This window comes from Marmota monax, unplaced genomic scaffold (genome assembly GCF_021218885.2).
Source record: "Marmota monax isolate L192 unplaced genomic scaffold, Marmota_monax_Labrador192_F-V1.1 WCK01_AAM20220418_F8-fsc00024, whole genome shotgun sequence".
NCBI classification, from domain to species: Eukaryota; Metazoa; Chordata; class Mammalia; order Rodentia; family Sciuridae; genus Marmota; species Marmota monax.
In genome coordinates this window covers 23,571,242-23,714,945 of record NW_026695224.1, presented here as the reverse complement: position 1 = coordinate 23,714,945, position 143,704 = coordinate 23,571,242, and the positions used below count along the sequence as shown (strand labels likewise).

General features: G+C 41.3%; 4 protein-coding genes, 1 long non-coding RNA gene and 2 pseudogenes across 19 annotated transcripts; 4 read left to right on the top strand and 3 right to left on the bottom strand.

Annotated features, from left to right (window-relative positions):
• LOC124086399 (IST1 homolog) overlaps positions 1-7,223 on the bottom strand; it is a 7,447-nt pseudogene extending 224 nt beyond the window's left edge.
• Positions 7,224-8,332: 1,109 nt separating this feature from the next.
• LOC124086398 (E3 ubiquitin-protein ligase TRIM13-like) lies at positions 8,333-8,870 on the top strand (annotated as a pseudogene).
• A 15,367-nt stretch (positions 8,871-24,237) lies between these two features.
• Positions 24,238-35,651, top strand: Atxn1l (ataxin 1 like). Of its 2 annotated transcripts, none has more exons than XM_046434958.2 (3): positions 24,238-24,362; positions 26,642-26,703; positions 28,048-35,651. In XM_046434958.2, exon 3 carries the CDS (start codon positions 28,165-28,167, stop codon positions 30,232-30,234), a length of 2,070 nt encoding a protein of 689 aa, XP_046290914.1. In that variant the 5' UTR covers positions 24,238-24,362; positions 26,642-26,703; positions 28,048-28,164; the 3' UTR covers positions 30,235-35,651. The 2 variants fall into 2 exon arrangements, with proteins under 2 accessions (XP_046290914.1, XP_046290915.1); XM_046434959.2 differs by having other exon boundaries at positions 28,045-35,651.
• Positions 35,652-37,437: 1,786 nt separating this feature from the next.
• On the bottom strand, positions 37,438-68,221 carry Znf821 (zinc finger protein 821). Of its 8 annotated transcripts, none has more exons than XM_058575959.1 (9): positions 57,779-57,912; positions 57,051-57,113; positions 55,766-55,907; positions 54,170-54,286; positions 45,472-45,597; positions 42,864-43,009; positions 41,737-41,841; positions 39,158-39,324; positions 37,438-38,401 (listed from the first exon to the last, which is right to left on the bottom strand). In XM_058575959.1, exons 4-9 carry the CDS (start codon positions 54,207-54,209, stop codon positions 37,747-37,749), a joined length of 1,239 nt encoding a protein of 412 aa, XP_058431942.1. In that variant the 5' UTR covers positions 54,210-54,286; positions 55,766-55,907; positions 57,051-57,113; positions 57,779-57,912; the 3' UTR covers positions 37,438-37,746. The 8 variants fall into 8 exon arrangements, with proteins under 8 accessions (XP_058431942.1, XP_046290926.1, XP_046290928.1 ...); XM_046434970.2 differs by having other exon boundaries at positions 55,793-55,907; XM_046434972.2 differs by having other exon boundaries at positions 55,793-55,877.
• Positions 68,222-68,277: 56 nt separating this feature from the next.
• Ist1 (IST1 factor associated with ESCRT-III) lies at positions 68,278-91,611 on the top strand. 4 transcript variants are annotated; one of them, XM_046434961.1, is made up of 11 exons: positions 68,328-68,408; positions 69,495-69,541; positions 79,321-79,423; positions 80,220-80,400; positions 81,028-81,115; positions 84,510-84,593; positions 85,135-85,245; positions 86,267-86,476; positions 87,195-87,287; positions 88,674-88,722; positions 90,245-91,611. In XM_046434961.1, the coding sequence occupies exons 1-11, from the start codon at positions 68,351-68,353 to the stop codon at positions 90,442-90,444; spliced, it is 1,224 nt and encodes a 407-aa protein (XP_046290917.1). In that variant the 5' UTR covers positions 68,328-68,350; the 3' UTR covers positions 90,445-91,611. The 4 variants fall into 4 exon arrangements, with proteins under 4 accessions (XP_058431940.1, XP_046290917.1, XP_058431939.1 ...); XM_058575956.1 differs by lacking the exon at positions 68,328-68,408 and adding an exon at positions 70,047-70,178; XM_058575957.1 differs by lacking the exon at positions 69,495-69,541 and having other exon boundaries at positions 68,278-68,408.
• Positions 91,612-104,247: 12,636 nt separating this feature from the next.
• On the top strand, positions 104,248-118,635 carry Dhodh (dihydroorotate dehydrogenase (quinone)). Its single transcript, XM_046434410.2, has 9 exons — positions 104,248-104,390; positions 107,358-107,570; positions 110,274-110,473; positions 112,821-112,903; positions 115,390-115,577; positions 116,156-116,269; positions 116,956-117,109; positions 117,277-117,436; positions 118,319-118,635. The coding sequence occupies exons 1-9, from the start codon at positions 104,370-104,372 to the stop codon at positions 118,371-118,373; spliced, it is 1,188 nt and encodes a 395-aa protein (XP_046290366.1). The 5' UTR covers positions 104,248-104,369; the 3' UTR covers positions 118,374-118,635.
• Positions 118,636-126,920: 8,285 nt separating this feature from the next.
• LOC131423842 (uncharacterized) lies at positions 126,921-139,552 on the bottom strand. 4 transcript variants are annotated; one of them, XR_009225926.1, is made up of 4 exons: positions 138,436-138,791; positions 135,570-135,639; positions 132,984-133,192; positions 126,921-128,573 (listed from the first exon to the last, which is right to left on the bottom strand). It is a non-coding gene; the product is annotated as an uncharacterized LOC131423842 (long non-coding RNA). The 4 variants fall into 4 exon arrangements; XR_009225928.1 differs by lacking the exons at positions 126,921-128,573; positions 138,436-138,791 and adding exons at positions 129,986-131,711; positions 139,256-139,552; XR_009225925.1 differs by lacking the exon at positions 126,921-128,573 and adding an exon at positions 129,986-131,711 and having other exon boundaries at positions 138,436-138,790.
• Positions 139,553-143,704: the final 4,152 nt, after the last annotated feature.

Below are 143,704 nucleotides of genomic sequence, written 5' to 3'. Positions count from 1 at the left end.
TATAGTCTAGTCAGTGACAGTTAAAAGAAAACTTAAGTTTTTCTGGTCGACTGTCTTCTTTTTTTTTTTAATTTTTAAGTTTTATTTTATTGATTCTAATTTGTTACATTTGACAAGCAGAATGTAATTAACTGTCTTCTTCTTTCTTCCAATGACTTTGTTTTGAGTACCAAAGAGGTCAGGCACTGTGGTACACCAATTAAGAGTAATATGCAGGGCTGGGGCTGTAGCTCAGTGGCAGGGCACTTGTTAGGCACTGGGTTTGATCCTTAGCCCCATATAAAAATAAACAAATAAAATAAAGGCTTTTTGTCCATTTTTTTTAAAATTTAATAAGAGTAATATGTAGGTCTGGCGTTGTGACTCAGTGGCAGAGCACTTGCCTAGTACACGTGAGGCACTGGGTTCAATCCTCAGTACCACATAAAAATAAATAAATAAAATAAAGGTATTGTGTCCATCTACAACTAAAAATATTTTTCAAAGAAGAGTAATAAGTAAATATGTATAGATATGTCTACAATAAAGTTTATTAAACTTGAGCAATGATAAATTCTGGATTTACTAGTTCACTTGACAAAGTCTCTTGACCACCTAATATAAGCCAGCAATAGTTGCTGGGGATGCAACAGTGAACAAAACAGACAAAAGTGCCCATCCTCATAGAGGTGACTTTCTGGTTGGGGAGACAAACAAGATCATTAAGTGAGTTACACAGTATGTCAGATAAGAAACAAGTATACTAGAGAAAAAATATAGAGAACTACAGAGGGAAGAGGTTGAGATTTTAGAGAATGTAGCTAGGAAGGATCTCACAGAGAAGAGAACATTTAAATACAGACTTGAGGGGCTGGGGATGTGGCTCAAGCGGTAGCGCGCTCGCCTGGCGTGCGTGCGGCCCGGGTTCGATCCTCAGCACCACATACATGTCCACATACATGTCCGCCGAAAACTAAAAAATAAATATTAAAATTCTCAAAAAAAAAATAAATACAGACTTGAAGCAAGTAGGGACGGACCAGGTAGATATATAAAAAATACAGAGTACTGGAAGGAAGTACAAAGGTCCTGAGGTGGGAAAGTACCTTGTGTGTTTGAAGAAATGTAAGGAAGGAGGCCAGTGTGGCTGAGGCAGAGTAAACAAGGGAAGAGTAGAGAAAATGAGGCCAGAGAGACAAGAGACAGGAGGTGTACACAGCCTTGTCAGTCACGAGAAAGACATTCCATATTATTTTAAGTGAAATAAAAATCCACTGGAGGGCTTCAAAGGCAAAGGAGTGACCTGATCTGACTTAGATATAAAGATCTTTGATGCCATATTAAGTATCAGGAAACGCAGTTAAGAGACTATTATAATAATCTAAATAGGAGGAGATGATTGCTGATTAGACCAGAATACTGGCAGTGGAAATGGTGAGAAACGGTAACATTCTGAATATTGCTTTGGAGGGTGGGGGTTTAGAAAAAGAAGAGACAAGAAAAATATCAAGCTTTTTGTCCCAGTATAGAATTACCATTAACTGTAAAATGAGTAGGGTGGTAGAGGGATAAGAGTCTTTTTGGACATGTTCAGTCTGAGATGCTTCTGAAACATCCAAGTATTTCAGATATTAAAACCGTAGGTGGATGGATATATGAACTGGAATTTATACGAGCCTAGAAGTCTTGGCTAATGGTATATAGAAATTCCCACCATAAAGAGATGTAGGGGCTAGGGATTGTGGCTCAGCGATAGAGTTCTTGCCTTGCACATGTGAAATCCTGGGTTTGATCCTCAGCACCACATAAAAATAAATAAGTGAAATAAAATTATTGTGTCCAACTACAACTAAAAAATAAATATTAAAAAAAAGAGATGCAGATTAAGGGACTGGGGCTGTAGCTCTGTGGTAGAGCACACTTGCCTAGCTTGTATGAGGCAATGGGTTCCATCCTTAGCACCACATAAAAATCAACAAATAAAATACAGGCATGCTGTCCAAACAACTACCAAAAAAAATTTTTTAAAGAGATGCAGATTGAGCATCCCTAATCCAAAAAACCCCAAACCAAAACATTCTAAGTACCAACATGATACCATAAGTGGAAAATTCCACACCTTACCTCACTTGATGGGTCACAGTCAAAACACAGGCACACTAAAAATATTGTATAAAATTACACTCAAGGGGTTGATGTTATGGCTCAATGGTAGAGCGCTCGCCTAGCACATGAAAGGCCCTGGGTTTGATCCTCAGCACTACATAAAAATAAATAAGTAAAATAAAAAGTTATAAAAAATATTGCATACTCTTTAAAAATAAAATAAAATTACATTCAAGCTATGTGTATAAGGTTTACATAAAACATAAATGAATTTCATGTTAGACTTGGGCCCCATTCTTAAAATATCTCATTAGGTACATGAAAATATTCCAAAACATCTGAAATGTGAAATATTTATGGTCCCAGTGTTTCAAATAAAAGATCCTCAGTCTCTATTGAAAAACCACAAGGTTGGATGAAATCCTCTCTAGTGATTTTTTTTTGGGGGGGGGAGGTACTAGAAATTTAACCCAAGGATGCTTAACCACTGACCAATATCATCAGCCGTTTTTTTATATTTTATTTTGAGACAGGGTTTCACTGATTTGCTTAGGACTTCACTAAATTGCTGAGGCTGGCTTTGAACTTGTGATTCTCTTGCCCCAGTCTCCCGAGATGCTGGAATTACAGGAGTTCAGACTCTAGTGACATTTCATGTGGCTTTTGTTTCTTCAAAGTCTCTCTCTTTGTTTAAATTTTTACAACGTGCCATTTTTCAACAACAATTCTTTGGACAAGAAAGAAAAAAATAAAGAAGAGTTAAAGAGTTCCTATCAGCAGCAAAGCATCAGAAAAGATAAATATGCCCCTTAGTCACAATGTGGCACATTCCACATTAGCAATTTGAAGGCAGCGCAGTGGGAACACAGAGGATAGACAAGACCCCTTTGTTGCTTCATGTCCTCACTAACATAAGTTTGGCACCTGAGTATGAGACCATGTTTTTATAAAATCACAGGACACCACCTAACCAATCACTGGAAGCATTGGGAGAAATCCCTCTTAAGACAGTTCATGACCATCTTAGGGAGGATAGTCTACCCTCCATAACAATGATGATTATACAAGGCAAAACTTGAAAATCAGATGGGGTGGTGCATGCCTGTAATCTCAGCATTTGGGAGGTCCCCTTGAGCCCAGGAGTTTGAGACCATCCTGGATATCACAGACTCCACCTCAAAAAAAAAAAAAGAACAAAAACAACTAACTTGATTATATTTATTATGTGCTAGGTTTTACATTCCATTTAACTTCTTTATTTGTATGGGCCCATTTAATCACCTCAACAAATCTATGAGATGGGAACTATTATTATCCTCCTTTCTATAGTCCAAAGAACTGAGTCTTTGAGAGTTGCCTGAGGTCTCATGGTTAATAGATAGTGGACCTAGGATGTGAAAATGGCACATTTCACTACTGAAATAACACTCTTAAGACTACATGATACTGCTGTGTTCCTTTGCATCTTGTAGCCTTTATTCCAGGACCTTTTATTAAAATGTAAAATATGAGCCCAGCATGGTGGAACTCGCCTGTAATTCTAGCGATCCAGGAGGCTGAGGCAGGAGGATTGCAAGTTGGAGGCCAGCCCAGGCAATTTAGTGAGACTCTGTCTCAAAATAAAGGTTTTTTTTTTAAAGAATTGCAAAACTTTATTTTTAAAAATGCCTTCACTACAAATTTAAAAATATAAAGAAGTTAATTTTCTCCACCACAAGAACAGTACTTAAATGTGGACTGCAAAGAAAGTTCTTAATTTAAAACAATAATTTTTAAATATCCATAGGCATTTAGTCCAATCTCCAATAGGCACTGCAATTCTCAGGCAGCCAAAGTACCAGGATTGGTAAAACGATCTCCCCATTTAGAATTTATAGCTTCATTCCTATACTTAAATAAGGAGGGATAAAATGTATATGATCCACTATCCCAATCTGTCACTCCTAGATGTGTCCCTGAAATTTTCACATTATGCAAACTTGAGTATTTCTTTCCCATTGATATTTTGGATTCATGACTATTACTCCTTTTTACTTTTTTTCCCATAAGAGATTGTAAACTTTCTTTGAATATAGTATAATATTGGTAAGCAACCAATGATATCTGTATTTACTGATTCATAAGTGTTTGAACTTTCAATGAGAATACCCCATGGGCGCACTTCAGCTTTGATCCCATAAGAAGAGAGAGGATAAAGGAACTCAAAGAAATCCAAGTCTTCCAGTTACAGTACAATCAGTTCCTGGATATAGGTCATATACCTAGAATTGCTGGTAGTTCAAATAAGGCCTTTGTTTAATTCTGACCTGCAGCCAGTATTCACTACAGGTTATAGCCACATCCTCAAAACTATGAATGGGGGCAGGGCTATAGCTCAGTGGCAGAGCACTTGCCTAGCATCTGTGAGGCACTGGGTTCAATCCTTAGCACTACATAAAAATAAACAAATAAAATAAAGGCATTTTGTCCTTCTACAACTGCAAAAAAAAGAAACCATAAGTGAACACAAAAAGCATGGAGAGCCCCATTACCACACCAACAATCTTCAGCACTTCAGATCTCACTTTGAGATTACCACACGAAACAGGAAATTCCAAATAAAAAGTTTTTAAAAAGGGGTTGTAGCTCAGTGGTACAACACCCCTGGGTTCAATCCCCAGTACCACCAAAAAGTAAAAACCACAAAATAAATGCAAAATATGTCCAGGACAAAGTTGTGATCTTAAGAACTAAGAAATGTTTGACATACTCCTTGATCTAACACCTTAAGTACCTTGATTTTTGTTTTCTCTTCTGTTGTTAACAATATATATCAATATATATGGGTCTATTAGGAATGATATGTGGGCACAGAAAAAGTTCAAATTTTACCTGCTTTACAATTTTTCCAGTAACTCTGGAAACCACATCTCTATAAGTAGAAAAAACTCTTCTGAAGCACAATAAAAATCTCAACCTCAAATCTTTTCTCTTTCTGTCTGTCCCTGTTTCTGTCTCTGTCTCCTAGGCTCAGGATTAAGCCCAGGGTCTTGTACACTCCAGACAAGCACTGTACCATTCAACTAATCCCCAGCCCCCAATTTTCCTTTTTTTTTTTTTTTTTTTTTTATAATGGGGATTGAACCAGGGATGCTTTACATCTCCAGCCCTTTCTATTTTATATTTTGAGACAGGGTCTTGCTAAATTGCTTAGGGCCTCGCTAAGTTGCTAACACTGGCTTTGAACTTGCTGTCTTCCTACCTCAGCCTCCCAAACTGCTGTTATTACAGGTATGTCCTACCATGCCCGGCTACTTTTCCCTTTTTTAAAGAGAGGGAGAGAGAGAGAGAGAGAATTTTAATATTTATTTTTTAGTTTTTTCGGCGGACACAAGTTCGTTGTTTGTATGTGGTGCTGAGGATCGAACCCGTGCTGCACGCATGCCAGGAGAGCGAGCTACCGCTTGAGCCACATCCCCAGCCTGTATTTTTCCCTTTTTGAAAGTACTCACCATAACGCTTGTCTTGGATGTATAGGGCACATTATAGTTCTTAGCAATTTCTACCAGGTACTGTTCCACTAGAACCTGGGGTAGAGTGTTCACATTTAATTTACACATTAGCTGAAAAATAAAAAGCACAACAAATTTACTTACACCCAAACTTATAAAATACAAAACAAAGAGATTAGGTGGTCTTTCAACTCCAAATCACTTTTTTCCCCATCTTTCTATTCTGTTGTCTAAGAGGTATAATTTTTAAAAATGTTTTTGTAGTTGTAGATGGACAGAATGCCTTTATTTTATTTGTTTATTTTTATGTAGTACTAAGGATTGAACCCAGTGCCTCATAGATGCTAGGCAAGTGCTCTGCCACTGAGCCACAGTCCCAACCCTAAGAGGTATATTTTTTAAGATGTATAATGTAGCCCCAAGAAGGAGTCCAACTTGTGAATGTATTATAGGACAGTGCTATCTTAGAGTTAAGGAATGTCAAACCAAACAAAGTTTAGAGGAAGAAAGTAAACCTAAGAAAAAAAATATTTGAGCTGGGCGTGGTGGCACACATCTGTAATCACAGCAACTTGGGAGGCTGAGGCAAGAGGATTACAAATTTGAAGCAAGCCTCAGCAATTTAGTGAGGTCCTAAGCAACTTAGAGAGACCCTGTTTCAAAATTTAAAAAAATAAAAAGGGTTGGTTTGTAGCTCAGTGATTAACTGTCCCTAGATTCAATCCCTGGTATCAAAAAAAAAAAAAAATCAAGAATTCTGATTCTATGATAAGTATTTGAACTTTATTAGGGGTGATAAATGAATATATTTAACAACCAATAATAGACACTCTGAATAATGAAAATATCCACCAGCCTGAAACAAATGTAGTGGCCAGATCTCTGTAATCCAGCTGAAATGTCAGTCTTTAATTACTTATATGTGATCATCTGCTTAAAAGTTGAAATTTCTAATTTTCATTAGCTTCCTTCCAATTGGTAGGCCAGTTACACATAGGAAAATGTATGCTTTCTTAAAAAAGAAATCAATTCATGTTTTTTGGTGTTAGCTTTTTTCTTTTTAAATAAAGATCTGATTTTAATTCTCTAGTCTTAAGACTTACCCAAATTGTTATGCCTCTAAAGCAAAATTCATTTGTCTACATCTTTTAGTCTGCACAAAATTACATGCTTTTGAGTTTTCTCAGTTTCCTTAGATTCCTGGGATTAGAGAAGTATGTGTCTCTGACTGGGTGCAGTGGTACATGCTTGTAATCCCAGTGATTTAGGAGGCTAAGTTAGAAGGATTCCAAATTCAAGACCAGCCTCCAAAACTTGGCGAGATCCTATCTCAGAATAAAAATAAAAAGGGCTGGGGATATGGTTCCATTGTTAAACACCTCTGGGTTCAATTCCCAGTAGCAATGAATAAATAAATAAATAAGACAATAGAAAAGTGTGCATCTCTAGAAATGATACTACCTGAGAGTTGACAGTTCCAATTTCATTTGTTTGACAGAGTTGACCATACTTTTGGCTGTATTTTGCACACAGCTGATTAGATACCTGCAGAATACCAAATACCAAGAAAGAAAGGCAAAGTTCATGAAGTTATGGAAAATTTGCTTGAGATAAAGAACAATCTAAGAAAGCAAAAATCACTTCCATGTTACCTTTTGGAATTATGTTCTTTAAGCATCAAAACAACAATAACAAATGCTTTGTTTTTAAGTAGGCTGATAAATGTAAAAGTTAAAACCACTAATTCTAAACATTCATCAAGTATAACCCTCCTCCCCAAAAGAAACCCACTTTTTTTGTGTGCATGTGTGGATATCGGGGATTGAACTCAGGGGCTCTCAACTACTGTGCCACATCCCCAGCCCTATTTTGTATTTTATTGAGAGACAGGGTCTCACCGAGTTGCTTAGTGCCTTGCTTTTGCTCAGACTGGCTTTGAACTCGTGATCCTCCTGCCTCAGCCTCCCCAGCCACTGAGATTACAGGCATGCACCACCGTGCCCAGCAAGAAATCCACTTTTAAGTTAATTTTGATTTACTTAAGGCCTGTACATTTTCTTCTACCATTCTACCATTCTTCAAGCATTTACTTTTCATTTAAAGATTAAGAAAAAAATCTCTTTTTTTTTTTTTTTTGGTCATCCCTTAAGAGAAGAAAGGATTTTCCAAATAATCCCACAATTCAAACAAGTGACAACAGTGATACTCAAACCTATAATCATGACGCAGGTAACTGAAACTGGTCAAACTTACTGTTTTCAGCTCAGGTACTTCTGACTGCAGTCTGGGAGCTGCCCAGATTAGTGTAGCTATGTATTCAGCCAGACCAGAATCTAGTTCCCTAAGGAAATCACAAAATTGTAAAACTCAGAGCTTCCTGTTTTCCTCTTTTTCCTACTTCTAATGTTCACAATATGATGGTAAATAAATTATTTTTTAAAACTAAAATTGGAATATAAACCTATATGTAAATATATATGTAAATACACACAAGGGTATGTTTATACATAAAGTAACATATACATATATTTATGTAGACAAAAGGAAAGATATCACAATTTTTTTTGTGTGTGTGTATGTGTGTGTGGCAGTGTTGGGGATTGTGCATGCTAGACAAGCACTCTACTACTGAGCTACATCCCCACACCAAGATATCTCAATTCTTATCTCAAGATTTGGAGATAGCATGATTATTTTGCCCTGAAAGGTAGTAACACTGCTGAATACACCTGCTAGTAGGGAACGAAGTATATATAATGGAGCTGCTAGAAGAAGTTCCTATGTGCCCAATTTGCTATAGTCTATTTGATGATTCTCAAACATTACAGAAATTACTTCACTTGCACAATTTATGCAAAATATGCTCAGAAAGTATCTTATAGGGGATTGTGCAGGATTTGTTGCAGAGACCATCTCCATTCAAATGTCCTGGGTTTCTTAAAGAAACGTCAGCTATTGGAGTCAAGGTCAAGGTCTCTTGACTCTTGGGTTAATTACTCCCTGAATGGTACTATGGAAAAATATAACAAGATCAAAATCTCTCCCAAAGTGCTAGTGTGCAAAGAGCACGTGGGGTGGCCTTTCAACATTTTTTGCCTGACTAATGGGCAGCTGATTTGTGGTTGCTACTCCAGATGATCACACCAACCATGTTTCCCAATGATACCTGGGCTCAGGAAAGGGATGCCTTAGAGTCACTCTTTCCAGAGCTTTGAAACCTAACTTCAGAGAGAGTCTCTTTCCTACTTGCATACTTGCAAGAGAAAATCCCCATTGACTAAAAGATTCAGATAAAGTAAAGGAGTGTTTTTGAAAAGTTACAACACTACTAGGCATGATAGCACATGCCTGTAGTCCCAGCAACTTGACAGGGGGAGGCAGGAGGATCATAAATTTGGGGACGGCCTCAGCAATTTAGCAAGACCCTGTCTCAAAATAAAAAATTAAAAGGGCTGGTAATGTAGCTCTGGAGTAAAGCACTCCTGGGTTCAATCCCAAGCACAGGGGAAAAAAAAGATACAGTACAGAACACATTGGATCAAAAGAAGAATGAAATCCCATTTGACTTTAAGATCATGAGATTATGAAACTTGCAATTATGCAAGCCTCTGACCCAGGGATGATCCACATGTCATCTTGCAAGAGCAACAAATGGCATTTAGAATTGCTGAGGCCTTTGGGGTTTTTGTTTGTTTGTTTGTTTGTTCAGTTTTTTGGTGGTACTAGGTTTTGGATACTCAAGGCAAGTGCCCTGCCACTGAGCTACATCCCAGACTTTTATTTTATGAAATAGGGTTTTCACTAAGTTGTAGAGCTGATCTCAAACTTGGAATCCTCAACGTCAGTGTCAGCCTCAGACTCCCAAAACAGCTGGGATTACGGTGTGTGCCACTATACCCAGATTCCAGCTCTTCTTAAATTTTATTTTGAGACAGGATCTCTCTAAATTGTCCTGGCTGTTCATTGAACTTGGTGATCATCCTGCCTCAGCTTTCTGAGTCTCTGATTACAGACATGAGCTACTGAGCCCAGATTGCTGAGGCTTTTAAAGATGGTTCAGAGCATATGATTTTCTGCAACAAATGTAGGAATTTAGGGAGAAAAACCAAAGCAACCCAAGATTTCACTCATATGAAATCTAAAAAAGTTGATCCCATGACAGTGGAAAGGTGGTTACCAGAGGCTGGGAAGAGTAGGAAGGAGGGAGGGTTGGGGAAAAGTGGACCAATGTGTACTAAGTGATAGTTACATAGGAGTAAGAAGTTCTGACGTGGGGCTGGGGTTGCGGCTCAGTGGTAGAATGCTTGCCTGATGTGTGTGAGGCACAGGGTTCAATTCTCAGCACCACATTAAAAAAAATAAATAAGTAAAGGTATCGTGTCTATCTACAACAATAAAAAAATTAAAAAGAAGTTCTGATATGCTGCTGCATAGTACAGTAACTATAGATAACAGTATGTACTATATATTTCAAAAATCTAGAAGACAGAATTTTGAATGTTTTCACTCTAAAGAAATGGTAGGGCTGGGGTTGTGGCTCAGTGGTAGAGTGCTTGCCTAGCATGTGTGAGGCACTTGGTTTGATCCTTAGCATTACATATATAAATTAAATAAAGGTATTATGTTCATCTACAACTAAAAATATTTTAAAAAATAAATGGTAAGTGGCCAGGTGCAGTGACACATACCTGTAATTTCCCCTACTCAAGAGGCTGAGGCAGGAGGATCTTAAGTTTGAGGCTTACCTCAGAAATTTAGTGAGATCCTGTCTCAAAATAAAAAATAGGGTTGAGGTTGTAGCTTAGTAGTGGAATGCCCCTGGGTAAAAAAGAATGAAAGCAAGAAATAGTAACTGTTTGAAGTTATAGATATAGTTGTATATACTATCAAAACATCACAAAGTACCTCATAAATATGTACAATTTTTATATTTTCATAGATCGATTAGAAAATTAAAAGAACTTCTTTTTTAAACCCCTGGGAATTAAATTGAGGGCCTTGCACATGCTAGGCAAGCTCTCTATCACTCATGTGTTGAGAGCCACAGCCTGAGGGGCCCCAGCAAACTTCCAGCTGCCAGCAAACTTCCAGCTACCTTAGCATCATCTCTCGTCAAGAATGGCCAAAACATTGGCCATTACAACAAGCCACTCAAACGCTTCGAGGCCTAGGAGTAGCGACTAATCCCCATAGAAGTGCAATGGTATTAGATTGGAAGGATCCTGAAGGATGTGAAGGAACTATACAGCCATATGTATTGGATCATCTTCCCGTAAATTTATGGGGACGAGATGTCCTAGATCAATTAGGTTTGACATTAACAAATAACATCAACCAAAATGCACCCACTATTATGACTAGACAAGGTTTTAGGAAAGGAAAAAGATTAGAAAAACAAGAACAAGGTATAGCAGCACCAATACAAATAGATCAAGGAACAGACAGACATGGGTTGGATTTTCAGAAAGGGCCACTGAGACAATAAAAATTACTTGGAAATCAGAAAGACCAGTATGGGTTCCTCAGTGGCCCCTGACTAAAGAAAAGATACAAGCAGCCCATGACCTGGTCAAACAACAATTAGCAGAAGGACATATACAACCTTCTGTATCTCCCCATAATACTCCCATTTTTGTCATCAAAAAGAAATCTGGTAAATGGAGATTATTGCAAGATTTAAGAGCCATTAATAATGAGATGGTTATTATGGGACCTGCTCAATCAGGGATTCCTCAGTTGTCTGCTTTGCCAAAAACCTGGTATGTTTTAGTTATAGATATTAAAGATTGTTTTTTTTCAATTCCAATTCATCCTGAGGATAGTCCACGTTTTGCATTTACTATCCCTGCACTGAATCATGAAGGTCCTGATCAGAGATATGAATGGAAAGTACTCCCTCAAGGGATGGCTAACAGCCCAACTATGTGTCAAACTTATGTTAACAAAGTAATCCAGCCACTTAGAAATCAAAATCCTGAACTACAAATATTTCACTATATGGATGATGTATTATTAGCACACAAAGATAAAAACACATTGCTAGAATGTTATGCCACACTTACAAACTTATTAAAAAATTATAATCTAGAGATAGCAATAGATAAAGTACAATTAAATTTTCCAATTAATTATTTAGGAGTTCTATTATCCTCAACCATGGTCCGTCCACCAAAAATTCAAATACGAGTAGATCAACTCAAATCACTTAATGACTTTCAAAAGTTATTAGGAGACATAAATTGGATAAGGCCTTATTTAGGTATACCAACAGGAGAGTTGGGACCTTTATTTGATATCCTAAAAGGTCCATCAGATCCAAATTCACCCCGAATGTTAACGCCTGAAGCAAGAAAGGCATTAAAAATCATTGAAACATATATGGAAAATATGCATTTGGATAGAATTGATATAAGTTTGCCTTTATTATTTATTGTACTACCAACAAAAAATATTCCTACAGGAGTATTTTGGCAAGAAGGTCCATTATTATGGATACATTTATCTTATTCTCCTAACACTATTCTTACTAGGTATCCTGAGGCTGTAGGACAATTAATACTCAAAGGAATAAAAGCAGCAAAGGGAGTGTTTGGAATTTCTCCCAATAAAATTATTACTCCATATACTATGAATCAAATTGATGAGTTAGCTAATGAGTTAAATACTTGGGCAATAATCATGTGCAAATCTAATGTTTCATTTGATAACCACTTACCATCTAATCCTTTATTGTCTTTTTGGTCATTGCATCCTGTAATTTTTCCAAAAATGACAAGAAAAACACCTATCATGAATGCTCCAAATATATTCACTGATGGGTCAAATAATGGTACAGCAGCAGTAGTTACCCCTGATCAAACTTTTACATTTTTAGTACCCAAACAATCAGCTCAAAAGGTAGAGCTTAATGCAGTTTTACAAGCTTTTGTGATGTTTAAAGATTCTGTATTTAATTTATTTTCTGATAGTCAGTATGTAGTTAATGCTATAGTATCTCTTGAAGATGCTGGTAGGATTTCCCCTTCTTCTACTGTTTTCTCTTTGCTTTCCACTATACAAAGTCTAATCTGGGACAGAAAAGATCCATTCTTTATAGGACATATCAGGGCACATACAGGATTGCCTGGAGCCCTTAGTTTGGGCAATGATTTAGCAGATAAAACTACACATGACATACATATTTTCTCTACACTAGAAGAAGCTATAAATTTTCATAAAAAGTTCCATGTCAATGCTAATACTTTACAAAAGCGTTTTAAAATAACTAAGGAACAAGCTAGACAAATAATAAAACAATGTCAAAATTGTGTGACCTTTTTACCACAAGTTAATCTTGGAGTCAATCCTAGAGGATTGATACCTAACCATATTTGGCAGATGGACGTCACACACTTGCCAGAATTTGGAAAATTAAAATATTTGCATGTTACAGTTGATACTTCTTCTGGATTTTTGATGGGCTCCCTTCATGCCGGAGAAAAAACTAAAGATGTTATAGCTCATTGCTTACAAAATTTTGCCACTGTGGGTGTTCCAAAACAGTTAAAAACAGATAATGCCCCTGGTTATACTTCTACCTCTTTTAAACAATTTTGCTCAACATTTGGCATTACTCATATAACAGGAATCCCATACAATCCACAGGGACAAGGCATAGTTGAAAGAGCTCATCAAACTATTAAAATGTACTTATTAAAGCAAAAAGAAGGAATTGGGAAGGGGTATATATTCCCCAAAGATAAACTTAAAATAACCCTTTTTACTCTAAACTTTTAAAATTTGGATTCATCAGGACTTAGTGCTGCGGAAAGGCATATGTGTCCAAAAAATGTACATAAGCCCAAGGTACTTTGGAAGGATATTCTAACAGGACAATGGAAAGGTCCTGACCCAGTAATTGTCTGGAGTCGGGGGTCTGTTTGTGTGTTTCCACAGGGAGAACAGCAGCCGATTTGGATTCCAGAGAGATTAACCAAGGTCCTGACCCAGTGATTGTCTGGAGTCGGGGGTCTGTTTATGTGTTTCCACAGGGAGAACAGCAGCCGATTTGGATTCCAGAAAGATTAACTAAAGCGATTTCTACAGACCAAAAAGAAGATGATTTGGCTCAAATCCATAACAACTGATATCCAAAACTCCAGTTTGGCTATTCTTACATCTGCAACAGAACCAGGATGCTTTTTTCAATATCTATTTTATTATTGCCCTTTGCCATATCATGAAGTTCTATTTTGTTTTTTGAGCTCATACAGACCTAGGTTAATGTTTTGCTGATCAGTTCTATTTTTTGACTATAGAGTTTTTAAACATTGCAATGGAGATTTCACCTGTAAAAAGTTATAAGGCCTTTACTATAATGTTATGTGTTGTATGTATTATATTATGTGTGCACACTTGTGTTTTGTGTTATATGTTTGAATGTACGTATGTCCATATATCATATATGATGAGCGCTCATGATAAAATGGATCCAAATATTTTTTTTTCACGTGATTTATATGGTTTAATTTAAATTGGGTAAACAACTGTTGAGGATTGTTTTAATATGTAAACAAAAAAGAAGGTTAACAGATCTGTTTGTTTACTTTTACCTTTCCTTTTCATTATATTTAATAATTCTCTTAAAGATAATGTAAATTGTTAAGAAAATTGTTTTCTTTTAGTGCCTTCTGTAGTGTTACATAATTTTTTCTTTAGCCATTATTGCCAGAATTCCTATCTTCATCCCAGTGCCGGTGAAGACAATGTAAATTGTTAAGAAAATTGTTTTCTTTTAGTGCCTTCTGTAATGTTACATAATTTTTTCTTTAGCCATTATTGCCAGAATTCCTATCTTCATCCCAGTGCTGGTGAAGTGAAAGATAAAACCAATCTACAGCTTCTACAATAGCCATCACTGAACTGCTTGCAGAACTTGCCTGGACACATTGTGAGCTCACCTGTATGCATTGTGAACTATCTGTTGGTACAGCGAATTGTGGTAGTGCTGGAGTATTTTTGCTGATGGTGTCACCAGTGGTACAATTTAGGAGCCCTCAATTGGCTTAATGTCATGGCATTTTGCATCCTCCTCTACTAGCGATGGTCTAAAATTTGGGGGCCAACAGAGGTGAGGCAAAGAACCTCACCCCCCCACAGGTGCAAAGGCCTATCCACAAGTATGGCTGTATGCTGGACCAGTAGTCAGTGACGGGTATGATCCAATTGCAGTGGTACCAACCTAAGACAGGAGGCTGACGCCTAGAGGTCAGTTCATCCGATGACGGGTAAGGACCATATGTTGAATTGGACTGCCTAACAGGCAGGGTCCCTAAGCCACATGCTTGTTGTTTAAACAGAGAGGGGGAGATGTTGAGAGCCACAGCCTGAGGGGCCCCAGCAAACTTCCAGCTGCCAGCAAACTTCCAGCTGCCGGCTGATGATTGGCTCACAGCAGCCCCAGCAACATCTAGCTGATTGGCTCCTCGGCCCCAGCAACATCTAGCTGATTGGCTCCTCTGCGGTGATGCTCATTGGACTGTTTCCCTGCCCTTTCAGACCACGGAGCTGCTCATTGGGGGACTTTTTTGGCTCCGCCCACGTGACCCAGCCAATCGGCCTCAAGAGCAGGAGGATTGTGGGAGGTGGAGAGAAGCTTGTGTGGGAGAGAGAGGCTTGTGGAAAGCCGGTGGTGGCAGTTGAGGCTCTGAGGGTTTTTCCTGAGAGACTATTTTGTTTGTCGTGTGTGGTTCTAAAAATAAAGTTAGTTTCTTTTGACAAGTGGCTCCTGATTGTGCCCAGCCAGACTGCGGCACTCATGTATATCCCTAGTCCTTCAATAAAGACCTTTGATACCCATCAGTAGAAGGACATAAAACTTATTGTATATAAATGTTCTTTGCCTTTTTTGTAACAATCCAGCTTCTAGACCACCTTGTTTTCTTAGATCCTACTGTATTTCTTGACTGGTCTTTATTTAATGAATTTGTAAAATGGAAAGACCATCTTTCAAACTTCACTTCCTATCTTAACTAAAGCAGCCAACTTTGGAAAACAATCCGTTTTTACTGTGAACAGATGACAGATGGGTTTTTCATTTTCAGTGAAAGATTTAAGAATTGTACATGAGTGCTACTGAACAATATGGCAGAATTTGTATGCACATGTAAAATACTACAAAGGTAGTCTATGGAAAATGCTAAAAAATTTTTAACTGAAATTGGAATATAACCATATATATACATATACATACACGTATGTTTATATGCACAGTTACTCAGAGATACTTATATAGACTGAAAGGAGATATACTAAAATTCTTACCTCCAGATTTAATGATTATGGATTTTTTTCTGATTATATTTTCTGACTCTATCATAACTTTACATTATACCTTTACAGCTCAGAGGAAAAACATAACTATTTGTGTTTTTTTTTTTTAATGGCTCTTTGGACTAAAATATTTTCTTCTCATCGAGCAGAGGTAGTTCTTCCTGTGAAAGTTAGAGACAGCCAGGTGTGGTGGTGCACCTATAATCCCAGTGACTAGAAGGCTGAGGCAAAAGGATCACAAGTTCCAGGTCAGCCTCAACAACTTAGCAAGACCCTGTCTCAAAATAAAACATAAAAAGGGCTGGGGATGTGGCTCAATGGTTAAGCACCCTGGGTCCAATCCCCAGTACAAAAAGAGAGAGAGAGAGAGAGAGAGAGAGAGAGAGAGAGAGAGAGAGAGAGACAGACAGAGACAGAGTTCTTCAATGGTCCCAACAAGCTAGAATCCACACTCTCCCTTACCAAGTACAAAGAATGGCTTGTCATGTCATTCTTTTGAGTCTATGAAATGATGCACTCACTTTGTGGCCTGAATCAAGCTAAACCAGCCAGTAGCAGGTCACAGTACAGTTCCAGAACCTCTAGGGTAGTCTTCCTGGATAATGTGCTCCACACGGATCAGGGCTCTCTCATCCTTCCCAGTGGCCATGTGGTCTGCAACCTCCTTCCTTGCTCTCTGAGTCTGTTCAACTGCAGCATGAAGCACATATAGAAAAATGAATGTGTGACAGGCGCAGTGGCGCACTCCTGTAATCCTAGGGCTCTGGGGGCTGAGACAGGAGAATTGCAAGTTCAAAGCAAGCCTCAGCAATGCAAGGCAGGCACTAAGCAACTCAGTGAGACCCTGTCTCTAAATAAAATACAAAATAGGGCTGGGGATATGGCTCAGTGGTCAAGTGCCCCTGAGTTCGATCCCCGATACCAAAAAAAAAAAAAAAAAAAAAGTGTGGCTGGGGATGTCACTTAGTGGTAAAATGTCTACCAGCATGTGAGAGGCCCTGGATTGATCCCTAGCACCACAAAGGGAAAAAAAAATGAATCTGTAAAAAGAATAAAAAAAGAATTTTACACAATAGAGTAAAACAATGGTTTCATAAAAACAAATGCAGGTGGTAAATTATGTGTTTCAAACTAGATGTGGAGGGTCTTCAAAATCCCACTCCCAGATCAACAGCATTTGCATCACCTGGGAGCTTGTCAGAAATGCAAATTATTGGGCCCCACCCCAGAAATGCTGACTCAAAACTCCGGAATTAGAGTTGTAATAAGCCCTCCATGGGATTCTGACAACTGTTAAAAGGTTGAGAACCCCACTTTATGCTGTGACTTGATAGGTGGCCTTTATTTTCTCCCCTTAGGTTACCTTTATTTTATAAAATATTCCAAAGTGAAAATTTATAATTTTTGTAATAAAAAGATTAGTTATTTTTAAAAGGAGAATGGGGGTTAGGAGTGCTGCTCAGTAGTAAAGCACTTACCTAACCACCCTCATCCCCAAATGCATGTGGTGTTTTACATTTGAAAATGTTTTCATATAAACATTTCTATTTGATCCCAGTAACACCTGTGTGAGATTTGCATTGTTATTTGAATTTTAAAGTTGAGAAAACTGAGACTCTGAGGGGTTACATGGCTTGCCCATGGTCAAGTGATTAGGAATAGTTAGTTCAACTGGAACTCAAGGCCAAATCTTCAGTGTGCAAATTGCTATGCTTTTTACATTATTCCACAAGATGAACAAGAGGTTGTTTTGGAAAGGTAACAAATGTAACCTGTCCCAGGCCAATCTATTGGGGGCAATAAAGGCTTACTCACTATCTTGTGTTATCAACTGATAACTGAGTTTCAAGAAAGCATTTCCACAAAGCCAAGAAAATCTCCAAGTCTCCAAATTATATACTCCGTCTGCCATACCCTAAAGATGATGCTCACCATCAAATCATGATTAGATAGAGTTGCTCTCACTGCAAAACATGTTGACATGAAACCACATTGAATCTGAAATAAACACAAAGCTCAGTGCTTGGAAAGGAAATAGCCAAGTCCAAAGTAGACAAATGTTTTCTTTAGACATCTCAGGGGAAAAAATCATAACAGAATTGGACTTGTTTCCTACAAATGATGTTAAACCAACTCTAATACCAGCAAAAAAAAAATTTTTAGTTATAGATGGACACAATACCTTTATTTTATTTATTTGTTTTTATGTGGTACTGAGTGCATTATGAGGCTAGGCAAGAGTTCTATCACTGAGCTACAACTCCAGCCCTCAGCAAAAAATTTATTGTGTGCCTTCATAATATTCTGTGATACACAAAGAACCCTGGAGAGATATAGAATGTCATGATTTTTGTCTCATTTCAAGAAGGAATAAATTTAGGTAAGACAGGGCTAATTTGTTCTAACTTATCTCAACTCACTCTTGTGCTCCATATTTAAATTTATTCATTTGCAAAAAGAAGATAAATATTTATATCTGAGCAATAATATGCATCACTGGATTGTTAGGGTCAAATAAAAGAACACAAATTCATGCTTTTGGAAATTATAAGTGCTGTGCACACCATCATTGTCATCCTCACTATTCAAAATAATGGGTACCACTGGGTTTGCCATAATTTGTTTTGGATAATTTCCTAGGACTCTGTTACCAAAATTGTGCCCCCAAACACTTGCAAGATCTTGTTAGAGAATGCTCAAAAATCAAATTGGAAGTTTGAGTAACAGCTACCTTCCCACTAATACATAATGGTATTTTAATATAACTATTTACTAAGCACTCAGAGAACTGCATTATGTGCAATACTTATTTCATGTGAACACTTCTTATAATTGACAGGTGTCAGTTTTTCAGTTTGTTGAGGAGTAATGGCTCATGTAACCCATGGGAATAAAGAAATAGTGGGGAAAAGAAAAAAAATCAGTTAGACTTTAAGAAAGAAGATAGAACTTGTTTACATCATCCCTGCTTCTGAGTATAGCACTACTTGGGTCTGTCAACTGGGAGAAGGAACAGCATTTTTTGTGTGTTTGAAAAAAGATAAAGAAGCCTTTCCAGAAAAATTTGCCCAGAGGGATCAAACTTAATGGCTACTCTACTTTTAAAAAGAATGATTAAAGAGGGCTGGGGATATAGCTCAGTTGGTAGAGTGCTTGCCTCTACATGCATAAGACCCTGGGTTCTGATCCCCAACACCACAAAAGAAAAAGGAGTGGAAATTGTTGGGTTGGGGTTGCAGCTCAGTGGTATCGCACTTGCCTAGCATGTATGAGGCTCGGGGTTCAATTCTCAACACCGTATATGAAAGCAAATAGATTAAATAAAGGTCCATCAACAACTAAAAAAAAAAAAAAAGACTAATTAAATGTCTCTGTCTTGGTGGCAACCTGCCAGAAACTTGGAGATATCTTTTTATTTTTTAAACCTGTGGAAACTTTTAAAAATAATTCACACATTGTAAGAAATAATTCAGAGACACCTAGGGTACCCTTGTACTCAGGTTTCCCCAAGGGTAACATCTTGTAAAAGTGCAGTTCACTACTAACCTGGATATTGGTGTTGATATAGTCAAGATACAGAATGTGTTCAAAAACTTATTTTTAATACATTTATTTTGTTTTATTTTTATTTTTATGTGGTGCTGAAGGTCGAACCCAATGCCTCATGTGTACGAGGTAAGTGCTGTCACTGAGCTATAGCCCCAGCCCTAGAAACTTTTTAAATATATTGATCACCATAGTAAACACGATCGCATTTCCAGTAGTCAGAAACTCTCCTTTAAATCCCCAAACTGCTAAATGAGATCTTAGAAAATAAATCAACTTGAGGGTTTCACCAGGATCTAAGAGGCTGCATGCGGTGTTGCCTTGAGTGTTTACTTACTTTTCTTTTTTTTCAGGAGTTTTAAGCGATTGATAACCAGATGCAAGTTAACCCGGAGGCGATCAGCTTTGAAGGTAGAGCTGAACATTATTTCACCACAAGAGGAAGCAGTTCACAAGCCACCTCGATGAGCAAGCTTCCAAAAGAAAGAGAAAGTTATGAGTATTATGAGGGACTCATTCCAGTTTTCTGGCACCCACTTCAATAATACCCACATAAGAAATTTCTGGTAGCTCAGCAATGGCCTGAATGTACTTGCTTCTCTGTGGACCATTCCTCAAAATGACTCGTGTAATTCAAATAAGGGTTAGGTTTCCTTCAACTTATTCAAATTGTTTTTACAACCACCTTTTAGAATTCTGCAAGGAGTTTTTAACAAAAATAGATGTCTTTGGCAAATGTCTGAGGAAAGTAGACCAGAGAGGGAGACACTTCCCATTCCCTGCAAAAGACATATCAGTCCACAAAGGAATAAAGTATAAGGCCTCCTTTAAATAAAACATTCATGAACTTGTAAGGGAATTCCTCCATGGAATTGGAGAGGTCACTAACATTAAACGCATGTGGAAACAAGGACACAGAATCAGAGAAGTAGAAAAGACAGAAACTTGAAAATTGCATATTTCATTTGGACATTTAGAAAACGTTTTGAAACATAATCAAATACCAGGCATCAATACATTTTTGGGAAAGCTAAACCCACTAAGTGTTTTTATGATTTCAATGTATGCTTGGGATTAGTTTTTTTTTTTTTTTGTCTTTGGCAGAAAAGGATGGAAGTTCCTTTCCTTAAATACCACTTTACATGCTGAAGCATACATGCAGGAAGGTAAGACAGTATGAGAAAGGTGACCTAAGCCACCTACTTTTGTGATGACACACATTTTCACAAGTTACAGCACTCTTCTCTCATTTGATGTCAGATCAAGTTGGGATAGTTGTCTGTGCTTACTCTTTATTACAGTTCTAGAAAAATCATCAGTGAGGAATTAGGCAGCTCTCCTACCTGCTTAGGAAGAAGAATAACCAGCATAGCAAGATTCTGCTATTGCTGTTGTTTTCCTTCCACTAGAGAAAATCAAGCTCTCCCATCACAAAAATTCTGTCTGCACACAACAAAGGAATTCGATAGGCATCCCGGGAATGGAAAGTGGATAAAACAAAATTCTAGCCGGGCACAGTGGCACACGCCTGTAATCCCAGCGGCTTGGGAGGCTAAGGCAGGAGGATCGTGAGTTCAAAGCTAGTCTCAGTAATGTGTGAGGGTGCTAAGCAAGTCAGTAAGACCCTGTCTCTAAATAAACTACAAAATAAGGCTGGTGATGTTGCTCAGTGGTTAGTTCCCCTGAGTTCAATCCCCAATACTCCCCCCCCCAATAAAATAAAAAATAAACTGTATTAGTTTACTTATCATTAATATTCCTGTTAAACTGTTCCTATAGAAGTTCCTACAGTCAAGATGTACCACCAAACAAATGAGGATTGCTGGAAGAGTTCTGGAATAGGATACAGACAGCAGAGATGAGACCCACCCTTTAGGGACTGGCACACCAAAACAGGAAATCAATTGTGTTTCACCAATCAGAATGTCCTGTTTTTAAAACAGACATGCCTTGGCATTACATCATTGTGTTAATGGCTGGTAGCCAAAAAACTTTTTTTGTTTGAATCTACCTGTGCCTGCTCTTTTAATTTGTACAAAAACCAGCTCTCTGAGTGTGTATGTTGATCTAGGAGAAGATGGCTGTCCTCGAATACACCTGAATTGTTGGAGGGTTTCTATCTTGGCAGTTTTAATGTCAGTTTAGTGAGCTAAGCAATGAACTAGAAACCAGGATGCCAGTTAGAGCTAGAATGGGTTCACTGAGTGACCACAGGATTTCCTTCTTGGCCAAACTGAGAAAGAGACTGCCATAAATAATATTAATATTCATAAAACAAAGCCCTCTGCTGACTGAGATGACAGTGGTAGCCTTGCTGTTTTACCCAGTGGTTGTGTGCGTGAGTGTGTGTGTGTGTGTGTGTGCTGCTTCATAAATTTGAAGATTCTTTGTGTCCACCCATATGAGAAAATATCAAAATTAATGTCTAAGAATTCCCTAGAAAGAAACTTACAAATCAAACTGTATTTGTATTTTTACTTATTATTTTTTGTAGTGCTGGGGATTGAACCCATGGTCTGTGTGCATGCTTGTCATGTATTCTACCACTTAGCTACACCCTCAGCCCAATTTTTATATTTCCAAGATAACATTCTCATAAAAATTCAAGCAGTAATATAAGTTACTTTTTTTTTTTTTGGCGGGGTGGGTGGGTACCAGGGATTGAACTGGGGGGCACTCAATCACTGAGCCACATCCCCAACCCTAATTTGTATTTTATTGAGACAAAGAGTCTCACTGAGTTGCTTAGTACCTCGCTTTGAACTCCCGATCCTCCTGTCTCATCCTCTCTAGCCGCTGGCATTACGGCAGCGAACCGTCCAATTCTACTTTTATCCCCAAAGATAATCAATATTTACTAGTTATGTATCCTTTTTCCTGTACAGGTACATGAATATAAGGGTTGTATAAGATGTTGTATCTTTTAACATTAAATGCAATATCATACTGTGTATACTTGCTTATTTTTTTCATGTAGCAAAATGTCTGAAGAGTTCTTCTATCAATTTCATCCCACTCATTTGAGTAGTAGAAACAGGGACCTAAAGTGCTAAAATTACTTTCCTAAGGTTAGACAGCTGCATCTTAGAGATCAAAGACCAGCCAGTATTTGTCTTCAGACGGTACTTCCCCCCCCCCTTCCTTTCTTTTTTGCAGAGCTGGGGATCAAATCCTGGGAATCAAATCCTGGGACTCAGGAGCTGCTAGGCAAACACTTCACCTCTGTGTTACACCCCAGGCATTTTTTACTTTGAGACAGGATCTCACTAAATTGCCTAGACTGACTGACTTGGAACTTATAATCCTACTGTCTCAGGCTCCCAAATTGCCACCATATCCGGTTTAGCTAATACTTTATTATTATTTTTTTTAACCAGGTATTGAAACCAGCATTCCCAGCCCCATTTTAATTTTTTTTTTTTTTTTGAGACAGGATCCTACTAAGTTCTTAGGACATCGCTAAATTAGCGAAGCTTTTTTTTTAATAATTTATTTTTTAGTTTTAGGTGAACACAATGTATTTATTTTACATTTATGTGGTGCTGAGGATCGAATCCTCATGCATTGCAAGGCCAGCACTCTACCACTAAGCCACAATCCCAGCCCCGTGTGGGGGAGCAGGGATTGAACCCAGAGGCACTGGACCACTGAATGAATCCCCAGCCTTATTTTGTATGTTATTTAGATACACTGTCTCACTGGGTTGCTTAGCGCCTGCCCTTGCAGAGGCTGGCTTCGAAGTTGCGATTCTCCTGCCTCAGCCTCTGGAGCCGCTGGGATTACAGGCATGCATCACCGCACCCAGCTTCAGCTAGTGCTTTTTAAAAAAAAATTAAGCAAAAATCTATTGTTATTGAAGAGTTTGCCAAAACTTAAAGGGGGGAAAAAATCCAATACTCCAACTTTTTTTTTTCTTGTTTGTTTTACAAAATGTGCTTAACTACTTTAAAAAAATGTAGTTGTAGCGTTTGGGGACATGCCAGTAATCCCAGCGGCTCAGGATGCTGAGGCAGGAGGATCATAAACTCTAAGCCAGCGTTAGCAATTTAGTAAGACCCTGTCTCAGAATAAAAAGGGCTCGGCATGTAGGTCAGTGCTGGAGAACTTGCCTAGCATGTGGAGGGTTCTGAGTTCAATCCCTAGTATCCCGCCCCCCAAAAAGACAAATTTTACTGTTCGTTTTTAAGTTAATCAGATGTCGCTGGGACTGCGAAGTCGACAAGTTAATCTGGAATGAGTGGGTAACCTAATATCCATCCACTAATCAAGCAGTCTTCCCTTTCCTTTCATTCCCGACAAACTTTCAGGTCTATCATACTTGCTTCACCTTCCCCTAGATCCTGGCTCCAGTCCATCTCCTATCTGACTCAAGCACATTTTCCAACGTTTTCAGAGTTCCTATCTTGATCCTGCCCCCAGGAGGGATCTCCTTACAATCCTGGGCCTTGGGTCACCTAGGGATTTTCGGAGTTTCCCGGAGGGCCGGCTTCACGTGTCAGGACCAGAAATCTGGGCACTGGAGGTCTCCGACCGTCACACTCCAGGGTTCGGTTCGGGAACCCCCCAGAATTTACTAGAGATGAAAGGAGGGGTCATTGTAGGGTCAGGGTGAGGGGGCTGGGCCCAGCCCTCTTCACGTGACCCATCCTCATTGAGAGGAGTGCGTGTTCCCACCAGACGGGGCGCTGGACGCGAGGGGCGGGCGGCCAGTCCCCTCCCCGCCCGGGTAGTCCGGGGCGCTGCTCCTCGGCCCGGGCCATGACGCAATCTTTCCACGCCGGGGGCGGGACGCACTTGACGCCATCTCCGGGCGCCCGGCTGGGGGGTGCTGGGTGTGGGGCGGCTCCGGGGCCGGGGATGGCGGCGGCCGCGTTTGCGGCGGCTCCGGGACAAGCAGGAGGAGCCCGGGGAGCGCTGTGAGATGGGCCGGTGAGTGTCGCCAGGAGCGGTGGCCGCCTGGCCGGCCTGGCTGAGACCAAACGGCCTGGGCTCGGAGCTGCGGGGGAAGTGGCCCCTGGAGCCCGTTGCCCCACCGGGCCAGGGCCTGAAAACCGCGGACAGAGGGAGCAAAAGAGGCCGCGCCCAACTCCCGTACGCTTCTCCCCTGCCCACCCCGAAGGAGGCGTCAGTCCCTGCTGCCGTGTCTCCACGGGCCGGGGTGTCCGAGTCCTGGGTCGCGAAGGGGCCTTCAAACAAGGAAGCGTCGCCTACGGGGCCTCGATCCTGGCCGGTGACTTGAAGGCCGACCCCCTACTCTCTAAAACGCAGAATTGCCGGTTTCGGACCCTACCCTGTTGGAGAAAGAATTGCAGGATTACGGGAAGCCGTAACCCCTAGTCTCTTCCAAGCTTTTCCCTTTCTGTTCCTCGCACTTCTTGCCCTCAGCGAATTCGGGTCTCTTGCAGAGTCCAATCTCTTGATTCCGACCCAAGAGTGAGGAGGTTCTTCATCCCGGGCTCTTTTGGCAACTCTCCGGAACGTTTCCGCTTGCCCATTAGCTCAGTTGGGGTCACAAGCTGTGTCTTCCCCTTGAGAAAGTCTCATTAAACCCCTCCAGAGGCTGAGATTTCAGATTCTGAAATGTGTTTTGCCTTATGAGAATCTGGTGCGGACACTTGGCTTTATGTTGTTTTCCCCCCAGAACTTTTGCCTCTTTCATTCCGTTCATTAGCTTATGTTTGGTAATCCCTTAGTGACCTAAAGGCAGGGTTTCTTCACTGTTTTAGTTATAGAGAACAAGGATCATTCTGGGAGTGAAGATGCGACCCTCATTTCTGCTAGGAACGAAGAAGAAGGCTAACTACCTCTTCAGTTACCGAAATATCATCGGAGAAGGGATGCATGTCTTGTGCCCACAGTGTAATTTGTGGGATTGGGAATTTGCTTTTCCACCTTGTTTTCCTGTCTTTCTACCTTTTGCATATATATGCCTGCATCATGCCAATCTTAAGAGATATATGTTGCCTTCGGTTTGGATTAGGCTTGCAGTGTTCTATGGGACTTGGACAGGACAGTCAGTAGTTTCTCAGAGTATTCACCAGTACTGCTTTCTCTGTGTTCAGAAGTTAAGGCTCTGTCCTTTAGCACTTGACGTTTCTGGCAAATATGGATCCAGATATTGATAGTTTACTGGTAATTTTGTTTCTCCATTGTTAATTACATGAGGATCAAATTGATATTTTCAGTTTCCATCACACCTGATTCAGCTTGAGGTAAAGTTGTCCCTCAGAAAACTTAATACACAGACGTCCATACGCCCATTTTTGTTTAACCCTGAAAAATTGTTAATAAGCCTTCCCCCTTGAGTGACTCCCCCTTGACCTCTTTTTCTGCCCCAGAAACATAAGTAATTATTCTTTTTCCTCTAGTGGTACCTTTTTTATTTAAATAACCTCCATATATGTGCATTCATAGGCCCTGAATAAAGGTGCAGTTCCCTGCTTCCTATTGCTCACATGGGAAAAGTGTTAAGTCTTCCATTTTTATTTGTGCATTTACACTGAAATATGGATTGCAAATAAATTTAACTTTTGGAAAATAGGACAGAGAATGAAGTGTATGATGGGCTGGGGTTGTGGCTGTGGTAGAACACTTGCCTAGAATGTGTGAGGCACTGGGTTCTATCCTCAGCACCACATAAAAACAAATGAATAAGGGCTGAGGCTGTAGCTCAGTGGTAGAGCACTTGCCTTGCATGTGTGAGGCCTTAGGTTCGAACCTCAACACCACATAAAAACAAACGAATAAGTGCTGGGGCTGTAGCTCAGTGGTAGGGCACTTGCCTTGCACATGTGAGGCCGTGGGTTAGAACCTCAGTACCACATAAAAGTAAATAAATAAATAAAGATATTTAAAAAATGGGATTTTTTAAAAAAACAAATGAATAAAATAAAGGTCTTAAAAAATCACACTGATTAATCCATCTTTTTAAAAAAGAATATGATGTTAAGTAAAAGAAGTGAAATTTGGCACATGGAAACTTTCAGGGATGTCTTTTTACAAATTAGAGCTTAAGGGATGACTTTTTCTTTCTTCAACTGCTTGGCCAATCTGGATAAATATGCTGTTACCTTTGAGAAGAGGATGAGGCGAGGACTCATTGTGGACTTTAATGTTTTTTTGTTGGTTTGGAAATACCTTACATGATGACCCTGTGTAAGATCAGAGGTCAGGCTTCTGTTTACTCCATACCTATTTCTGTCTTCTAGGCTTCCAAGGCAGCCGGGAGGACACTTAATACAGCTGCTCAGAAGCACCAACAGAAGCTCAGGTAATACAGGCATTTTGAAGTCCTTGTTGCAGAATAACATCTGGGATGCAACAGTGGAAAAACATAAGGCTTTTTTCAGATCCAAAGAACTGGAGCCTTATTGGAAGAAATAGGTGGCAAAGTTCATGTGCATTGAAGTGTACAAACCAGAAAATTGCTTTTTTTGACAGTGGACAAAAGAATTTGTGAAAGGTGACAGGGGAGAGTAAACTTTTCTAGGAATCAAACAGACCTAAAATAGAAATAAATAATCATATTGGAACTGGGCACAGTGGCCTGTAATCCCAGTGGCTTGGGAGGTTGAGGCAGGAGGATCATGAGTTCAAAGCCAGCCTCAGCAAAGGCAAGGCACTAAGCAACTCAGTGAGACCCTGTCTCTAAAATACAAAATAGGGCTGGTGATGTGGCTCAGTGGTTGAGTGCCCCTGCGTTCAATCCCCAGTACCCCCAACAAAAAAAAAAAAAAATATTGGGAGGAATGGAACCAGAATTTTATGAAGTGGTATCTAGAGCAGATCTACAATGAAAAAATGAGCCATTGGCAAAAGAAACAAACAAAAAAAGAAGCGAATTGAAGGTGGTCAAGGAAAAGAAAGGAAGTCTTGCCAGAGTATGGAATCAAATTCTAAAGCAAGTTAGTAGAGTCATTCTTTCTACAGGGCCCAAGGTAGAATGTCGTTTCTTGGGGCAAAAAAAAAAAAAGTACTATATTTCTTATCACGTTCAGGGAGCACAGATAATTAAAAAAAATAAAAAAATACAGGCAAACCTCAGGTCTTATTGAAGCACTGGTGATATGAGGTAAAGGAGGACGGGAATTCAGCCAGGCTTGGAGTGGAAGAGATGGGAGTAGGTAGGTGAGATCATAACCCAAATTAGTCTGGGGAAAGGAAGCAAGGATGAGGTCATATATTCAGGGAAAGAAGATGGCACATTAGTCTTTGGTAGCAAAAGGAGAAACTTAGGGAAAAAAGCCAGCTGTAAAGACTTTGTTTTTAAATCCCCCTTAAGGGAGAAAACAGAGAAGGGTCAAGGTCCTTTTGGGAGACTAGACTAATCCTGAAGCTCTTGGTCTCTAAGGTTATGGAGCCCTCAGGTTATTTATGTATCATTGAATGCTAGTCCTTGTAGCTGTTTGTGCTTTGTGGTTTCCCCGATTGTTTCTTTTTTGTCCTAAGATGATGAGTAGGGAGATAGCCTCCTTGTCTGTTCTTTTTGTAATATCTCCTTTTTTTCCCACCAGTCCCCTTTGTTACATCTTCCTCCCTGGACACAGTTTTTGCTATTTACCTTGAACTGGTTCCATAGGTTACTTTTTTTTGCCTCTGATTTGTTCCCTAGCAGATGTGGGCACCCCAGCCAGCAGCAGAGAGGGGTGCAGGGAAGCTACAGAGAAGCCACTTCTGATGCCCCAGGGAGCAAGCCAACCCCTTCCAGACTCCAGGAACACCACAAAGCAATATGAAACCTGTTCATGAGAGGAGTCAGGAATGCCTTCCACCAAAGAAACGAGACCTCCCCGTGACCAGCGAGGATATGGGGAGAACGACCAGCTGCTCCACAAACCACACACCCTCTAGTGATGCTTCTGAATGGTCCCGAGGGGTTGTGGTGGCTGGGCAGAGCCAGGCTGGAGCCAGAGTCAGCCTGGGGGGTGATGGAGCTGAGGCCATCACTGGTCTGACGGTGGACCAGTATGGCATGCTGTATAAGGTGGCTGTGCCACCTGCCACCTTCTCACCGACTGGCCTCCCATCTGTGGTGAACATGAGCCCCTTGCCCCCCACGTTTAATGTAGCGTCTTCACTGATTCAGCATCCAGGAATCCACTATCCCCCAATCCACTATGCTCAGCTCCCATCCACCTCACTGCAGTTTATTGGGTCTCCTTATAGCCTTCCCTATGCTGTGCCACCTAATTTCCTACCGAGTCCCCTCCTTTCTCCTTCTGCCAGTCTCACCACCTCTCACCTTCCACACTTTGTGCCATATGCCTCACTCCTGGCAGAAGAAGCCACCCCTCCCCCACAGGCTTCATCCCCAGCCCACTCGTTTAACAAAGCCCCCTCTGCAACCTCTCCGTCTGGGCAATTGCCACATCACTCGAATACTCAGCCACTGGACCTCGCTCCAGGACGGATGCCCATTTATTACCAGATGTCTAGACTACCTGCTGGCTATCCCTTGCATGAAAACCCTCCAGCAGGCACGAGCCCAGTTCTTACCCCTCAGGAGGGCCAGTCTGCTCTGGAAGCAGCTGCTGCCAATGGAGGACAGAGACAGCGAGAGCGAAATTTAGTAAGACGGGAAAGTGGAGCCCTTGACTCTCCCAGCAGTAAGGGTGAAGGCCAAGGATTGGTGCCAGTGGTAGAATGTGTGGTGGATGGACAGTTGTTTTCAGGTTCTCAGACTCCGCGGGTGGAGGTGGCAGTGCCGGCACACCGAGGGACCCCAGACACGGACCTCGAAGTCCAGCGGGTGGTTGGCGCTTTAGCTTCTCAGGACTATCGTGTGGTGGCAGCTCAGAGGAAGGATGAACCCAGTCCCCTCAACCTGTCCCATCATACCCCTGACCATCAGGCTGAAGGACGAGGGTCAGCCAGGAATCCTACAGAGCTGGCAGAGAAAAACCAGTCCCGTGGGTTCTACCCTCAGTCCCATCAGGAACCGGTGAAACATAGACCTTTACCCAAAGCAATGGTTGTAGCCAATGGCAACCTGGTGCCCACTGGAACTGACCCAGGCCTGCTGCCTGTGGGCTCGGAGATCCTGGTGGCATCAAGTCTGGACGTGCAGACCAGAGCCACCTTCCCAGACAAGGAGCCAACGCCACCCCCTATTACCTCCTCCCACTTGCCCTCCCATTTCATGAAAGGCGCCATCATCCAGCTGGCTACAGGGGAGCTGAAGCGGGTGGAGGACCTCCAGACCCAAGATTTTGTGCGCAGTGCCGAAGTGAGTGGGGGGCTGAAGATTGACTCTAGCACGGTCGTGGACATTCAGGAGAGCCAATGGCCTGGATTTGTCATGCTACATTTTGTGGTTGGCGAGCAGCAGAGCAAAGTGAGCATCGAGGTGCCCCCTGAACACCCCTTCTTTGTGTATGGCCAGGGTTGGTCCTCCTGCAGCCCTGGGCGGACTGCACAACTCTTCTCTTTGCCCTGTCATCGGCTACAGGTGGGAGATGTCTGCATCTCTATCAGTTTACAGAGCTTGAACAGTAACTCAGTTTCTCAGGCCAGCTGTGCTCCCCCAGGCCAGCTGGGTCCACCCCAAGAAAGGCCTGAGAGGACAGTCTTGGGACCCAGAGACCTATGTGATAGTGAGGGGAAGAACCAGCCTACAGGAGAGGGCTCCCATGCAGTAGAGCCCTCCCAGTCTGAGCCTGGTGCTCAGACCTGCTGGCCAGCCCTGAACTTCCAAAGATACAGCATGCAAGGGGAGGAGGCACGGGCTGCTCTGCTCCGTCCCTCTTTTATTCCACAGGAGGTAAAGCTGTCCATCGAGGGGCGTTCCAATGCAGGAAAATGAACCTCTTTCCCAGACCAGGACTGGGACTTTAACCCCAGAGGTGAACCTCACGGTGAGCAGCCAGAGGATTTGCACATGCCGAGCAGGGAATGGCTCTCTTGGCAGTGAGATTTTGGGGGTGAGGGGAAGTGTGAAGGCAGCCTCCCGAGGCAGGATCTGTTGCTCATTACCCCTTGGCATTCTTTCAGGACAGCCCCAGGGGGTACTATGATGGGGAGCAGCAGGCCTGGGGCAAGGAAGGAAGGGGGTGCACACAGGATAAGAAACATTCCAAAATCAGGGCCTCCCTGTTCTTTTCTCCCCACTCCTAGCTCCTGCAAGGGAAAGTACAGGCTTTGGGAGCAGGTGGCAGAGGGAGGGAGCAAAGAAAGAGCCAAAAATGATGATCCACAGCTTATAGTAGCAGTAAAACTGAAGTTTTTTTTTTTTTTTCTTTTTTAGTGGGAGGGCAGGAGGCCCCATGGTTGGAAATAAGAGGGTTCCCACCCAGAACCCTTCTTGTGAGAGATGTGCACTTTAAAGGGTGATTTTGTTACAGATGTCTATGGCTGGGTTTGTGGGGGAGGAACACTCTCATCTACAGGACTCTGCTTGATCCTCTGCTTCAGCCCTTTTCCCATGTCTCCTCACTATCCCTCCTACAAGGCTTCTAGCAGCTTAGGGGCCAGGGGAGAGAGGACCCTACAGGGTTTGGAGTAAAGTACTGCCTTGCCATGACCCACCCGGGGAACTTCAGGAGAAGAACCTGACAACCAGATGATGCAGCTCTAGGCAGGGCTTCTGGAAAGGTAGCTGACTTAACAAAGCACCCCTTATTCAATATGCCAGACCTGCTTTGAGATTTCATTGAGTCTCTAGTTGGTAATGGTAACTTTGGGAAGAACCAGTGAACCCTGTTCCCCAGGCACCCCTCTGTTGTCTATGTTGTGCCTAAGTGCCTGCGCTGACCCCACCTTTTTGCTGCCCTAATCTCTGCATGGTGTCTTGACCTGGACCTCATTTGTAGCTGCATTGCCTTTCCTCTTCTGCAAAATTGGCTTTGTCCAGTCTAACAAAACCTCTAGTTTTTTGGTGTGTAGGGATCTCTGGTTTCCTTATGAGCTATAATCTTTGTTTTTAAAAACTCAAAATCATGTCCCTTCCTCTCCCACTGCCAGACAGTGTAGTGGGAACCATGCCTTGGGCCAGGGCAAAGGTGCCTGGCTGGGCAATTCCCATTCTGATATTTTTACATGGCCCCCTCCTATCTTTTCCCACTGCCTCTCCTAGCATTCACTCATCTCCAGGCCGTCACCTCCCACTGCCAGCTCTAAGAGTCTAGGGTAGTCTCAGTAACATTTTATTACCTGAAGTATGTTTTATTTTGTGGTGGTATATTCCTCTGCAAGGAATATTTTCAGTCATAGTTGCATTTGCTTCCCTGTGTCTTAAGCCCACCCCCCCCCCCGCCCCACACAACTTTTAGCATCAGCTTGGACTGTGGGATTCCACTGGGCAATGGGATTTAGGCTCCCCTACCAACTTTCAGGTGGGTGAGTGATCTTTTTGTTTGTTTTTTGGGGGTCTTTTGACTCTTGAAGGCAACTCAGGGTATTGTCCACCCAGCTCTCTAATTAGAGTTCTCCCAGGGTGTGATCCTGGCATTTCCTTTATACATGTACTTGGACTGGCCAAGGCCTGGCCTGTCATCAGGAGTCCCAAACTTTTGAGGTCTGAGCTCTGTTCTGTCAGAAGCTTTAGGCAAGTCTTATGACCTCTTGCTCTTTCACTTCCTCCCCAGCTGCCAAATGGGGATAAATAATCTTACCTACCTCCTGGGGGGGAGGGAAAGTTCTGAGAATGGAGTCATTCTTAGTGTTCAGGTGCTAAAGGTTGTTCTCCTGGGGGAACAGAGTAATTGAGACTGGCTTGTTTACTACAAGCCCTATACTCCACTGTTTCATTCCTTGGGAGCAGTTACCTGGTCAGTGAGCTTTTGGGGGTCCATCCAAAGGGGTGCTGACCTGACCACAAGTACTTTGGTTCATATCAGAACCAAACACCAACCTTGTACTGCATTTGAGATCATGTACTTTCCTTTCTCTGTCCCCCATTCTCTCAGAATGCTGCTTTTTCTGGCTTGTTTCCTACAGTGGGGGCCTGTGGGGTTGAGTCTTCAAGAATCCTGTCCGATGAGAGCCTTAGGAGAAGGCCTCATCTCTGGCTGTTTCATGAGCAACTCATTCCTAGAGATTATTGTATGCATGTGTTTTTCATAAACATCCTTCCTCATAGGAAGGCTCATCAACTGAAAATAGTGACATGCACACAGCAGGTGCTCAAGAAACATCCACCATGGGTACCAACTGAGCTTCGTCCTTTAAGGAGGAAACCTAGATCTAACTACATACAGGCCAAGAAGTTAAGTCAAAACACTCTGCACTCAGGCTAATTGTGACTTCTCAGTCTGGTAACTTCCACTGAATTCTGGAAAGAAAAATCATTGGGACTTTGGCATGTTGGACCCTGACTTTCTGCTGTGATTCTGTCTCTTGCTGTGAAGTAGTATCAGCAGCTTCCCTAATAATCGTGCCATGCATTTAATTTGTTAATACTTGATTTTGCTGCACTACGGAGGTATCTCACATAAAGTATGGTCCCCCAGGAAAAGAAGCTCTGCTCTAAATCATTTGGTCAGAGCTGTGGCGTTGCCCCTTGCATCTTCCCTCTGGTTCAGTCTTTCCAGGCATGAGAAATAAGAATAACCTATGGTGTGTGTGTTCTTCTTTATAGGAATTGCCTAAATTTGCAAGAAACATGGGAAATGGGTTTTAGAGCATTTTAGTGGAAAGTTGTTGACTCTTTGGGAATGAGCAGTTGACAGAGACCAGCCAGTCCCTAGTAAGTGGTAGGGCATTCCCAGAGTTTAGGGAAAGGAAGGAAGATGGTTAACTCCCTGGCACTATACAGAAATACCTACATACCAGTTTGGCAGAAGGGGAACCTGATAAAATGTAATAATCTAAGTCTTAGATCATCAGCCCTATCAGAATTAGTACTCTTTGGGGAGAGGGTCTGGGAGTTCAGACTGAGTACTTGTACCTAAGGGGAGGGGCCCCTGCAGATCTGGACTGACCCTTCTGCCCTCTTGGTCCCAGTTGGTCATAACACCATGGAGTTTGCTATGTGCTGCTTTGCCGCTACTGCTGCCTGCTCACTTTCCTGCCTGCTGCCTTCTGTAGCTCCCCATGTCTTCAGCCATATAGATTAAATCCAGGCATCCTCTCCATTCTTAACTTTGTTCTGCCAGTGTTATATAGCACAGTCATGTTGAATAGGGATTATGTGAAATGCTGCTGGTGGGCTGGTGAATCCAAAGGGATATGCTTCAGTGCTGTCAGGAGCCCCTTGGCTCCAAGATCTGCCTGTCTTGAGGGAGAAACAAGCAGGTCCTGCTAGTGAGTGTTTTCTGTTGTATTGATTCTTTCCTTTGTGGTATTTTGTATCCTGTTTTCAAAACTGAGTGAAGGGGAACCACATCAGGGGCTGCGCCAGCATCCCAGCAAGGTTCATCTAGCTCCAGTTATGTGGATTCTGGGGCTGGGAAAGGGTTGGAGATTTGGATGAAGTAGCCCCGCCATTTGGAGTTTAGTTTTATTTCTACCAGTGGGCATCAGAGGCAATTTAGGGGAAGCACAGGATGGTAGTATGATTTAGACCTGCAACAAGCACTCATGTTTAAGGGTTGAGTGATCACACTGGAGTTGAATGTGGACATGGTGTGACTGGGAAAGGACCCAGGTCCATTGGAGTAAAGATAACCGGATTAACTGAATTGGCCATGGGAGATTAGGCCACAGTCTTAGAAGAAAAATAAGTAGGACAGAGGCCAAGTTTTAGGGAGATGTCTTGACCTCCTAGGGCTAAGTTTACTAAACCACACTGAAGCTACAATACTTTTCCAGATGGGAAAAAGTATACACTACAGTTGAAGAACTGAACCCTACTAGATTGGATGTTGATAGGAGCCTATTAGCCCTTTGCTGGGAACCCTTCATACTCCAGCTTCCCTGGGGTAGGAAAGGTCTCCCACATTATGCAATAATAAAATCAGCGTCTGGATCTTTGCAGCTGTCTGTTGCTCTTTCAACTCTAGGATCCATCTTTGGACCAGAAGCCTGGCCCTTGATGCTAGAGTCAGCTGCATTCTCCTTACCTGCAGACTATGCACAGTGCCTGGGGCAGAAGGAGGAAAGGTGGTGCAGTTTGCCCTGCTGAACCTCCCCAGCAGGAACAGTAGTAATAAATGCACTTTTCACACTAAAGTTTTGTTAGTTCTGTTAAGCCTAGATCCTCCCCTAGTAGATTGCAAATTCAAAGTCTGTGTAATCCCAAAGCCATTCCACTGCAAATACTCAGCAGTAAAGATGGCCCCAAATTGGGTTCCTGTCTGCAGTGTATGTGGCAGCAGCCCATGTGCCTTTACCTGTTGTCAAACTTGCAAGCATTTATTCTGTCTTTGACTGTCATGGGGACTTAGGTTCTTCAGAGAGAGAGAGAGCAAGAGAGCTGATGACAGTGGTTTTACACCCACCCCCAAACAGGGAGTTTGCATGTAGTTAGAAGCTGTGAGGGTTAGTGAGCTGCTGATATTGCTGAAGGCAGGGTTGATCTCTCACTTGCTTCATACTTGCATTCAAAATAATCTAGATTGTGTTGGGGAAGAGACTGACTGTACTCATGGCTAACTTTAAGTATTAAAACAAGATTGTCCCCTACAAACTTACTTGTCACCCAGGATCCCTGTAGCCAAACAGTATATGTTCCAGCTACAGAGAGCAGTCTGCTCTCAGCTTGCACAGCACCTTAGGGGAGGGAAGAATACATGGATAGGGAATGGGGTGGAGAAAGGATGGGAATTTTGTCATCCTGGTGGCTTTAGGGTCCTAAGGAATAGATAAGAACGGCACTGGGGAGGTCTGGATGGATCTGATTTGTGTAGGAGTTCCCTGTAGATAAATTACTGATCCCCCAACTACTATCCCCAGTATGTAATGGCTGAATTAATATGTAATCAACTGCATTGTATCTAAAGCCTTAGAACTAGTCAGGTGCTCCCCCAGCCCAATACCATTTCTTACCCTCTAATCCTACCTGATCTTTAACAAAGCATTAATAATTCTAAGGATAATCTCTATTTTGTTGTGCTTTTTTGTAACTGTTTTAAATAAATCAATTTGTACTGTATATTTGTACTTTTGTGAGATCCTTTTTGCTGTTTTACCATTTTAAGTCTCTGTACTTGGCTACACACAGATTGTATTTTTATTGTTAATGCTCTTCTTATGGATACCTGCATTTAACTTGTGGACTATGTAAACAATATATATCAATATCTATATATCTATATATCTATCTATATAAACTACTAGCTTTTCCTTTTGGTGTTTGCGCCTTCTTCCTATCCCAGCTTAGATGGTGGCCCCTGGGGATGGGGGAGTGGGGTTGAAATGCTTTGTGGGAATACTTGGAATGGAACATAAGTGGTGCCTATCTTGTTGTGAGCTTCAGGCAAATGGTAGAGGCTACCTCTAAAGCACGGTCTGCTGTCTTTTGGTGTGAATTTCAGAGCTCAGAAGTCTATAATAGACTTACCATCAGCACCAGTCACAAGAACCTGTAGGTATCCTCACTGCTGGACTTCCCTTCTATTCTTTTTCCTTACTCAGGAATACTGCCAGAAATTATGAGTAAGTCATCCCCATCATAGCTACTTCTAACTTAGAAACCTGGCCACCAGTGAGTGATAAAACATTCATATTCATTTATTGAACACTTACTGTGTGCCACAAACTATCCTAAGTACTTGATATTAACAATCATTTACAGCTATTATTTCTATTTTGTGGCTGGGGGAACCAAGACATTGGGGTTAAGTAACTAACTTTTCAAAGTTACACAGCTAATAAAAGTCGGAGCAGCCTTTTGTTTTTTCAGTTTTGATTTTTGCATTGCTGGGGATTAACCTATAACCTCCCACATACTAGGTAAGCACTCTACCTCTGAGCTACCTTCCCAGCCTTACAGAGCAGTTCTGAACCCAGGCATCTAACTCTTGAGTTTGTATTAACTGAGTGTTTTGAAAATTAAATGTGATGATCCATTTAAGTGTTCAAAGTAATCCTTGGCACATAGTGAATGTGCAACCATTTTGAAACATCCCAAGTAGAACCTCAGCATGGAGCTCTATGAGAGAAAGGCATTTGGATTGCTTAAGTACTTACTTTCTTTTAAATGTAATTTTAAGACAAATATTTCATGCCTGCTGTGAATGAACTTTAGTTTGGTGGGCAGTCATTTAATACTATTAACTCGCCTTGGACCTGTGGAGGTCAGAAAGGAGTTTAAGTTTCCCTGTTTTGATATTGGAAGAGGTCCACATTCCTGGCATAGTTTTTTTTTCTGGCTACAAATTAACTAGGGCACTTCCTTCTGGACCTCCAGATCTATAATTATCTAAACTGTACACAACCTTTGGTGCAGACTAAGGAAAGTTCTGTGCTTGTTCTGTACCATCACAGAAACTTTAGAAATGACCTCAGCACTTGTCTCTTCTAAGGCTTGGCAACCACACAAACTGCCAGAGTAGTCATTCTGCTCTAATCTTTGCCACTGTTGACTTGAACTCTTCTATCATCTTAATTCTGGTTTTTCCTCAATGGATTTTATGCCTACCTTGACTGAGAAATAAATAAAAAGATGGATTACCTGTACTCTCAAAACGAGTTCTGTGGTGCTATGGACCTTAATGTTGCAGCCACTACCATGAACATATTCCTAGATGCAGTTGATGGCTGTTTGAGAACTTTTAAGTGTAACAAACTACATTACTGAGAAAAGTACTGCATAATCTTTAGAAAATGCCAATTGTGAGGAAAGGCTTCTACTACTTTTGAATTTGGAAAGGCAAGTTAAGTTTAAATAGCCCTTGGGACTATAGTTATCTTCATTATGGCTGTGGGAATGAATTTTCACAAAGGCAGCAGTGGGTCTTTCTTCAGTGCCATATTCTCATCAACTCAGGGAACTCTGCTTAGGTAGCCCAGGTTGAATAGCACCTTGCTAGCAAGCCATGAGAAGTCACTGCCTGAGAACTCCCACCCAGCTCTTTCCCACCTCACTTCACTAGCTAGAATGAAACAGACAAAAGCAGGAAAGAACCAGTAAAGATAAAATTAATTTATTTGCCCTCACAACTTCATGGGTTGCACTGGGCCCCTAAGTCCCATAAGCCCAGCCTGCTGCAATGGGCTGGGGGAGTCAAGTTCTCTGGAGTGCCTGCTCCCTTGTGTAGAGCTGCCTTGAGCTGGGTCCCTCCTGACCCCAGCATCCTGTTCCCACATGCAAGGGGTGCACAGATCCTCCTACAACAAACCAGGGCCTGCTTCTGAAAGCAAAGCTGGCTTTGTAGGTAGCTGTAGCACTGACCCCTGTGGGCTTAGGTGGATTGGAGGGCAGGCAGGAGTGTGTGGTTCAGTGCAGAGAGCTGCTATTCTGCTCTTCAAAGGCCATCTTGCCCAGAAGCTGGCTGTCCAATTCCACTCCACTCACAGGCAGCTGGAAGAAGTTCATTTCAGCTGCTAAGGCTGCCATGGCGGAAGGGTCCTGGCCAAACTGAGCTCTCAACATCATGTCCATTTTCTCTAGTCTCCTCTTCAGTCGCTTAGCCTCCCGCTCTCGGATGAGCCGGGCCTGCCGCTTTTCTGGTGTTTCATTGGCCCTTTTCAGCCTCATGGCCTCCCGATCTCGCTGCAGCCTGCGTGCCCGCTGCTCATCTGTCTCCTGCATGCGCTGTAGGCGCTTGGCTTCACGGTCCCTCATGCGCCTCACCTCCCGCTCCTCCGGGGTTTCATTGTCGCGCCGACTCTTTTTGGCTGTGCGCTCCCGTTCTAGCCGCTGCAGCCTTACTTCCAAAGGCTCATTCTGTCGCCGTAGGGCCCACTTGCGTACACTGGGGGTCTGGGCTTCCAGTAGCTTCCGGTAGGCAGCACAGTTGTTGCACACAAGCAGAATTCCAGCAGGGTACACTGGAGGACTAAAGGTAATGTCCTTCCCCTCAGTACTGGAGGGGCCCTCACTGTGGGCTGGTGGTTGGGATTCCATATTAAGTACTTCAGGAAGTTTCTCGCTAGAAAGTAAAAATTTTGGATGATTAATGTTTCCTTTTAGCAAGGTTCAGATATCTATCCCTAACTTACTCTTTTCCTTCCAGGCCAGTTTCTCCAGGTTCAATTCTGGAGGTTAGTTTGAATGGTTAAGAGACCACTTCTCTTTGGGCTAGGGCATCTCCCAAGTCTTAAAGCCCACCAGAAATTGGAGATTAAACCACCTGCCACAGCAACCCAGCAGAAGTAAAGGAATCCTTACAAGTGGAGCTGGAATACCAGTGTTTGGGAAGAGCTGTGCAGGATCAAGCCTACCGTGTGAATGAAGGGGCCTGGAGGTGGAGGCTTCCTTTATGGCAGGGTACAGTCATTCCACTGTCTCACTAGCTCCCACTTGGCACTGCCTGCAAGAAAGGCAGCCTCTGTCTTGTATACCAGGCAAACAGGATGAAGACAGGGTGTTCAGAGTTCCAGTCTTCCTAGGACCCAGTGGAGACTATGTCCTCACACCAGAATCTATTCAGCATCCTGAAACCCTTTCTCCACAAGTTAGCATTAGTGTTCCTGCACTTCACTACATCTCTTTCTAGTTGAAAAGGTGGGGGTGGGGTGGGTGGGGTGGGATTGGAATTCATTTCCCTTTGAGGTCATCTAATACATAATGTCATGTGTCAGTCACTTTTGCATTACCTATCTCTAGCCTTTGTTTTGACTTGGAAAAGTAGAACCCATACCCAGTAACTTGCTCCCAGGACAACAAGGTTAGGTGCCCAACTAACCTGTTAAAAGTGGCATGGCTGGTGAAACGGGCTCCACACACAGCACAGTTAGATCGTTGGTCCTCTGAGTGGATTAGGAGGTGGCGACCCAGTGACCCTGGGGAGCTAAGGGCCCGTCCACAGACAGGACACATGTAGCTCTTGGCGCTTACCACTGCTGCAGTGTGCTGTAAAACAGAGCCTTAATCTGTCAATCATGCACTACCTTCAGGAAAATCTGCACCCACAGAACTTCTGGAAAACATCTCCTTTCCTTAGTCTCAGGACAAAGGACTTAGAACTATTCTAGCTTAACTCCTGGAAAAGTCATAGCCTGTTGTGTTAGTGGACCTTCAAAAGGTCCTGGCCACTCAAATCACTGTTTAGATTAATTAGCTTGAGTTTTTGTTTTTCCTCAATTCGTTTGTTTTCTTTTTTTGGATGTTGCTGGGAATTGAACCCAGCGCCTTATGTATGCTAGGTAAGCACTCTACCAACTGAGCTACATTCCCAGCCCCAATTGGTTTGTATTCTAAAACATATACAAATCTGTGCCAATTAAATACAATAAGGTTGAAAGGAAATATAAATTACAACTTTTCTTTTTTTAATTTTTTTTTTTAGTTGGAGATGGACATAATACCTTTATTTTATTTTATTTATTTTTATGTGGTGCTGAAGATTTAACCAAGTGCCTCACATGTGCTAGGCAAGTACTCTACCATTGAGCCACAACTCTAGTCCCCCAATTTTTCCTTTTTTGAAACAGACAATGATAATATACTATAGTCAGCTCTATACACAAAAATCATGAATAGCAGCTTTTCTATAAAGTCTCCAATATCTACTCATTTACCAATGCTAAGAACTTAAAGAACAAAAGATACAGCAAGCTGTACACATTAGCTTGAGTTCTGACCACATTCTGAAACATGTGGCTGGTTTGAAGAAACAGCAGAGTTCCAGATCCCTCTTCAGAGGCTGAGAGGAATTCACACTTGGGATAATTTCTGTCTCCCTGCTCACACTGTGCATGTATATTTGTTTTTTTAAAACCTTATTTTAAAAAAAAATATATTTATTTTTTAGTTGTAGTTGGACACAACATCTTTATTTTATTTATTTATTTATTTTTATGTGGTGCTGAGGATCAAACCCAGGGCCTTGCACATGCTAGGCAAGCACTTGCTCTACCACTGAGCCACAACCCCACCTTTTAAACCTTATTTTTATTTATTTATTTTTTTATGTGGTGCTGAGGATTGAGTCCAGTGCCTCACAAATGCTAGGCAGGTGCTCTACCACTTAGCTACAAACCCAGTCCTACAAGTACATTTTAAAAGAATGATCAAAATCCAAATCTAGGAGCTAGCTGGGAATATTGGCATACAACAGGTATTTGTATCCTGCCTTTCCTCAATCTTTAAAAAAGGTTGTTTTTTTTTGTTTTTGTTTTTTTGGTACTGGAGATTGAATCCAAGGGTACTTCACCATTGTTATATCCCCAGTTCTTTTTATTGTTCATTTTGAGACAGGATCTTACTACATTGCTAAAGGTCTTGTTAAGTTGCTGAGGCTGGTCTCAAACTTGTGATCCTCCTGCTTCAGCCTCCTGGTTACAGGTATGCTCCACAACTGGCTTCTCAATCTTTTCAAGGATTCTTTGGGAGAAACATTTTGCACAAACCAACTGTCTTTATGGCACAACCCAGCTGCCCTATGTACTGATTACTTGTCAATAGAGATCACAAGGCACAGGAGGCCTGTAATTGGATCAGGGTATAAACAAGTCTATTATTCCTATCCCCTTGTTTATACTAACTTTCATTGGTATTTCAGAAACATTTATGTTGGCTTCTTTTTCTTAAAAGTCCTTGTAATTATTAGATATTAGCTTCTATTTCATTATTGAATACATGCACTAAGTAATTTAGAAAAAATGTGGATACTTAATTCTCACAGTGTGTCTGTCTAGGAATCAAGAACATATTTACTCAACATATCACACTAAGGTATTCTGAGGAATGGAGGTTTTTTTTTTTTTTTTGTGGTACTAGGAATTGAACTCACGGGCACTCAACCACTGAGCCACATCTCCAGCCTACTTCTGAATTTTCTTTAGAGACAGGATCTCACTCAATTGCTTAGTGCCTCGATAAAGTGAAGTTGCGATTCTCCTGCCTCGGCCTCTGGAGCCACTGGGATTACAGGCGTGCACCACCACATCCAACTTCAGCTAGTGCTTTTAAAAATTAAGCAAAAGATCCCCCTGCCTCTGCCTCCTGAGCAGCTGGAATTACAGGTGTGCACCACCATGCCCGGCCTGGAGTCTTTTTTTTTTTTTAATATTTATTTTTTAGTTGTACACAATACCTTTATTTTATTTATTTGTTTTTATGTGGTGCTGGGGATCGAACCCTCACACGTACTAGGCCAGCACTTTACCGCTGAGCCCCAGCCCCAGCCCTGGAGTGGAATCTTGATGGAAGCAACAACCTACAAGTCCTTTAGGAAGCAGAGGCAAAAGCCAATGCAGGATCTGCGTCATAATCAAGCTACCAGTGTTCAGGTTCTAGAGCTCACAGCTCCCCATGTCATACCTGGTACACGTGAGCGATCAGCTGTTCCCGACTCCCACAGTCTAGCTGGCAGAGAGGACACTGGCAGAGCTCAAGCAAGGGATCAGAATTCAAATTCTCTGTGACCTGCAATTCAACAAAGAGGCAACTCCTGAAGATTCTTCACTAATCTCTTCCTTGTCCCACCTCTTTAAAACAGGTATCCTGTTAAAAGGAACACCATCTGATATCAAGTGTCAACCTTAGGTTTTTGGTATAGGCCAAAGGAAAGAGTAATAATGTTTGAATAGGAATTAAATTTTATTGCATTGAGCCAGGGATGGTGGTGCATGCTTGTAATCCCAGCTATTTGAGAGGCTGAGGCAGGAGGATTATAAGTTAGAGGCAGGCCTCTCACAATTTAGTGAGGTCCTATCTCATAATAAAAACCAAAAGAGCTGGAGAATATAGCTGAGGAGTAGAACACCAAGGGTTTCATCCCTACTCCTGACAAATAAATACATAAAGCTCGCATCTTCCTTTTTTTAAATTTTTTTTTTCCCTGTCACAAGGCTAGGATTGCCCCAGGGAGAGCTGATATTTATTTATTTATACAAACATACATAGCAGGGATTGAACCCAGGGGTGCTTAACAACTGAGCCAAATTCCCAGTGGGCTTTCCTCATCCCCTGACCTTTTGCCTCAGCCTCCTGAGTCTCTGGGATTACAGGCATGCACCATAACACCTGGCTGAGAGCTGATCTATTTTATCTCCCTAAAATAAACTCTGCAGGGAAAGGATTAGCTTCCCTTTTATGAATCTTTAGGAAACAACTTAGTGAGAAGGTGATGCCTCACTAAATTTGACTTAAATTTGCAAACATACTCCAGAATACATCTCAGAAAGTTAGTTTCCCATTTTGCAAAGGTGGTTCTGGTTCTTCTGTCTAAAAAGAGAGCTGTATGTGGGTGCAGGAATGTGGAAATAGAGAAGGAAAGCCAGTGTGAGGAAGACTGTGTAGGAGGTGTGGGCTCCCATGCCACGAGGGAAGAGACATAGGAAGGCCCTGGAGACTGGAAGAGGCAAGACTGTGACATGTGGGTGAGAAACATCAGGGCAAAGTATAAGGGTAGGGCTTTCCTGGACTTAGGAGCCATTTTCACTTGCCTCATGCTCTACTACTTCTTTCCCACCAACAGGATGCTCTGCATTTTCTAACTCTTTTTCCACTTTGACCACCCCGCCATCTTCCTCTGATGTGTGGGAAGAGACTTCATCTTGTGTGGTCTCCTCTTCATCACCCTCACTGTCACCTGGAACACATAAACTGGTCACTTGTTCTGATTTTTTTGCAGAAATACATCCTGAGCTGCTGTCCACCTAGAGCTTACAAATATAATGGAAAACATTTTCAGATCTTTTGTAGTAGAGTTTGTTATCAGTTAACAAATAAAGTTTGTTGCATACAAAATTATGATTAAGTGGAAAGCAGCTATCACTGTTATTTATTATGCCACATGTACACTAAAGAGAAAACCTGAGGTAAAACTGTATTGGAAACTAGTCATAAAAATAATTCTTCTTATGCATGGTTCTCAAATATCTGACACTTCAATTCACACTTCCCCAACCACCTCACACTGAGCTCATTCCCACAACCCATTACCTCTGACTTACCAACACTTCTCACTGATTTTATTACTTTTCTCCATAAACCTCTGCACAGTTTCTCCATGGTGTCACTGACTATTCTACTGTGAGCCACACTCATTTGTTCCCAATAAATCCCAAGACACACTTAAAGAAACACCAGCAAGTTTTTTTTTTTTTTTTCTCTTATATCAGTACATGGGCCATAGTAAATTAGTTAAAAATGATGTCACTATATAGGGAAAGGCCTCTTTGTTACAGTGGAAAAATCAGCACAACAACCAACCTCAGGCAGTGTGGTGGTACCCAACTCACTGTGTTCTTACTCCACTAATGACACAGCAGTCTAAGCTGAATAATATGTTTCTGTTGGGTTTTTATTATTATTATTATCTAATGGATAGCTAAATGCATTTAGTTGAAGGAATGTGCCGTCCTTTACTTTATAATGAAATACCATTTCTTATGACTTGATTAAGAATTGAGCCTGTTTTAGTATTGGACGCAATATGTGGCTGTGGAGAGGTCCACCCATGGCTGGGTAATCTGTAAGATTTATATGAGCTGATTTCTTTCTCTATTACTTATAAAATAGAAAAAAGATGATAAAAGCAAAAACAAATGGAATTTTTTCAAAAAGGAAAAAAAGTAGTAGTGGCTTGAAGGTCACAAGGAAGAGGAAGCCAACCATAGAAAAGCTTTCAAACTCTAGCCCTCACCCAATCCCACAGATCTCAGACTCCTGGGCCTGATGTGAGGAGAGAGAAATACACTAGGCTCTCTGCATCTGCAGTGAGACTCAAATTTCCTTGCTAACAGTACTACTTGTCTTCTATTATCCCTTACATAATTTCTAAATCCACCATTGTCTGGGCAATGCCAATTCCATTTCCTTTCTTCATGAGAAGATTTAACCAGATCATCTGCTAGTAGTTACATATGTTGTGTTAGATACACCAGTCAGTTGGTGGGCTAGATCTGACCCTGGAAAGGCAGTTTAAATCATACTATATTTTCTCACCAGCTTCCTACTTGGTACTTTGAATACTTGTAGGCTTAGTCTAAGGCAATGTTGTATCAAATACATTTTTGTAATTTATCTGTTATCTAAATAGTCTACCAGAAAGATTAAAAAAAAAAGAAAGAAAGAAAGAAAGAAAAAGGAAAGGTGTGTTGCCTACAGGGATGGTGCAAGTTTTCCACAGTGGAGACCTATTAGACTCTGGTAGATGTTGTTATTCTTACCTGTTACTTGGGAAAATGGTGAGTCCCATAGATTTTTGGTAATTTGGGACTCATTTTTCTATACATAAGTGATTTTTAATTGCTAAATTATTTTTGTGGTTGTTGTTGCTTAATGATTAGTTTGGGGAAAATCGTAGTTCCTACAAGTTGCTGAACTCTCTCCCTCTTTGTTCTCCCTAGTCTAAAATGGAGAGAAATCAGAAATGTTTCTCTGAATTGATATTTACAAATGACCAATATCTAGTGGATGAGATCAGGACAGTGTAGAAATCTTCCTAGGAAATAACACATCTCAAAATGTGTCTGTTCAGGCAGGCTATGAACAGACAAACCATGAGGCTCAACTTGTGAGAGTCTATCTTTTCCATCTCCTAACCACAGAGATCTACCAAGAGCTTTGGTATAGGAAGATCTGGACTTCAGCATTTTATGTGTTGCATAATCCCATTACTAAACAAACCTATAAAACATTAAAACTGGAACCTCAAGCAAAAATTCATAATTATGTTTTATTATAAATAAATAGATCTTCAGAGACAGGGATTTTTTTCTTTTCATTTGACTTAACCTAGGAACTACTTGAACACTAATTATTCCTATATCTCTATCACAACCATCACAAACCTATCTGTGTATGGCTATGGCCTGTGCCAAGTACTGTAGTCCAAGAGTTAAAAATAAATATAATGCCAAATCTGTCCTCTCTCTCTGAAAAAGCATATGCTCATACATCTTAGAACCCTTTTAGGGACACTGAGGATCCACATATCTCCTTCTTTGTATCTTCCTCCCAACCCCCATGCATAATCCCCAGAGCACACACACTCTAATAATTCTTCTCCCATTGCCCTGAGTCATTACCAGAAGGTGCAGAACTCACTGCTACTGGAGTCCTGATCTCTTAGTTGTTGGATAGCTTGTCGCTGACTGCCAAGGTCTCCAGGAAAATCAGTTTTCATCATCGCCTGGCGGGCTTGCTCTTCTAGCCCAGCAAATACTTGATCCCCTGGTGGTCACAAGGAAAAATAGTCAGGCCACCAGCTGGGCAGCACATCCCCAGGCAAGCTGGTTGGAAGGTCAGACCATTCAAAGATAGGAGACAGGCAGGTACCCTGTGGTGGGGTCATTCATCTCCAAGTCAGCTTGCTGCCTCCAACAGCTTCTGGGCACAGCTGTTCTTCCTGGGCAGTAAGCCAGATGCTCTAGAAAGCATCGCTTACTTTTCTTAAATCCCCTATTCTTGACTCTTCAAAAGGTGATCAATTGGTATTTTATAAATTAACTGCAGAATCTCAATTCCATTTACAACCTTCCATCAGATTGGGGAGATAGAAGCAAAAGAAGCAAAATGATGGGATGAAAACAGGGCAGTAAATCTGGGTAAAATCTCTACACCTTAAATTATTTGCATTATAGTCCTCACTCAGTGTCTACCTTGGACTATAATCAAGTGCTTCAAATAATTCTTCTTATTAAATTTCTCTAATCACATCTTTCAGTCACTCTCCTTCCAACACATGTTCTATAAATTCTTTCTTGACTTTCTTTCTAATGCCTATCAGAATTGCCATGAGAAAATCAACTGACTGAATAATGGACAAGAAGGAGAACAACAACATATGAACTAATTTCTGCTGAAGAAAAACTTCCTGAAACATGCCAATTAATTTATAACAAATAATATTTATCTAGTCTTCTTGGGCCAATGCGGTTAGGATGGTTTTTTTTTGGTATGCAGTACCCTCAATCCCTGGACCTTTCCTTGACTTTGCATTTCCTTCTGATGAACTCTGTCTCGGATCCATGTACTTACTGAAGAGGTTAACATTTCACATTCTTTGATTTCCAGGAGACCAGGCATAAGGAAAATAGAGCATTGGGTTTCCCTAGGTTTCCATTATCTCAGATGGAAACTACTGTCCCTACTCCTCAGCAGCAAGAGGGAATAATAGAAAGCCTGAGTGAAACCTGTGACAAGTGAAACCTGTGACAATAAACCATGCTCTTTCTTACTAAAGAGAGAAAGAAAAATAAATAGACTCGGCTCTGAGACAATACAATAATGTGAAAGGAAGAAACTAGTGAGTTGATGTGTGCTACTAGTTCTTGGGTAGTGAAAAGAATGATGTGGGGTAGGCTTCATGTGATATACTTTGTCTTTCATTCAGCAAATATTCTTGAGTAAGAATAAGAAGTGAACTTCAATTATAGTGACTATTTGACATTTGTTAGTTCCGGACTCTATTTTACATGCTATGTGGTAGCTCTATGTTACAGGCTGTGTGGCAGGTATTACTACATATATTATACATATAATATATACGTAATATATATTCATTTTTTTAAATATTTATTTTTTAATTGTAGTTGGACACAATACCTTTATTTATTTTTATGTGGTGCTGAGGATTGAACCCAGGGCCTCACAAGTGTGAGGCGAGTGCTCTACTGATGAACCATAACCCCAGCCCCATATATTCATATTTTTAACAATACATTACATTTTTATATTAATAATAATAATAATATTTTGTACCAGGGATTGAACCCAGGAGCACTTTACCACTGAGCCACATCCCATCCATGACTACTATCTATATTTTACTAAGGAGAAAACAAAGGTCTATAGTGAAATCAAGTATTCAAACCCAGATCTGTGCCTAGAATGGTGCAAGGCCCTATATTCAATATTCTCCTCAGCATGGGGTAGGGGTTAGGGAGTAAGGTAGTGATGGTCAGGAAATGGTCTCTGTTCCTCTCTAATGTCCCTTTTTTTTGATGGAGTGAACCCAAGGCTTTGCTCATGTTAAGCACATGTTCCATCCCCTAATGTCCATATTTTTAAACTGCTTTCTAGTAGAGATATTAAGTTCAAGGTTAGAAGGTTCATCAAAGTGGTTTTGCTGAAAACAAACACTGGTCTATGTGTGGCTCTGATCCTAGTATTGATGTTATCTTCATACCGTGAGAAATTAATACATACAACTCAAATGTCAAAATAATGTTTTTAGGACCAGTTTATGAGAAAGGAAAAATGATGGTTCTGATACCATGTTGACTTACCATGCATGGATTAGAGTAACCGACATTATGGCAATTATGACTCATCCTGTGGGTGGGAATGGAGGTGGATAGTGTTAAAGTGTACTTGTAGCTACACAGTGCTCAAGTAAGGAAAAAAATAAGTTGATTTAAGTTCACCTTCACCAAATCTAAGGTGACACACCGAATATAATTCACTGTTAGAGAAAGACAAAATGAATTCTGTATTAGAGTGTTTCCTCTTCCCTCTTTGCAAAAGTGAAACATTTAATTTCTCCATGTTAGTTTTACTGAAACCACAAGACCTTGGCCAACTGGCAGTCACTGAATTCTGGCATGCTTTCAGATCTAGGGACCATGAGCAGATATGGTACTATGGAATAAGTTATGTACGAGGCATATAATTATCAAGGGCAAACATTTCTTATCAGTGATACTTCTGGTCACTAAAGAAACCTAGTCAGAAATCAGTAGGTTTATAAAATGCTAAGAATGGCTGGGCATGGTGGCACTTGCCTGTAATTCCTAGCTACTCTGGAGTTGAGGCAGGAGGATCACAAGTTCAAGGCCAGCATGGGCAACTTTTATCTCAAAATAAAATTAAAAAGAGCTGGGGATGTAGATTAGTGGTACAGCACTTGCGAGGCCCTGGGTTCAATTCTTATCACCACATAAAAATAAATAAAATAAAAGTATTGTGTCCAACTACAATTAAAAATAAATATTAAAAAAAAATGAACAATACATTTTCTCACTTTCACAGTAGAGAATTACCATTGGATCAGTAGAAAGATATCTAAAAGGATATGTACTTTTCAGGAGTCATGAATTCAGCTACTCTTTATCAACATGAACTCAAAATTTATTTTTGCCTACTGATGTTGTCTAAATATTTCAGCCTTCATACATCAGAGAGGAGTCTATTCAGTACAATTTCCCCATCTAAGGATCCTGCTGGCAATCTCACCTAGGATAATTGAGATAAATCAATTCTGTCCCTCTTTTTTGGCAATCTGGAAAGAAACACTGCACTTTTATTCTATTATTGACTTGGGAAAATAAGCTAAGATTACTGTTATTCCTCAAGGTTATTCCTACTTTAAACATCACCATAAAGTAAAATATAAAAAAAACAAACTTAAAAACACATCATTGGAAAAAATAAATAGATTATCTTCTGGTAGCTTTTATCTAAGCTCTGGCTCTGATTCCCTGGAATTATCCTTGCATAAAAAAATAGTGAGATTTGCTAAAACTATGTCCTATTAACTCAAGTACAATGTGACCCATAGAGATATTAGTGATTAACAAGTGTTATAGAGTTGTCTGATTTTATAATATAGAATTATTTTTTCATTCTTGAAACTGTTGGAGTAAGTTAAAAAAATATCCTCTGGTTTCTAGATATTAATGTAGAGCAACCATCTTATTAAATGTGGGTATTTATTTGCCTGTTAATATTTGGGTTCCACAATAAAAAGCAAATAAAAATCTCCCTTTTTCTTTGATATGAAATCAAAATACTGTTTGCTTTGGATTTGGCTAAGGTTCTGGAGACCAGATAAGAAAGAGGCTATGCAAGCCACTTTGGAGAACAAAGTGGCTTCTTGCCACTTTTGAGGCAAGAAGACTGAGATGAAATCATTAGAAAGGAAAAATATTTTATAATTCTCTTTCTTGGGTCCTTGGTATTTAATATGTTATACATGATGGCAGAATATTTCATATTTCACATATAGAGCACAATCCTTCAAGACACTGGTTGTACACAAATATTTTCACACCATTTGTGTCCTATACATGTACTTAGGATAATGATGTCTAACTCATTCCACCATCATTCCTACTGGCTTGCCCCCTCCTTTCCCCTCCCTCCCCTTTGCCCTAACTAAAGTTCCTTCATTTCTCCCAAGCTCCCCACCCCCAGTTGCCATTATGTGTCTGCATCCTCATATCAAAGAAAACAATTGGCCTTTGTTTGGCTAACTTCATTTAGCAATATATTTTTTCAATTTCATCCATTTACCTGAAAATGCCATGATTTTATTCTCTTTTAATGCTGAGTAATGTTCCATTGTGTATATATACCAAAGTTTCCCTATCCATTCATCTACTAAAGGACATCTAGGTTGGTTCCATGATTTAGCTATTGTGAATTGTGCTCCTACAAACATTGATATGGCTGTGTCCCTGTAGTATGCTGTTTTTAAGTCCTTTGGGTATGCTCCTCAGTTTATACCTGAGGAGTGGGATAGCTGGGTCAAATGGTGGTTACATTCCCAGCTTTCCAAGAAATCTCCATACTGCTTTCCATATTGGCTGCACCAATTTGCAGTCCCACTAGCAATGTATGAGTGTGCCTTTTTCAGCACATCCTCACCAACACTTATTGTTGTTTGTATTCTTAATAGCTGCCATTCTGACTGGAGTGAGATGAAATCTTAGAGTAGTTTTGATTTGCATTTCTCTAATTGCTAGAGATGTTGAACATTTTTTTCATATATTTGTTGATTGATTGTATATGTATATTGTATATGTATCTGTTCAGTTCCTTGGCCCATTTGTTGATTAGGTCCTTGGTACAATTTTTAAAAATGGAATTTCAGGCTGACTGAAATTAAGTAAAGCAGCTAAAACATATTCTCTAAGAGAGCAGATGTCAGCTTCAGAGAAAAAGAGCTAGTCCTGGGAGTGAGGAGCTTAGGAGTCCATTTCTAGATGACAGTCTTATTTGTAACCCAGAAAACATTTGGCCTTTGTTTTTTGGGGATTGGCTTGCTTCACTTAGCATATATTTTCCAACTTCATCTATTTACCTGCAAATGCCATGATTTTACTTTCTTTTAATGCTGAGTAATGTTCCCATTGTGTATAATACCAAAGTTATCACGTTGGGAACATAGCCATTACCACACAAAAATGCTTACAGAATGAAGGAAGAAAAAACAAGCTGTGCTTTTTAGAAAAGACTTTAAAGCCTTTTATTCTTTCTTCTCTGTGAAAAGCTTTCAATTGAAGTTAAAGGTTTCTAGTCTCTGATGTATCTTGTAATCTGAAAGCAAAAGTTTCTTAAATAAAAGAAATTTTCCTTTACTTAGTGGTTTGCTTGGATCAAACACACTAAATGTGAGTGTTAAGGGACTATATTTTCAACCTCTCTAGAAACAGTGAACAGAAATTTGTTCTCAGAAGGAGGTGAGATGGGAAGGAAATAGGGGGAAAGATATAAATAGATCTTTTAAGCCATCAGTAGTTTCTCCATAACTAATAATTCTGGGCTTTTATTCCAAAAGCTTTGCATTGGCCTCTATTATTGAAGCAAGTAGGCTAAACACAAGTCTGTCTGGATGTTTCTGGGGAAGGATCATGCCAGTAATTTAGATATAAAAACAGTCCTGAGGAAAACCAAGGGAGTGCCAAAGCAGCCTGTTCATTGGCTTCTAAAGTGGATCTGACAAATGTTGCTGGGCTACGGCAGTGGGATTCTTAATATATCCCTTTAGGCGTGTTTTAGCTTCATGCCACATAACTTCTTTCCAGAAGGCAGATGTAATGAAGCTCAGCCATTACTCTGCTCAAGTGCTGATTGGCTTTGACATTTAAGCAAAGCTTCTGCAGAATTTCCTGTCTCCCAGACCTTGAGTCCATTCCATTTACTTTAAATAAACAAGCATCATTAAGTTCAATAAATATGACTGGTTCCATTTCACAAGGTGATAGGAGACTCAAGTCATCAGGAAACTAAAATTTCCTATTTCTGTTTGCCATTATTGTTATGGCCAATGAGAAGGTGATCTACTGAAAAGGTTAGGGTCAGCTTTAGTCCCTAAAATAATAAATAAACAGAAGATCTTAGGAAACCAGCAAATCTCAGTTTCTTGTCTTCTTTGGTCAAGCTAAGTCAATCACCTGAAAAGCCCTCCCAGCTCCCTGCCTAAATGTATCACTGAAAACAGCCCCTTCCTGGGGGGTTTAATTGCAGCTGAATGTTTGTGTTCACAGCCCCACAGTAAAGGCCCTTTTAATATTCACCATTGAAGAACCTGCAAAGTCCCATTCACTCCACGAACAGTATAATGTTCACTTGCTTGACTCTGGTAGCTGTGTTTCTGCACCTATAGACATGTGATACTATCCCCTCCTCCCTGGCTTATTGGACAATCTATTTTTCAACTCCAATAAAAGTACCAGCTCATCTCAGTTTTAATTAACTATCATGGAAAGAGATGCAATTGATGGATATATAGTACATGGACACAGACATAGGCCATAAAAGTCTTTGCTAGCTCCCCTGTCCTTACTATAATCCTGCCATCATTCCACCAGCTACTTTTCCTCAAATCTAAGGAGTCTTTCTGGCTTAGGCTGGGCATAGTGGCATATGCCTGTAATTCCAGCTATTCAGGAGGCTGAAGCAGGAGGATCACAAGTTTGAGGACAGCATGGGCAATTTCATGAGACCCTATCTCAAAATAAAAAGGGCTAGAGTAGGGCTGGGCATATAGTTCAGTTGGTAGAGTGCTTGCCTCGCATGCACAAGGCCATGGGTTTGATCTCCAGCACCAAAATAAAGAAACAAACAGATAAATAAATAAAATAAAAAGAGCTGGGGATATAGCTCATTGGTAGAATGTTTACTTAGCATGTGCAAGGCCCTAGGTACCTCCAAAAAAAAAAAAAAAAAAAAAGGAGTAAGCAGTGTCTTTGGACAGGTAAGTTTTATGGGTGAACACTCAATCCTACAATTGCCTTTCTTGGAAACCCATATCTCTACTAAGGGTAACCTACCTGCCCTGACTTGTGGTCTATGTGTCTTATCAATACTCATCTTCAACCAGAGAGAAGGCAAACCCCCTGAGCCTGTTGTGAATGACCTGTCCTATAGACACTTCAGGTTATCTCCCTTGACCATCTTCACATTCAGATACACTGCATCTTACTATTTTAGCAGCAAATTCTATATTGTTCCTAACCATTCACCTTCACATTAGCAGCCAAGCACATCTACTTATTTCAGAATACACTTCTGGAAGCATGCAACTGATTACATTTTATACAACTTTCCCAGGACTTAAATAGAAGAATGATCATGTAGAGAGGTTTGCTACCCTAATGTCATTAATATGTCAAAGCCATCTTAATTCCTCTATTCAACTATTTTCTCTCCTACTCTTGAAACTACCCAGAAAGGTAAGTACATAGTGCCTGACATACAATATCTATAATTAAATTAGTTTTAGTTCTTTTTTGGGGCTTATTTTGTCTTAAAATCTTTCATATTTTTCACCTCTGAATTCTTTTCAGATGTTGTTATACTTTACTCAATCAGTCCTCCTTAATCTGTTTCTTATATGATAATTTGAGTGAGAATGCTTATCCCCCTACATTACAGAAAAATGGCTAATTATCAAAAATGTACATAGATATTAATATTAATAAGGCACTTTCTGAACATTCTTTATGAGCAGTGCTAGAAATAGAGATACATATGGCAAAGGGACACACATGGCATACAGTCCCTGCCCTCCAGAAGTTTACAATCTAATGTCACATATAATATACATATGAAACTGTTGAGAAACAAAACAAAGCCATAGCACATGCCTGGTCTTCCTGTTTTTAATCTCTCCCTCATGTGATCCATCCCACGCACTACTTCATACTATCAAAACATTGCACTCTAAATGTCACTCTACACTCTCCCTGTTTAAAAACCCTTGGTAACTTCTGACGGTCCACAGAATGAAGTCTGAACTTGGTCTCATGTTCAGACCTCCCCAATGTAAACATCTCTAACTTCATGTCCTCTGACTTCTGGACAAAAGAAGCTTCTGCTTTATGAAAAGTCTCCTTATCCTCTGAATACATCATGTGCATTCCTTCTTGTATCTTTACTCACATCATTCTCCCTACCCAATTTTCCCTTTCTCTTTTTCAACCTATTTTCTCCCTCTAAGGCCCAGTTTAAGTTCATGGTCTAGGGCCTCCTTGCTATTTTAGTCAACAGAATTCTCTTAACATCCCTTCTCTTAACTTGTATAGTACTTATGGTATACAGCATCCCTATTTGGTATTTAACCTATACTAATGTTGTATTTTTATATTATGTGTATATGTATAAGAGGCTACATTACAGTTTATTTTGTTTTACAGTCCTAACATATATATCCTATAACTATTTATTAATGTTAATGCTAAGGATAAATCAAACACATATACCCCAAGTAAGTTTCTAACATCTCATCCACTAACATTTTAAAAAAATGTTTTTGTAGTTGTGGATGAACAGTATGACTTTATTTTATTTTTTATTTTAATGTAGTGCTGAGGATCAAACCCAGTGCTTCACACATGCTAGGTAATCACTCTGCCACTGAGCTACAGCCCCAGTCCATGACATATTTTAAATCCACATATCCAAAACCTTTAACCCTTCCTTAACTAATTAGTGTGAGCTGCTCTTCCTAAATTCAGATTACTCTTTCATTCCCTCCTTCAACATCCCAAGATTCTGGAATACAAAGCCCAATACTCACAGTGAACTTTATTTGGATTTGTCTGTTTCCGACGGGACATGTTTCCCTAATCCAAGAGTTCTGGCCTTTCCCAGTTTCACGACTGGATATATTACTTCCTCTTTGCCAGCTGCTAAGCTATAATAAAAAAGGATATTGTTAGCACATGTCATCTTTGTTTTCAAAAAATATACAAAATTAAAAGACAAAAAGACTTTTAAAAGTAATTCCTAAGCATATAAAGCTCACCCATCACAATAAATAATTGAACTAATGAAAGAGAGAAGTGAATAAATTTCTACCATAATATCAAGGTCCACCATAATGTCAAGGTCCAAGAAATTTAAGAGGAGATTCCCTCAGATGACTTAGAGAATTTTACTCTAAATCCATCTGTGGAATTCAGAATCCTGTTAAGTGATCATGATCATAGGAGACAAAAGGATGCAAAATTCAGGCAAAAAGGTTAGAAGTATTGTAAGCTCAAAAGGATAAGTCCTATGGATGTGAAAGGAAGCAAAAGAAGCCAGAGTGTGGCAGCTCATTTGTCACATGCCCACTGGAAGTCAAGTCCTGCAATCTGCATGAATGGGAGCCTCTAGACTTTTTTTTTTTTTTTTAATTTATCTTGCAAGCCGGGTGTGGTGGTGCACACCTGTAATCCAGCAGCTCAGGAGTCTGAGACAGGAGAATCGAGAGTTCGAAGCCAGCCTCAGCAATGACAAAGCATTAAGCAACTCAGTGAGACCCTGTCTCTAAATAAAATACAAAACAGGGCTGGGGATGTGACTTAGTGATTGAGTGCCCCGAGCTCAATCCCTGGTACCCCCCACCCCCCAAAAGAGAAGTTATCTTGCCTAGAGGTAACAAAAGCATCATATCCCTGTGAGACAGAAAAGTCTCAATGAAAACAACATGAGAAAAAGAGCCTCTATTTAGTGATACAGGACAGTGCTGAGCACCATGGATGACAAGACACTAAAGCAAATCAAACTTCCAATGCTAAAGACTGGCTCTCACCAGAAGAGCCAAATGCCACCCACATTGCTGAGTACTGATTCAATTTCCCAATGTGGAACCCAAACCTGGTCCTGCTCCCATATTCTGGAGAGGTGGGCAAAGCTAATAACCTTAGAGCCTTTTTTCAATTTCCGCTCTGTGTAGCAGAGACCAGTGGGAGGAACACAGAAAAGCTCCCTTGGTAAGAAGTGCTGCAAAGACATGCATCTGCCCTGCTTATATGGAAAGGGACAGATAACTTAATTCAGGAAGATCCTGGTTTACTACAAGAAAGACTGGCCCAGTATATGCATTGTAGAGAATCTAAATGGATTAGTAGCAGAAGCTATGACATTTTCTTTGAAAGAGTGAATAAATGATATTTTAAAAAATTATCTTTCCTACCAAAGACACAAATATGGATCTGGTCACCCAAGTTTTCTTTTAGTGCCTGCCTTCTCAAATTGTACTCTTACATAAAAATATAGAATTGTATTTTATTGTCTTTAGAGGAATGATGAGAGACTACTACTAGCTGTCCTTAGCACTCCAGTTAATGAAGACCTGCCTCATGTTATGCCAACTAACTCTTCTACATAGTGAGAAAGGACCTCAAACCTGTAATCAGATCCTGCCTCCCCTTACCAAAAGAAAGAAACCGCAAATGGCAAAGACAGGCCTCCACAGGAAGTGGCAAAGGAAGCAGCTTTCAGGCAGTCTTCTATCATATCTGCATATCAAACACAGTTCTTTTTCAGACCTTTAATTAAAAAAAAAAAAGAAAAACTCCAAATGTATACAGTAAAAACCAATTATAATTATTTAGAGGGTAGTATGCTGATATCTACTACTAATAATATGTGTTCTCTAAGTTTTGTATATATCATTTCTAATCAAGTAGTTAGTTATTCATGGAAGCAATGAATGAATATCACTTCAGATATTTTCCTTTATGTCTCTGGAATCACAAAGAGGAGAGTTAAATGAAATGCAGGTTGTCTGTTAATCTTTCTAAAATAGATGCCTGTATTGTATAAACAAAAAAATGGAATCTTGACTAATCTATATTTTCTCCCCCATCAAGATCAGAAATTGAAATTGAGATAAAGGTAATAAGGTCTCTTCTGAGGAATGCCAAATAAATTGAATCTGGCTCAATTTAGATAATCTTGGCAAGACAACAGTTCAATACAAAAGCTACAAGGTGCAAGAGATGAGCATCTGCATATTTAAATAGTGTCCATTGCCTCTCACAGTCCTCCTAGTGGCCTAATGGGGAACTGACCAGATGGTACCCCATGGGACTTCACACCTGAGGGATGGAGGGAAAATAAGTAAATGCTCTCCCCTCTCATAAAACAAAACAAAGCTACAATAACAAAAACATCCACCAAAAAAGTTCTGTAGGGTCATGGACTCTTGAAAATAAATATGGAAATAAATAAACGGCACTGAAAGGACACTCCTGACCACACAGCAAGATCTCAGAGGTTAGGCAAGTGTTTTATAGGAGGTAAAAACTAATAAAAACCCATGGACAGATTACTCTAAAGGTCATTCATTGCGTTTTACATCCAGCTGTGCCTCAATTTCCAAGCCCAAATCTGAAACTAAATCCGAAACTTAAATAGAGAGCTGCCAGAACATCTTCATCAAGGAAACTGGAATGGGAAGAAAGATAAACCAAGGTTCGGGTCTACAAGGGATTCTATTTTAAAAGGAGAGCAGCTTTTTTCCTCTTTAGAGCGACTTTGTGTCTTCCGGAGGGTGCGACAGCTCCCCTTATCACGGTCTCTGCTCTCCCACAGGTGTTAGATTGCAGTTTCCAGGGCACACCACAGATTTAACAAGGGAGTGGGTACGGATGCAATGCCAGTCTTAAGAAAAGAGGGTGCACTCCCACCTCCTGCTCTGGTGCAGTTCCCACGGAGCAAAGTAAACTCGCCTGAATCCAAGTGACGTGTATCTGCCAAAAAGGAGAGGGCAAGAAAGCGGTTCACGCAGCTGCTTCGCTGTTCCCAGGTGCCCCACGGGTCGGATAAGGAGCGTGTGTATGATCCGCTGAGATATTCCCTACGGCTTTTTCAAGCATGAGCACAGGTAAATTTCCAGGAATTACAAACAAGAGCCAGAGGTCTTCTGAAGCGGCTCAGACAAACCCTCAGACAACACAGTCGGCTCCAAAATCTAAATTTAGACGCTCTCTGCAAGACCGAGACTCCGGCACTAACACCCCCGGGTCGGCACTCCCACGCTATCCTCCCCTCCCCCAGCTCCACCCAAGCCTGTCAGACGCCGGGGCCGCCCTGGTTGTACCCGGCCGGAACGCGGCCTGGCACCCGCCGCAGGCTGACCGGGGGCCCTTGCAGGGAGGGCGGTGGCGCGGACGACCCCGCGCCGGGGACCGCTGAGGGACAGAAAGAGGAACTGCCGGGGTGCGGCCGCCGGGAGGGCTGCTGGACCAAGGGGAGGGGTGAGCCCTGCTGCTCCCGCCCCTCCGACCACAAGGAGCCCCCGACCCCCTCCCCAGACGCAGACAGACAAAAGGACCGACAGCCAGCGGCCCACAGTGGGCGAGGAGCCCCTGCATCTTCGGCCGGGCCCCGAGGAAGGACGCGGGGGCCTCTTTACCCGGCGCGTCGGCGCTCGGCTGCGCTCAGGGTCCCTGGGCCCCGCCTCCGGACAGACGGACCGCCGGACAATGGGCCCCGGGCCGCAGCTCCGGCCAGCTGGGCCCGGGCTCTCCAGGACCCGGCCGCGGCGGGGCGAGGGCGGCTTCGAGCCGAACCGATGGCGGGAGCCGAGGGGCGGCGCTGCAGACGGACAAAGCCAACGGCAGACAGACGGACGGAGGGGGAAAAAGATGGCGACGCGGGTGGCGGGAGCGCGCTGCTCGCGCACCCTCAGGGAGTGGAGCGCGTGCACGAGTCTCACCTCTCCCCCTCCCCCCTGCTCCAGCCTTGGCCCCCTCCCCGCTCTTCAGGCGCGTGCCTGGCGCTGTGGGCGGGGCTTGAGGAAGAGGGGGGTCCAGGGAGGCGGGACTTAAGGAAGCATCCAATCACTGACGTCTAAGAGGGGCCTCCCTACATCCTCGAGACCCCGAGACCACCCAGCCTCACACCCTCCTCGGTCTTTCTCAGGTGCTCGCAGCAGGGCATGTGAACTCCACCCTGACTATCTGCTCTGATCCTGGTTTCCTACCTCACCATCGAGCTCAGCCACAAAACCCACATCCCCCAACCACAGCTCCACCGCAGGCTACACCTCCCCTTGGCCCAACCTTAACAACGCCCCCCATCGCAAACCTCTTCACCGCCCCACACCTCACCGTATCTTCAAACCCCAAGGCATTCAGTGTAACCGAGACAGTGGGGCCACAGCCTCTGTGGGCGGGGCTAAATTCAGCTGTCAGAACCTCAAACTGGAAAAATGCTTATATTTCTTTTGGACATTAATGTCTGCAACATGATAGTGGACTAATAAAATAGCAGAGTTGTAGGCCCAGGGACAGGGTAACTTGTGATCACCGGTGCCACTTAAGGGACATTTGGGGCGATTTAGAGCAGTCCTAACTCACTTCCTAATAAAACACCTCCTCCTGTCATAGTCCCCTTCTCCACCTTTTCCCGGTTGCCTTCCCTTTCTCTCATTCTGACTTCCTGTAGAATGCCCTACCCTGCCTCTGACATGCCTGCTTAGAGAAGTAGGGAATGCAGTGGAAAGAAGATGAGATCTGGCAGAAGATACAGCGTTTAGTCCCAGCTTTGCCACTGACCGGTTTGATGACTTTGGGCAAGTCACTTCCCTATTCTGAGTCTCTGCTTCCTAAGATGTAAAATGGATAATAATATTAGAATTCCCGGCCTCTATTCCCATGTTGCGCTGGTTAGGTAAAATGAATTTCTGAAAGTATTTTGTAACTATTTCTTGTGATTACTGACCACATACAGGCAGAACTGATGAGGATGCTGATGCTTGCTGATACAATGACAAGTCTTGGTATTCGCATAAAGCGGTCTTGCAAGGTGTCCTTCCCTCAAATCTCAATAAGATGATATCATTGTCTGAAGTTTGTATTTATTGTGATAGATTGGCTGTATTGGAGGATCTTGGTCCTTCACAATTTTGTGGTAAATAACTCATTCATTCATTCAGTCATTTATTTATTGTGAATTAAATAATTTATTATATTTGGATAGGGATTTTTGTTTAATGTCAGTGAAGGAAAATTTTAATTTCATATAAAAATCTAATTTCCACATAGCCAGAAAAGGAAATATTCTCACCCAACCAGTAAGCTTTTTAGTGTTTTATGTAAGAATGCAAGCTGAAATAAACATTAGTTTTTATACTACAGAGTAATTCTTGATCAGTTTAGATTGAGAAATGCAAACATGGCTTTATTATGTCACTTTGAAGTTGACTTAGTTGATATTTTCAACAGGAAAGTAGTTTAGAGGTAAAATTTGCTTCCAATGAAGTCTCTTGCCTTCATTATTAAGTTATAGTGTAAGGCTGGGCAGCATGGGCTGGGGATGCAGCAAAGTGATTGAGCACCTGCTTAGCACATTTGAGGCCTGGTTTCAATGCCCAGCACTGATGGTGGTAGGAAAGCTGGGCAGCTTATTCCAGCTTCTGATAAAAATCATATCATGATAATAATATTCTTATAATCTTCCTGTACTCTAACAGTGTCCCTGAGGTGTTGTGATTCAGGATTATGATCAAATAATGAAAAATAAATTAAAGAAGGAATTAGTTTATTTCTCTTCTGCTCTCACCTAAACTTGTTCTAGATCTAGAAGACTTTTTAATTAATCATGGATTTTTTTCCAAGTGGCTTTTATCTCTGTTTTCCCATCTACTCATAGAGTTGTGCTATTATTTTGCCACTTCAATTATATTACCTTCCCCTTGAAATATCTTCTTAATCCATTTTTCCATTATTTGGACAAAATACCTGAGAAAAACCAACCTAAAGGAAGAAAGGATTATTACTAAATTGAAACCAGGGTTTCAAGCATTCTAAGCACATGCTCTACCACTGAGCTACACCCCAGCCCTGAAATTCATTTTATATTTATTGGCTCCTGCAATGACTTTGTTAGGATATTATATTACAACAGCAATGATAGGAAAATTTTAAAAGAACTTTTTTTTTTTTTTTGTAGAACTGGTGATTGAACCAGAGCAGGAAGAGCACTCTACCACTGAGCTACATCCCCAGCTCTTTTTCTTTTTTGTTATTTCGAGGCAGAATCTTACTAAATTGACCAAACTGGCCTTGAAAATTGTGATCCTCCTGCCAAAGCCTCTGAGTTGCTGGGATTACAGGCATGCACCATCCCACCTGGCTCAAGAACCTCATTTTAAAAAATTATTAAGCTTTAATTCCCATGCCACAAAACTCACCCTTTTAAAGTATACAATTCAGTAGTTTTTAGTGAATTTGCAGGGTTGTGTAATGTCACTGTATTAGTCGGCCTTCTGTCACTTTGATAAAATACCTGAGGAAAAACAACCTAAAGTAGGAAAGGATTATTTTCGCTCATGGCTTCAGAGTTTATTCCCGGTTGCATGGCTTCCTTACTTTGGATTGTGGTAAGGCAGAACATCATAGCAGAAAGGTGTTGTGGAGCAAAGATGCTCATTCATGGTGGCCAGGAAAGAAAAAGAGAGGAAAAAGTGGCCAGGGTCCCAATATCCCCTTCCAGGAAACACCCCAATAAACCAACCTCTTTCCACTACACCACACATAATAAAGGTTCCATCACCTCCCAATAACTCCACATGTTGAGAAACAAACCTTTAACATTTGAACTTTGGGGAACTTAAGATCCAAACCATAACAGCTGGCATTGTCAAATTCAATAACATTTTTATCATCCCAAAAAGAAACCCCATACCATTAGTAGTAAGTTCCCATTCTTCCTTCCCCCCAGCTCCTAGCAACCACTAATCTGCTTTCTATCTTTCTAGATTTGCCTATCCTGGACATTTCATATAAATGGGATCATATGATATGGAACCTTTTGTGTCTGGCTTCTTAGTTTGCTTAATATAATGTTTTCAAGGTTCATCCACACTGAAGCATATATCAAAACTTTATTCCTTTATGGCTGAATAATATTCCATTATATGATACACCACATTTTATTTATCCTTCTTCAGTGATGGATATTTGGCTTGGTTCCATATCTTGGCTATTATGAATAATCCACTATGAACGTGTGTACAATTTTTGTGTGAACACAGTTTTTCAATTCTGTTGAGTGTATTCACATACTTAGGAGTAGAATTGAGGTCATATGGTAATCTATGTTTAGGATTTTTGAGAATTGCTAAACTGTTTTCCAAAGTGGCTATACTATTTTATAGTCTACCAGAAATGTATGACAGTTTCAATTTCTCCACAATTTTTTGTTTTCTTTTTCATTATAATCATTAACGTAGATGTAAAGTCATATATAATTGTACTTTTGAATTTCCCTAATGATTGAGGATGTTGTACATAATTCCAAGTGTTTATTATTGGCCATTTGAGAATGTCTATTCAAATCTTTGCCCATTTAAAATTTGGATCATTTATCTTTTTATTATTGTGTTATAATGGTCTGTATATATCTTGAATACTTGATCCTCATCAGATATGTGGTTTGCAAAAATTTTCTTTCATTGTATGCACTGTCTTTTCATTTTCTTGATAATGTCCTTTGAAGAACCAAAGGTTTTTTATTTAAAAAATTAATTTGTTCAATTTACCTTTTCTTTGGTTGTTTGTGATTTCAGTGTTATATCTAAAAAACTATCATGAAATTTACACCAGTGATTTTTTCCTATTAACTTTACAATTTATTTCTTACATTTAAATCTTTGATCCATTTTGAGTTAGTTTTCCTATATGGTATGAGATAGGGGTGTTCATTTTCATTCTTTTGCATGTGGTTATCTGGCTTTCTCAACACCATTTGTTAAAAAGACTCTTTTCCCTATTGAATTCTCTTGATAGTCTTGTTTAAAATCAATTGGCCATAATGTATGGGGTTTATTTCTAGACTCTCAATTATATTCTGTTGATCCCTATGTCTGTTCTTATGCTAGTATAATACAATCTTGATAAGAATCTCATATTTTAAAGGACATAGTTTACTTTTTTGAGTTTATATTTAAAATCTAGAACTACCAGTTTTGTTTTGGTACCAGAGGTTGAATCCAGGAGCACTTAACCACAGAGCAACATCCCCAGCCCGTTTTTTATTTTGAGGCAGGGTCTCACTAAACTGCTAAGGGCTTCCCTAAGCTGCTGAGGCTGGTTTTGAACTTGCAATCCTCCTACCTCAGCCTCTCAAGCCACTGGGATTACAGGTGTACACCACCACAACCAGTTTAGAACTACCAGTTTTATTCCTTCGAATGCATTTGAGGAAAAATTAAGGGTTTTAGGATTATTAAAATGATGATAAATGTCATGAAAACAATTGTACTTGATAACTCTTTTTTTTAAATTTATATATGAACTCCAAAATAAAGTAGTAACTGTAATTTAATGCATTTTCTTTTCATTTATTAATAAATTCAATATAAACAGGCTGTGACTATGGCTCAGTGGTAGAGCGCTTGCCTAGCATGAGTGAGGCAATGGGTTTGATCCTCAATACCACATAAAAATAAACAAATAAAATAAAGGCATTCCGTCCATTTTATAAAAATTAAAAAACAAATAAACAAATTCAATATAAACAAACTGAAAGTAAATAAAAGATGCAAATTATTATGGTAATAGGGATATATAAACTATATATGATATCATGTCATAAAATCTGGGTTCAAGGTCTAATCTGTATTACTCAGCCATAAAAAGAACGACTTTATGACTTTTTCCCATAAAAGGATGGATCTGGAGACTATCATGTTAAGTGAAAGAAGCCAATTCCAAAAAACCAAAGTCTGAATTTTCTCTCTGATATGCAGATGCTAACACATAATAAAGGGGGTGAAAGAAAAAATAGAAGTTCAGTGGATTAGACAAAGGGGAATGAAGAGAAGGGAGTGGGGAAGGGAATAGGAAAAACAGTGGAATGAATTGGACACAACTTTCCTATGTTTATATATGAATATAACACCACTGAAACTCCACATCATGTATAGGATCCTAATTAGAATAAATTATACTTGGGGCTGGGGCTGTAGCTCAGTGGTAAAGCGCTTGCCTCACATGTGTGAGGCACTGGGTTCTATCCTCCCACTACATAAAAATAAAGATACTACGTGTCCATCTACAACAAAAAAATAATTTAAAAAATAAGTTACACTCCACATATGTATAAAATGTCAAAATGTACTCTATTGTTATATATATCTAAAAAGAACAAATAATTTTTTAAATTAAAATCTAATCTCAATGTTTATTGCTATTGGTCTTAGATTGGTTACTTCATGGATCTTAGATTCACTTTTCTCCTCTATAAACTGATAAAGAATCCAAGTGTGGTGGCATAGGCCAGCTACTTGGGAAGTTGAGGCAGGATGACCACAAGTTCAAGGCCAGCCTGAGCAACTTAGTAAAAAATCTTGTCTCAAAAAAAAAAAAAAAAAAAAAAAAAAAAAAAACCAACTTTTTTTTTTGTACCAAGGATTGAACCTAGGGGTGCTTAACCCAAGCCACATCCCCAGCCCTTTTATTTTTTATTTTGAGACAAGGTCTTGCTCAGTTGCTTAAAGCTTCACTAAATTACAGAGGCTGGCTCTGAACTTCCCATCCTCCTGCCTCAACCTCCCAAGCCGCTGGGATTACAGGTGTGCACCACCATGCCCAGCTACTTTTTTTTTTTTTAATTAAAAATGGGCTGGATAGAGTAAAGAAAAGGGGCCAGGAGGAGGGAGCAACAGAGAGAAAGGGGGAAATTATGTGCACTTACAAATATTTAACAACAAATTAACACTATTATGTATAATTATAATGAACCAATAAAATATGGAAAAAAAGACAAAATGAAACAACAAACATAATAAAAATAAAAGGGCTAGGTATGGGGTGGGGGTGTAGCTCAGGGATAGAGCACTACCTAGTATGAGGGAGGCCCTGGATTCAATCCCCAGATGGGGGAAAAAAAACTAAAACAATAAAAAAGATTTCTGACTACTGATGCTTCATAGACATGTCATGAGCCTCAAATTGAGGTAAGTGCTTTTGTGAACTGAAAATTGTCACAGAAATGTTTACCATTTGTATTCAGCCATAATTAGTAATATTGATGTTCTCTGAAGAATTGTTCCTGAGGTGCTCTAAAAGTGATCTTGATTTTTCTCCTAGGCTCTAGGAAGACATCCAGAGTGGTTCCTATTCCATGTTAACTTCTTTAGTCTAAGAGCTGAGACTTTCCCCTTTCTAAAGATTAGTAGTTAAAGCAAGCACATCTCTATGGCCATCATTCTTCCCTTTTTTACACAATGGGTAGCACTTTTTATTTACCTTTTCTGTAAAGGGTCAGATAGAAAATATTGTGGGCAACATAAGTCACTGTCATGTGCTCCTCACCATACCTCTTTTTCCCAACCCTTTAGTAAATGTAAAAGCCATTCTTAGCTGTATAAAAACAGGCCTGATCCTCAATACCACATAAAAATGAAATAAAGATATTGAGTCCACCTGCAACTAAAAAATAAATACTAAAAAAAAAGAGAGAGAGACCTGATTGATTTTGGCCTACAGGCCTATCACTGGGAGACTCTTATTCTATGCGGTTCAAATGTTATACCAGATTTTAGTTATAGCCACTAGTTATAGTGATTTACATAAAAGAATACATGATCAATTAACTAAAGATATTATGTATTAATATTTGTCCTAACAACAGAATAGGATTTTCAAGTGAAACAATGTGAGTCATTTGTAGCTTTTGAATAAAACTGGTTTGTTCAGCCAGGTACAAAGATATTTTCCTTGCCCCACACTCCCAGAAAGTGTTTGACTAACACTGGCTGGTTGGGGTATAATTGATAGTTGATATATTACAGTATCTGAATAATTAGGTGGATTTTGCTAAAACCCAGGACACAGGGGATGATTGTTGAATCCAAACAATTGCTGAGTAGGAAGCAATTGTTCTAAATGAATCATGTCACTAAACTGGGGCTTAATGACATTTAAGCTCCTCTTTACTTTCATTGTTTGAACAAGGTTTCTATGTCAAGAATCCCAAAAGTTATCTTAGTACATTCTACTACTGAGGGTATGGGGAAATAGAAACTCTCATATTTTAGTGTTAGTGGTAAACTGATACTTCTTTTTTTTTGAAAGCTAAATAGACTATCTATTAAAATGAAAAATGTACCTACTTTTGACTCAGTTGTTTCTGGGAATTTTACTCAAAAAGTACAATTAATGCTGGCAAATATCTACTCACAGCAGCATTGTTCAGAGAGGCAAAATATTGGAAACAATCTAAATACCTATCACTAGAGCTCCACCTAAAATATATGGCACAGTATACCATGGATTATTCTGTAGTCCTTTAGAAGAATGAGAATTACTGATAACTATTGATGTGGAACAAGATTATCTATCTATACCCACCCCCCTCCCCCTCCCCGCACCCCCACCTCCCCCTTCCCCCCCATATATAATTTTTTTTTGTGGTCCTGTTAGGGATTGAACCCAAGCAAGCACTTTAACACTGATCTACACCCCCAGCCATACACACAGACCCAAGCAAATTATAGTATGTATAGTATGATACTGTAAGTGTCTAAAAAAGGGGTGGGGGCAGGAGCAGTGGTGCATGCCTGTAATCCCAGTGGTTTGGGAGGCCGAGACAGGAGGATCTTGAATTTAAAGCCAGCCTCAGCAAAAGCAAGGCACTAAGCAGTTCAGTGATATCCTGTCTCTAAATAAAATACAAAATAGGGCTGGGGATGTGGCTTAGTGCCCCTGAGTTAAATCCCTGGTACAAAAAAAAAAAAAAAAAGCTATGGTGGTGCACACCTGTAATCCCAGCAACTTGGAGGCTGAGGCAGGAGGATTACCAAGTTAGAAGTCAGCCTCAGTAACTTACTGATACTCTGTCTCAAAGAATAAAAAGGGCTGGGGGATGTGGCTCAGTGGTAAAATAACCCTGGGTTCAATCCCTAAGACCAGAAAAAAAAGGCACACACACACACACACACAAAGTAAACAGATGGTTGTATATGCTGAGAATATCATTGGAAAGATATTAATAGTATTCAGTGCTAAGGATATAGCTCAGTTGGTAGAGTACTTGCCTCACATGTACAAGGCCCTAGGTTCAATTCCCAGCATCACCCCCCAAATAAAAAAAGTATAGTGAAGATAGTGATAGCGTTCAGCATTATCTGTTGGACATTGTTCTAAGAGCTTTTCATAAATTAAAATACTCACATCTTTATCAAGGTAAGTGATATTATTATCATCTTACAGATGAGGAAACCAAGGCATAGAGATGAAGTTTGTGCAAGAAACCAGCAATAGTAGTTACTCCACTTCTAGAAAGGGAGACTGTAAGACTAATGGTCAGAGGACAAAGACTTCTTTTATTTTTTTGATACCAGGGATTAAACACAGGGTTGGTTGTCTGGCCACTGAACCACACCTCCAGCACTTTTTTCTTTTTTTCTGAGGCAGGGTCTCTCTAATTGCTGAGGCTAGCTTTGAACTTGGAATCCTCTTGCCTCGGCCTCTGGAGCCATTGGAATTATAGACAAGCCAGGCCAAAGGCTTATGTTCACTGTATATCTTTTTCAGGTGTGTATGTGATTTGCCATGCCAAAATTATGCATTACTTTAATTTTTTAAAATTTGTTTACTTATTTTTGGTACTGGGGATTGAACACAGGGCATCATTCATGGTAGGCAAATGCTGTACTATTGAGCTGCATCCCTAAGTGGGTCAATTATCATCAGTTTTACTATAATTTTGCCCCTACATATATATTTCAAAATTTAAAAAGGTAATTTTCTTACAAAATAACAATTCTTAGGTTATTTGGAGTCACCTAGTAGCTAATTTCCCCAACTGTCTCAAAAACATCTTTTACAACTGATTTGTTTGAAGCTGTAGAGAAACAAGGTTCACAAATTACATTTGGTTGCTGTTTCTAGGTTCTTTAAAGGAACCAAATACTGTGTACTTTGAAGTCCCGGAACCCGTTTATATTTCTAAATGGTTATAAATACAAAATTTCTAAATTCAAGTAAACTTCTTAAGGTAACGCATAGCTCAGTACTTGTCCTAGGACCGCCCCAGGACAATTAAGCAGAATTTTGGTCTCCATAGATGCAGCGCCTTACAGCAGGGGGCAGGATTCCCACCTGGAAATTCTGAGCCCAGGAATTCCCTTCTAACACTAAGCTGAGAAATATTTTTCAAGTTAAAAACAAAACCAAACGAAAACGGTTCCTCCGAATACAGAGAAAAATAAGAGAACATGGTGCTGAGGAAGCATTAGTCAAGACGGAGACCAGAAAAAGCCTGGTTGAAAGGGTAATCAGATTTAGCTTAAAAATGGGAGAAGAGGGGCTGGGGCTCGGTGGCAGAGCGCTTGCCTAGCACGTGTGAGGCCTGGGTTCAACCTCAGCACCCCACAAAAATAAATAAAGGTATTGTGTCTATCTACAAATAAAAAAATTATTTTAAAAAAATGGTAAAAGAACTAGCGTCCGCAGATGGAAACCGAGAGATGGAGAGAGGGATCTTTCAGACCCGGGTCGAAACCCGCCCGCCCCTTCACCAGGGGACAAAAACCGAGGCGCAGAGGAAACCCGCTGAGGACGAAAGGAGAGACGAGCGAAGGCTGCGAGCAAATCTCAACGAGGAACTCCGGGAGTTCTACAGCAGGTTTTTCCAGAGGCTGAAACAACCCCGCATAAGAATAACCAGCACCGAGTTGGAGGACTACCTGCCACCGCCTACCTCACCGCGCCCAGGGCAAAACCCAGGGCGCGCCCCCCCAGCAGGTGACTCAGTTGGCGTCACGAGTGACACGTCACGATCAGGGACTCCGCCGCGGGAAGTAGTCCCCGGCCGCGCCGGCTCCGAAGTGATCCGAGGGTGGAAGTCCTCGGCGTGTGGGTCCAGGCAGCGGCCGGCGCGCAGCCAATCCCTGGAGAGGGGGCGTGGCTTTCTGGGCCCGTGGATCCCTCCGCCCGAGCTTGCTGTGCTGAGGCCGAGGGAGCCGCCATTTTGGATGCTGGGCGACGTTTGCGAAGTCGTTCTCTACTGTTTTCACGCCTGGATTCGACCAGGTGAGTGTAGCATCCTCAGCGTTAGGGGGTCTTTGTCTTTTGGGCCGAACGCCTTGAACTTAATAGTCCCAACCAGCTATTAGGCCTTCGGTTCGGAACGGCCACGGGATGGCAGAGGAGAAAGGGAAGGGTCTTGGAAGCGGGGGTCAGGCCGGAGGTCGGGCGAGGGGCCGCGGCGCGGGAGGCGGGCCCCGGCCGGAGTGGGAGCACCGCAGGGCTGCCAGCTGATAGGAGACCGCCGGCCCTGGACGCCAGAGCCGCCAAACTTTCCCTTCGTCTTCCCTGCCCCGAGGCATCTCGTCTCTGGGGCGGCAGCGCCGCGGTCTGGGCTTTTTGGCGACCCTCGGAGACTCGCTCAGGGCGCCCTCTTTAGCCGGAGAGAATTACCTTTTCTCTCGCTGCCCCGTTTGGCAGACCCCTATGGTGAGAGCCCTTGTGAAGAGCCTGCGGCCCTGTGCTTGCCCTTCTGCTCTTTGTGCCAGGCTCTCCTCTTCCGGGTTGCTGGGGTGATTCCCTGAAACTCGCCAACAAAATCTTGAACGACGATCGCGATCATAGTGTCAGTTTAAGAATAATCGCAGAAGACGGCCACTTTCCCTCTCTGTGCTCGTAAACTTTCAAGTCGGGTTTAGGGCCTGTGGCTTCTGAAAGATTGAGAATCCTCAACTCTAGACTAGTTTTCCTTTTTAAAAAAATTTTTTTGGTGGGTGTGCGGTGCTGGGGAGTAGAACCCAGGGCCTCGAACATGCTAGGTAAGCAGTCCCTCTACCACTTAGCTGTATTCCCTGTTATGGTTTGTTTGTGAGGTGTCCCCCAAAAGCTTATGTATGAGACAATGCAAGGTTTAGAGCAGAAATGATTAGGTTATGAGAGCCTTAGCCCAATCAGTGAATTAATCCCCTGACAGGTTTAATTGGTAGTAACTGAAGGCTGGTGGGGTGTGGCTAGAGGGGGTTCATGGGGGGTGCCTTTGGGGTATCTATTTTGTCTCTGTTGAATGAGAGTCTCTCTGCTTCCTGGTTTTCATCTTGTGAGCTGCTTTCCAACTCCACACCCTTCCACCATTATGTTTTGCCTCATTTGCAGCCCAGAGCAAGGGAGTCAGCTGTCTGTGGACCGAGACCTCTGAATCCGTGAGCCCACCCCAAATAAACATTTCCTCCTTAAAATTTTTCTTGTCAGATCTTTTAGTCACATCAGTGAAAAAGCTGAGTAAAACATCCCCTCAGCCCCTCTAGTCTACTTAACTCTCATTCTTTTACAATAATTACGATCAAGTTCCACGTAACATGTAGCCTATTCTGATTTAAAAGTAAAACTAGAAAACAAGGTATAGTCTAATTCATTTCAAATACAGGAAAAATGAAATGCATATGAATGCTTATTTCAGCATTATTGATATGATATAAATGTGGAAAAGTTGGAGAATTTGTAAGAAAGTTGTCATGCAGTGGGGTATTAGGCAGCCATTAAAATAGTTTCTGTAACATCTGATTGTAAATGATAAAAAGGTTTTGTTAGTGCTCATAGTTCATGAGTACGACTTTGTAAAAGTATGCCTTAAGAAATATTTTTGGTAAAAGTATACCCAGTGAATTTTCTTTCTTTCTTTTTTTTAACCCAATGAATTTTCTACAGTGTGTTTATATTTTATTGAGAAGCAAGATTTTGTAATGTCTGTGCATTCCAGTATTAATGACTGCTGCCAGAAAACTTTGATGGTATCTGAATTATGAAGCCGATACTTGGGAATTACATATGCTGCTGAAGGTGTTGTAGTTGCTTTATTTTATTGACGTTTCAATCTTGATTCGTTTGGTCAGTAAAGATTTAATTACAGTTTGTAGTGTGAAAATACAGTAAAATTCCTGGCAAGCTGAACATGAAATGCTTTATTATTATTATTTGTTATTTTTTTAGTTGTTATTGGACACAATACCTTTATTTTATTTATTCATTTTTATGTGGGGAGGATTGAACCCAGGGCTTCATACATGCTAGGCGAGTGCTCTATTGCTGAGCCACAACCTTAGCCTCAAGAAATCCTTTATATATATATATATATATATATATATATATATATATATATATATATATTTTTTTTTTTTTTTAAGTTGTAGATGGACACAACACAATGCCTTTATTTTTATGTGGTGCTGAGGATTGAAACCAGGTCCCTCCCGTGCTAGGCTAGTGCTCTACTGATGAGCCACAATCCCAGCCCCTCATGAAATGCTTTTTAAGGAAATTGAATTATATTATCTTGAAAATGCATTCTAGAGCAGATTGTGTATGTTTGTGCCATTGTGTCGTATCTTCATTAACTGCATGCAATACAGTGGTCAACCCTAAGTCTGTTAACATCACATAGTTTATAAGAAAAGTGTTCAGAATAAATAAAATAATACATTTCAAATACAGAAGTTTTTGTGTATACGCAAAATGTCTCTGTTAGTCACTTCTGAGACTGCTGTCTTCTTACCCTTTCATACTCTTGGCACTGCAAGCCCTAAAGCTGGTCTCAAATGTTTGTTAGTTTGCTTGTTTTTGTGGCATTAGTTATTGAACCCAGTGGTGCTTTATCATTGAGCTACATCCTCAGCCCTTTTTTGTTTTGAAACAGGGTCATGCTTAGTTGCCAAGTCTGGCTTTGAACTTGGAATCCTTCTGTCTCAGCCTCTCAAGTAGTTAGGATTACTGGCATGGGACACTAAACCCGGCTCTTTTGTTTATCACGCTATTTTTAGTTTTGTTGTTGTTGTTGTTTGGTACTGGGGATTGAATTTAGGGGCACTCAGCCACTGAACCATATCCCCAGCCCTTTTGTATTTTATTTAGAGACAGGGACTCACTAAGTTACTGAGGCTGGTTTTGAACTTACGATCCTCCTGCCTCAGCTGAGCCCCTGAGAATTACAGGCATGCACCACAGTGCCCAGCTTATTTTTAGCTATTTTTAATAGAGCTTTCAAAATCTCTTCTCTGGGCATTTCCACTATTTTGGCCAGTAGTTCTGAACTATAACATTCTCTCCTTTCCTCTTTAAAAATCATCAGATTCAAAGAACTCAATCCATGCATGGTTTTATACTTCCCCTTATTCAGAATGGAGAGATTGATTAATTAAGCAATTTGGTGAGACCTTGTTTCAAAACAAAAAAATGTTAACCAGTTATTCCCTCCTGGATATATACCCAAAGGACTTAAGTCAGTATACTATAGTGACGCGGCCACATCAGTGCTTATAGCAGCTTAATTCACAATAGCTAAGCTGTGAAACCATGAAAACATGGTATATATACTCAATGGGATATTACTCAGCCATAAAGAAGAATGAAATTATGGCCTGTGCTGGTAAGTTAATGGAACTGGAAGCTGTCATACTAAGTGAAATGAGCCAATCCCCCAAAACTAAAGACCAGATGTTCTCTCTGGTATGTGGATGCTGACATACAATAAGGAGGGGGGAGGGAAGAATAGAAGTTCATTGGATTGGACTAAGGGGAATGAAGGGAAGGGAAGAGGGGTGGGAATAAGAAATACAGTGGAATGAATCAGATATAACTTTCCTATGTTCATATATGAATACATGACCAGTGAAACTCCACATCATGTACAACTGCAAGAATGGGAGTCTAATTAGAATAAGTTATACTCCATGTGTCTAAAATGTGTCAGAATACACTCCGCCATCATATATATCTAAAAAGAACAAATAAAAATTATTAGTAAAATGCTTTAAAAAATGATCTGAGGATATATTTCAATACAGAAGTAAGATAAAAACTGGAAAATGGGATTGCAATCACGAGATCATATACTTTTTTTAAAATTTTTTTTAAGTTGGACACAATACCTTTATTTATTTATATGTGGTGCTAAGGACAGAACCCAGCGTCTCATATGTTTTATATCATTAGATTGTGAATTTCTTGAAGCTGTGATCAGCTCTCATTTAAATGTATCATTTTGAAGGGGTCTAGCAGTCAGTACCTATAGATCACCACTCAATAAAAAGGGCTAGGGATGTGGCTCAGTGGCCCTGGGTTCAAACCCTGGAACAAAACCAAAACAAAAAGGTCAGTGAATGCATAACAGTGAAGATACTGAGGCCAAAGTGATTTAGAATAACTTTCGAATCACAAAAGAATTTTAAATAAACTGGACATGGTGGTGAGTGCCTGTGATCCCAACTACTCTAGTGGGTGAGACAAGACAGAAAAAAATTTTTAATTGGGTATCTGTAACAGTGGTCCACTTTATGTTCTGAATATAGCCTTTGCTGCTCTGCCACTGTGACTTATTTTTAAAAATGGATATGTTTCTTTCTCTTCCTCTCTTCCTGCTCCTTCCTAATTTCTCCCCTTTCCTAATCTCAGGGGAAACAGAATTACCTTCCCCATCCTAGGCAGAATTATCTGTCCTTGAGCATACTTCCACTACAGGAATGAAGTAATTCAGACTTTGGGGATGGTACCAGAAGATCTCAAAATGATTATCTTCTAAGCTAACAAGTGAATCACAACTCCAACCGAGAACCCGTGGAATACAGCCTTGGAATCACCTCTTTAAAAGTCCCGTGCTCCCCTTGATGGGCAAAATAACAGCCTCTGGGACAGGAGTCCCCTGTGCAGCGTCTTTGCTAGCAAAGCAATAAAATTTTTTTTTCCTTTTTGTCAAAACCGTGTCCTCAATATTGAATTGGTATCAGGGACAAGGACCAAGCTTTTGATAATATATTGGACAATATTAGTATGTGGTATGTATGTAATGTATTCACGTGAACAGATATTTGCTTCTATATTTGTGGGTTTATATACACACATGTAAATACTGTTTACCTGAATATTTTATTAACTTTTAGGTTATTATCCCTAAATTAACATTTTCATACAAGATACAAAGTTTATGTTAGTTTTGGAAACATAATTCAGAATCTGAACTAGATTTGTCAGTCTTGTATTAAACTAGTTTTAAGTCTAATGATTTATTTCATATACTGATAATAATTTAGAACATATCCTTAGTTATTTCTTTTGTGTCGTTGTTTTTAGTTGTTAGATTCTTTGTAGAATAGGGATCTATTAAAAAGGAGTTGATGGGCTGGGGATGTGGCTCAAGTGGTAATGTGCTTGCTTGGCATGCATGGGGCTCTGGGTTCGATCCTCAGCACCACATTAAAAAAATAAAGATGTTGTGTCCACCGAAAACTGAAAAATAAATATTAAAAAAATTCTCTTTCTCTCTCTCTCTCTCTCAAAAAAAGGAGTTGAAAATCTGTGATACTTACCAAAATAGTTTAGCAAATTCTTTTTCTTTCCTTAAATCTAAAATAAGCAAATTAGATAATATAAATTAGTAGAATTAAAAGAGAATGTTAAATTTAAATTTTCAAGTAATATACTAACATTATAAATGAGTAATAGCTTTGTGCAAGAACACTGTGCTAGGCAGTGTGGGAGTGACACTGGCACCTAGGAAGTAGTTGAAGTCTTCCAGTGAGACTAAAACAGATTAATCAAAAATGTTAAAGGTTGGGGCTGGGGTTATGGCTCAGCAGTAAAGTGCTTGCCTAGCATGTCTGAGGCCCTGGATTCGATCCTTAGCACCATGTAAAAATGAATAAAACAAAGATATTGTGTCCAACTACAAAAATTTTTTAACTAAAAAATAAATTTAAAAAAAAATGTTAAAGGCTGGCCACACCTGTAAACACAGCTTTTTGAGAGGCCAGCCTGGGCAATTTAGTGAGACCCTGTCTCAAAATAAAAATTAAAAATGCATGGGGTTGTAGCACAGTGGTAGAGTTCTTGCCCAGCATGCTGAAGGCCCTGGGTTCAATCCCTAGTACTGCCAAAAAAAAAAAAGGTGCTAAAGGATATAACTTTAGCATACTTTATTTTAACCTAAAACACAAAGTCACTTATCATTTAATCTTTAGATGAAGAGCTAAGCCTTTTTTTTTTTTTTTTTTTTTTTTTAGTTTCAGTTGTTGATAGACCTTTATATGCAATGCTTAGAACCCAGTACCTCACACACATGCCAGGCACTACTGCCGAGCCCAGCCCCAAAGTGTTTCATTGTCTTTTTTTCTTTGTGTGTGTGTGTGTGTGTGTGTGTGTGTGTTGCTGGTGATTGAACCCAGGGCTTGTAGGTAGGCACTCTACCAACTGAGTTATATCCCCAGCCCTTTTTTTTTTTTTTAAATATGATTCTGTTGGCTGGAATTTATTGGTATAGTGCTTATTGTGAATATATGCTAATTGTTATTTAGGTTTGAACCTAGGAGTGCTTAACCACTGAGTGACTTCCTCAGCCCTTTTTATTTTGAGATAAGGTCTTGCTAAATTGCTTACGACCCTGCTGAATTGCTGGGGCTGGCCTCGAACTTGGGATCCTCTACCTCTGGAGTTGTTGGGATTACAGGCATGTGCCACCACACCTGGCATATGCTAAGTTCTTTTAAGAAATTTTCATTTAATTCTCATACTATTGCTGTGAGGTGGGAAGTTCATGTAATATTGATGCTAATTTTTCTTAGATATTACATAGAATTCACCAGGAAAGCCAGGATTTTCTGGGCCCAGAATTTTCTTTTGGAATGGTTTTTAATTTTAGCTTCAATTTTTGTCACAGTTATAGTAGTTATATTTTCTGTTTCTTGGTGTTGATTTCAATAAGAGTTTCTAAGGGATTTGTCCATTTTGTATCCTTGTTAAATTCACAGCTTTATAATATCACCTTTTAATATCTGTACGATCTGTACTGATATTCCCCTTTCATTTCCAATTGTTTTTCCTTTGTGTATTATATTAAATCAGCACTTTATTTCTTTTTTTTTTCTTGTTTTTCCCTTTTCAGTTTCACTGACTTTTTGTCTTTCCTTCTGCTTGTGGTTGGTTAGTTTTGCTCATTTCCTGGTTCCTTAAGGTAGATGTTTATATTGCTAATATGAAGTCTTTCTTTTCCAATTTAATATTAACCTTACTGTTGTACATCCACAAATTTTATGTTTCTTTTCATATTCTTTCATTTCAGACTGAGCTGGGCAATTAAGCAAAATCACTGTCTCAAAATAAAAAGGTAGGGGAAATGAGGGTGTATCTCAGTGGTAAAGCAACCCTAGGTTCAATGCCCAGTACCAAAAAACAATTCTACAGACAGCTTGTATGCTAACTCAACATGTTTTTTTGTTTGTTGGTACTGAGGATTGAACCCCGAGATGCTTAACTACTGAGCTACATCCCCAGCTCCTTTTTTATCTTTTATTAGAGACAGGATCTTCCTGAATTGCTTAGCGCCTCGCTTTTGCTGAGACTGGCTTTGAACTCCTGATTCTCCTGCCTCAGCCTCCTGAGCTGCTAGAATCACAGGTGTTGTGCCACTGTGCCCAACTTCAACGTGTGGGGTGTTTTTTTGTTTGTTTTTTTGGGTTTTTTTTTAGAATTTCACATATTTTCTTATTGTTTGCAGAATTCAACATGTTTTTAAAGAAACAACTTACACAAAATCATCCTGGCTCTGCTCTGACTTAAGATAACAGCCAAGGATATAGAAGTACTCCTGGGTTCTATCCCTAGTACAGGGGGGGGAAAAAAAGGTCATAGTCCCATAACAATATACTGTTCATAGAGCTGAGGCGTATTTGCCCAAGATTCCTCCTTTGGTAAGAGAAAGATACTTTGCCCTGATCAGAGACTGGAGAGCTCAGTGGCCTTGAGGTCTGTGAAATCGGGTTCCAGATAAAATTGGCTGGTGTGGGCCAAGATGATCAAGTGTGCTTTTAGAGTCTTTGGCATATTATTTGATTCTATTGTCATTATAAATCTTCACCCCTGTGGGTTTCACTTAAACATGGGAATTTGAAATCCATTAAAATCTGACCATCAATCAAGAGTTAGGAAGTGGTACTTGGATAGAACCCTCTGGACATTGCCCCTTAATCCCAATAAAAACTGGGACACAAGGGAGTTGTTAGGATCTCTTCTAGATGATGCAGTCTCTTCTGTCTTCTAATAAACTTAGCTATACTTTTACTATACCACATATCTTGCTTCTCTTGCAGAGAGAGACACAATAGCCAAGAACACATCCCATGTTTTGCTGACAAATTTGCCTTATAGAGCCATGTGTGGTGATGAATGCCTGTAATCTCAGCAGCTCCTAGCAACTCGGGAGGCTGAGGCAGGAGTTTGAGCCAGTCTCAACAATTTAGTGAGGCCCTAAACTCTAGAACACCATTTCTTTATGGCATTGACTACAGTTATTATTTTAGTTAACCAATGTGTAATTTCTGTGAGTATACACTATTGAGGGCAGTATCCCTGCTTTTTTTCCTTACCAGTGTATCTAGTGCCTGTTAAAGTATAATAGGCATTAAGTAAATAATTGTTGAAGGGAGTTAAAAATGTGCATTGTAACCCTGTGCCACTGTAATCACAGCAACTGGGGAGGCTGAGGTAGGAAGATTATAAGTTTAAAGCCAACCTAAGTAACTTAGCGAGACCTGTCTCAAAATAAAAATAAAATGACTAGGGATGTGCTTCAGTGGTAAATAACCCGAGTTCATTCAGTTTCCCCAAAAAAATATATTAGTCCCCAAATGATATAATAGTGTATGATAAAGATGGTTTACTTGGGGGATGATGTCAAGTGTACTTAGTCTTATTCTTAACTTTGCCACTAGTTACTGGGTGATCTTGGGCAGGTGCCTGTGAGTAGTGGTTACTCTTTTTCTCTTACCTATCTCTGGTTACTTATTTTTTAAAAATATTTTTATTGGTTATAGATGGACACAATACCTTTATTTTATTTGTTTATTTTTTTTGTGCCTCACACATGCTAGGCAAGTGCTCTACCACTGAGTCACAACCCCAACCCTATCTCTGGTTATTAATGCCTTGACAGTTAAAAGACTGGTTGGCTTTAGCTAGCACCAGAAACTGCTACAATGCTTGACATTATAATTGAAGTTATAATTGGGAGAGGTATTTTACGGCATAAACATAGTTATCCCATGCTTCAGTTATATTGAATTTATAGCTCTCAGAAAGTTTTTCCTTCTCTGGTACCTGAGATTTGATATCCATTATTTCCTGCACTTGGGATATTCACACTCTGTTTACAGAAATCTAGTTTGTCTTTCAGGACTCAGTTTCCGCTTTGCCTTCTCCTGGAAAGCTTTTCATAACCTAAGCATGGTTAGGTCATTTTTCTAGAATAGGTACTGTTGACATTTTGGGCAGGTAACTTTTGTGTTGTAGAGACACAGTCCTCTTCATTGTAATTTGTTTAATAGCATCCCAGGCCTCTACCTGCTAGTTGTCAGCAAGAAAGAATTCAGTTGTGACAAACCAAAATGTCTCCATTCATTACTGGATGTCCTTTAAGGCACAAAATTGCTCCCAACTGAGAAATTTTAGAGGGCTGGGGATATAGTGCAGTTGGTAGAGTGCTTATCTTGCATGCACAAGGCCCCGGGTTCATTAAAAAAAAAAAATTGATAACAGGTCTTTTGAGAAACTTTAGAATTATAGTCCATATGAAATAGCATTGTAATTGCTGGATTTTCTTAGCTCCTCCCCCCAATACAATACCAGTTCTTTTTGAAGGCAGGGATTATACCTTATTTTTACTTTTTTTTCTTCAGCACCTAGCCAGAATCTGATTATAATCAGTAAATATTTGCTGAATGGATTGAACATAATTCAGCATAATGGATTAGAGATACTTTGTAACATACAAGCCCCCTTTTAAACTGGGACTTGAGATAATCATTAAATGTAGTGTAAAGGCTTCTGGAGACAGTTTCACAAAGAGAAATGCTTCTGTCTTTTATTAGTGATTTTTGCACAAATAGATACTATTCCTAGCATTCTTATATTTGATCTCTTGACTTGTCTATTCTTTAGTTACTTTGTTAGACCTAGCTTTTGTTTGGAGTTTACATGTTTTGAAGTTTGAATCTAGAATTAAAAGTGAGAAAAATAGAAAATTGTGTCATCCTGAAATGGACTGCCCAATAGTTAGTACACAGTGGTCTACCTCGCATCTTGGAGTAATGGGTAGATGGTTTTATTGACTCTAACTCTGCTATTTAATGAAATTCTTGGTAAATAGTCTTCTGTTGTGGAATTTCTTTTATTTATTTGTTTGATTGTTTATTTATTTATTTATTTATTTATTGTGCTGCCGGGGATTGAACCCAGGGCCTTGTGCATGTGAGGCAAGCACTCTACCAACTGTGCTCTATCTCCAGCCCTATTGTGGAATTTCGAAGTACACATTTTTTCACCCCTTTGTATAACTATGTGTTAGTGTTGGGCACAGCTTTCCCCTAAAGGCTGAGATTTAATAGGATTTGAGGAATTAGGAAGAGAATGTCTTTGAATTTGGGTCTAACTTTGATGATCTTTGCTGATCACCACCCCTAGGTGCTAGTATTTTGGGGAGAAGCTGGGGGCCTTCCTGCTTGATACTCATTTTTAATATCTGTCACCTGGTTTTTTCAGCTCTGCCCTTAAAATAGATTTAAAATCCAATTGCTTCTGTTACTACCACTGCTGTTTGGTTCTAAGCTATATTATCTCTTGCTGGACTATCGTATTAGCCTTTTCATGATACCCCTGTGCTCAATATTATCCTCTTTTAATCAGTTTTCTATATAACAGCCAAAGTAATGTGTAAAAAATATCATTTAGATTATGTCATTTCCTGTATTGGAAAAACACCCTGGGGGCTCAAGATGTAGTTCAGTGGTAGAGCATATGCTTGGCACATGTGAAGCCCTGGGTTTAATCTGTAAAACCAAAAGGAAAAAGAAACTCTCTAGTGTGTCAAATATTCCCCTTCAGTAGTGTTAGTTCCAGAACTAATTTTGACTCAAAATAGTCACTGCTATGCTTCTTTTTACAGGAGGAACAGTACAGCATGCTGGGCTCCGGATTTAAAGCTGAGCGTTTACGAGTCAATTTGAGATTAGTCATAAATCGTCTTAAACTATTGGAGAAAAAAAAAAGTAAGTAGTGAATGATTGCCTTATTTCACTTTCCCAAAATACATCTCCAGGTGTCAGCACCCTCATACTGGATCTTTTAGGCCAGTGCTGTGAAATCTCAGAGGTGTCTCATCTTTTAAGCTTTAGCTGAATCTCTGCCTTTTGTGATGAGTTAGACTGAATCACTTTGTTGCAGGGGAGGGATGTACAGTTGACCCTTCATGTTCATGGTTTCCATTGCTGTGGATACTACATCTGGATTCAACCAAGTACGGATCAAAATTTTTCAGAGGAAAAAATTATATCTGTATCAAACATGTGTAGACCTTTTTTCCTGTCATTATTCCCTAAACAGTACATTATAGCCACTATTAACATAGCATTTACATTGTATTAGGGATTATAAATAATCTACAGATAATTTAAAATGTATAGGAGAATGTGTATAAGTTGGTTATATGCAAATATTATACCATTTTATATAATGAACTTGAGCATCCTTGGATTTTGGTATCCATGTGGTGTCTTGAAATCAGTTCCTCTGGGATACTGAGGGACAGCTGTACTCTCTGGGAATGGAATGGGTAACATGACTCCTGAGTTGGAAATGTCAGGCTGTGCTGTATTCTTATGTACACAGTAGCAAATTCAAGAGGAGTTAAGGTAGGAGTAGACGAGGTAGGATTAGATTTGCTAAGGGAGTGTGAACTAGTATGTAGTAGAAATACCCAGTTCTCTCTGTTGGGGTAAAAGTCTGCTTACAGCCCAGTTCCCAGTGCACTACTGTTGTGTGACTGCAGTGGGATTTGTGCCTTAGCGGAACTGGCCCAGAAAGCAAGGAAGGAGATTGCTGACTATCTGGCTGCTGGGAAAGATGAGAGAGCTCGTATTCGTGTGGAGCACATTATTCGTGAAGACTACCTCGTAGAGGCCATGGAGATCCTGGAGCTGTACTGTGACCTTCTGCTGGCTCGGTTTGGCCTCATCCAGTCTATGAAGTAAGATTCTTCCAAAGACTAAATCAACTCTAAAATTTAAGAATGAGGGGCTGGGGATGTGGCTCAAGTGGTAGCGCGCTCGCCTGGCATGCGTGCGGCCCGGGTTCGATCCTCAGCACCACATACAAAAAAAAAACAAACATGTTGTATCCGCCGATAACTAAAAAATAAATATTAAAAAAAAAAAAAATTCTCTCTCTCTCTCTCTCTCCCCTCTCTCACTCTCTCTTTAAAAAAAAAAAAAATAAGAATGAAGTAATAATGATCTCTTTCTACATGTACATTGAATGGGCTAGTGCTTGTGGGCTATTTTATTTATCCAAGGATCTTTTTCCTATCCTATCATTCACTTGAAGTATGATTTCAATTTAGGTAACTTGTAAAATAAAGATTCTGAAACTGAGAGGTTTGAGTTTTGGCTCAGCCATTTCCTGACTTTGTGACATTGCTAAAGAGTTTCTCCAAAAGTAAAACAAGTAATGAAATGGCCAGAAATCAAGTTATTATTATGATAATTCAGTGAGATTCATGAAATAGCCTTGGAGACTTAACAGATGTATCATATAAAGGCTAAGATTTTGTTGCTCTTAAAAAACACTAAGTCATATTAATTTTGTTCTTGATTAGGGAGCTGGATTCTGGTCTGGCCGAATCTGTGTCTACACTGATCTGGGCTGCTCCTCGACTCCAGTCAGAAGTGGCTGAATTGAAAATTGTGAGTACAACCAGTTTGTGTTTTCTGTAGTTTTTCATATTGTTAGAAATTTTGGTTAGCATGCCAGTAATCCCAGCTACTCAGGGGTCTGAGGCAGGAGAATTGCAAGTTTGAGGCCAGCCTGGGCAACTTTTAGCAAGACCCTGTCTTAAATTTTTTCAAAAGAGAAAGAAAGAAGAGCCGGGGGTGTAGATCAATGGTAGAATACATGCCTCGTAATGTGCAAGGTCCTGGGTTTAATCCCCAGTATTGCAAAAAAGGGAGAGAGAAAGGTTGGTTAACAGAAGTCACTTAAGGCATTCTTGCTTATTTGACCAGGCATTTTTTTTACCCTTGCTGCTTTTGAAACAGGCTTTATAAATTTGTCCTCTTTTTCAGGCCTATGTCATAGGGTAGAACATTGTCTTGTAAATTTGAGTAATTTTTTAAATATATATTTTAGTTGTAGTTGGACATAATATCTTTATTTTATTTATTTCTTTATGTGGTGCTGAGGATTGAACCCAGCGTCTCATACGTGCTAGGCGAGCACTCTACTGCTGAGCCACAACCCCAGCCCCTTGAGTAATTTTTTTAGGAGCAAAATTCTATATACCTCCAGTTTTGTCTTATTTTTGTTATAATGTCATTTAATCTTATACAGATAGAACAAAGTTTGTGTATGTTTTCTTTTTTTGTGCTGGGGATTGAACCCAGGGCTTCAGGCAGGCCAGTGCTTTATCACTGAACTACACCCCCAACCTCCAGAAAAGTTCTTATATGCCTGTAAACCAGTAAAGTTAAAATAAAATTGACATAAGTTCATAGATATTATGAGCTAGATGAGCACTGGGAATAATGTGGTGAACAAAATATGACAATAGTCATACTTGTGCGTGCGCGCATGTGTTTATGTGTTGCTGGGGATTAAACCGAGGGTCTCTGTCTTATGCTGGGCAAGCACTCTACACTGAGCTATGTTCCCAGCCCACCAGCTATACTCTTGTAGCTTAGAGTCTAGTGGAAGAGACAGATATTAACCAAAAAATTGTTATCAAAATGTGGAAAAGTACTCATTGCTAGGTACAAATTTAATTGAGTTGTTTTCTGTTTCTCTGCACTTTTGCCTTTTTGTTTTATTTCCTAGGATATTATCTCAATCTTATCACCTAACCTATATGTTAAGATCACTCCGTCTTCTATATGTTTTTATTTTTCTATATATTTATATTTTATTTTTAATTCTCTGAATATTTTTGTAATCTTCTTTGTTTTGTTTCATGGCTACAATGTCTTCTAACTCTTTAAGGATAAATTAAAAAATACATATTTTCTGTACCCCTCCCCCTCCGTTAGTACTGGGGATTGAACCCAGGGGCCCTCTACCACCCCCATCCCTTTTTTATTTATTTATTTTTTTTTTATAAGAGAGTGAGAGAGATAGAGGTAGAGAGAGAGAGAATTTTTTAATATTTATTTTTTAATATTTGGCGGACACAACATCTTTGTTTGTATGTGGTGCTGAGGATCGAACCTGGGCCGCACGCATGCCAGGCGAGCGCGCTACCGCTTGAGCCACATCCCAGCCCCCCCTTTTTTATTTTTTGAGACAGGGTCTGAGTTATAGAGACAGGCCTCATGTTGTGATCCTCCTCCTTTAGATTCTTCTTTTTTTTTTTTTTGTGGTACTGAAGATCAAACTGAGGGACACTTAACCACTGAACCGCATTCCCCAGCCTTATTTTGTATTTAGGGACAGGGTCTCACTGAGTTGCTTAGTGCCTCGTTTATTTGCTGAGGCTGGCTTTGAACTTGTGATCCTCTTGCCTCAGCCTCCCTAGCCGCTGGGATTACAGGCATGCGTCACTGTGCCCGGCCTGCTTTAGATTCTTGAGTTGCTAGACAAAAGGTGTGTGCCACCATGCCTGGCCTAAGGATATTGATTACATTTTTAAATTTACTCTTTTTAATTAAGGCTTTTTTGAGGGGGGATGGGTGGTACTGGGGATTGAACCCAGGAGCATTCTACCTCTGACCTACATCCCCAGTCCTTTATTGTTTCCTTTAATTTTATTTTGAGACAGGTTCTGCTAAATTGCTGAGGCTGGCTTCAGACTTTCAATCTCTCTGCCTCAGCCTCTCAAATTCCTTGGATTACAGGTGTGCCCACTGTCCCTGGCTGGAGGATATTTATTTTTTCTGTAATGAGGATTGAACCCTTTACTACATGCTAGATAATAGTTACATCCCCAGCTTGCCCCCACCTCCCACTGCCCTACTTTTCTTTTTGGAAAGTTGCCCATGCTGGCCTTGAATTTAAGGATCTTGCTTCTGCCTCTAGAGTAGCTGGTGTTACAGGATGCACCACTATGCCTGCCATGTTTTTTACATATTTTTCATATACCTACTTTAACTTTTTTAAGTCAATTCACCATTCAATCTGAACAACCTAAGTGTTTTGTTTAAAAGCTGCATGAGAGCTTTAAAGCTTCCCAGTAGCTTTCTGTTATGTCTGTGATAGAAACAAAACTTCATTTTAAAAAAAATAACTTCATTGTACTTATTTTTATTTTTATGTTGTGCTGAGGATCAAACTCAGTGCCTCATATGTGCTAGGCAAGCGCTCTGCCACTGAGCTACAACCTCAGCCCAAAACTGCATAATTTTGACTTATATGACTCTGCATTCCAGACAATCCCATCTTTCTCACTTGATTTCTTTTCTTTTTTCTTTTTTTATATATACATATATATTTTAGTTGTCAACGGACCTTTTCATTGTATTTATTTATATGTGGTGCTGAGAATAGAACCCAGTGCCTCACATATGCTGGGCAAGCGCTCTGCTACTGAGCCACAACCCCAACCCTCTCACTTCATTTCTTACCTTACTTGTACTTGGGCTTAGCAGGAAAAGCTCACTGGCTTTATTTCAGTCTTGAGTATTAGCACATGCTTTTTTCATTTTCTAAAATACTCTTTCTTCCCTTCTTAACTTTGGGTTTTAAATCTTGGTAAAACATCCTGTCTTTGTGCAGCCTCACCTGACTTTTCTGATTGAATCTGAAGGTGGTGATAGCATAGTGTACTTTCCCTCAGTAGCACTTCCACAGCTGCAGCTGTACCTTTGTGTAATTATTTTATTAACTGTAAGACTATAAAAAATATGAACAGTATCTGTCTTTGTTCGTCACTGTATTTGTAGTGCATATCATAATAGTATTAGCACTTGGAAGCTGCTCATTGGATGGATGGATGGATGGATAAACTAATTTGTGGTACTCATTAAACCATTACAGACCTCAGTTTTTTGGAAATCTTGTTTAGAAGCATGTTTACTGTTGATAGAGGGAAGCTTGAAGTAGTTTTTATAGAAGTGATTTTGGGTTTTATTTAATCATCTTTTTTCTCTGTAGGTTGCTGATCAGCTCTGTGCCAAATATAGCAAGGAATATGGCAAGTTATGTAGGACCAACCAGATTGGAACTGTGAATGATAGGGTAATGAACATATTTGGTAAATGTGAAACAGTGTGTATGTGGTGGGAACAAGTTATCTTATTGCCTGTAGTAACTCTTGTAGTTCCACGGCATGGCTGAGTTAGTAGAGGCTGCACATTTCATACTGAGTATGAGAAGTAAGCCTATATGGCTGGCAGTATTGAGGGAACACAGTGCCTACACCTATAGACCTCCTGCCCAGCACCTGATTATGACGCTCTCTGTGGTTCCTGATCTGCCCTTCTCTTCCCCATTCTTGTGCCTCTTGTAAATTGTGAAGGTAGGGAGCGAGATGGGGAGAAGGGTGGAGGAGTTGAAATGTGGAAGGCAGTAGTGTTAGACTTTTCAGTGTTTGGTTAGTGTATAAACAAAAAATTGAAAGACATGGGTTCTGTAGTGTGCCTGGTGATTCTGGGGGGGAAAAATCACTTATTGGTTCTTTTTCAATATTACCCACAAAATGAGAGAAATTAAGTGTGACAGATTAGGATTAGGCTGGTTTGATATAGATGCTTCTTAACCCTGGGTCTTCTACTTACAGCTAATGCACAAACTGAGTGTGGAAGCCCCACCCAAAATCCTGGTGGAGAGATACCTTATTGAAATTGCCAAGAATTACAATGTACCCTATGAACCTGACTCTGTGGTCATGGTAAGTTTATCCCAGACTGCAGTGAAAATGAGTCTGTAGATATGGCTTTGGGGGGGGCGGGGAAGTGTGTATATATATATATATATATATATGTTCTTTGCATTAACTTAAGTTGGTGTGAGTTTAAGCCTTTGTTTTGTTAGATGCCATTTGGCCTAATAGCATGCCTGCATAGCGCCCAAGATACTTAAGGATCAGATTAGATGATTGACATTGAAAGCTCTTTGAAAAGGTAGGAACTTTGATACAAATGTAAAGTGGCTTTTTAGTGAACTTGAAGGAATTGAGAACTCCTCCTGGAGACAGCAAGAAATACCCAAGACCTGAATAGTTCATTTATTGTGCCCATCATGTGTCAGATAGTACACAGAAAGCCGGGAATACAAAGATGTATAAAAACAAGTTCTTTGTCCTGAAAGGCTTACAGTGTAGGAAGGTAAACATGCAAATAATCATTCAGCTGGGCCAACCTCAGTGGTGGGCTCAGGTCTGTAGGTAGGTGTAGGCGCTGTGTTCCCTCCACACTGATAATGTGACCCAGTTCCCCCACACCAATCTGTTGGCAAAATGTCTCTTTTTGGTTTTTTTCACTTAAAATACATTATTTTTGATTGAAAATAATCATTTAGATTGCCACCTTTGGTGGCCATCTCCATCTTCCCACATACAATAGAAGTCTTTATTTCCCCACCTTTCAAGAGTATTGATGAGTGATAGCTCTCACACCAGGTGTCTTTTTAGAGATGGCCCTCCCCTGGAAAGAGTAGTCTTACCCAGAGTCTTTCCTGGGGGCAGCCTGTATCCAATAACTGATCAGTCCAGGGGCTTATTCCTCCATTCATGGACACACTTTTGCAGGTTCCTCTCAGCTTCAGAGCTTGGGAGTTGGCTAAGGCCTTTGTTTCCCATATAGGTGCTTTGACCCCAAGAGCACCCTGCAGTAAGCTTCCTTCATGCTGATTTACATGTCAGTTAGCTGGTAAAACTACCCTTGGAAATAATATGGGTTTCTTTTTCTTAGGCAGAAGCTCCTCCTGGAGTAGAAACAGATCTCATTGATGTTGGATTCACAGATGATGTGAAGAAAGGTGGCCCTGGAAGAGGAGGAGGTGGTGGTGGGTTCACAGCACCTGTTGGTGGAACTGATGGAACAGTGCCAATGCCTATGCCTATGCCTATGCCCATGCCATCTCCAAATACTCCCTTCTCATATCCACTGCCTAAGGGACCAGTGAGTATGCTTGTAAAGTGTGGATATAAACTTTATTACAAATGAGATCTATAAATACACTCAAGAATTGTTGGTTGTCAGTAGCATTTAGCACTTAGAACATTTGGTATTGGCTTAATGGTCTCAATGTGGAAACAATATTGGGATTCTGAGAAAATCTTGGTTTGGCTATAGGTAACAAAGTGAAAAAATCTAGAGATGTAGTGCTTAAAAATGTTTTTCATGTTGGCTTATTGAGTATCTTTGGGACCAGTTGCAGTTGTGCTAATAGCTTTTTCCAAAAATGAATAACAACTATTAGCAGGCAGAAAACCTCCAGTTGTAGACAAGATATTAGGTAATTAATAGTGAAGTCTAATTATAATTTTCCCTTGTAGACAGACATTGAAACATTTGATTTAGTTAGAGATAGGATCTCACTGAGTTGCTTAGCGCCTTGCTTTTGCTGAGGCTGGCTTTGAACTCGTGATTCTTCTGCCTCAGCCTCCCAGGCTGCTGGGATTACAGGTGTGTGCCACCATGCCTGGCAAGCTGGAATCTTTCTGACCACATGTGGTCTTTTTGAGCATTTTCTCAGGGAGGGGATCTTATATATTTTCATTCAATTTGAGTGCATCCATAAACACATGTATATGTATTCTGTCCTTCTCATACACAAACCACAAAAATTACCAAAATTGAGGGCATTGTCTCTGATGTTGCCTTTCTCCTCTTGCAGTCGGATTTCAATGGCTTGCCAGTGGGGACTTATCAGGCCTTTCCCAATATTCATCCACCTCAGATACCAGCAACTCCCCCATCATATGAATCTGTAAGTGCCTGAGCCTCTTTTATAAGCAACAGGAGAGTGAATCGCATGGAGAGAACAAAGTAATGACCACAGGGAAGGCAAAGTTTTGATCAACTCTCCTATGCTGGCATTGCTCCTGCTTTGGAATTCATGTTGCTTTAAAACTATCTTGGAGATGGGGAGCAGTGGTGGTGGCATTATTGGTGGGAATGCTTTGTTGGTGGAAACCAGAAATCAGGAAGGAGCTACAGTTCTCTTAGGAAGTTGTAGTGCCCTAGTCAGAGAATCATATCAAGCTGTTATAGTCTTGGTGTTAGATTAATGTTATAATAATCTAACACCAAGGACTTTGTTCTCAGCATTCGTGTAAAGAAATAACAACCAGGATTTTTTTGCCAGGGGTAGCGGGTACCAGGGATTGAACCCAGAGGTGATTAGCTATTGAGCCATATCCCTATCCCTTTTTTGTATTTTATTTGGAGACAGGGTCTCACTGAGTTGTTAGGGCCTCACTAAATTGCTGAAGCTGGCTTTGAACCCACGATCCTCCTGCTTCAGCCTCCTAAACCACTGGGATTACAGGCATGTGCCTGGCGACTAGAATTTTTTTTTTTTTTAAACTTTATTTATTTATTTGTTTGTTTATTTCTTTTTTATGTGGTGCTGAGGATCAAATCCAGTGCCTCACATGCCAGGCAAGCACTCTACCACTGAGCCACAATCCCAGCCCAACTAGGATTTTTTTTTAATCAGAGGTGTCCAGTTAATAAATTTCAGACTATAGCATTGATTTCACATTTTAGTTTCATAGTTAAAACTTGAATAAATAGCTAATGTGGTTATGATGACTAGAACTGCAGGTTGTAACAGCTTTGCTTCAGAATTAGTTTCATTTTCTTAGTACATACAATTTGAGACTTGTGTCTGTCTGATACTTCACTGAGAAGACAAATTGGAATGGCATTTGCTATGTGAATTATTCATCTAGAAGCGCTCTGTGTTCCTGAGCTTGCACGTTCTTTCCATTGGTTTTTATCTCTAGCTGGCATGTTCTACCTTGAGTCTTAGTTTTTCTCATGCTTCAGTCTTGCATGTGTTGAAGCATGGATTACAGTTATTTCTAAGAATGAGGTAGAAGATCATCATTATTTGAGGATTTTGTTCTTGTTGGTATATTTGGGGATTTAGTGCTAGAAAGTTTCTTTTTTGTCTTGGGAATTCAGAGTTCAGCATGGTGGATACCTGATTGGAAAAGTGTAGGAAGTAGAGGGGCAATTTCTTTGGAGCAGGTTCTGTTGCTTTTGGTAAGCAGCTGAGCTTTTGGAAATCTCTGGCTGGAACCAATATTGGTACTTTCTTCAGGGTTCCTTAGCTCCTCTGCCTGTGGTAACAGTCTTTGTGTTGCAGGTTGATGACATTAATCCTGATAAGAATGTTTCTTCTGCACAGATAATTGGTGAGTATGGATCAGAATCTTCAAAGGCTCAGTGTTAACCCCTCTGCTGTTTGTTCATTCTTCCTCCCTCAGAGACTGTTGGCATGAAGATTTTCCCCAGTCCCAAAGAATCTCCTATTTCTTATTTCTGTCAATGGTATCATTATTCTTTCCACTTATTCTAATTTTTTTGTCTTCTAGTTTTCATTTAACCTCAAATTCTTTATTATGTTATTTTAAAAATTTATATATGATAGTGGAATGCATTAAAATTCTTATTACACATATAGAGCACAATTTTTCATATCTCTGGTTGTATACTCTTTATTATGTTATCATTACTTCAGTTTCCATCCAGTTCTTGGATGTATTTTTTTTTTTTTTAAGTGTGGTATTGAAGAGACATTAGAAAGGGCAAAACAGGCACAAGTCACAAGGTATAGCTCTGTGAATTTTTCACTAAGCAGGCATGTTTTTTTAACTATGTACTCAAAAAAATATATAGTTGGGTGAGGTGGCACATGCCTGTAATTTAGCAAGACCTGTCTGAAAATGAAGGGCTCTGTGTTAGAGAGCTTGCCTAGCATGTGTTCAATCCCACATATGGGGGCAGAGAGAAAGGCAGAAGTCACCAGAAACCTGGAATAGTTTTAGAGATGTTTATTATATTGAGGTATAACTTATACTAGAAAACATAGACTTTGTTGTCTGATGTTTTTGTGTGTACCATCCACCACCCCAATTAAAGTAGAAAGTGTTTCCATCACCCCTCTTGTAAGTCCTTACATTCCTTTCCAATTAATTCCATCCATCCTCCCAAAGAAAATCATGCTCCTGAGGTAGTATGATATGTTTTGCCTGTTCTACAACTTAAGATATAAATACAATCATACAGTAGGCAGATAAGGGGGTGATTTTAATATAATATACAAGTGGAAGAATAGAAATACAGAATACATGGGCTGGGATTATGGCTCAGCGTTAGAGCACTCGCCTAGCACTGGTGGGACCCGGGTTCGATCAGCACCACATAAAAATAAAGGCATTGTGTCATGTCCATCTACACCTAAAAAATAAATATTAAAAAAAAAAAATAAATACAGAATACACCCTTATATGAAATAATATGGGTGTTAACATTCCTTATAAAAATTTTTTCTTCCTAAATCTTAAGTAGTTCTTACAGAAGCAGAAGTTGGTTCAATACTACTAATACTAGTCCTTGGGCTTGTCATAGCAGCTGAGCTTTGTGAAAAGGGAGTCTATTAGATGAATGATCAGTGGACCTGGCCTCATGTACCAAATTTTGACTTCCTTTAAATGTTTTTCTCACTAAAGGAAAGTAAAACAGGTAGAATTCAACTATAATTAGAAAATGTAAATGTTAATTATGAGGATTTTTATTGACTTTTAGAATTAAATGTTAGTTTTTTTAAACTAATGTTTTCTTCTGTGTTTTGATCTTATTTTTCCTCTGTTAAAGGGAATCTGAGCTGTTGCTCTTGTGTTTGTAACATTGTATTCCTTATCTTAATTTAATTAGGACCTGGACCCAAGCAGGAAGCCTCTGCAAAGCCCCCTTCTAGACCTATGGATAACTATGACAACTTTGTACTGCCAGAGTTACCGTCTGTGCCAGACACACTGCCAACTTCATCTGCTGGTGCCAGCAACTCAGCTTCTGAAGACATTGACTTTGATGATCTTTCCCGGAGATTTGAAGAACTAAAGAAGAAGACATAGGTCTCTTAAATCAGGCAACCTCCACGTTCTGGAAGTTGAGACTGAGCAGTTTCTCCTTGTAACAAAGAATCTCCATGAAATTCCGTTTCATCTATTAACCATCACTGAGCGTGACACTCTTCCTTGGGGCTCTCTTCCTGCTCTACCAAATTCTGTTGCTTTCCAGTTCTCTATTGAGACTAAGACACTAACAACTGGAGACTGAGGCCAGCACACTGGCTCCTGGCAGTTGTGCCTGTTTCCTGACAGAGGGATCCCAGGTTTTCTCCCACAGTCCTTCCCCAGGAGAATGAGAAGATGAAGCATTGTGAGGAGAGCCACTGGAGATGGCTGGACTCTGGAGGAGAGCTCCTCATGAAGTGTCTCAGCCGTCTGTTGTGGTTCCAGACTTGGAAACACTTCCCTCTGTATAGAGGGATTGTGCTGAGAATCAAAGCCACTGTTTGTTTTCTCACTCTCATAAGTAGGAGAGAGAGAAAGTGGCTCAGGAAGCCATGGTAATGGTTCTTGGAAGCTGGGCTCTCTCCTTGGCATGTACACTACTCCTTGCTGCAGGGCACTGTTCCACCTGGATCCAGTTGCAAAGTGGATTTCAAAAAAGTTGAAGGCCTCTCTTAGTTCTACTGGATTCTCAGGGAGCCCTCTGTGGCCTTTTGCTTTATTTTGAGTGCTGTTTCCCCCTTTTTACCAGAGAACAGCACTGTAGAATTTTGTTTTTCCCCATAGCATGTTAATAGCAGAGGGAGGACAGGTCACATATTGGGCAGAAGTTGCTGTTCAAGCCTAGGGTGGGCTTCCAGCTGCCTTAATAGAAGTACTCAAGTCTCTTGGGTAGTGAGCTGGAAGGCCTACAGGAGAAGAGGGGAACCTGTTTTCATTTGAAAACTTTATGATTAAGGGAATCTTTCAAAACTGATCTCAAATTTTCAGTGCCCATGTGACTATATTTCACTGCTTTTCTGGGTGGATCAGACTTGTTTATTGTAATTTATGTGCTCCTTTGTCCCCTAAGGTCATCCTTCCACACAGGGTTGGCTTTGAGATTAAAGATAGCATTTTTGCTTCTGTGTAGCACAGCTGTACATAACCTGTTTCAAGCAACTTTCTTTAATGTTATTGATTTGTATTTCATAGCTTGGTAGTTGCTAATAAAATTAGAAGATCCTGTGTCCTGCTTTTTCCATTGTTGCTTAAATGAAGTATGAATTTGGATTTTAGTGAAAAATATTTAAGCAGATAGCTCACATTGGTACACAAGCCAGAGCTGGCCCTCAGTCTTTAGTTCCCTTAGTAATTACAGACCCCCCCAGGGCCATTTAGCAGGGCTCATTTCCATCTCTGTATTTAAAGCCAGATAGGATTTGTGAAGTTTCTTGATTACTCCTATGGCAGGACTCCTCATACTTTTATCTTTATTTTTAGTAATTTGCAGTGAGCCCATATCTGACTGACTCATTTCCCACAGTCATCCTGGGGCATAGGTGGCAAGTGTTCTGTTACTTGCAGCTTGGCAGCAGAGCTGGTTTATCCTGTGTAACAGTTATTCCCTTCCTGACAGTGCCAAGATTCTCAAGAGAGAGCTAGGAGCCAAGGTGACTTTGATTTCTCATTAACTTACAGAATTAAGAACCAAGTGTATTATGTGCATTTATAACCATACAGATAATATTCTGAAAAGTAATAAATCAAGATGAACTGTCTTCATCCTATTACCTCCTAAGACTTTAGAAATACCAGTGCCCATTGTCATGACTGTTTCTCAAATGAGCAAATTTGAGGGCTTCTGTGGCAACATATGTGTCAGTACAGCTTCTGAGTATTTGAATATTAAAGGAGAAGAGTGAGAAAATTGACATTGTTGCTAATGTTAGAATTTTTTTTAAAAATGCCAAAACTACAAAAAACAAAACAGTAAATATATAGTAAACAGCCCGGTGTGGTGGCACCTATAATCCCAGCAGCTGAGACAGGAGGATGGAGAGTTCAAAGGCAACTTCAGCAAGAGCGAGGTGCAAAGCAACTCAATGAGACCCTGTTTCTAAATAAAATACAAAATAGGGCTGGGGGTGTGCTGAGTGGCTCTGAGTGGCTCTGAGTTCAATCCCTGGTACCACCTCACTGCAAAAAAAGAGAAAAAAATATATACACACACATATATAAAACAGTAAAGATGCTATTTCTTCAATGATTTACTGTTAAGTGCTGTGGTGTTTCACTAAATAGTTGAGGGCCAACTACTTAGGAGACAGTGGCTATAGAACAATGTTCAGGCAAATTTGGTTTTCTAGACAGAATTGTTGAGACTGCTAAAGGGAATATGCTGATCCTATGCATTGTCTGTCTTTAATCTTAAAAGCAGTGATGGGCTGGGACTATAGCTTAGTGGCAGAGTGCTTGTCTAGCATGTGTGAGGCACTGGGTTCCATCCTTAGCAGCACATAAAAATAAACTAAAGGCATTCTGTCCATCTACAACTACCAAAAAATAAAAAAAGTGCAGTGATGGTTATTCTTTTTCAGTGATATGAAATAATTTATTTTTCATTTACTGAACCAGAGTTACCTACCTTAAGGGACTTAACTTTCTTTTCCAAAAGCTCTGAGAATGGTAGAAACAAAAAAGATAATATGAGTACCATCTAGACAACACTGGTGAATCAGAAACCCAGGACTAGGTGTAAAGCAGTGACCTGGGAAGAAACTCTGGGGCCAGGTGCAGTGGCTTGGGAGTCTGAGAAGGAAGAATAAAAAATTAGAAGCCTCTGCAAATTAATGAGGCCCTGTCTCAAAAAAAGATGGTGGTGGGGGAATGGGGATGTGGCTCAGTGATAAAGTGCCTCTGGGTTCGATCCTCAATACCTTCCCCCAACCCCCTCAAAAACAGTAAAATTTTAAGTTTTTACTTGACAAGCATGGGCTTGTTTTTTTTTTTTAATATATATATATATATTTTAGTTGTAGTTGGACACAATATCTGTATTTATTTTTACTTGGTGCTGAGGATTGAACCCAATGCCTCACACATGCCAGGCAAGCGCTCTACCACTGAGCTACAGCCCCAGCCCCACATCTGAGATATGTTAAGTAAACATTTGTATCTGGTAGAAAGCAGTGATAGGGGCAAAAATATTAAAAAGGAGAAGTGCACACAAGAGCAGGTATGACTCATTCTGAGGATATTAAAATAATTTTTGACCTCAGCTTTTATGAGAAGAAAATAGGTGAATTGTAGTGGAATTGTAAATGATTCAAATCCTATGTGAATTTTGGCAATTCTACATCTAAACATGGAAGCCTCAAGGTTTGCAAATTTATGTGAAAGAATGCATGTCAGAAGCCGTCAGGAAAAACTGCCATTCTGAGAAGCTTCTCTCAACACAGGAGCATTCCAATTAAAGGTTAGTCATAGTAAAACTGGCTTTTTTTTTTTTTTAAAGTATTTTTTTCCCCTGTTGTCATATTAAAAAGGTTTAAGTACTGAGTTCTGTCCTCCTTTACTTTTTTTTCAGGTCTTTGTAGGATGTGATCTATAGCAATATTTTTTAAGATATTTATTTTTTAGTTTTAGATGGACACAATATTTTTATGTGGTGCTGAGGATCGAACCCAGTGCCTCACACAAGCCAGGCGAGCGCTCTACCACTGAGCCACAGCCCCAGCCCTATAGCAATATTCTTTTACTTGTACTTTTAAATAATTGTTTAATTTCCCTTGGATTTGGCCCATTGTTGTTTCTAGGGCACTGTTTTAAACACTTAATAACTCACAGGATTAAACAGAACTCTGAAGAAAAGATGTAAACAATATTTTCAAGTATCGAAGTTTGGACATCTTTAGTTTGTGATACAAGACTTTTTCCCAAAAGTTTACTCTATTTTCCTTTCACATTCCATAATTATTGTAAGCAGAAGACATGTTGTTTTTTAAAGTGTTTTTAAGTTAGTGGGTATTAGCAAAAGTTTATTATTCTGATTGTCAATTCCTTTATAGCTTTAAAAGATACAAAAGGTTCCGGGGTGAGGGTTTCATTCCCTAGTGATTGCAGCTAAAACCATAACAAAATAATATAGCCAAAATAGCATTTAATATTCTTTATGGAAAGGTAGTAACTTTCCACATTAGAAATTGCAATTTACTTATCTTAATTAGTAACCTTTGAATTCTAAATTATCAGAATGATTAGCTGGGCTGAAAATCTTGGCAGTTTAATTCGAGTGTTTAACTTCTGTGATCAAATGTACATTCTTTATCTGAGTTGCCTACTTTATCTTTTCCCTGCTATATTTATTTACTTGACACAAATTGTACATATTTATGGGGTATGTGATATTTCAATGCATTCATATATAATAGGGATTGAACCAGAGGCACTTAACCACTGAACCACATCGCCAGCCCTTTTTTATATTTTATTTAGAGATAGGGTCTCACCGAGTTACTTAGGCCTGAGCTAAATTGCTGAGGTTGGCTTTGAACTCACAATCCTCTTTCCCTCAGTCTCTGAGCTGCTAGGATTACAGGCATTCACCACCATGCCCTGCCTATACTATAATTTTCTAATCAGGGTAAATCGTTTTATTGTCCTTAGTTATTTGCATTATATGATTTCAAAGGACTGTTGAGAAAGCAGCAGAATAATTCATGTTATTCTGGCCAGGTGTGAGCACAAGTTCAGATCGATGCTACTGACTGAGATTAAGGGTGCAGGAAGTGAGGAAGCAAGGACAAAGGGTTTAGGAGACATTGGTGGGTGTGGTGGTTCATGCCAAAAAAGGACCAGGGATAGGCTCAATGCCCCTGGGTTCTATATCCAGTACCACAAAAAAAAAAAAAAAAAAAAAAAAAAAGATTTCTGAAGGCAATAACTGCTCAAAAGTTGTATGCATAGGTAGGTAGTACTAGAAAACAGAAAAAGATCTAAATTCTCCCTTTTCTAGTACAGTGGGGAATTGCTTTCATAAGCAGCACACCCCCTACTCCCTCCCTTTTTTTTTTTTTTTTTAGCTCTTTCAAGTCAAACTAAATTCTACAGGGAAACTGAGATTTTTTTTTTTTTTTAACCTCCTTATGGTGAGAAATTCCAGGGGACCAACAAGTGCCACTGTTGAGCTGAAGAGTCTGGTAGTCAGAGACACTTCATCCAAACAGCAGGTTAAAATGAACAGGAGGAGAGAGGCCAGTCATTGGGAGCCAAATGCAGTCTATCTGTCTTGAGGTACTTGGGCCAACACCTCAACATGAAATGGAAATTCCTTGTGGCCAAATTACTGTGCCTGAAAAATACATACATTTTTTTGTAATTCCATATAAGTTTATTTGACCTTTATATTATGCCCTAGTTTTCCTCCCATTTTAGAAAGGAAGAGACAAATGACTAGGTTGGTTGGTTGGTTTTGAGTACTGGGAATTGAACACAGGCGTGCTTTATTATTGAGCCACATTCCAGCCCTTTTTATTTTGATGGAGGATCTCACTAAGTTACTCAGGGCCTTGCTAATTATCTGAGGCTGGCCTTAACTTGGGATCCTCCTGCCTCAACCTCCTTGAGTGGCTGGGATTTCAAGGTGAGAGCATGCTTGACACAGGTAAGGAAAACAGAAGATGAGTGGCAGAAGAAGAGAGGGTTAGAGGAGGAAGAGATGAATAACCAACAGGTAGCGAGGGACTGGATGTGGCAGGCCCTTTGAAAGGATTTGGCATTTCATTTCTTTCTTTTTTTTTTTTTTTGAATTTTAATATTTATTTATTTCTTAGTTTTCGGCGGACACAACATCTTTGTATGTGGTGCTGAGGATCGAACCCGGGCCGCACGCACGCCAGGCGAGCGCGCTACCGCTTGAGCCACATCCCCAGCCCGGCATTTCATTTCAAGTGTGGTGGGGATCCACTGGGAGGTTTTGAGTGAGACTGATGTGAACCCCCAAAAGAGACCCATACTATAATTGTAACATAAGCTTCTCTCCTTGTCAGCAAGATTTTTACAAAGAATGTCATCAGGATTTCTGCAGAGAGCACATTGTGATTTGAAGCCTCCTCTTTCTTGTAGATGCCAGGTTTGCAGACAAATGGTATGACAGACTCTGTCTCCAGAGCTTGCTGTGCAAGTTACTATCTCTATTTTCCTTGGTAAAATCTTTTGGAACCTCTGTCTGACCTAAAATATGAAACAAAAAGTAACTGCCATAGCCATCCACTGTTATGTAAACCCCCACTGAGCATAAATCTAAAAGAATTTCCAGACCTGTCCAGAGATTTTTAGGCATTAGCACCTCTGAACTGCTGCAACTTAAATAAACCTGCTTCCTGAAAATTCCTCAGGTGTCCAGAATCATCTGTCCTACATCAGGACAGTAACACATATTTATGTTCTTAAAATCATACTATGTAAAGATAGAATGAAAATGGGCAAAGAGCAGAAGCAAGTCTTGCTCATATGAAGATGAAAAATGGTACGTTAGTTCTAACTTGCATTTCTGTCTGAGTGCAATTGCAAAGTTTTTCATACATTTCAGAGCCCCTTGGGTAGACTTTTATGCTCTACTAATTACACTTTACTAAGAGGAGTGTTTGTTGGTACAATCTGGCAATATCTTTATAAATAATGTACATATTTTGCCGGGTGCAGTGGCACATTCCTGTAATCCCAGTGACTCAGGAGGCTGAGTTCAAAGCCAGCCTCAACAAATTAGTGAGGCACTTAGCAATTCAGTTTGATCTTGTCTCTAAATAAAATACAAGAAAGGGCTGGGGATGTGGCTCAGTGGTTAAATACCCTTGGGTTTAATCCCTGGTACCAAAACAAAAATTTTTTGACCTAATGCAGCATTTTCAAGGTATTTATCATACAGATACATTTACACATGTATGAAATTAAGTACACACAAGGATATTAATGGTAATATTAATTATAACTTATTATAAATGATCTAAATGTCTATCACTAGGGAGCTGGCTATGAAAAATATAGTGCATCCATGCAATGGAATACTATACAGTAAGTGAATGAAACATGATAGGAAGGCTAGATATTATGGCTTACTAAGCCCCTTGTATTGCTTGAAAACAACTGTATTGCTTGTATTGCTTGTATGGTATTTGCCTAGCATGCATAAAACCCTGGGTTTGATCCCCAGCACTGGAAAAAAGAGACAAAGAACCCCAATATCAAACACACACCAAACCAAACAAAAACATGCTAGGCAAGCGGTCCACCCACTGAGCCACAACCCCAGCCTAGATAGGGGCAGCTTTATATATACTTAGGAAACCATACTCAGATAAAGGAAAAAAGAAAAATGCAATACACTATTTATAATATGCCACCGAGTATTATCAAACAGTTTCCCAAACCTGCCCTGACAAAACTGGAGAAAAGTCAGCTGGCTTTTACAATATGGGTACAACACTTTGGACACCCTGAATGGTTTGGGTTTTAAGCCATTTGTCCAGTTCCTGAACAAAGTGGGAGCAGCCGGCTAGACTACATCAAACCCCAAACTAAAGATTTTCGGGAGCTGAAGAGAGAAACCCTGTTAGCAGTGTCCACTTTTACTGCTTTTCATCCTGTGCCTACTTAATTTTATTATCTATATTCACAGATTTGCTCTAGCTGTTCTTTAGCATGCCCAGATAGCTAGTATCAACTGTGTAGCTCTAGCAGGTTAGTGGAGCCCTAGTAGCCACGGTTAATTACAGTGTGCCAGACACTGTTTAAGAACTTAGATTTATTGACCTTTGAATCTTCACATCAGTTTTTTAGGATAGGTGTTAAGATTACCCCCATTGCATAGAGAAAGAAATGGAGGCAAAAAAGGTCAAGTAATTTAGCCAAGATCACACTGCTGGTTAAGTGAAAAGCCAGGATTTGAAACTGGGCAGTCTGACTTTCAGCCTGTACTTTTTTAAAAAAATATATTTTTTAGTTGTAGATGGACGCAATACCTTTATTTTATTTCTTTATATATCGTTTTATATACAATATCTTTATTTATTTATGTAGTGCTGAGGATTGAACCCAGTGCCTCCCACATGCTAGGCAAGTGCTTTACCACTGAGCCCCAGGCCCAGCCCCTTCTTTGTTTTTATGTGGTATTAAGAATGGAAACTGGTGCCTCATGCATGCTAAGCGAGAGCTCTACCACTGACCCACAATCCCAGCCCCCCCAGATACTTTTGGAGCATGACACTGTACTACAGAGCTAAGGAGTCCAAGAGAAGACCAGGCCTACCGTGATGGCATAAACTTCTGTTGCCCAGGGTTCAAGTCATTTTGATCCACTCAATATTAAATTTAGCATCAAGTTCCTACTGCAAATAGAATGTACTCTGAGGGCTGGGGGTGTGGCTCAATGGCAGAACACTTGCCTAATATGCACAAGGCCTGAATTTGACTCCAATATGCAAAATAAATAAAATGAAATATAATTTTTTAAAAAAATGTGCCCTGAGCCAAAAACTGTCATCATCTAAAACTGAACTGAAAAAGAATCAACATGCAACAAGCAGGAGTTACACCTGCAAGAATGCTCCTCATACCAAGTACTCCTCTAAGAAAAGACAGCTTGTTTGCAAGGTGAACATGTCTTTTAGATTTTTTTTTTTTTAAGAACTGGGATTGAACTTAGGGGCACTTAACCACTGAGCCACATCCCCAACCATTTGCTGGGATTACAGGTGTGCGCAACCATGCTCAGAATCTTTCAGATTCTTTTAGAAATCTAGGAATTTTTTCTTATTTCATTGAGAAACCACCAATCATGAGATAAATACAATCATTTCCAGAATATAGCTTCTTTAATGAGAATATAAAGTTATATAATGACAAAGCATTGGTAACTGATGAAAGATTCTGAATAAGAAGCATTCCAGGGGCTGGGGGATGTGGTTCAGAGGGAGAACACTTGCCTAGAATGTGTGAGGCCCTGGGTTAGATCCCCAGCACTGGGGGAAAAATAATATTTTAAGCATTTTTTTTTCTGTGGTGCTAGGCAAGCACTCTACCACTGAGCTATATCCCTAGTCCCTTTAGTCTTTCTTCAACATTGTTCAGGGCAAAGCACAATAACTCCTCCTGTTGGTGAGATTCTATCTTTTTTCCATTAACTCCTAGGACAGTTCCCAGCAAACTAAACATATTCAATGCTTGTTTGTGGGACCGGACTGGATAAGCACACAAGAATTGCACAGAAACAGTCACAGAGGGGCTGGGGATGTGGCTCAAGTGGTAGCGCGCTTGCTTGGCATGCGTGCGGCCCGGGTTCAATCCTTAGCACCACATACAAACAAAGATGTTGTGTCCGCTGAAAACTAAAAAATAAATATTAAAAAATTCTCTCTCTCTCTCTCTTAAAAAAAAAAAAAAAAAAAAAAAACAGTCACAGAGCTGGGAAAAATTACACAAGACCAAAGTATCATCTCCTGTGGAGATCCTTCCTGTCCCAGGAGTCACTGAACCACGGTTATGTCCATGCTGTAAGTGAATCAATCCTCATTTTCGTTTTCTAGTTTCTTTTGACACATACTGATGGGACTCAGCCTCCCCAGGCCTGATCCTGCTGGATGAACAGTCATAAACCAAACCTGCTTAGTTGGGGGGTACAGGGAATAGGCTCTTGGGATGCCCAGAGGTGCAGCCATTTTTTTGGTGCAGCCAAAGTTTACTGACATTTCTCCAGCTTCTCTTGATTATGGTAGGAGCACTTGGAAAATGAATTGCACCTCCTTTTTAAACAAGTGGGCTCCAGGACCATGCTCTTACCTCTGTAATCCTTTTACAGGTTAGGAAGGAGATGATTGACCTTTAGGTAGAAATCCTTAAGTCTGATTTCTAGCCAGATGTTGTAGAGCGTGCCTGTAATCCAAGTGACTTAGGAGGCTGAGGCAGGAAGATCATAAGTTTCAGACCAACCTCAGAAATTTAGTGAGACCCTAAGCAAATTAGCAAGATCTTGTCTCAAAAAGTAAAAAGGGCTGGGGATGTAGCTCAGCGGTAAAGCACTCCAGGGTTAAATCCCCAGAACTGCCCCCTGCCCCTCGCCTCAAGAAATCCTTCAATAGAGAGCTAGACCAGTGAACCTAGAGTTTTAGAAGTTCCAAGGGTTAAATCTCAATTTAGCCCCCAAAATTCTTGGAATCTTAGAACTAAGACCTTAAGTATCTCCCAGTAGAAATATCTCCCATTCCTTACAATTCCCCTTGACTTCATCTCACCAGGAAGAATCTGCATGGGGGCTGGGATGTAGCTTAGTGGCAAGCCCTGGGTTCAACCCCCATTTCCAAAAAAAAAAAAAGAATCTGCATAGGTGATTTTCCTCTCTGCAGTGGGCTTGACTGCCGAGTGCTTTATGCTGTTCTGCATGTGCTTCCCAGGCATAGCCAGCGGAGGAGACAGAGGCCAGGGGGTAAACCACCAAGACAGAGGCTCGGTGGGTAAAGGAGGGCAGGAGGTCCTTCTTGCTACTCCTACTTTTGCAGTTCTGGGTATGGGGTGGCAATTTTAGGTGTCAGCTCTGCAGAACTAAAGTCGTCCTCTAGTGGACTGTCTCAAGAACTAGACTTGGTCAAGGATGGTCCTGCCAAGTTTTCCACTGCAGAGACTAATTGTCTCTTCTGTCCCTCCTTCTAACTTCCCCCCCAAACTTTTTATTTTTTTAACTGTTTATTATAAAAATTTGGAAAAAGGGAAAATTAAAAAATATTGAAAACCAGAGATTTATTTAAAAAAACAACTTAAAATTTGGAATATACCCTTATTTTTGTTTTACTTAATGTATGTGGGATAATTTTACATATTGTTACACTTTCTGTTTTTTGTTGTGTTTGCCTAGATTCTTCTACATGGTTGTCTCAATGTATTAACCAATGCCTTATTGTTGGACATTTAAGTTGCAACTTATTATAAAACCTCTGAATTTTCACAGGATAATCCTTAGAGGTGACACTTCTTAAGGAAAAGGATGCAGAATTTGAAGGCTTTTGCTATATATTGCCAGATTTTCCTCTACCAGCAACCAAGTGTCCATTTCCTTGGCATAACTACATTTTTCTTTGCCACTTTTCAAAGCAAATATGGGATCTAATTTTCCTGCTTTGTTGGACACATGAACTTGAAAAAGTTTTTACTTTTTTTGCCATTGTAATCTCAAAATATTTTTTCCTTTTAAAATATGTTTATTTTTAGTAGTTGATGAAACTTTTTACTTTATTAATTTATTTATATGTGGTACTGAGAATCAAACCCAGTGCCTCACACATGTTAGGCAAGGGCTCTACCACTAAGCCACAACCCCAACCCCTTAAAAATATTTTTATTGGGCTGGGCATGATGGTGCACACCTGTAATCTCAGGGATTCAGGAGACTGAGACAGGGGGATCACAAGTTTGAGACTAGCCTCAGCAACTTAGGGAGGCTCTAAATAACCTAGTGAGAACTTGTCTCAAAATATAAAATAAAGAGGGCTGGGAAGGTGATTCAGTGGTTGACCACCCGAGTTCAATCTCTGGTAACCCCTCCCCACCGAAATATGTACATATATGGCTGGGGATGTGACTCAATCATAGAGAATTTGCCTAGCATGTGTGAGGCCCTGGGTTCAATCTCCACAAAAAAGAAATATTTTAGTTTATGTACAATTAAAAGAATCACTCCTGTCCAGGAATCCCAGCTTCCTGGGAGGCTGACGCAGTAGGATTGTAAGTTCCAGGCCAGTCTAGGCAATCTAGTAAGACCCTGACTCAAAATAATATAAAAAGGGCTGGGGGGTATAGGTTAGTACAGGGTTGGAGGCATAGCACTTGACTAGCCCACATGAGGCCATAGGTTCAATCCCTGGTACTGCAAATAAAGCCAAAATTGTAGATTTACATACAACTATAAGAAATAGGGCTTATATACCTTTCATCAAGTTTCCACTAATAGTAACGTCTTGCAGAACTGTGGTACACTATCACAACTGGGAATTGACACAATGCATTGACTTTAGTCAGATTTCACCAGGTTTACAAGCACGTGCATATGTGTGTACTTCTAATTTTACCACATGTGTAGATACATGTAATCATAAAAAAGCTTAAAAAGATGGATTGTGGGGTGGATACAAGAATATATGGTATAAAGTAAATTTTTTAAGATGTCAATTGTAGAATCTTTGAATATGTGGATGTTCACTGTAAAAGTCTCTCAACTTTCTGTATGGTTGAAAGTTTTCATTAAAAAAAAAAAAAAAAAAAAAAAAAACTTGAAGGCTGGGGATGTAACTCAGTGGTAGAGCGCTTGCCTAGTATGCATGAGGTGGCCCTGGGTTCCTTCCTCAGTACCAGAAAAAAAATGTTGAGACTGACTGAAGAAGGAAAGTTCCAGTCGTATATATGTTTAAAATATGTATTATAGATGAATAGATGTGGAATACATATATTTCAACTTTATTTCTAATCTTAGACTTGGGTAAAGTTTAGAGATATCTCAGTAAGTTGTGGTATTAAGGCAGATGATGACATTATTATTTAGAAAAATCAAGAATTTTCGAGACATATTAATAGTTAAAAATTAGAGATATAGAAGTGGGCTTGGTAGCACACACATATAATTCCAGGTACTTGGGAGACTTAGGAAGGAGGAGTACAAGCTCAAGACTAGACTTGACAACTTAGCAAGACATTGTCTCAAATCTGAAAGGGTATGGGACGTAGCTCAGTGGTAGTAGACTTGCCTAGCATGCCTGAATATCTGGTTTCAATTCCAAGTACTAGGAAAAAAAATCTGAGACATATAATAGTACTAGATACATTAAAACATGTTCTGTGGATATAAACTTTAAATGTAGTACTGAAAGGTCTTAAAGAGCTACTCTTTTGATTTTAAAATTGTTGGGAAAAATAATCAAAATGGATGAAGCATGTTGTAGTTTCCCTTCATGATAGTCTGTTCATATGGAAAGAACTTTTTCTGTTCATATGGAAAGAACACAGTCCTCATTAACCCAGGAAGGATAACTTGAGGAAGGTAATTCTTCCTGTGTTAGTGAGGACTGCTTAAGCCCAGAAAAAGATAAGTTTAAAAAGATGACTTAAAAAGTTATCCTTCTGGAAGTTGGGGTTATGGCTCAGTGGTAGAGTGCGGGGGTAGGGGTGTTGGGAGGGACCGGGGCGGAGTTTACCAGAGGGTCTCAAAAAACAAGGGCAGGGTGACAGATCGCTCCTCGGTTCAATTTCCAGTTCAACAGCTTAAGAATAATTTACTTCTAAGCAGAGAAAAGTTTATACATATAAGTATATTCATATTTATATTAACACAATAGTAAAATTCTTATTATTTAAATAGACAAGTAAAAATTGGGATTTGTGCGGTACAACGTATTTTGATGTGTGTAGACTCTGTAAAATATAATATTTTTAGGAAAGGGCCCGTGAAAATCACAACGCAACCTTCGGGCTGTGGTTTCCTTTCTTGGGTCCTGCGGCCGTGGAAGCCTGGGGGCAGCAAGGGAACCTCCAGGCGCTAGGGAAGCCCCGTGGGTAAGACTTCGACTCTTCTATAGACCTTGGAGGAGTCCACTCCCCACTTTAGAGACTTCTGGGAGCCTTTTCTTTCCGCCCGAGATGCGGCTCCTCACAGGAACAGAAACTCCAGACGGCAGACTGGCCTTGGGCAGCAGCCCCGTATCCAGCCAGCACCTCAACTACCCCAAGCAACTAGACGACGCTTGGAGTCTGTGGCGGAAGAGGCGTGGCCTCTAGAAATGCGCACGCGCGCGAACGTCCAACCAGAACCTCGGGGCGGAACGCGGCCTTCCCCGCCGCGGCGGGCCCCTACTCCCGCTACCCGCCCCACGATTGGTGAGTTGGCACTCCAGGAACGGGGTGGGCGGGGCCTCCGCCATTTCCGCCAATGAAGACGAGACAGAGGCCGGTCCAATGGTAGAAGGAGCATGGCGTGGAGACAACTGAAAGTGAGTCTGGAAATGGGACTTGGGTCGGCAAGGGAGAGTCCAGGTGGGGACTGGGGCGGCAGGACCTTGGGGGTTGCAGGCGAGGTGTGTAAAGAAGATGTCTCCGAGCGCGGGTTCTTCTGGAACGTTTGTGTGTCTCTGGGGGCACTTGCAAATCCTTGTGCATTTACCCGAGTACTTGGTCGGTGTGTGTAGGACACGTGCCACGTCTGGGCAGATGCGGATTTGACTAAATGCACGTAGGCCACTTTTCTGTTGTGCCAGCACAGGGGCTTTAGTGAACCTATGACCGCCTAGCATTTTGTACAGGATCCAAGAGGAATGAAATTAGAGTCAAACACGGTCCCCCAACCCTTTTAGGAAAAGTTTTATGGGGATCTGTGTAACGAGTTCTTAGTTGTATCACTAAGGTCTAGTATGTGATAGATGCTCAAGTATTTGCTGATTGACTTGAGAGGAGATTTACAGTCTTATGGATGAGAGGTGAAAACTCGGTCTACATTAACTTCTTGGAGCGATCTTTAAAAGGCAAATCTGATAACATCACTTCTTTGTTTAGAGAACAAAATCCAAATCTTTATTCTGATCCAGGCCGATTTGTCCTATCTCGTTTAAAGTCATGTTTTTCCTCAGTTCCAAAGAGACTTTCTCTGCTCTCACATTCCTGGGAGTTTCTCCTCTTTGCTTCCAAGAGAGCCTTTATGCTTTTCCCTCCCCTTACTGTTTCCTGGTTAACTCATCCATTCTTTGAAGATCAGCTTTAAGTCACTTCCTTAAGAAGCCTCTACTTACCTTTGGGATTTTTTGGGTCCTTCCATTATACTATACAGTACCTTTTTCCTTCACAGCACTTGTCATAGCTACATATTTGCACGATCATTAAGTTCACCTGTCTATTCATGAGATTGCAATTGCCACAGAGCTGGAACCAGGTCTCTTTTGCCCACCTTTGAGCTCAGATTTGTTGAATGATTCAACTAATAAAGAATGGAGTGTCTTGGCATCTGGTAGTGAGAGAAAAGAATTGTGAACCACTTTTGAGCTAGGATAGTGGTCCTCCACCCTCAAAGACCTTTTGAAGCATACTCTGAAGCTCCTTTTATATTGCAGCCCCCTTTATAATTTTCCATTTCAGGGTAATAATCTTCCTATTTATAAGCTTAAAACATCAACAATGTACAATCTACATATGTAAATGTCAGGACATGACTCAGTTAAGTGAGAGGTCTGGTGGGGTATTTAAACTTCTTTTTTGGTGGGGGTGTACTGGGAATTGAACTCAGGGGCACTCAACCCAACCACTGAGCCACGTCCTTAGTCCTGTTTTTGTATTTTATTCAGAGACAGGGTCTCATTGAGTTGCTTAGCACCTCTCTAAATTGCTGAGGCTGGCTTTGAACTCGAAATTCTCCTGTCTCAGTCTTCCTAGCCGCTGGGATTACAGGCATGCGCCACCACACCTGGCAGGGTGTTTAAACTTCCACTCGAAAAATCAAGTTCCACAGATGTGTTGTTTTGTCAAACACCCCAAGCAAAGCACCATTTTTTGAAATGGTGACTGATTATTTTTGTAATGTTTTGTGCAAAATAGTATAGTTGTCCCTCAATTGACAAGGTAATTTTATTCCAGGAAAAGTCAATGCCTATGAAAACCATGTGGGAACTAGTTTATGTACTTCTTGGTTCAGATAATATGAGGGTTTTTTTTTGGGGGCGGGTGGTACTGGCAATTGAACTCAGGGGCACTCGTGTTATGGGCCATGTTATATAGACAATGACCAAACAGACTCCATTTTACCCTGAGACTCCATATCATGTAAAAATTGCTTCTCCCATGGGAAAGCCCCACCTCTGTACCCATTAATAGTTGCCTAGCATAGCATACTTGGCAACACAAAATGGTAATTCTTATATAATGTAAAATTGTTCTCTCTTTGGTTCCTATTTTTCTTGGGCAGTGTACCCTGTCAGAGATTGATTGTCTAGACATTAGTAACCATTCTCTAACTTTTACTCAACAAGGTCATTTTAACCCACTTCCTTTTTGCTTGCTTGCTGCTATGCCAACCTGGAAAGTCCAGTAGGAAATACCAATGTACCCATTGCATTGTTTCGCTAACTGCTCGATTCAGTTTCTGTACCCCTGCTTGCTTGCAGCTACATCAACCTGGATGTGGTTTTTGTAGTTTTTGCCTTTAAATACTCTAAAATGTTGAATCTTGAGGCTGTTTTCTACAGAGACAACTTGGTCCTGTGGGAAGCAATCCTGGCCGGTTGGAATAAAGATTCTTCAGTTTGGACAAAACTGGGACTTGATGTGTTTTCTGAACAACCTGCCCCACAACACTAGGCCTCTGAGTCACATCTTCAGCCCTATTTTATATTTTATTTTGAGACAGAGTCTCATTGAGTTGCTTACCGCCTCACTTTTGCTTATAATGGCTTTGAACTCATGATCCTCCTACTTCAGCTTCCCGAGCTGTTGGGATTATAGGCGTGTTCACCGCACCTGGCATGAAGTTTTTTTTTGATGACATGAACGTCAGTATCATGTTCAAAAGTCAGTATGGACAATGTGTATCAGCCTCAAGCAAAGAAGAATGTATGATTTTACTGATTTCTACATGCTAAGTCTATTAGCATTGCTCTGTCACTGTAACCAGTAAAAATGCCCCAATATGTCCCCTAGAGGATAGTATTACAACTCTTGACTCCTGGCCTACCATCCTAAGGAAAGTCTTCAGCCAGAGTCTGTAAGCACAGTGTATATATAACTATAGAGACTGGTCTGTAAGATGGACTGTAAATGAAGGAGATTAGTGTCAACAGATGGTGAGGGATGTTGCTTCTTGTGACATGTCATTTTGTCCTATTTGCCTAGGGGTAAAGGGATCAGGGAGGATGCTGCAGCCTGGCCTTGTTAGGATTCCTCTAATGGACTTTTTTTTTTTTTTTTTTTCTCCCCAGAAGCGAGCTCTGGATGCTGTAGTCATCCTGGGGGGTGGAGGACTTCTCTGTGCCTCCTACCTGACAGCCACAGGGGATGAGCATTTCTATGCTGAATACTTGATGCCGGCTCTGCAGAGGCTGCTGGACCCAGAGTTAGCCCACAGGCTGGCTGTTCGCTTCATCTCCCTGGGGCTCCTTCCTCGAGCCACATTTCAAGACTCTGACATGCTGGTAAGTACTCTTGGAATTTCCTGTGCCTTAGATACAAGGGGGAAGCTTGAAGTCTCAGAGCCCTAGGTTAGCAGAGTAAATCTGGAACTCAATCTAAGCAATCATTTTTATCATATATCATAATTACATAATAATAGTGGTGATTATATAACTCATATGGAGCTTAATCATGTAAGGCAGTTCCCCTTTAATCCTTACAACCACTTCCTGAGGCAGGTCCTACTGTCATCTCCATGTGCAGGTCAGGAGTCTGAGGTAACAATGATTAAGTAACTTACCCAAAGCCACACAGTTAGAAAATGGCAGAACCAGGGTTCAAACCTAGAGTCTGGCTCTGGCATCCAGCCCTGTCTACTATCCTGTCTTGCTGAGGTCTTGAGTAGCTGAAATTCAGTGGCAGAATTGGGAATCCTGCTAGTCATTAAACTCTAATGTGACACAGGTATGTCTGGTCAAGCCTGTGAGGTAGGCATGGGAACACATTCTTCTGCCTCCTTCAGCCACACATAAGGGCCCCTCGGGGCACTATTACTGTGATGTTCTGGGGTTACTGCAACAAAACAGAAGATGGCGTGTTCTCACAGAATCTGTATCCTCGTGTAAGCCTGGGAAGTTTTCTTTTGAGACATTTTTTCCACCAAATAGGTGACAGCAGAATGATTTGAACATAAAAACCGAAGCAGGAAGCTTTCAGAGCTCTTTAAGAGGGAGTCACTGTTAGAGAATAAGGGGCCTTTGCTACGTATCTCCTTGCTAACTTAGAGCCCTTTTCATTTTCCCAGTGTGTAATTTTGAGCAGCCGTGTCATTTTAAGGCACTGTAGGATCAGGAAGAACATTCCTTTCATTAAGCCTTCCTCATTCTTTTTTTTTTTAAATTTTAATATTTTTTAGTTTTCGGCGGACACAACATCTTTGTTTGTATGTGGTGCTGAGGATCGAACCCGGGCTGCACGCATGCCAGGCAAGCGCGCTACCGCTTGAGCCACATCCCCAGCCCCAAGCCTTCCTCATTCTAAACTGCTAGTGTGAAAGCCTGGAACCAGAAATGTGGGAGTAAAAAGTGTGATGCAGGGGCTGTGGCTCAGTGGTAGAGGGCTCGCCTAGCATGTGCGAGGCCCTGGGTTCAATCCTCAGCACCACATAAAAATAAACAAATAAAATAAAGATGTTGTGTCCAACTACACATATTAAAAAATAAATATTAAAAAAAAAGAGTGTGATGCAGAGATGGTAAAATTGGAAGGAGGTGAGCTTATACCTGGACTGGTACAGAGCCATGTCCAGTAAGCACAGCCTACAGAGCCAGCATGGCCCATGCACTGTCGATCTGCACACAACTGCGTGGTTTACACCTGCAGTAGCTCATGTAGAATTGAGTTTCCCAGCTGTTGAGATAGGGTCTCACTATGTTGTCCAGGTTGGTCTCAAACTCGTGGGTTTGAGAAGTAATCCTTCTGCCTCAGTGTCTTGAGTAGCTGGGACTCCAGGTATGTCATTATGTCTATAGTTTATAATTCCTCAGCTGACAGCCTGGTTTCTTGATCTTCTCACTCAACCTTTCTAGTTTTAGTTCTTCACCATTTCCTTAAGTCCTTGGTTCTCTTTCTCTGCCCCCGAATCCCACATCCCTTTATTTATTTATTTATTTATTTTTTGTTACTGAGGATTTAACCCAGGGACAGTGGCAATTTACTACTGAGCTGCATCCCCAGCCCTTTTTTATTTTGAGACAGTGTCTCACTAAGTTGCTGATGCTGACCTTGAACTTGCGGTCCTCCTCAGCTTCCTGAGCTGCTGGGATTATAGATGTGCACCACTATACCCGCCTTCTTGGTTCTCAATCATGGTTGTATGTTAGACTCTCCAGAGGTGCTTTATGACATACTTGGATTCTGCCGTCAAACAAGTGTAACCATAATCTCTGAGGCTGGCCTATAAGTTGCCCAGGGAGTTTATGGGGTTGAGCACCACTGTCCCTGAGGAAGGCCCTGAGTCCAGCCACACTCCTTGCCTTACAGCCCCAAAGTGCCTCATGCTCATTCTCACCTTCATCGTTGTTGTTCTCCCTGCTCAGAGACCTTTCTTACCTCCCGCTTCCAGCATCAGGTGGCCTCACCTTGGGAGTTACTTGCTCTTCCTCTTAAGTTGCTGGAGCCAGCACTGAGTTCTGCCTGGCTGAGCCCCATCCTTCCTCCAGCTCTCTGGAGACTGGGGGATGTGGCTGGGGCTGCTTATTAGCCTGGAGAGAGGGAGGCACTGGGGCTGACTTATTATACTGATATCTGGATTTTGCTGCCCAGCGTTCCCTGCAGGGTTTAGAGTAGCACAGCCTGGGGGATGACTCAGGAGTCACCCTCTCCTGCCCAAGAAGATACCAGTCTTAACCATAGGAAAAGACAGTGCCTGGGTCCTGTTCAACCTGTGGGAGAAATGCTGTTTTCTCCTCAGGATTGATAAGGTAAATAAAGCCTCATAGTTTTCAAACTCTAGCAGCCTCAGAATCACCTGAAGAGTGCTGTTGCAGATAGATTTGCTCAGCTTCACTGCCCACTGCCCCCTACTGAAGGCTTGATTCTTTCTGTAGTTCTGGGGATGTTTAATAGGCTCTCCAGGGAATTCTGATATGGGTGTTCCAGGGAGCACACTTTGAGAAACACCACTATAGCCTTGTGCAACTCTGTCTTTGTCTCTATCTTCCCAGGAAGTGAAAGTCCTGGGCCATAAATTCCGAAATCCAGTAGGAATTGCTGCGGGATTTGACAAGCATGGGGAAGCTGTGGATGGCTTGTATAAGTTGGGCTTTGGCTTTGTTGAGGTAGGAAGTGTGACTCCCAAGCCTCAGGAAGGAAACCCCAGGCCCAGAGTCTTCCGCCTGCCCGAGGACGAAGCTGTCATTAACAGGTGGGTTGCAGCCCCATGTTGATGGGTGCCTCTGCCCTGCTGAGCTCTCAGAAATGGAAAGGCTGCCTCAGTGTTTTATCTTATACATAGGATATTTTTCTGTCACTCTGTTTAGCAATCCTGCTGAGCATCTAGTGTGTGCCAGGCAGAGATCCTCACACCAGCCTTGGAAACTAGGTGTTGTATCAGTTTAACATGGCTTTACACTGAGGCTCAGAGAGCCTAATAACTTAGCTAGGGTCACAGAGATAATAATCAGGAGAGGGCTGGGGATGTGGGTCAGTGGTACAACTCTCCTGGGTTCAGTCCCCAGGAGAGCTTGGTATGCCTTAGGCTCGTTGAACTTCCTGTGGTTCGTGCTTTTTTCATATTGTTACTCCAGTGCTCTTGTTCAATGAAATAGAATGAGCCCAATGTGTAATTTAAAAGATCTAGTGACCACATTAAAGCAGAAAAGAGAAATGAATGATATTAATAACATTATTGGTAATTATGATTTCATGATAAATAATATATTCTAAATATCATCATATAAATATGTGGTCAGTACAAAAATTATTAATTAGCTATTTACCTTCTTTTACTTGCACCAATACTTCCAAAGCTAGTGTTCCTTTTGTGTCCAGTACCTCTCACTGGACCAGCCACATTCTAGTGCTGAGGAGCCACGAGTGGCTAGCAGCTCTGTGTTAAGCAGCCCCACCTTCAGGAAATAGGATTATTTAGTATTCAGTACACACAGCTGCTTTTAGGAAAAGAAATCCTTCTAGATCATCCAAAACCTTTCTTCTTTTTTTTTTTTTTTTTGGTGATTTTTTTTTATTTTAAACTTCAACAAACCCAGAAAATAAAGAAGTTCCTGCCTTTTTAAAAAAATATATATATATTTTTAGTTGTAGTTGGACACAATACCTTTCTTTCTTTATTTATTTTTAATGTGGTGCTGAGGATCAATCCTAGTGCCTTACATGTAGTAAGCGTGCACTCTCCTGCTGAGCCACAATCCCAGCCCCATAATCCTGCTTTTTGATAACAAAAGAGTTTTGGAGAACCCCCTTGGGGAGATTTTATAGGCATCTTTGGGGCTTTAATGGCCTTCTAGGAGACTGACCTATCCTATGTTTATGTCACTGGTTTTCTTGCTTTATTGTGCTTGTTTCAGGGAAATCTGGCATCTGAGATCAAGTTATTGATTTTTCTGCTATAATGCAGGCTGCGATCAGTAGCTTTAGAACTGGCCAGGCAAAATATGTTTCTGATACAGCTGCCACAGGTAACTGCAGGTCTCAGGATGACGTTACTTGGCAGAATCCTGTTGATGAGTGGGATGGGATAGGAATCCGGTGCTCTTGGCACTTGTGTTTTCAGCCTCCTTACTCTGTATGGCACAAACAAGGAGGAAGGGATAGAGGTCAACACCCCACAGTGGAACTGAGGATTCAGAAATGAAAAAGAGATATGAAGTCCCTGCCTTCTTGGGCTGTCTAGTGGTACAGGTGATAGGGGAGGAAGACACATCTCTTGCCTTGAAGATTATAACTGGTGTGGAAACTTTAAGCATAGATGCGTATCCCATTCCAGGAGAAAGACAGGCATAAAGTGCCCTGTGAATGCCAAGGGTGAGGAATCCCTTGTGGTTGGGGGCTTTATGCAAGGAGAGAGGCAGCATTTGATCCAGGCCAGGAAGGAGGAGTGATTTTAACAGGCAGAAAGGATGGGGATGTGGGGTGGTAGGAGTAGTGTTTGGAGGTGGAAACAGGAAGTGGAAGTGGGAGGTGGAGAGTCTGTGCTTATCAGATAGTGGCTCGGCCCTGTAGGAGTGGAGGTAGGATCCAGGCAGGGCTGGACTGCTTCCAGTGGTAGCTGACTGAGTAGCTTTTTCACACATTTTAATCTTTGCCTTTGTGTGAGTGTGTGTGCATGTGCACGTGTGTGCTTTGTGGTACTAGGGATTTAACCCAGGGCCCTCTACCTCTCAGCTATATCCCCAGCCCTATTTTTTTCTTTTTCTTTTTTTGAGATAGGGTTTCACTCAGTTGCTTAGGGCCCTTCTAAATTGCTTGAAGCTGGCTTTGAACTTGTCATCCTCCCACCTTAGCCTCCAGTTGCTTGGATTATAGGCATGTGCCACCATGCTTGTTTCCTTTGTCATTCAAAGTATTCTGGCATGTTCTCTAGGAGTCCCAGGGAGTTTAGACCTTGGAACTCTAAGAACTGATTCTGATTTTTTTTTCTCTCTTTTGATTTATAAAGTCAGTATTTAGTATATGGTAGAAGTGCCTATGGTGCTTTTTCCAAAATCTTGCCTCTAACCTTGCTCCCTCCCCTATTGGCCTGTGTGCTACAGGTATGGATTTAATAGCCAAGGACTCTCAGTGGTGGAACACAGGTTGCGGGCCAGACAGCAGAAGCAGACCAAGCTCACAGAAGGTAAAGTGGAGGTGCATGGGAGGGCTTTCTTCACCCATTAGAGGAAGAAATGTTGGGAGCATTCCTCGGGAAATGAATACAACTGAGCAGTAGGAAAAACCTGCAGGAACTCAGGCTCCTCTCCATTTTCCTGGTTCTAGTACAGCCTCCAAGATTTTAGCTCAATCTCACACTTTATTTAGCAAAGACTCACTGGTTCTGCTTCACAAGTGACCTTTGCTGTATCATCTAGGGGAGCCTGGAAGTGAGCCAGGCAGAACTCTCCACCGTGCCCACCAGCGTAGCCAAGATGTGAGCAGGACTGAGTGCTGACTTTGTCTTGCCTGCTATCCTTTTGTCCGTGTATGATTAATAATATATATTTTAGAAGAGTTAGTAGGTACAGAGTAGCCTAAAGAAGGAAAAGTAAAGTTACTCATTCCTCCCATTTAGGGGCAGTTAATGTGAGTGTTGGGGAAATATTCTTCAAGACTAATCTCAGAAACAATATGCACTTCTGAAGGCCGCCCTCCAGATACTGCTGCTTGTTCCCTGTGGCTCTGTGCTTTGCTGTCTCTAAGGGTGGGAGCACTTAGGGATCATAGTCCTGTGTTGTGTCCTCCTGACCTTGGCTTCCCTGGCACCCTCTGGGATTGTGTGGGCTGCAGGCCAGGAGGAAGAATCTTCCTCCTTAGGTCCTTCTGGAACTTCCTGGGTCTTAGTCTCATTAGATGTCCTGGTAACATATGAGGAAACATGCATTTATTTCAGGAAGTGAGGCGGAAGATATTAAACCATTTGGCAATTTCACCTTGTGGGAGCAGGAAGTGATCGTGTTTAGAGACCCCTAGCTTTGGCAGAACCAGACCCTGCTACACAACAGGTCTTCCCATTTGGGAACTTCGAAGGTTGTAATCTGACTTTCATGTTTTGTGACACTCTTCTGCCTTTTGTCTGCCTTTTCTTCATTTATACCTACAGTGCTCTGGTGCCAGCTTTATCTCCTGCTCTCCCTTGCCCACCCTGTCACCCCAGCTGTTCTTGCATTCCCTGGAGCGAAGCACAATCTAGAGCCATGCTCTGTGCATCTAGGAGCTAGGAGCATCTAGCAGCTAGGAGCCTTGAAGATGGCTTCTTGTTAGCACCATGCCAAGGAATAAAAAGTGATGGGCCCTTTGGGGAAAGGGTAGTTCTGCAATTCTCAACTCCAGAATCTTGTCATTCTGGTCAGATGACTACTAATGAAAGCCCCGGTCACTCCATAAAAGCCACACTCTCAAGACAGTTTACCTGTGTGGGAAAGCATTGAAGCTTACAAATGATCCTGGCTTGGTGGGTGCTAGATGTGGGAGGCTTGGAGACCTGCTTACATAACTGTAGTTTAATTGGGTTCTAATCCTCACCCTCAGCCCACTCAGAAAGTTTGTTACACACATCTTATATACTTCAAGCTGATGATATAAATGTGATTGGGGTCTGAGAAGGTGACTAGCATGACTGGGTGTTGTCCTTTGGTTCTCCCTGGATGGACATGTTGTAAACTAACTTGGTGTTCTAGATCTTTTCCCAGGAATCAGATGGAAGAAGCAGCCTGTACCATTGCTGTACCCTTGACTTTGCAGATGAGATAGTGTCTTAGGAGAAGCCAAGTGTAGACAACTCTTTCTTTCACACATAGCATGATTTTGTAAATGTATTTTTCTGGAGACCCAAAATGCAAGTCAATTGATAGTGCTGTTGATTTTTAATTATGGTAGCTGTGTCAGTGATATGCAAATTGAGGTACTTTTAAAAGTGAAAGGAGGACAGGCATGAAAATTAAGCCCAGGCCACAGGGATAATCAGGGCTGTCCTCTAATGTATGGTTGCCATAATCATAAGGGGAAGTTCCTTTCCTCAGAGAACTAAGATTATAAATTTATAACTATGCTTCTACATTTTAGGCATGATAATGAAAATACTTTCTAGTACTTTATACTTTTTCTTTAATTTTGTTTTTGCTACACCACTGCACAGCCAATCACTTGACCCAAGACCTATGAGCATCTCTTGGTTAAAGTTGCCTCTCTGACATGCTTGTTGATGCGTATCTTCTCTCTGTTTTGTTAAATTTATGAAGTTTTTTTTTTTCTTTCTTTTTTCTTTTGGTGCTGGGGATTAAACCCAGGGCCTCATGCATGTTAAGCATATGCTCTACCACTGAATTACGCCTTCAGACCTATTTTTTTAGCATTAGTATTTGCACTCCTAATTTCTGTATTTTCCATTTAAATTTTAAAAATAAAAAGGGCAGAATGCAGTGAAACATCCTTGTAGTTGCCCAGCCTTTCCTGTACAAAGATGTGTGCTCTTTTGAGGTCAGCAGGCAGCAGCAACCTGTAGCAGTTAGGGCATTTGTCCCCTGGTGTAGGAAAGTTCAGGTTTAGAAGCTGTTCACAGGCTATGGAGTCAAGGATGGTCTCAGAATGTTGCACGGGAGACGGAACCTTGACTGGTGATATTTACAGATGGGCTGCCACTGGGAATAAACCTGGGGAAGAATAAAATGTCGGTGGATGCTGCTGCAGACTATGCAGAGGGGGTTCAGGTCCTGGGCCCTTTGGCCGACTACCTGGTAGTGAACGTGTCCAGTCCCAACACAGCTGGGCTGCGGAGCCTTCAGGGAAAGGCCGAGCTGCGCTGCCTGCTGACCAAGGTGGGCCATTGCATCTCTTCTCCAAGTCCCATTCCACTAGCCTGTCTTCCTTATGCCTCTCCTTTGTCCTGGGCAAAGCTTTAGCATCTTCAGTGAGAAGCTGTCCTTTGCACCTGGACCAGTTAAGAGCCCTTGCTGGACCTGAAAGCACTCTCTGATTCCTTAACACAATACCGATTGTGTGTAATAATGAATGTTCAGTTGTCTGTGCTGCTGTTAAACCGTATGGTCCATAAGAGCAGGAACATGTCTCTCTGGTTCATCATTTTATCCCTTGCACCTAGCACGGTGCATGAATTGACTTTTATCACACATGCTTGTGAAGTATTCCTAGTCATTTTTTTTGGAACAAAAGTCAAAACCCTTAAGATATTAGCTGATGCAGTGGGGATCTCTTGGTTCAAAATAGTTGAACCAGATCTATCTTGGTGGGGTCGCTTCAGGAAACAGTAGGTTTTCTGAAGAGGAGAAATTGCTCCTACTTTAGTTTGAAGCTTTTGTGAAAACATTGACTGGCACCGCAGGTTGCGGTTGTAACTCCGGGCTGTGGTTCCTGTCTCTGGCCTGTGCTTCCCTAGGTGCTGCAGGAGAGGGATGCCTTGAAGGGAGTGCAGAAGCCGGCAGTACTGGTGAAGATTGCCCCTGACCTCACGGCTCAGGACAAGGAGGACATTGCCAGTGTGGCGAGAGAGGTTTGAGTTGGGCCAAGCCTGGGGGTGCCTCTCGTTGTTAGAAGCCTTTTGGTCCACTGGGATATCCCAGAATGGCATGATTTGTGACTTATTCTCTATGATATTGGAGGCTTGTTGGGTGTTTGTCATCATGTAACTCATCTTATGGTAAAGAGGGCATGTTCAAATAATTGTTTGAATGTGTCTTTTTCTCATGCCTCTTCCTTCCTCTTTGCTTATCTTCATCCAGCAAGGGCCTTACGGCTTGTGCTTGCATCTCTGACCAGTGTCAGTTGGGACAGGAGTATTGTTTGCCTTGTCCTCTCCGCTGGGTCTGAACACCAGGCCTCGATGGTGTAGGGGAGTAGTGAAAACAGACTGAGCCCAGCAATCCTGGGTTCAGATCCTGGTCCCACCACCCACTACCCAGGGCCTCAGACAATGCACTGTAAGCAGGTTGTTCTGAGGATTAACCCTGTTCTAGTGGAATGTTGTGGGTTGTCAGATGCGATGATGGCTGCTGTGTCACACTGAGGCTCATTCTGATACTTGTTCACCACAGGAAGTGGAGTTACGCCCATGTAGCTCTTGCTTCCAGGGCTGTGAGTGTAGGCCCTGGCTGATGGCTGCCTCAGACCTCTAGAGAAGCTTCTCTGAGTTCCTCAGAGCCATGATTCAAAAGACTCTTTCTTTGTCTCTCACTACAGTTGGGCATCGATGGGTTGATTGTCACGAACACCACAGTGAGTCGCCCTGCTAGCCTCCAGGGTGCTCTGCGCTCTGAGACAGGAGGGCTGAGTGGGAAGCCCCTCCGTGATTTATCAACTCAGACCATCCGGGAGATGTATGCGCTCACCCAAGGCAAGGCTTCTGCTATCTGTCTGCTGCTGTGTGTGTGGCCCACACCTCTGGTTGTGACTGTTCCCTCATCTGTTGTGTTTGCTGGGTGGGGACTTTGGGGCTGAAGCCAGACTGAGGTCCTGGTTCTCACATCCTTCTTCACAGTGTTGCCATGTTCTTCTCTGCAGGCAGAATTCCCATAATTGGGGTCGGTGGTGTCAGCAGTGGGCAGGATGCGCTGGAGAAGATCCAGGCTGGTGCCTCCCTGGTGCAGCTGTACACGGCCCTCATCTACCAGGGGCCACCTGTGGTGGGCAGAGTTAAGCGGGAGCTGGAGGCCCTCTTGAAGTGAGTGTGGCCATGTGTGGCTGGAAATGAGAAGTCACTCAGAGTTAATTCAGAATGACCCAAATCAAAGGGTGTTATTGCCAGGCACAGTGATGTACACCTGTGATCCCATCAGCTCAGGAAGCTGAGGCAGAAGGATCACGAATTCAAAGCCAGCTTCAGCAACTTAGTGGGGCCCTAAGCAACTCGTTGAGACCCTGTCTCTAAATAAAATATTAAAAAATGGTTGGGGGCGCTGGGGCTGTAGCTCAGTGGCAGAGCACTTGCCTACCACCTGTGAGGACTGGGTTCGATCCTTAGCACCACATAAAAATGAACAAATAAAATAAAGGCATACTGTCCATCTACAACTAAAAAAATAAAAAAGAAAAAAAAATGGTTGGGGATATGGCTCAGTGGTGAAGTGTCCCTGGGTTCACTCCCTGGTACCAAAAAAAAAAAAAAAAATCAAAGGGGTATTATTCATCCATTCATTGTTCACAGAAAAAGGATTTGAGGGATATACTGAACATAGGGGAAAATGACTTAATTACTTCTTTGACAAAGACTGCGCCAGGGGAGTTTAGGAATAAGTCTAAGGCAGGGTTGGCCAATTATTCAGGCCTGAGGAATCCTGGTAGAATTAAGCTGTTTTTAAAGTTACGTTGGCTCAATGGCAGGGAGCTGTTGGTACGTGAAGTTGATTCCCTTCTTTCTCTGAAGGCCTGGGTGGAGATATCTCCAGGTTCCTGGTTGTGAAGGTAGTGAGGAGGGCATGAGATGTGCCTGGGATGGGATGGTTGTTCAGGAGAGAGAAGTGTGCTTGGGTGAACTCGGGCTTCTTCTGAGAGCAGGGCCTGTCCTTCACCTTTGCTGAAATTGCTTTGTTTCCTCACTTTCCAGAGAACAGGGTTTTAGCCGAGTCACAGATGCCATTGGAGCAGATCATCGGAGGTGAGGATGTTTGACAGAAGTCCATGACTGGATCATGTGAAGAAGGACTCTAAAGCCATGTCTCCCAAACCATAGCTTAGCAGGACTGTAACAGCCAATCATAAGGGGGTCACCAGAGTCAATGGAGACTTTTTTCAATTGGTTGCTCAAACATAAACTTATAGTTGTGCTTCTTTCTGGATCCAAATCCTAGGATCCTTCAATTTGTAAGGATATTGAATATTTTGGGGGGAAATCATGGAAAAGATAAAGTAATTTAAATCCTGGCTTTGAACATATCCTCTTTCTGTAGAGCCAGGGCTTTGTCCGGTGTTGCAGGTCTTTCCAGGCCGTACTCCCTGGATCTGCTGTGGGCTTCCCAGGACCATGACTTTCATTTTGTCACTGTTTTTATTTATCTTAAAATTTTTACTTTATTTTGAAGCTATTTCAAACAGACAAAAGTTGTAAGAATGGGACTGGCCGTTGTGGCTCAGTGGTAGAGTGCTTGCCTAGCATGTGTGAGGTACTGGGTTCAATCCTCAGCACTACATAAAATAAATAAATGAATGAATGAATAAATAAATAAAGTTGTTATGCTCAACTGCAACTAAAAATGTTAAAAAAAAAAAAAAGTTGCAAGTATGGTGCAGTGATGCTGGTTGTGGTGGTGCATGCCTGTAATCCCAGTGGCTCGGGAGGCTGAGGCAAGAGGATCCCCACAAATTCAAAGCCAGCCTCAGCAACTTAGGTCTTAAGCAACTCAGTGAGATTCTGTCTCTAAATAAAATACAAAAAAGGGCTGGGGCAGCCAGGTGTGGTGGCACACCTGTAATCTGAGCAGTTGAGAAGGCTGAGACAGGAGTAGTTTGAAGCCAGCCTCAGCAAAAACAAGGTGCTAAGCAACTTAGGGAGACCTTGTCTCTAAATGAAATACAAAATAGGGCTGGGGATGTGGCTTTAATGGTTGAGTGCCCCTGAGTTCAATCCCTGGTACCTTAAAAAAAAAAAAGTGCTGGGGATATGCCCAGTGGTCCAGTTCAATCCCCAGTACCTAAAAAAAAAAAAAGGTGGGAGAGCGCTGGGATGCTCAGTGGTAGAGTGCCCCTGAGTTCAATCCCTGGTATGCAAAAGAAAGAAAGAAAGACACTGCCTCCAAATAAGGTCAGATTTTGAGGTACTGGGGGGTTAACTTCAACATATTAATTTTGAGGGGATCCAGTGCAATCCATAAGAGGAAATGTGCTTGCTCTTCCTCATTTCACTTATTTATTTATTTATTTATTAGCACTGAGGATTAAACTCGGGCACTCGACCACTGAGCCACATCCCAACTCTACTTTGTATTTTATTTAGGGACAGGGTCTCAGTGAGTTGCCTAGTGCCTCAATATAGCTGAGGCTGGCTTTGAACTTGATCCTCCTGCCTCATCCTCCCAAGCCACTGAGATTACAGGCATGTGCCATTGCGCCCGGTTCTTCCCCATTTTAATAGTACCTGTGACTTGAGTGTGTGACAACATTAGATGAGACTAAAGGGGTCCAGTTGTAACTAAAACAATGTCAGTTTTAGTAATCTTACAACATAAAGTCTTATTTCTACTTGTACAGTGGTAATTTGATATATTGCATAATAAAAGATAAAAAACTTTAAAAATCTAGAATGCACAAGTATTGCAGTTTGATCCCTAAGTCGTTAGTTAAGCAAACCTCATAAAACAGCTTCATGTCAGCCAATGCCATAAACTCATCAACACATCAGAACTGACAGATATTTTAGTTGTAACTAAAATAATGTCCATGTTTTCAGTGCCAAAGAGTGAATAGTTGGGGCTGGGGTTGTGGTTCAGCGGCAGAGCACTTGCCTATCGTGTGAAGCACTGGGTTCTCAGCACCACATACAAATAAACTAAAAAATAAGGGTCCACTGACAACTAAATATTAAAAAAAAAAAAGTGAATGGTGGAATGAAGTTGGGAACCACTATTGACTCTGGCTTTCCTTCACAGCTCACAGAGACTCTCCTGGTCCTGTTACCTGAGTAGTTTAAGCTCTTTTGTTTGTTTTTTCAGTGCCAAGGCCCCATGCATGCTAGACAGGTGCTTTACCACTGTGGTACATCCCTACTTCTACAGCTTTTATTTTAAATTTGAGTTCTTGGCAGCTTTATGGAGAGACATGGAACTTCAATGGAGATAACAGGTCATGTTGCCTAACCCTGGGCTTAGACAGTGCCTCCCCCCTGCCACTCACTCTGCCAAGAAGCCAATAGCCAATCTCCCACTGATCTGTTCAAACATCTTTTCATGGTTTCTATTTTTGAAAATATAAACAAATTTAAGTAACACAGAACTATAGGAGCCCCCAAACAAAAGTCCTATTCCCCACAAAACAATTACACTTCCAGAGCTAACCACAGCTAACTTTTTTTGCTATTGTCTAGATTTTTCTAGACATTTTTCTTTGTATCTGGACATACACATGTATCCATAGTTTTCTGCCTTTTTGTCTCACTGCACACACACATAGAAAAGTTCATGCAACTTTTTATATACTGAATCATATGAGAGTAATAAATTGCTGATCTGATGTTCCATTACCTTGAACATTTTAGTGTGGACTTCCTGCAAATGAGTGCATACTGTAACCACAGTGTGACCATCAGAGCTGCGTTACAGCAATGATACGCTGAGTCCATCTAATCTTGAGGCATTTTAAGACATGGCTTTCAGGCATAGCTGTGAGCGGGTTTCCAGATGAGGCTGGCATTTATACTGGTGGGCTCAGTGTAGTAGGTCACCCTCACCTATGTGGGTGGGCCTCATCCAGTCCTGAGGGCCTGAATATAGAGCCTGAGGAAGGAGGAATTTGGCATCTATTTGGACCTCGCCTGTCATAACTTGACGGGGAGCATCTCAACTTATTGTCGCCTGCCCCATGACTGGGATTTATATCATCCCTCCACTGGTTCTCTGGCCTTCGAGTCTTGATCGAATTATACCACCTGCTTTCCCAGCTCTCCAACGTGCAGACAACAGATGAGACTTCTCAGCCTCTAATCAAAGAAGTTCTCTGATACATAAGATGCCCCTCACTGTGTGATGGGGCCACATCCCAACAAACCCATTGTAGTTGAAAATGCAAGTAAAAAATGCATTTAATATACCTAACTTACCTGAAATATGCTTAGAATGTTTATATTAGCCTATAGGTGGGCAAGTCATCTGTCATAGTCTATTATTAAGTTTTAAATATGTACACATACATTTTATACACACAACATGTTACAAAGCCTAAAACAATATCCAAAAATCACTGGCAACATACCACTTTGGAGTACTGGTTGTTTATCTTCACATTTATGTGGCTTACTGGGAGCTGGGCATGACACAGAGAGTCTCATATTGCAAATTGCTGAACTGGGCAAAGGTCAAAATTAAGAATTTCAGGTATGGTTTCTATGGAATGTGTAGTGCTTTTACACCATCATATTCAAAAGTATCCAGGACACAAAGTCAAGTACAGAGGCACTTTCCCAGACACAAGGAGACTAAGAGGACAATTGAATGCAACCTGTGATTCTGAATTTTACCTTAACAATAAAGAATATTATTTGGACAATTGGTTAGACAGGAAGCTGGCCTCTATTTTCTATTGCTGTGTAACAAATTACTATAAATAGTTATTTGAAACAATACCCAGTGATTAGCTCAGCTCAGTAGGGCAGAAGTTGGAAACTCAAGTCAGTTGGGCTCTATCATCTATCTCTCATTGATTCTGTATCTTTGGAGAACCATACTATAGTCCTATGACCACAAAGAACAAGTTTGCCTACATCCTGAATGACCTTGAACACTGATTCTTTCCACAGACTCTGGGTAGTAAACTGACCCAGCTGGCCTGATGATGTCCATGATGTCAGCCTGTGAGTCTCAGCATGGAGTTCAGTTGAACAGCCTCAGCTGCCCTTCTGAGTTTGAGTTAATCAGTGGTATTGTTTCAGACCATTGAGTTTGTAGTGATTTGTTAAAACAAGTGTAGACAGCTGTCCCCATAATGTTCTTTATTGTAAAGGTATCCAGTTCAAAATCACAGGTGGTCCTGTCTCCAGTCTCCTTGTGTCTGGAGGAGTTTCTCTCTGTCCTGGACACTTTGGAAGATGACAGGCCAATTACTGTGTAAGTGCCTCTCATTTGGGTTTGTCTGGTGTTTTCTTATTGGATTCTGGTTCTGCAGTTTCATTAGGAACCTTATAGAAAAAAATGCCATCTGATCAGGTGTCATTGCCTTTTATCAGCCTCTGTTGGGGCCTAGGACAGTGAGTGCAGTGGTGCATGGAATTCCTAATATTCTTTGTATCATATGCTCTTGTATTTTTGTGGAGTGTCTGATGGGCATCCACATTATAAATGGAGTAAGTTTAATTGTATTCTGTAATTTGCTCTTTTCACATATCATTATAATGAGCAATTTGATATCTGTGCCTTAGGTCTACCTTGGTCTTTCTAGCAGAGCCAGCCTTGGTTTGTCATAGTGTAAATATCAATGTGTGCTTAGGTGTAAACACGTTGGCTGGTTCCATTCTCCACATTACAGAGTACTGCACTGACTGGTTATAATTTTGTGCTCTTCCTCCGGCACTGCTGGAGAGTGTAACCCCAAAAGTGGTGTTGCTCAGGTTCTGAGCACTTAGCTGCTCCCGTTACTGCTGCTGGGATTATAGGTGTGCACCGCTGCGCCCGGTTATTATATTAGTTTTCACTTTTGACAGGAGGAATGTCAAAGAATTTGTGGAGATTAAAATATTTTTTTTTTTTAATTTTGAGACAGAGCCTTGCTAATTTGCTTAGAAGCCTCACAAAGTTGCTGAGGCTGACCTTAAACTTGCAATCCTCCCACCACAGGCGTGTGCCACTGTGTCGGCCACTACAGCAGGGGATTTTGAAAAAATTCATTTGGCCTAATGTATGTGGATAGGTGCTTGGGAGTCTGTGAGGACAAAGCAGTAGTATTGGGATGAGCAAGGTCATCTTCCTAATAATCTTGTACATTTACAGAAAATCCCACATAATATCTTTTTAAAAAATATTTTTGGGGCTGGGGATGTGGCTCAAACGGTAGCGCGCTCGCCTGGCATGCGTGCGGTCTGGGTTCGATCCTCAGCACCACATACAAACAAAGATGTTGTGTCCACCAAAAAACTAAAAAATAAATATTAAAAAAAAATTTTGTAGGTGAATGCAATATCTTTTTATTTGTTTTTTCTTTTTCTTTTTTTTAATTTTAATTTTATTTATGTGGCGCTGAGGATCGAACCCAGGGCCTCACACGTGCAACATGAGTGAGTGCTCTACCGCTGAGCCCCAGTCCCAGCCCCCCACACAATATCTTATTTGATCTCCTGACAGCTCTCTGTGACATATGATTATGATTCCCATTTTTAGAGATGAAGAAAATGGGGTTAAGTGCCTGCTCTTAGGTGATACAGGTAGGCATGGTGGAGGGAGGACCATTTCTTCTCATCTCGATGCCAGCATCTGTCCTACTCTGCTTGGGGGTCCTGTTCCACTGTAGGCCTCCATGTGTAAGTTGTCTTGGCTCTCTTTCTACCCACTGCTATTGTGCTGCCTCCAACAAGTGATGGAATGGATCGTTGCTGCATCCCAGGTGATGAAGGAGGAGAGGCCGAGGACCAGGATGCAGTCTTCTCTCCTATAACCACAGACTCTGCGATGCAACCCAGCTAGGGATGTGAGGATTCCACCTATCACTCGTGGGACTTTTGTACTGGCTGGCTCTGGAGTGCTCCAGGAATGTCATGCCTTTTATCAGAAGGCAGTCAGCCTCATGTGAGAAAGACTGGGATAGCCAAACCAAATAGAGAATGACTCTCCCTCTGATGTGTGAACTGATCAATATAATCAATAAGTCATAGACATAGATAACAGATAAGCAACAGACATAGTTTATAGATAAGTTCATCAGGAGTAAGCCTAAGTAATAGTAATAAAATCATGAAACTGTAAGACATAGGATTTAAGCCACAGGAAAAAGATGGAACAGCGAAAGGTGATAAGTCAGTATGCCAGTACAGTTATAGATACATATAGGCTGATTGGTTAGTATAGATATAGACAAGGTTAAGTCAATATAGTTGTGAACAATTGTATTAGCTTGATCATGTAGACATAAGGCTTATAGAGTAATAAAATGATGAGTAAATGAGATAACTGCAAGCATCAAATAAGTTACTGGTCCTGGGATAGAGGGAATGGAGTCACTGTGGCTACGCGAACAAAAAGTGTGGCTGTCAGGACTCCGTCTTAGCTGTTCTGACTCCGTCTTAGTTTTCCTGTTACTGCTCCTGTGAAGAGGGAACTGCATGGCCCATTTCTGAGAAACAGAAACGAAAGCTGTCTTATAAAAAAATTGTTTTTCTGTTTTGTACCCCACAGAATGTACCCAACTCGGGATATGGTGGTGGTGGTGAGCTGGGTTTGAGTACACTTATGGGTCTACATAACTTTGAAATAGATTATCACCCTGAGCAAGCTGAAACTCAGGATAGGTTGTCTAAAACTTTTTTGGACCAAGATGCGGTTAAGCTAACTGCTTTTTTAGCTTCTGTAACTTGCTTGCTTACTAACTGGAAAATTCCAGTCCTCCTTTGGTCCCACTGATTACTGTTTTTTTTTTTTTTTTTAGATTTTTTTTAGTTGTAGTTGGACACAACATCTTTATTTAATTAATTTATTTTTTACGTGGTGCTGAAGATCGAACCCAGCGCCTCGCATATGCTAGGCACACGCTCTACCACTGAGCCCCAGCCCCAGCCCCAGCCTTGATTACTGTTTTAACTTCTGTGATTGGCTTGCTTACATGATGCTAAACAAGCCACTGAGTTGTGGTGTTCGTCCTTATATTCCCAAGACACAGGCCAGGAAGCTGCTGTTCTCCCACAGAGCATCAGTCTCTATGGATGGGTGACAGTCCCTGGCCAGGTAAATAAAGCTCTCTTTTGTTTGAATTTGTTTTCTGAGGTGGCTCCCCATGACATCTTGATTTTTTTTTGTAGTTGTTGATGAACCTTTATTTAATTTATTTATACTTGGTGCTGAGAATCAAACCCAGTGCCTCCCACATGCTAGGCAAGCACTCTACCATTGATCTACAACCCCAGTCTCCTCCTTTGATTATAAAAAAATCTTAGACATACAGAAAATTAGAAAGGATAGTATATCCATTGTCCTACCTAGACTCCTAATTCTTACTATCTTTTCCATGTCTGTTCTGTCAATCTTTTAAACTATTTATATACTGTATTTTGACTCACTCCTAAGTAGTTCATAGCCTGTATTAAATACAAGTACATGTTCCTATACAACTATAATTACATAATCAACCTAAAATTAGCTGTGATTCTTTAATATCATCTAATATCTTTAAATTTCTCCTGTTTCCCCAAATTATCTTCCATAGTCAATCAAGATTCATCCATGTCTCTAGTTTCTTTTAATCTAGAACAATAACTTCTGAAGAGATCAGTCAGTTGTCTTGCAGATGTAGATTCCCAGAATAAGTACTATATTTCCCTATCATTGTTATATCTGGGTGTGGTCATGTGACTCAGTTCTATTCAATGAGATGTACATGAAAATACTGTGTGAAATTTTGGGAAAGTCGTCAACTGCCTGAAACATGGGTATGATGGCTGGAACTCTGGCAGTCACTTTATACTTCAGGATTAGGGTCACCTACCACTTAGAAAGGATAAGTGGCAAAAGCAGAGCTTCATGAATGGCCATTATCAGTTCTGTCTGCCTACCCCACTAGCTCTAACTTGTGAACATAAAACCCTGTGTGCTTAAGTCATTGTGAAACTTGGATTTTATACTCAACCAAATTTAATCCCAGTTGGTGAAGAGGTAGGTTGAGGCCTACAACAATCTTGTATTGGCCTGGAAAAGATGTCATTTGTTTCTGCTTGGCTAAGACAGGTTTCAGGACTTTTTTTTCCTCCAGGTGCAGATCTCTGGTGTCAGACCCCATGAGAATGTTCTGAAACTGTCACCCTACCCAGCCTCTAGCCTTGGCAGTTGGGGAAATTTTCTGTAAGAACCTTGTGGTTATACATGTGGGAAATGAAGATGGTGTGGCATGCCACATGTAAAAGGACACCAAGGGACAGGGTTGAGAGGTGTCTGTACAAGAGCAGAGTGGGAACAAGCTGGAATTGGCACACAGTGAGGTTGTGAAGTACCTGGGAAGCAGCACAAGGGCATATTTATGAAGGGCAGGGCTTCGGGTGAGGAAATTCAATAAACATTGGCATCTTGAATTGCCAGCCAAGAGCAAGTTTCCTGGGTGTGAATAGCTCCATTTGGAAAGTGTCCCACTGGACACAGGAGTCACAGTGCTTGAGGGCAGTCTGGCTGACCACCTGCTGCTTGGGTAATCACTTGACTTAGTGGTTTGAGAACAGAGCTGTGTCCAGGGGTGGGAACATTTCTTTTGTGCCCCAGCACATGGAAGACATTCTGCCACAGTCTGGCTGGGCACAATTCAGGAGCCGCTTGTCAAAAGAAACAAACTTTATTTTTAGAACCACACACGCCAAACAAAACAGCTCCTCAGGAAAAACCTTCAGAGCCCAACTGCCACCACCGCTTCCCACAAGCCTCTCAACCTCCCCCACTCCTCCTGCTCTTGAGGCTGATTGGCTGGGTCACGTGGGCGGAGCCAAAAAAGTCCCCCCATGAGCAGCTCGGTAGTCTGAAAGGGCGGGAAAACAGCTCAATGAGCATCACCGCAGAGGAGCCAATTAGCTAGAAGTTGCTGGGGCCGCTGTGAGCCAATCATCAGCTGGCAGTCTGAAAGTTTGCTGGGGCCCCTTCGGCTGTGGCTCTCAACATCTCCCCCTCTCTGTTTAAACAACAAGCATGTGGCTTAGGGACCGTGCCTGCCTTAGGTTGTCCAATAGTACATATGGTTCTTACCCGTTATCAGATAAGCTGACCTCAAGGCGTCAGCCTCCTGTCTTAGGTTGGTACCATTGCAATTAGATCTTACCAGTCACTGACTACCGGTCCAGTATACAGCCACACCTGTGGATAGGTCTTTGTACCAGTGGCGGGGTGAGGTTCTTTGCCTCACCTCTGTTGGCCCCCAAATTTTAGCTGAACGATCATGACAAGCAGAAGGGAGGAAGATACACCAAGCCAATTGATGGCTCCTTTTGGAAAAATTGTACCACCGATGACATCATCAGCAAAAATACCCCAAGTCGCTGCACCAACAGATAGTTCACAATGCATACAGGTGAGTTCACAATGCATACAAGTGATACATAGTCCAGGCAAGTTCTGCAAGCAGTTCAGTGATGGCTATTGCAGAAGCTGTAGATTGGTTTTATCTTTGTCTTCACCGGCACTGGGATGAAGATAGGAATTCTGGCAATAATGGCTAAAGAAAAAATTATGTAACATTCCAGAAGGCACTAAAAGAAAACAATTTTCTTAACAATTTACATTGTCTTCACCGGCACTGGGATGAAGATAGGAATTCTGGCAATAATGGCTAAAGAAAAAAATTATGTAACATTCTAGAAGGCACTAAAAGAAAACAATTTTCTTAACAATTTACATTATCTTGAAGAGAATTATTAAATATAATGAAAAGGAAAGGTGAAGGTAAACGAACAGATCTGTTAACCTTTTTTGTTCACATATTAAAACAATCCTCAACAGTTGTTTACCCAATTTAAATTAAACCATTTAAATCACGTGAATAAAAAAAAATTTGGATCCATTTTTTCATGAGCGCTCATCATATATGATATATGGACATACGTACATACAAACATACAACATAAAACACAAGTGTGCACACAACACATAACATAATAGTAAAGGCCTTATAACTTTTTACAGGTGAAATCTCCATTGCAATGTTTAAAAACTCTATAGTCAAAAAATAGAACTGATCAGCAAAACATTAACCTAGGTCTGTATGAGCTCAAAAAACAAAATAGAACTTCATGATGTAGGAAAGGGCAATAATAAAATAGATATTGAAAAAAGCATCCTGGTTCTGTCGCAGATGTAAGGGTAGCCAAACTGGAGTTCTGGATATCAGGTGTTATGGATTTGAGCCAAATCATCTTCTTTTTGGTCTGTAGAAATCGCTTTAGTTAATCTTTCTGGAATCCAAATTGGCTGCTGTTCTCCCTGTGGAAACACACAAACAGACCCCCGACTCCAGACAATTACTGGGTCAGGACCTTTCCATTGTCCTGTTAGAATATCCTTCCAAAGTACCTTGGGCTTATGTACATTTTTTGGACACATATGCCTTTCCACAGCACTAAGTCCTGATGAATCAAAATTTAAAAAGTTTAGAGTAAAAAGGGTTATTTTAAGTTTATCTTTGGGGAATATATACCCCTTCCCAATTCCTTCTTTTTGCTTTAATAAGTACATTTTAATAGTTTGATGAGCTCTTTCAACTATGCCTTGTCCCTGTGGATTGTATGGGATTCCTGTTATATGAGTAATGCCAAATGTTGAGCAAAATTGTTTAAAAGAGGTAGAAGTATAACCAGGGGCATTATCTGTTTTTAACTGTTTTGGAACACCCACAGTGGCAAAATTTTGTAAGCAATGAGCTATAACATCTTTAGTTTTTTCTCTGGCATGAAGGGAGCCCATCAAAAATCCGGAAGAAGTATCAACTGTAACATGCAAATATTTTAATTTTCCAAATTCTGGCAAGTGTGTGACGTCCATCTGCCAAATATAGTTAGGTATCAATCCTCTAGATTGACTCCAAGATTAACTTGTGGTAAAAAGGTCACACAATTTTGACATTGTTTTATTATTTGTCTAGCTTGTTCCTTAGTTATTTTAAAACGCTTTTGTAAAGTATTAGCATTGACATGGAACTTTTTATGAAAATTTGTAGCTTCTTCTAGTGTAGAGAAAATATGTATGTCATGTGTAGTTTTATCTGCTAAATCATTGCCCAAACTAAGGGCTCCAGGCAATCCTGTATGTGCCCTGATATGTCCAATAAAGAACGGATCTTTTCTGTCCCAGATTAGACTTTGTATAGTTCCTTCACATCCTTCAGGATCCTTCCAATCTAATACCATTGCACTTCTATGGGGATTAGTCGCCACTCCTAGGCCTCGAAGCGTTTGAGTGGCTTGTTGTAATGGCCAATGTTTTGGCCATTCTTGATGAGAGATGATACTAAGGTCTGCACCTGTATCCAGTAACCCATTCAATTCATGTCCTTGAATATTTAGTTTTAGCATGGGGCGAGAATCTAAATTTAAAGAAAGCATAGCCCAATCTACACCTGTGGAGCCTACTGCCAGCTGATGACATTCTCCTGAGTAGTGTGACCTTGGTGCTGGCATTTCATCCTTGGTTTCTTGAGAAGACTTTGGTTATTCTCTTGGATGTTGAAATTTCAGTTCTTAATCTAGTTACATCCCCCTACCTCAACAGAGCAAGGAGTGTGGATTCTAGGCTTGGGAACCCGAAATAAATCATTCTGGTTGGATTATGATTTTAACTATATTTGAGTTTCTGATATGACCATTAAAAATAAACACACACACACACACACACACACGTTGTTGACCTATTTTCATCAGTTCTTTTATTCCTACAAATAGTCATTTATTGAGATCCTGTTTCTTGCCTGGGGCTGAACTATGTGTTGGGGATGAAGAAAACTGAGTTTTCTAGCATCTCTCGGTCTCTCAGAAGAGACAAATGCAAACACAACTGTTCAGAATCCAGTGGATCACACCCAACAACAGAGGAAGGAGCCTGGTGCTTTGGAGTAAAGAGGGAATTCACTTTAGGGTTTAACAAGTTTATATAAGTCCCGTATTTCTTGCACTGACTGCTCAAAATCAGAGCTCTATTTCAATACCATTCCTTCTAGAGAGATCTGTCAGGAGACCAGGATGGATGATTCAACTCCTTCCAACTTCTGGCTGGCACAGGGGAACTCTGTTATCTGAATGCTCTGTGAAGCAGTTTTCTGGTCTGTTTCCGTGGGTGTTCCTCAGCTGTTTCTTGGTCAGCTCCTCACAGCCTCCCTGCTGCAGTGCCTCTGGGGCCTGGGCAGATACTCATGCTTGGGGAAGAGCCTCACTCCCTCTGAAGCATCAGGCTTCTCTAGCTGTGGGTGCCAGTGAATTAGGGTCTCCCTCCCTCTCTTTGCTTGGCGTCACTACCTTAGCAATGGTTTTAATCTGCTGCACAAAATTCTTAATGGTGTAAGCAAAAATAATGAAAATACAAATAACCAGGACGTTAAGCAGCCCTCAAGTGGATCAGTAAGCTCTCCTTTATCCTGCAGCAGAGTGAATCAGTCAGGCACAGGAGGGCTTATTTTCTGGTTAAGGAAATGGCCCCCGGGTTACAGAAGGAGTCTGAGTTTTATAGTTTACAGTGAGGGTGAATTAATCATTAGAGACTGCAGACGTGCTGTTCAAACAGTCAGGGACCTAGTTGTGCAGGTTAAACTCAGGAAGGCAGTTGTAAGAAGTTTGAAACTCATTGTCACTGGGAAAAGCTCAGAACTCGGTGTTCACTGCTTATCTTCCTTCCTCTGGGACCCTTTGTTACCTAGAGCTTCACTATTTGCTTTTCTCTTCCAGGAAATGGGAAAGGGCAAAAGTCCATGTTAGGCCAAAGTCCATGTTAGGGCAGGCTGAACATTGTTTGCAGGCCAGGCTGAACGAATGATAGCTGCAGGATAACCCACGCACTCAACCCCCTCTGTCTGGTTCTTTATCACCTGTTTGCCTCAAGTGCTCATCACCACCCCCCACAAGGATGAACACTCAATCCCTGCTCATGGCTGAACACTCAGTGCCCCCTGCTTAAGGCTGAACACTCAATTCCCCCACCCAAGGCTGAACACTTAACCCCCCTTATGCCAACAAGGCAGCTTGCAAACCTAGAGACCCTATTAGATTTAGGCAGCACAGCAGAAGGACTATAAAACCCTTCTCCTGCCGGGCTTTCTCTCTCTCTCTCTCTCTCTCTCTCTCTCCTTTCTCCTCTTTCTCACTGCTGTAATAAAGATTACTTGGTCGCTCTGAGTGTCGTGGTCACTTTCCTTTCATCTGGTGCCAAAACCCAGGAAGAGGATTAAAACCCACTTTTGGGTCCCTCTTCCTTTGGAAGCCCCTCACTGGATGACCTGAACCCATTTTCTCGACCGCCAGAACTACAAGTACCACCAGCCTTCGATTGGTGAGTTTCCCCTTCCTGGAGTCCTAAACCCAATGGTGGTGTCGGGAGGATTTGAACGTAGATGGTTTGGCAAACCTCTTTGCCCACCTGCGGGGAGAAAAACACGTCACCACAGCCTTCAAGGCCACAGTGGTCCTCAGGGACTCGATCCTCCCACAGATTCGACCCTCGGGTTCAAAATTATTTCCCTTCCCCTTCCCTGGCATAATTTTATAGGTCATCCTCAAAGGATGTGTAACCTCTGGGAGCACATAACAGAGAACTGAAGATCACACCCCACCCAGACCTTCATGGTCCCCGTGGCCCTCATAAAGTCCTCTCACCTTTAAGACTTGGCCGCTAGAGATACACTTACCCTCCCCTCCCACTCTCCTCTCTCTGGCCCTGGGAGTCTCCGGCCCCTCTGGGGGGGGGGTCCTGAAAAGCCTTGGCCAAGTCTCCCACAGCTCTGGCCCCATCCAGGACGGGAGCTTCAACTGTTAGGATTCGGTGACGACCAATCTCTGCAGCTCAAACCTGCCACTAGGCACTACCTGATTTTTGGTTCTAGTGGGGACACCCCTTTTGCAAATAAATCAGTTCCTTCCCTCTCCCCTTATGTTACGTTTGCAGGTCCTCCCCCCCACCCCCTGCCAATCCCCCCCCTTATACTATGTTTGCGATGTTTGCGACATGGGTAATGCGTCCTCTCTGTGGTCGACTCTCCCTTACAATGCCTTTTAGACAACCTCAAAACCCTCTCCTTGACACCAGCTAGTAAACCCTAAAAACTGATCTATATTAAATATAGCACCCAGGCTTGGCCCACTTATCCCCTAGAAAACCAAAGCAAATGGCCCCCAGTTGAGTCTTTACAATTACTGTGAGCATTTGAAAAAATGGGTAGAGATCTCTTATGTCCAAGCTTTCTCCTTCTCTGATCCAATCCTGCTCTCTGCACCTCTTGCAAACCTCTATAAATTCTTCTAGCTTACAAACCAACCCCACTAACCACTGATCCTCAACTTTCTCCTCCGGACTCATCCACTGCTTTTGATCCTGCTGATGAACCCCCACCCTATTGCCCGGCTCAAATAAGTCCTCACTCTCAACCTTCTGCCCCAGCCCCTCCACCATCACTCCAGCCTCAACGACCTGCTTTCTCCCCTCCAATTTCTAGATCAAAAACCCAAACCACCACCCTTCCTCAGATCGTTGCCCTCTTGCGTGAGATGGCAGGTACTGAAGGTATTGTCTGAGTGCATGTCCCCTTCTTTATGGCTGACCTTTCCCAATTGAAAAACGACTAGGCTCATCTACTACCAACCCGGTCCTATATACCAAAAAATTCTAATACTTCATACAGGCCTACAGCCTCACCTTCCATGATGTCTATATGATCCTCTCCGATACTTTACTTCCTGAGGAGCAGAGAACAGGCTTGCACTCCTGCAGACGAGATCCATCAGACCAATCCGGCACATCCCACTGGGCCCTAAGCAGTCCCAGACCAAGATCCCCTCTGGGACTACAACACCAGTAATGGCATCACAAACCAAGATCATTTCACCACTCGTATTCCAGCAGGCCTAAAAAGGGCAGTCCAGAAAGCAGTCAATTTTGAGAAACTTCAGGAAATTATCCAAGATAAACATGAGAACCCACCAGCCTTTCTGGACTCCCTAACTAAGGCTCTCTTGTAGTACACTAATTTGGATCCAGAAACCCCTGACTGCCGATGGTTATTGATGACTTATTTCTTTGCCCAAAGTTTTCCTGATATTCGGATAAAACTTAAAAAATTAGAATGTGGCCCCCTCACTCCCCAGACTGAGATTCTTGCTACTGCTTTTAAGGTCTATCATAACCAAGATAAAAAGACTAAACACCTAAAGTGCCAATTGCTGGCTCAGGCCCTCTGTGGGCCTTCCCAAAACTCATCTCCTATGTTGCGAGACTATCCCCCAAGGTCAGAATCCCCTGGGGCCTGCGTTAAGTATGGACAAGAAGGACATTGGAGCAGGGCCTGCCCAATCCAAGGCTACCTACCAGACCCTGCCCAAAATGGGCCACTGGGCTTCAGACTGTCCCAATACCCGAAGGCCCTAGCCCCCATAATCTCGTGGGACTGGCCATCGATGATTGATGGGCTGATGGGGCCTCAAGACTCCTGTCCCAACAAGTCCAATCACCATGCTGGAACCCAGAGTCTAAATGACAGTTGATGGTTGCAAAATCCTTTTTTTAAATAGACACTGGAGCAACATTCTCCGTCTTACAGGAGTTTTGGGATCCTTACTTTCCTCTCAGTCCCCTATTGTTGGGGTAGGTGGACAAACAATATAGCCCAGAACCACCCCACCCCACCCTGCTTACTCTCAGGCCACCCGTTCTCACACTCCTTCCTGGTGACGCCCCAATGTCCCATTCCCCTTTTGGACAGAGATATTCTATCTAAGTTTAAGGCCATGATTTCCTTTCCACTGTTCTCACCATCCTCCCTCCTCTCAGTTATAGCCATGGCTGCCCTACAGGCTACACCAGATCATTCTCTTCCACTTCCACAAGATCAAGTGAACCCATTAGCCTGGGACACCAAGACTCCATCCTTGGCGCAATTAAAAAACATCCATCACATTCCAAACAAGCCTCAATATTCCCTCCTGATGTCCAGTCAAAAGGGACTACAACCCATCATTTCCAGCCTTCTCAAAAAGGGTTTTCTTACGCCCACACATTCACCATATAATACTCCCATTCTTGCAGTCAACAAACCCAATGGGACTTACTTCTTCCACGAGGCAGTCAAACCTATCCACCCAGTAGTCCCAAACCCATAGATTCTCCTGTCCCTTATCCTGGCCTCAACTTCCTATTTTTCTATTATAGACTTAAAGGATGCCCTTTTCACCATTCCTTTGGCCCCACTTTCCCAAGACGTCTTTGCCTTTACCTGGACAGATCCAGATACTCAATAATACCAACAATTAACAGGGGCTTTAGAGACAGCCCACATATTTTTGGTCAGACATTGTCTGCCGATCTAAAGGGCCTCAACCTCCCTCTGTCAACTGTCTTCCAATATGTAGATGACTTACTCCTCTGCAGTCCCTCCCTCAATATTTCCAAGACTGATACCAACACACTTCTTAACTTTCTGGCTGACAAGGGTTACCAAGTGTCTCCCCAAAAGGTACAATTATCACAACCCAAGTCACCTACCTTGGAGTCCAACTCTCCCCAAATTCCAAGACAATCACTCTAGATTGAAAGACTCTAATTCATGACTACCCCACCCCCCAAACCAAGGAGGCAATCCTATCCTTCCTGGGTCTGGCAGGATATTTTAAGACTTGGATTCCCAACTTCTCACTCCTGGCCAAACCACTATACGAAATGGCCAAGGGGGACAAATAGGAGCCCCTCCCCTCGTCACCTAAATCTCATTTTCTTTCCATACAACAAGCCCTCCTCCAAGCACCAACCCTACATCTCCCAGACATCCAACAAACCTTTCTTCTTTATGTTCATGAAAAAATAGGCTTATCCCTTGGAGTGTTGGGTCAGAAGAAAGGGCCCACCTGTGCTCCTGTTGCTTACCTTTCCAAACAACTGGATTCAACTGTTAGGAGGTGGGCTCCATGCTTACGTGCTCTAGCTGCAGCACACATTTTACTACAGGAGTCAAAAAAACTGACTTTCAGAGCACGAACTATTATCATTTCCCCTCACACTCTGGAGGATCTTCTCACTTACAAAGGCTGACAGACCTTTCCCCCTTACCACTTCCTTTCCCTTTTGGTCTCATTCCTCCATGATCCCTCCATTTCCTTAAGGCCTGCTCAGCCTTAAGCCCAGCCACTCTTTTTCCCAAGACTGAAGCACCTGCCTCCCACCACTGCCTCGAAATATTAGAAAACCTTATGCCTTGGGCTTGGGATGTGGCTCAAATGGTAGCGCGCTCACCTGGCATGCGTGCGGCCCAGGTTCGATCCTCAGCACCACATACAAACAAAGATGTTGTGCCCGTTGATAACTAAAAAAAAAATAAATATTAAAATTCTCTCTACCTCTATCTACCTCTCTCTCTCTCTAAAAAAAAACAAAAACAAAACCTTATGCCTTGCCCCACTCATATCCATGAAGGGCCTTTTTGCCTGATGCCAGTTACACCTGGTTTACTGATGGCAGCGCCTTTACACTAGAGGGTCATCATTATGCAGGCTACGCTGTTATCTCCCTGACTGACCCACTCGGCACAAAATTTTCTACAATGGAGGCAATCCCTGCCTCTACACACCACCAACCAGCAAGCTGAATTAATAGCCATCACTAGGGCATTCTAAGTAGCGGCTGAACATTCCCTAAATTTATACACAGACTCTAAATATGTTTATCACATAATCCTCTCCCACTCTGCCATATGGAAAGACAGAGGACTCCTTACAACTAGGGGCTCCGCAGTCACCAATGCTCATCACTGATCTCCTTAGAGCCTCACTCCTTCCCACTAAAATCGGAATCGCACACTGTCGCTCACACCAACATGACTTCACCTGTCACAAGAGGCAATTCAAAGGCTGATCAGGAAGCCCGACTAGCAGGCTTTGCCCCATATTGTACCCTAGCACCAGTTATCCCGCAACCCAAATCTCAATGTCAACCAGATCCCTGCTCTCATACCTCCATTCCATCCTTCACACTGACTCCCAGAGCCTAAAAGCTTTCACAGCTCATTTCTCACACTCAGCCCCGAGGATATCCCCTTCTAACTGCTCCATCTGTAAAAGAACAAATCCTCAAACCCCACTGAAACCTGGAACCGACCTCACACATCAAGCACGGGGCCACATTCCAGCAGCCAACTGGCAGTTAGATTTTACCAACATGCCACCAGTCCGCAAACTTAAATACCTACTAGTTCTAGTAGATACTTTCTCAGGATGAGTTGAAGCCTTCCCAACTGCCAACAAGCGGGCTATACAGTCGTCTCTATCCTCGTCTTTGAGATTATACCCTGATTTGGAATACCCACCTCTTTTCATTTCTCAAGGGACCCAAATTCATTTCTCAGATTACACAGCATATTGCTAAAGCTCTTAACATCCCATGGCACCTACACATTCCTTATCATCCACAATCATCTGGAAAGGTGGAGCGTACCAACCGGACAATAAAAGAAATTTTAACTAAACTTACCCTTGAGATTCACCTAGATTGGACCAAACTCCTTCCCCTCGATTTATTCCAACTCGGAGTATTACCAAGGAAACCAACCCTTCTCTCCCCGTTTGAGGTCGCGTATGGCCGTCCTGCCCTTCGCCCTGGTGACATAGTTCTCCGTGGACTCTACCAGGAAAGTCTCTCTTTCCCTCTTCTCTCCTTTATATGCTCCCAACTCTGGAAAAACCAAGAAACCCTACTTCCAGACCCCCAGAGGTCCCATGCTTCTTTTCCCCTGATGCCAGGAGCCTGAGTATTCTTCTCTCCCCCACAACACCAAGGTTCTCCCTTGTCACCAAAATGGGAAAGCCCCCTACAAGTTACCCTATGTACCCCCATCACCGTGAGGCTTCAGGAGTCTCCAACAAAGCTAACTCCCTGGATTCACATTTCCAGGTTAAAACCTGCATCAGCTCCTGAGCCTGAGTCTGTGGATACCTCCTCTTCTTCACCGGCATATGCCTGCAGCCCTTCTCCCACCAACCCACTGAAACTCCATTTCACCAGGTCCCCCAAAAGCTATGAATAACTTCCAGATCCGGGTCCATCTCCCTCACCTCCTCTTAGGCTACACCTCCCTTTTCCATATTTCCTTGGATCCCATATATGGAGGTTCACAGTAGTTGATCAATGGAAGGATGATCAATATCAAAAACTGAACAAATTGCCACTTATGATATGCCCATCAATTCAACTGCCCCATTACCATTTCTCTTGCAAATTCTTGATTCTACAAAACAGCTTCAATAGGACCCTATCTCTGCTTTCTATTTGATCAGACCCAAGATTATTGCAAATGGTGGCCAGACAATTATAAAGGCTGTCCTTACTGGTCATATAAAATCCATCACCAGGACAGGAAACTAGATACCAGTATGTTTCATACCTGAAGAGACTTGGCAAGAGGCCTGAGCACAGGGCAGATGGTGAAAATACCATTTTGCGCTAAAAATCTATGATCCAGCCCATCCATCATTGGCCTCAGGAGTCACAGGCGCCGCCTTTTGGGTGAACTACCAGACCAAACCCTCTGGATATTTATGGACAGGGAGAAGCATCATAGCACAGGCCCCATCCAGGTCAACAATCTTAACCTCAGATATACAGTACTCTGAAAAGGTCCTAAGTAGGCAGTTAGGGGAACTCCAAGGTCCCTCCTCCTCAGACCCCTACAAACCTGGTTCTCAGATCCATACTTGGATCAAAATCATCCAAGACACACTGACATTTCTAAATATGACAGTCCCCACACTAAATCCCCAAGACTGTTTTCTTTGTGCCTCCCTGGCAAGGCCCCTCCTGGCCGCAGTCCCCCTCAACTTCTCCTCTTATGATCTCTCCCCCACTGGCATTAAAATGCAACCTGCCTCAAACATCCCTTTGCAGGAACCCATACCCAGTACCACCAATTCCTCTTCCTTGCCCCATGGCTCTGTATTAGCCCTCCGTCACACACCCAACACGACAGAAGCTCACATTACACGGTTGCTTCCACCAACAAATACACAAACCCTGGAGACTTTCTTTGGTGTAATGAAACCTTAATGACCCACATCTCTGACAATATAACTGCTCCCTGTTTTGTTGTCCAAGTAACCTCTCAACTTACTTTATGTTGCACCGCAGAGTTTGAGCTCTTACTCCCTCACCCTAATTCCCCACGCAGCAAGTGTGCAGCCTTTCTGCCAATTTTGATAGGACTCTCTGTAGCTTCAACTGTAGCAGTGGCTGGAGTCTCAGGAGGAGCTATAGGGCACTCTATCTGGACTAAAGATGGCCTTCACAAAAAGCTTCAAGCGGCTCTCGATGCTACGGCGAAGTCACTCTCCTCCCTCCAGAGGCAGGTCACCTCACTGGCTCAGGTGGTTCTCCCAAACCAATGAGCTCTAGACTGACTGCCAAAAAAAGGGAGGTACTTGCCTTTTTCTAAGGGAGAATGCTGCTATTAAGTCAATGAATCAGGCCTAGTAGACAGAGTGTTAACAAACTCACTGACCTTGCAACCCAACTGACTAAAACTACTTCCCAAACTTCTTTTCTGGGATTCTTTCAAAATCCCTTATTCACCTGGCTCCTGCTCCTCCTGGGCCCACTTATAGGCATACTGCTCTTCTGCACCTCCCTCCCATGCATAATAAATTCCTCCAAAACCAGATGATCAAATTTCTAACCGTACCTTTAACCAGCTTGTCCTCAGGGACTGCCAACTGCTTCACAACCTAGATGATTCCAACTCATCTCGAGAAGCCCTCACCCAATGTTGACAACGCAAAAACAACAGCCAGTGGACAACGAGAGACAATGCACCCAGAGAACTTCTTAGCCTGTCATCCTGGATTTTTGAGCCTTTATGCCTTTTTGAGCCTCCTCATGGCCCTTGGCCTCTTCCCTGTTAGTCCCCCAACTTGGAACTCCTGCCCAAAACTGACCTTTGCTTTAATCCTCATCCTGTTTTTGCTTACTCTGATCCTCTTCAGGTGCTGGTGACGCCATGTGGAGACAACGCTTTCAATACTTCCTAGAGTCCCTATGACGGGATCAGTGGCTGATACCAAGGATCTCCTCTGCTCAGGAATGGTTTGATGCCATTGACGACCTATGGCTTCAAGGGACTTTTGTGGACTTTGCCCCTGACCAGATAACTGTCTACAGCCACTGGGTGCTATTTCTAGCTGCCCTGGTACTCCCAGGCCTGTCCCTGAACATTCTTCCACTCTCCCAGGCAGGTCCCACGCTGCCCCCTCCTCTCAGCAGGAAGTAGCCAGACAAATTTTTGCCACCCCCACATCACTTAGAAACAAAAAGGGAGGAATGTTAGGTGCAGGGCAGGTTGAACGAATGTTAGCTGCAGGATAACCTGGGCACTCAACCCCCCTCTGTCTGGTTCTTTATCACCTGTTTGCCTCAAGTCTGAAGCTCACCACCCCCCAGACTGAACGCTTCCCCCCTGCTCAAGGCTGAACACTCACCCCCCACCCCAACCCCTCAAGGCTGAACACTTAACCCCCCTTATGCCAACAAGGCAGATCACAAAAAACCCAGAGACCCTATTAGATTTAGGCAGCACAGCAGAAGGACTATAAAACCTTTCTCCTGCCGGGCTCTCTCTATCTCTTTTCTCCTCTTTCTCACTGCTGTAAAAAAGATCTCTTGGTCGCTCCGAGGGTCGTGGTCACATTCCTCTCAGTCCAGGGTTCAGAGTTTAAGTATCTGCCTCCTTCCTTCAGGACCCATTGTGGTTGGGAAGCAGGTGAATGTTTGCTTTTGGTGGAGATGCTGGGAATGAATCCGGGAAAGGATGAAAGTTTGCTTTTTCCCTCAGGGCCCACTGTTACTAGGAAGGGATGTACTGGAAGAGGTTTAATGTTTGGCTAATTTCTCTTCCTCTTCCCAAGCCACACTATCCCTGCACTTTTCCTGGGAGAGATGCCTTGTAGGAATATTATTTTCCATAACCCTTCAAGGGGTCCTCCATAGCCACTTAGAACTGATCCACTTAGCTGGCCAATGTGGTTAACTACAAGTTTGTTCCCTTCCGGGTAAGAAATGTTTTAACCCATAAAGGATGTGTCTCTAGCTGACTCTTAAAAGCGACTCCAGAGTTAAAATCTTGAGGCTGATTAAGTGAAAAGGCCATAAAGGCTTGAATAGTTCATCAGTCAGGAGAGGAACCTGTGCCCCATGGTGGTCCAAGGCTTGGTCTGAGTTTGAGTCCTGCCTCCTAAACTCATTAGTTGTCTTACCTTGAGCAAGTTCCTTACCCTTTCTGTGCCCCATCTGTAAAAATAGTGTTGTTAGCGCATAAAAGAACCTACTGATAAAAGGTCATTGAGAATCAGATGAGTAAAAACAGGAAGCACACAGAACAGTGCCTGGCTGAGAGAAAGGATTCACAGTGTGACCTGTTATCATTGCTATAAATGGCCTTTTCTGTTGCAGAGCAAATCTTTCCAATAGATTTTATGCCCTTGAGGACTGGATCTTCTAACTGCAGACAGAAGCTGAATCAGTCATTGCACTTATCCCCACACCAAAAGCTTTGAGGGTAGGTAGCAAACTGAACTGAGTGTCTGTTACATGCCACGCATTGCTGGGTATAGTGGGAAGGATGAGTAAGTAATTGCCAACACGGTCCTACCTTTCACCTAGAACCTAGGAGAATGTCTGCCCTGTAGATGTAGGTTGCAAAAAGTGAAGAAAGTTGATATGAATTCTTTTGAATATAGTCCATTTTTAGACGTATGCTAACATCCTTGTGCCTTTGGCTTTTTTTTTTTTCACCAGGGATTGAACCCAGGGGCGCTTAACTACTGAGCAACATTTCCAGCCCTTTTTTATATTTTATTTAGAGACCCGGGTCTTGCTGAATTGCTAGGGCCTTGCTAAGTTGCTGAGGCTGGCTTTGAACTCATGATTCTTCTTGCCTCAGTCTCCTTAGCTGCTGGGATTACAGGCATGCACCACCACGCCAGTATTGCCTTTGACCTTTGACTAGCAAAGGCAGGTTTCACTAAAAATTGTGACAGACCGTGTGGGTTTCTTGGCTCTGGTTGGCTCTTGCTGGTAGGCAGCTGGCCTTAGGACAGTATATGAATTAGCAGCTTGGATCTTGCAAATTCCTCAGTTATAAAGTGTCTGGATTGATGTTACTTTTGAGAAGCTTTAAGAAAAGATTAAGCTTTAAGAAAAGATAAATGCCAGTATGTGTGCCAGCCCAGTTTTCAAAAAGAGAATTGCTGATACTCTGGAAGTACAGCTAGGAGCCAATGCCCATGTTCCTGTCACATCAGTGTCCTGGAGTCCCTGGACCCTAGAGTCCTAAAGTCACTCAAAATTTGGCTCAATATTTTTCCTTCTCAAATCCATCCATAGGTATCAGTTCTCTCTCATTTTTGAATCTTGTATTTCTTTTGCCTGGTCAATATTTAGTTATTCCATTTTATTATTTTTTTCTGAAACTTCTTTTGTATTTTTCCCTCTTTATTTTCTCCAACACTGAATTTGTCTTAATTATTTGCATTTCAAGTTATTTCAAATCTGACAGAAACTGTGTGTGTGTGTGTGTGTGTGTGTGTGTGTGTGTGATGCTGGAGATTGAACCCAGGGCCTCGTTTATGTCAGGCAGACACTTTACCACTTCATGACTTTAGCCACATCCCCATAGGAAAAAAAAAGTGTTAGGTGGGATTTTAAAATGTAGATGTAAAGCAAGTGACAATGATGGCATGAGGAGGGGAGGAAAGGTAAGGAGGATAGATCTGTAAAAAGTTCTTTCATTGTTTGGTAAGTGGTAAAGGAACTAACTTAAAGTAGACTGTGGTAAGATAAGAATGCATACCTTGAAATCAGAGGGTAACCACCAGAAAATAATATCAGAAAAGCTTTTAGCTTTTTTGTTTAGAGGATAAACTTTTTAAAAAATTGGTTACTATAATAAAGGCAGGAGAGAAAAAATCAGAGAAAAGAGGACTTCTGGGTTAAATGCAAAACAAATAGTACAATGGTACACTTAAAACCAACTCTACTTATAATAATATTAAATATAAATAAACTAAATATTCCAATTAAAAGGCAAAAATTGTCAGAATGGATGTGTCAGTTATATAGGTAAATATATGGAAAAAGACATAACACAAAATATTAAAAGAAAATTGGTGTATCTTGAGAAACTTTATGGAAAGAAGAATTACTAGAGATAAATAAGGATATGTCATAATGATTAATTAAATGGTCAATTTAACAGGAAGACACAAAAAAACCCTAAATTTGGATGTACCTGATAATAACATTATAAAAGAACAAATTTATGAACTTTCTCTCAGTAATTAAAAGAGCAGAAAAAGTCAGTAAGATGACTTGAACTGAACAATTAATAAAATTGATCCAATTAACATATATAGATCATTACACAGAAAAACTATGTTCTTCTCCTTCTTCTTTTTAGAACTGTTGTCTTCTTAAGTGCATGTGGAACACTTATCCAAATAGACCATATGCTGAGCCATATGTTAAGTAAGTCTCAAAAATTTCAAAGGATGAAAATCATAAAGAGCATGTTCATTAAGCACTATGGAATTAAACTAGAAATCAATCATGGAAAAATCACTTAAAAATCTCCAAAATGCTTGGAAGCTTAGCAATATCCTTTTAAACAAATATAGAGCAATTTAGACACACATAGAAATTAACAACTATTTTAAAATTATTTATAAAAATACAATACAGTAAAATTTATGGGATATAGGTAAAGAAGCATGTAGAGGAAAATACATAGGTTTTTTTTTTTGTTACTGGGTATTGAACTCAGGGGCACTCAACCACTGAGCCACATCCCCATTCATTTTTTGTATTTTATTTAGAGACAGGGTCTCAATGAGTTGCTCAGGGCCTTGCTAAATTGCTAAGACTGGCTTTGAACTTGCAATCCTCCAGCCTCAGCCTCCTGAGCCTTTGGGATTACAGGCATGCACCACCACACCCAGCTTTAACTCCTTCCTCAGCCTCCGGAGCTGCTGGGATTAGAGGTGTGTGCCACTGTGTCTGGCAAATATATAGTTTTAAATGCATGTATTGGAAATTAAAAGTTAACTTTTATTGATATGAGTTTCTACTTTAAAAATCCAGAAAAAGAACAAATTAAATCTAAAGTAAGTGGAAGAAAACAAACAACAACAACCAGGGGACTGGGAAAGAGAAACAAAAAAGAGAACACTAAGGATAAGAATGGGACAGAAAAGAGACTAACAATATAAAAAACTAAGTAAGGGAAAAGTTTGAATTTAAAAAAGATTAATAAAATTGATAAACCCTTGGCAAACTGTTCAAGTAAAAAATGAAGGAAAACAAATTATTATAATCATTATTTGATTATTATAAAT

Coding starts and splice junctions, on each gene's coding strand:
- Atxn1l (XM_046434958.2), top strand. CDS start 28,165: ATGAAACCTGTTCATGAGAGGAGTCAGGAATGCCTTCCACCAAAGAAA.
- Znf821 (XM_046434975.2), bottom strand. CDS start 54,209: ATGTCCCGTCGGAAACAGACAAATCCAAATAAAGTTCACT. Junction 45,598..54,169: donor AAATCCAAATAAAGTTCACT/GTGAGTATTGGG, acceptor TGTGACCACCAG/GGGATCAAGTATTTGCTGGG. Junction 43,010..45,471: donor AGATCAGGACTCCAGTAGCA/GTGAGTTCTGCA, acceptor TATGTGTTCCAG/GTGACAGTGAGGGTGATGAA.
- Ist1 (XM_046434961.1), top strand. CDS start 68,351: ATGCTGGGCGACGTTTGCGAAGTCGTTCTCTACTGTTTTCACGCCTGG. Junction 84,594..85,134: donor TTGGAACTGTGAATGATAGG/GTAATGAACATA, acceptor TTCTACTTACAG/CTAATGCACAAACTGAGTGT. Junction 88,723..90,244: donor TTCTTCTGCACAGATAATTG/GTGAGTATGGAT, acceptor TAATTTAATTAG/GACCTGGACCCAAGCAGGAA.
- Dhodh (XM_046434410.2), top strand. CDS start 104,370: ATGGCGTGGAGACAACTGAAA. Junction 112,904..115,389: donor GCAGACCAAGCTCACAGAAG/GTAAAGTGGAGG, acceptor TGATATTTACAG/ATGGGCTGCCACTGGGAATA. Junction 117,110..117,276: donor GATGTATGCGCTCACCCAAG/GCAAGGCTTCTG, acceptor TCTTCTCTGCAG/GCAGAATTCCCATAATTGGG.